We start from the raw sequence: 144179 nt of genomic DNA, 5'->3' as shown, positions 1-144179 counted from the left end.
AAAACCACCACGCAGGGGACTTCAAGTCCTCTGGCCCAAGGAAGCCCGGAGGCTTAGCCACACGAGAGGGACCACTACTGCCCTGGTGGGGTGAGAAGCACGGAAGGTCCGAGTCGCCAGTCATATGGGTGAGAACAACACGGTACACTCAGGGACGTGGGCTACCACCACACTACAGCGGGATAGCCAAGAAAGAGTGAAGTCAGCACGGTAGGCCTACAAACTCCCCCTGACCAGCAGGATTTCCCAGTTGCTCTCAGACTGACCAGGCCTCCATTGTTAACTTGTATTCCGGACAGGTCCTTTAATACCACCAACAGTAAAGACCCTGACTTGCATGACAGACTCCGTGTGGTTACTGCTGCTCCTGCGCACCATCACCCCCATCCTCCGCATACACTGCCCTGAGGCTACACTCCTCCCGTGGGGAGTTGTATTACACTCTGCTGCACCCACAACACCAGCCTCAGCGGTCTGCCCTGCAGCGGCAGTTCATCCTGACCGCAATCCACGGGTGGCGTAGTCGGACATTTAAAATACAACAAACAGACTGCAATTTGAGTTGACTACCCTGAGCCACGGGACCGGGTCCTCGCCACGCAAGGACTACAACCCCCAGCATCCGCAACGGGTCCGGTTCCGGGTATCCCCACACTCACACACGGCCCAGGGGGCGCGTCACTTTTTTTTCTCTATAGGTTTCTAGGTGGACCCTGAAAAAGTCATATTTAAGTCGAGAATCAAAGCTTTTCTGTACTATTAAAAAAACACATTAAAACACTGCTTCACATCTGCACTAAAATGCATCAAATAATGGAGAAAAGGCATAAAAGAATGCAGCAAATAATGGGGCTAAGGCATAAAAGAATGCAGCAAATAATGGGAAAAGGCATAAAAGAATGCAGCAAATAATGGGGATAGGCGTAAAAGAATGCAGCAAATAATGGGGAAAAGGCATAAAAGAATGCAGCAAATAATGGGAAAAGGCATAAAAGAATGCAGCAAATAATGGGGATAGGCGTAAAAGAATGCAGCAAATAATGGGGATAGGCGTAAAAGAATGCAGCAAATAATGGGGAAAAGGCATAAAAGAATGCAGCAAATAATGGGAAAAGGCATAAAAGAATGCAGCAAATAACGGGGAAAAGGCATAAAAGAATGCAGCAAATAATGGGGATAGGCGTAAAAGAATGCAGCAAATAATGGGGAAAAGGCATAAAAGAATGCAGCAAATAATGGGAAAAGGCATAAAAGAATGCAGCAAATAATGGGAAAAGGCATACAAAATGCAGCAAAAATTCAATATTCAGAGAAGATTGTTATGGCGTAGTTTGGTGAGAAAATTAACAGATAAAAAGTAGCAGAAAAAATACAGCATTTGCTCTGTGTGTGGACACGGCATTACAGAAGTGTTTAGCAAATTGGCACTTAAAAAAAACTAGCGCTCATCTTGCAAAAAAAGAAAGTCCTTACGTAAAAATGAAAAAGTTATGGTTGCTACAACTAGGAATGAAAGAGCCAAAAAATAAATCCATAAGTCCCAGGATAAAGGATAGGCCTGGATATGGGTCTACGCCCCGCAGTCCTGGGTGTCTGCTGATTGTCCCTCACTACCATCTCTTCGCATCAGGGTAGAAATAAATTATTAAGGGGTGTGGTTAGGGACTTGGCAAGAAATGTAGCGTGGCGCGGCCACACAGTTTGTCCCTCTTTTGCTTTGGTAAAAGTTGGAAGGTATGCTTTGCCATACTGCTGTGCAGGCATTGCATTGGACGCTATATCGCGAAGTTGACTCTGCTATTTCACTGGGCTCTGCTTCATCACTTCCTCACTGCTGAGTTACTCTGCTACTTTACTGCCTCTGAATCTGTAGTGCAACTTGACTCTGCTTCACCGGTTCCTCAACGCTGACTTAACTCTGCTCTCTTATGGATTACAACTCTTCTATGCCTGTTCTCGTAGCTTCAATTCTGCTTCATCGGATCCCATGGTTCCAGTTTTGCTCTTCTAGTTGCCACAACAGCCTTTGTTCTTCCATCTGTATCACCCTGCTGCATCACCGCCAGCTGTCCATGCTGCATAACGGCTGCTCATCCGGACCAAGGACTTTAAGTTTCCACCATCAATGTTGCCAAATCAGTGATCAGTAACATGTACGAATCGTTTACGGTGCTCATCTGAATGAGCTCATACATACAATAGCAGGAGAATGAGATATTGATCTATTGTGCTAAATTAGGAAGTGTCACTTTTCAGCTGCGTATTTATGGAGAATCTATACAATTTGGAGCCAGCTGCTCGGCTGTGGGTCTCAGTCCTCGTACCGCACTTCGCACTCGCTAGAACCAGATGTTCCTTGTTTGGAAAAGAATGATGAGTGAATGGCAGAAAGAAGCTTTCTGCATCATGAATGATTTATGCCAGAGCCATCGTAGCACCCACCATAAATAATACGTATGATTACAGTCACACGGGCTGACGCTGCAGTCATGAAGCCATCATGTCAGAAGCCAGGTAACGTAACATTATTCTCTTACGTGTATTCTGCCTACAGCTCCGGCCATTGGTAGTGAATATATGACTCCTGTTGGAGTTATCTCTGCTTAAAGTGGTATCTTACCTTCATTTATCATCTGGGATCTCAGACAGGCATGGCAGAAGAGAACATTAATAATAGTGATTTCCGAGATGGGACTCTCACCGCTATGGATTTATCTGCAGATTTTCTATTTTAAATAAATGTGTCGTCAGAAAATGAGATATTTGTTTAAATCAGGTGTATGTGTTACATGTAGATTTAAAAAAAAAAAATTATATATATGTATATATCTTTATTAAGAAAATAAATTAGTAGTCTTGCAATTTTTATACTTTCTCCTAGGGCCATTTTAGATTCAAACTTCCTGTTCTTTCAGGAAGAGTTTTCAACAGGCTCCTTATCATCAGAGGCAGGATTGAAATGACAGGAAACACCTCTATACACCCTCTATACAATCACAATAGGGGATGTCACAGCTCACCCCCTCGTATATAATGACATGTAATACCTCTATACACAGCTGATAACACTGGATGCACCAGCCACAATGATGTCACAGCTCACTTCCTCCTCCTGTACAATGACTGATCACACCTCTATATAAATCTGATAACACAGGATCCTCCAATCACAATAGATGATGTCACAGCTCACCTCCTCCTCCTGTACAATGACTGATAACACCTCTATATAAGTAGATAACACAGGATCCACCATTCACAATAGATGATGTCACAGCTCACCTCCTCCTCCTGTACAATGACTGATCACACCTCTATATAAATCTGATAACAAAGGATCCTCCAATCACAATAGGTGATGTCACAGCTCACCTCCTCCTGTACAATGATTGATAACACCTCTATATACAGTAGATAACACAGGACCCACCATTCACAATAGGTGATGTCACAGCTCACCTCTTATACAATGACAGGTTACACCTTTATACACAACTGATAACACCAGATCCACGAATCACAATAGGAGCTATCACAGCTCCCCCTCTCTTCACAATGACCTTTGCACACGCTCATTAGCTGCTTCAATACAAAAGTCTGTTCATTGCTGTTAATGTGCATGTGTTGTTTCCTGAAACAGAAAGTTAGAATCTAATAAAGTTCCAGTGGCCGGTGTGCAAATTGCAAGATTTCAAATTTTTTACTTTAAGGAAGATCATAACATAGAAATAAAAATATTGCCCACATTTTTTTAATTCTTTTTTCTTCTGGGCTGTTTAACCAGATCAACCTCACTTCTAACGGCACAGAAAGGTCACATACAAAATCATTGTTAACTTCAGCACATGTTCTCTGTGTGCTACCGATAATGATGATTTTAATGCCGGCATGAAGGATCCAATCACCCAACGAATGAGCGTGTTTTCAGACATCATTATCACTGTACCCATTAGGAAACAAACGTAAAAATGGGGAGAACATAAAAACTCCTTGCAGATGCTGTACTTGGTGAGATTTGAACCCAGAACCCTGACGCGGCAAAGCAACAGTGCTAACCACTGAGCCACCGTGCTGCCCATATAAATGAAGCATTACTGCATTTAGTGATGTCTTAAGAAAAATCACTGAAGTTGAGAAGGTTTCTGAGCACTCAGCATCACTTCATCAAGTCTGAAGCCGTCGCGTTCCACATGGGAGGAGTTGTAGCCCTAGGAGCGTCGTCCATATTCCCCACGGCCGGTTCACATATCACTGACGACTGCAGCGTTCATTTATTTGGCCTCATGCTGAGGGAAGGACTCAGCTTCATTTAAATGCACAGGAGTGTTCCTCGATCATAAGGAATATACATCTAAGTGAAAAACACCAAAGGAAAAAAGACAAATAAACAAGTATTACAGAGCCGCAATGAACTGTCCACAGGCAAAGTGGAAACTGACAGCCTCTCCTCTACCAGTGCGCAGAATAGAGAATAAAGGCCTGCTTATAATCTCATAGTAAGACTGCCTGACTAGTTGTTGATTTTTATTGCTAATAATTGCATTATTACATAACTATTTTGTATTTGGGATTTTTAAAATATTTTTTAGAAATTTCTAGATCAATGTATAGAATTATGCATTCGAGTTCACTGCCTGCAGTCAGCTGTAATCTGTCTCTTTAGTTGAAGAGACATTGAGATGGACTACAGGAAGTGGAGGCAGGGATTTGCCTCTACAGGAAGTGGGGCGGAGCTTTGTTTCTCTACAGGAAGTGGGGCGGAGCTTTGTTTCTCTACAGGAAGTGGGGCGGAGCTTTGTTTCTCTACATGACCATTTTTGCCTATTTAATCCGGCTCTGCCCTCCTGGCCTTGCTGGACTTCATTGTATTTACTACTCTTGAGCTAGCTTGGTGCTCTGTTACCGTTCTCTGTTAGTTTTGCTAGGTCTTCGGACCTCTATGTTCTTTGTTGTGTGTTTGTCTTTGACTGCTACAATTTCTGCTAGGAGGTGTCCAGCTTTATCCCAGTCCCTAGTTCTTGTAGGGATTCCTCCCTTGCATCTATAGGTCTTCGTACAGACTAGCCAAGGACTTTAGCGGGTCTGATCGCAGGATCAGGTTCCCCGTTACATCGTAGGGATCCAGTTTAGTTCTATTGTAGGGACAGATCTCCTGTCTTTCCTTAGTGCTTGTAGCAGATCATAACAGTAAATCCAGCCCAAAAAATTTCTCTAAGGAAAGACCTCCAGTTTCCATCATGGTCTCGGTTCAAGATTTGGCTCAACGCTTGCAGGGACTCTCTCTGGAGGTGGCCGAGCTCCAACAACACGTGAGTAGCTGTTCTGGAGCACATTTGGTAGAGCCAAAGGTACGTCTGCCTGATCTATTTTTTGGTGAACAACAAGATTTTTTTTCTTTTAAAAATGCTTATTTATTGTATTTTCGTTTAAGACCCGGATCCTCTGGTGATGAAATTTCCCGCATCCTAAATTCTAGACGGTATAGAGGGAGTTTGCAGTATCTCGTCGCTTGGAAGGGTTTCGGACCCGAGGATAACTCATGGGTGAGGGCGGATGATGTTTCTGCTTCCAGACTTGTCAGAGCATTTCACAGGAGGTTTCCTGATAAGCCCGGTCCTAGGGGATCCGGAGGATCCTCTTAGAAGAGGGGGTACTGTTAGAACTCTCCTGTTAGGTTTTTTCTAGTTTGCTGGTCACATGACCATTTTTGCCTATTTAATCCGGCTCTGCCCTCCTGGCCTTGCTGGACTTCATTGTATTTACTACTCTTGAGCTAGCTTGGTGCTCTGTTACCGTTCTCTGTTAGTTTTGCTAGGTCTTCGGACCTCTATGTTCTTTGTTGTGTGTTTGTCTTTGACTGCTACAATTTCGGCTAGGAGGTGTCCAACTTTATCCCAGTCCCTAGTTCTTGTAGGGATTCCTCCCTTGCATCTATAGGTCTTCGTACAGACTAGCCAAGGACTTTAGCGGGTCTGATCGCAGGATCAGGTTCCCCGTTACATCGTAGGGATCCAGTTTAGTTCGATTGTAGGGACAGATCTCCTGTCTTTCCTTAGTGCTTGTAGCAGATCATAACAGGTGGGCCTTGTATCTCTACAGGAAGTGAGGCGGAGATTTGTTTGCATGAGAAGTAGTGGAGGGGCTTTGTTTTTTTACAGGAAGTAGGGGCAAGGTTGTGTCTCTACAGTAAAAGGGAGCAGGAATTTTTCTATATGAAGTGGGCTTGGGACTTTGTCTCTCTACAGGAAGTGTAGTGGGTCCTTGTCTCTCTACAGGAAGTGAGGGCGGGGCTTTATTTCTCTACAGGAAGTGAGGGTGGGCCTTGTCTCTCTACAGGAAGTGGGGCAGGCCTTTATTTCTCTACCGGAAGTGTGGCGGGCCTTTATTTCTCTACCGGAAGTGAGGCCAAGCTTTGTTTCTCTACAGGAAATATCGGGGTGGGGATTTGTCTGTACAGGAAGTGATGGTGGGACATTGTCTCTCTACAGGAAAAGGTGGCGAAGCTTTGTCTCTCTACAGGAAGTAAGGGTGGGCTTTGTATCGCTACAGGAAGTGGGCGCAGAGATTTGTCCATACAGGAAGTAGTGGAGGGGCTTTGTTTTTTTACAGGAAGTAGGGGCAAGGCTGTGTCTCTCTACAGTAAGTGGAAGCTGGGATTTGTCTATGTGAAGTAGGCGTGGGACTTTGTTTATTTACAGGAAGTGGAGGCAGGGATTTCTCTCTACAAGAAGTGAAGGTGGGGCTTTCTTTCTCTACAGGACGTGGGAGTGGGTCATTTTCTCTGCTCATGCTCTCTTGTCTATCAGACAGCATAACAGAAAAGTTAGCTTTCAGTTAGCCATTGGCTATTTCCATGGGTCATTCTGCATAGGTAAAGGAAGTTCCAATGCTTATAGTGCTGACAAAATGCTGATGAACAGAATAGGTCATCATTATCAGATACGTAAGGATATGACACCAGGCTCCTGAAACAATCAGCTGTTATCAGGTCACAAGAAGTACACAGTGTTTTGAGCCGGAACACCACGGCTCCATGATCTGTGTAGTTGACGTCCTGGGATACTGAGGCTCAGCTTCAATTAAAGTGAATTGGAGTTGAGCTTCAGTACCAGGGAGGGGTCACTACATAATGTACGGAGCTGTGGCTTTACACTTCCGGCACCTGGTGATAGCAGACTTCCAGGTGTTGGACCTCTACTTGATATTGGCCTATCAAGAGAACAGGTCATCAATATTTAAGCCATGACCAACCCCTTTAAGAATAAACCTTCATCCCCATAGTCCTATCCTCTACACACACACAAACATTTTCATAAACATTTCCACTACTGTAAACTCTTTTATGAGTAAATTCTTCCGTAACGTCTGGAATCTGTTTAAAACTTTTAAAGCCCAGAGGATATATCGCATGGTGACTCCACATATTCTCTGCACCAACCCAAAACAAAACACGTATTATCAAAGCAGAAAAATAATAAATGCAAAATTGGAACCAAGTCAGAGGAACAAATTGCAATAAAAGCCTAATGAACAGTCCCGAGGCAGAAATGAAAGAAAAACTCCTGGGTAAATTGGTTATAAAAAGGTGCAGGAGTTTTACTACACTATGGAACTAACTTAATGGGGAGCGCAAGGGGCATCGGCTGGTGTCCGATTTACAGCAGTAGATGCCGTACACATCTGGAGACATTATACAGGTCGGGCATATACTTATGCCCCAAAAATTGATTAGATATAATCTACATATCACATGGCATATAGAAAGTGTCAGCAGGATGGAAACGTCCACCACCACAAATGTGTCAATCACAATATACTATATAATTCTGTTTGCTTACAGCCACCACAAGGGGGAGCTCACTGCATACATCCCCAATGAAGTCAATGTGACACAAGAAGACATGTCCAGCAAGCTTCCCCCACCATCTGATTCCTTCTAATTCCATCTATAAGTGGCCACATAAGAGTACTTAATAAAACAGGGCCACTACGTCCTTTTATAGACCTTCTACTATTTCATACACTCTTGTCAACTTTGAAAGACAGAACATGTGGCATGTACAGTGGCAAATGTTTTGTTCCCTAAGGCTATGTACACACATTGCGTTTTTGCTGCATTTTTTTATGCAAATTAAAAACTGCTTTTTACAGTACCAACAAAAGTTATGATAATTCAGAAATCTATGCAAATGCTTGTTTATTTCTCCCGGACTGAATTGGAAAACTAATGCGTCTTTAAAAATTGCGGCATGTCAATTCTTTCAGCATTTTTGCAGCATTTTTTTACCCATAGAGAGCAACAAGTAAGTGCAAAAACGCAGCAAAAACGCTGCCATCAGTTTTTGCAGTGTTTTGGGAGAAAAAAATGCAGGTACATCAGGATGTGCAACCCATTGATGTTTGTGATTGTCTTGGTCTCCTCACATAAGCATGGATGTTAGTATTAGTACAGTTTAATTAAATAGTGATATGTGTTAAACAATGCCCTATCAACTCAATGCCCTACCAATGTAAGGAAGTAAACAATGCCCTACCACCTCAGTGCACTACCGATGTAAGAAAGTAAACAATGCCCTACCAATGTGCTATATTAACAATGCCCAAACAATTCAACTTACCCCGCTGTTTTTACATTTGCAATTGTGTATTTTTTATTAACTCATGTAACCTTTGGGTGGAAGCAAAGCTGAACTTTAGGATCCTGAAAAACACAGAAAAAAAATCAGAAAAAAAAAAATCAGCAAAACCTGTGTTTTGGCTGCAAATTTCTTACTGCCAAGAGATCAGGTTTTGGATGCAGAAAAAAAAAAACACTGCAAAAAAAGCAATGTGTGAACATAGCTTAAGCCACACTACTTACCTTGTCCAGTCCTTTTTGTATGCCCACACTGAAGTAGTGTCCCTATTGACATTTCTTAAAGTTACCACCCCCACGACAATACCCCTTTCATAGCCCGAAAACACGATGAGTCCCCATGCAGTATGATGCCCCCACGATACTTCTCCAATCAATATGGTGAGGCAAACACATAATGATACCCGAACAGTGCCACTTCAGACATTATGATGTTCACCCAGTGCTCCTCAGACAATATGATACCTTCACAGTCATGCCCCACCGAGAATAGTCTACAAAAAACCTCGCTTAGCCCCATTCCTAAACCTTGGCCGCTTTATGCTGTTTGAGGCTCAGCCCAAAAGGCGCCTTCTACTGATGTCACCACTCCTCCTGTGCCGTGCCTTAGATGGTGCGGAAGGTACGCACAGGCTGGATGGAGGAGCAGAGAGCTGACGGCTCCTTGATCCACCGCTGTGTTCAGCTACTGTACATACTGTTGCAACTGAGACACAACCCCATCTTCTGGAATAGCGGGAAGCTTCCCAAATCTAGAAATGTCTCACTTGATCTAGGACGGTTGGAAGGTATGAGGCCATAAAACTGAAGAAGTGGATATTCTTCTTGAGAGCCAAGGTATACATTGCGGTATATACTTTGTGTTTTCTTTGCTCTCGATGTTTCCTCCCAACAGTATAACACAAGGGCACTTTCACTCACTTTCAATGTACAGAAATCAAAGCTGAACTTATCATTCCTGGCATGTGCTTGATCTACAAAATGTACTATTTCGTTTTGAAGTCTGACTTGCTGTAAAAATCCATTAATTCCATGAGATCACAACTTAACCCGGCCCTGGGGTCTCAATTGGACCTGCCTAAGTTAAAGACTAATATATCCCACTAATGCCGCTCCCTCAGAGCATTGATCTTGGGGAAATGGAAATTGTGTTGGAGCCTAATGAAGGAACTGCAGGCAGTGATAGCAAATTCTAGGAAATGCGGCGCAGCGACAGCTTTTGAAGTATGTAATTATTCCAAATTGATTTAGTATGATGAGAGATGCAAATTTATACAGATAGATTTGTTTATGTGGTAAATGGTCACTGCCGAGGGGCCTCTCACTGCAGGGGTATTCTCCAAGGAAGGCTAAGCCTGGATTAGAGAGCTTCTATGGGTACATTCACACCGGACGTAAATGCTGTGGATTTTCTGTCTAGTTTTGCTCAAGGTACATCCATAGCAGATTATAGTACCAGCCATGTGGATGGGATTTAGGTAAAGCTGAGCATTTCCACCCACGCGGCCCTTGTCCGACATCCAGTCCGGTCCTCCAGAGCAGCCGTTCTTAATTTCTGCCTTAATCCAGCATCCTGGGCCCTTCTGGTGCTTACTTGGTCCTGTGACATCATGCTGGGGCAAGATGGGTGGTTGCCCTGGGCCAACTCACACAGTAGTGCCCACTTAGGAGCTACCACTACTCTTATCTGTATCACAGTGCATAAAACACTGATGCAGTTAAAGTCTGTGGTGGAGCAGGGAGCCATGGTCTCTTTGACCTATCACTCTCCATTTTGAAGGCCCAAGGTAACTCACTGCCCAGGAGATGTGATATGATCAGACCATGTTCCTGCACGGTCAGACACAGCCATTACACAGGACACAGCAGGGGCACACTTATAAGATTATCTCAGCACAGGAACATTTTTTTTAAACACATCCAATATCTAGTGAATAAAATGAATTTTTGTTTGGGAGAAAACCCCTTTAAGTCCATCGAGTTTGACCTATAGCCTGACATGTTGACTTCCGCCAAAAATTAATCTGCTCCATAAGTCAAGGTCTGATCCTTTATGAGCCTTCCAGCATGACCAGATCCAGGGGCGGAACTACCGCCCGTGCAGCCGGTTCATTGAACGGGGGCCCCGAGGGAGAGGGGGCCCTCCAGCCTCCAGCAGGGCCGCCATCAGGGCATGACAGCTGTCGGGGCCCCCTCGGAGCCCCGTTGGGGCCCCCGTCTTGTGCGTCTCCTCATGGGGCCCCCCCGCAGGACCCCCCGCCGTCACATGACCGGAGATGTCCCTGCGCTCAGCATGGGCCCCCAGCCCCATGCTGAGCGCAGGGACATCTCCGGTCATGTGACGGCGCCGGCACAATACTTACCCCTCCCCGTGCCTCCGCAGCGTCTTCCGCGTCCTCTGACTGTGATGTCTCAGGTCAAAGGGCGCGGTGATATGTTTACAGCGCGCGCGATCTCTCCTGAGCTGTCACAGCGGGAAGACACGGGCGACGCTGTGGAGTCCGGATCAGCATCAGGTGAGAAGTGAGGTGAGTATTTGATTTTTTTTTTTTATGTATGGGGGCATGGGGCATTATATGGTGGGGGGAGAGTGGGTGTGACGTCCTGCATGGGGCATTATATGGGAGGGGGGGTGACATCCTGCATGTAGCATCATATGGGGGGGTGACATCCTGCATGGGGCATTATATGGGAGGGGGGGTGACATACCGCATGGGGCATTATATGGGAGGGGGGGTGACATACCGCATGGGGCATTATATGGGAGGGGGGGTGACATACTGCATGGGGCATTATATGGGGTGTGTGTGACATACTGCATGGGGCATTATATGGGGGGGTGACATACCGCATGGGGCATTATATGGTGGGGGGAGAGTGGGTGTGACGTCCTGCATGGGGCATTATATGGGGGGGTGACATACCGCATGGGGCATTATATGGGGTGTGTGTGACATACTGCATGGGGCATTATATGGGGGGGTGACATACCGCATAGGGCATTATATGGTGGGGGGAGAGTGGGCGTGACATCCTGCATGGGGCATTATAAGAGGGGAAGGGGGGAAGTGACATACTTCATGGGGCATTATATGGGGGGGGTGACATCCTGCATGGGGCATTATAAGAGGGGAAGGGGGGAAGTGACATCCTGCATGGGGCATTATAAGAGGGGGAGGGGGGAATTGACATCCTGCATGGGGCATTATAAGGAGGATGTGCGTGTGACATACTGCATGGGGCATTATAAGGAGGGAGGGGTGTGACCTCCTGCATGGGGCATTATAAGGGAGGGGGTGGTCTGACATACTGCATGGGGCATTGAAAAGGGGGGAAGTGACATCCTGCAAGGGGCATTATATGGGGGGGTGACATCCTGCATGGGGCATTTTATGGGGGGTAGAGGTGACATCCTGCATAGGGCATTAAAAGGGGGGTGTCATCCTGCATGGGGCATTATAAGGGGGGAACAGCCAGCATGGAGCGTTACATGGGGGCCAATATTCTGTATGGAGTGTTATATGGGGGACAGTATCCTGTATGGAGCGTTATATGGGGACCAGTATCCTGTATGGAGCATTATATGGGGACCAGTATCCTGTATGGAGCATTATAAGGGGGTCAGTATCCTGTATAGAGCATTATATGGTGCCCATAATACTGTATGGAGGACTATACTGTCCGATCTGCACTGTGCGCTGTGAGGATTCGCCGGTTTCTGAGCTATTGTAGAATTTACAATAGATATCGCTCGTGTAATGGGGCATTATAAGGGGGGAACAGCCTGCATGGAGCATTATATGGGAGCCAATATTCTGTATGGAGCGTTATATGGGGGTCAGTATTCTGTATGGAGAGTTATATGGGGGACAGTATTCTGTATGGAGCGTTATATGGGGGTCAGTATTCTGTATGGAGCGTTATATGGGGGCCAGTATTCTGTATGGAGCGTCATATGGGGGCCAGTATTCTGTATGGAGCGTTATATGGGGGTCAGTATTCTTTATGGAGCATTTTATGGGGGTCAGTATTCTGTATGGAGCGTTATATGGGGGCCAGTATCCTGTATGGAGCTTTATATGGGGACCAGTATCCTGTATGGAGCATTATAAGGGGGTCAGTATCCTGTATGGAGCATTATATGGTGCCCATAATACTGTATGGAGGACTATATTGTCCGGTCTGCACTGTGCGCTGTGAGGATTCGCCGGTTTCTGAGCTATTGTAGAATTTACAATAGATATCGCTCATGTAATGTAGTAAGTGAAATCCTTGGCCTTGTACTATATATATATATTTCTCTGTGGTATCTGTGCATCATGAATCATGGTATGTGTTAAAGGGGCCCACTGAGACTCTGTCGCCCAGGGCCCACAAAAACCTGGAGCCGACCCTGGGGGTAAGTATAACAAGTTTTATTCTTTTTAAATACAATTAATTAACTAGGAGTGGGGGGAATCAGAGATGCACGGGGGGATGAGAGATGCACAGGGGGGGCCCTTCATGCCCCCTATAAAGGGCAGGGGTGGGCCCCAAAATATTCTTGCACAGGGGCCCACTACAGTCTGTGTCCGCCCCTGACCAGATCAGAAACTCATCTACAGACAGCTGTTTCGGGGTGCTTGCCCCTTATCAGTGTAGAGCCTGTCTGGCTCAATGTTACTGCATAGAGGCAATATGGACAAAGTACTGTTTCTTTCAGCTTGACATTTCTCTCTGGTCATTTTGCAAGGCTTGTTAAAGGATCGGCCATTAATTTATAGGGTAGTTATGTTTTATAGTAGTCTCATTCTAGAAAAGAGCTAAGTGGGGAGCACGGTGGCTCAGTGGTTAGCACTGTTGCTTTACACTGAGGGGGTTCTGGGTTCAAATCCCACCAAAGACAACATCCACAAGGAGTTTGTATGTTCTCCCTGTGTTTGCGTGGGTTTCCTCTGGGTTCTATAGTTTCCTCCCACATTCCAAAGGCATACTGATAGGGAATCTAGATTGTGAGCCTGGATGGGGGCAGTGATGATAATGTATGTAAAGTGCTGTAGAATATGTTAGCGCAATATAAAAATAAAGATTATTATAATTTCCATATTTTTTTACCATGGTGCATTGCCTGTAAGACTCTGTGCTTAAGGACAACCAGTACTACTCCACGTTGTCTCAAGGGTATCACACTTAGCCAACCAGACCCTCTTTTACACTAATGAGGGGCAAATACCCTGGAACAGGTTTTCACAAATGGGTTTGTAGCCTGTCACTTATCCCTGGTCATGTTGTACTGTAGATTAAAGGGTCAGACATTGATTTAGAGTATCTACCTTCATTCTGTGAGAAATCTAATTTGCATATTTTTCTCCCATGGAGCATTGCCTGTAAGACTCCATAATTTCCCCCCTTTCTGAAACAGACAGATAATAAAAAGCAGGACATTTGGTTGACAGCAGAAAAGCAGAAATGGTATTCTGCATCTGGCAGTGATCTCCAAAACAGATTGTAAGTGGAATTGTTCCTTCTGTCGGCTTGTTACCTACGTGCGATCCCCCCGCCTCGTCCTTCCTTCCTCTCTATACCCCCATTAGCAGTTTCAATGCCATGGGCAGAAGCTGCAAATGACCTCATAGGAGAAGCTTTATGACATGACCTAAGGACAGTATCAGATAATTATCAAGTGCAAGAATCCCCCTCCGCTCCCGTGGAACAGAAGAAGAAAGCTGGAGTTCTCCGAGACATTATCTACTGAGCAGATACCCCAAGAAGCACAATCCATGATTATCCATTCGGTGTAATGATATATTCTGGATCCAACAGCTCTTAACATTATAAAATCTTTTCTACTCTGCATTTTGTGATGGCCAATTATTATACAAATGCAAATTTTAAAGATTGCTCCACACTAATGGCTAAAGTGGTCCTGCAGAGTGCCTCCATCATAAATGCAAGCCATAGTTCCCTATTAACAGTGCTAAACATATTGTTCCTATGTATAGAATTGGCTAAAGTGCTCCAGCATATGCCTCCATCATAAATGAAAGCCATAGTGCCCCATTAACAGTGCCAAACATATTGTTCCTATATATAGGATTGGCTAAAGTGGTCCTGCAGAGTGCCTCCATCATAAATGCAAGCCATAGTGCCCCATTAACAGTGCCAGACCTAGTGTTCCTATAATTAATGCCATCGGAGTGCACCTACACCTATGAAAAATGCCACTGTGCTCTCATGACCAGTATCAGTTAAAGTGTTAAAGTGCTCAGGCAGAGTGTCATAAACGCAAGCCATAGCGCCCCATTAACAGTGCCAGACACAATGTTTCTATGTATAGTATTAACAGCAAAACCAAAAAACTGAGCTGGACTATAAGCTGGTGTACATGGAAAGTGTAAGAGCATGTTCACACTGAAATAAAAAAGGGGGCATATTCCCTACAGCAAGTCAATTAGTAAACGGTAATAGTACATGTAAATAACATTGGGTACTTAGTTAATGCTATTTTGATCAAAAATGCATAACAGCCATCCTACCACAACAAGGTGTACCCATCGGGACGGTCCCAACATGTCTCTAGTATTAAAACCTTACCATGCTTCAGAAGATGTCAATGTGAATAAGGCCAGAGCAGGACCGGGCCAGACTGAGACATCCATCCATGGGAAGCTATACAGATGAAATACTCAGATCAGAAAGGGGCTCCTGCACATTGACGTCGTTTGACACATGGTAAGGTTTTAATACTAGAGACAGGTTGGGACCGTCCAGATGGGTACACCTTGATGTGGTGGGATGGTTTTTATGCATTTTTTTTATCACAACAGTATTAAATACCCCATGTTATTTATATGTATTATCACTATTAACTAATTTATTTTCTGCAGGGTATATGCCTATTTTTTTTTTATTTGGTTTTGTCTATGTACAGTATCGGCTAAAGTGATCCAGCAGAGTCCCTCCATCATAAATGCCATCTAGAGTGCCCCATTAACAGTGCCAGACACAGTGTTCCTATAATTAATGACAGTCGAAGTGCACCTATGAAAAATGCCACTGTGCTCCTATGACCAGTATAAGTGAAATTGCTCCAATTAATGATACGAGCCAAAGTGCCCCCATTATTGGTGCCAGCTGCAGTGCCCAATCAATTGTGCCAAAGTGTCACTTTAGATAGCACCAGTCAGAGTGTTTAAAGTGTGGACCAGGAGGATACGTGGGAGGCGATTATGGAATACATACCCCAATTGTCACTGAGTGAGCCAGGTAGACTCTCACAAATATATGTGCTCCATAGAGGATACAGGACCCCTGAAAGACTATATAGGGCAGGACTGAGACAGACTTCGGGATGCCCTCGTTGTCGGGCTGATGGGGCCGGGATCTTACATATGTTGTGGCAGTGCTCCAGACTGGACAGCGGTTATTAACACTATAGAGGGACTGTATGACTGTAGAATTGAGAGTATTTTAGGTTATGTGGAGGAGATCCAGATTCAAATTCAGTTCAAATTGGCGATAGCTAGGTTGGTATACATTGCACGTAAATTAAGAGCCAGGCATTGGATAAATGAAGAACCAATGACGATACAAGAATTTTTTAGACAATCAGACTTTATTGTAAACATGGAAAAAGTTATTTATGCCAAAAGAAAAAGGGAAAAAACGGTCAATGCATTGTGGACAGCGTGGGTGGAGAGACGATGATCCCGAAAGGAGGGTGTACTTCTGAGTATTGGTTGTTGATGTTTTTATAAGGGAGGGGATGCGTTGTAATTGAATATATGTGACCTTGTTGGACATTGTAATGTCTGGACTTTGTTTCTTTGTTTGAATTTTGTTAATAAAAATTTATCTGATTTAAAAAAAAAAGTGCGGACCAGAGTGCCACCACCACGCATCATGAGCGTCACAGTGCCTCCATAACTAATGCCAGACAATGAAAAGAACCTGTTCAACAGCTCTGATGAATTGTGCCAGCCAGAGTGTCCATAACTAAAGTACCCGTTACAGTGCCCAATGAATAAAACTATTGAAAGTGCCCATGCCAATTAGTGTGCTTTGATAAATTCTGCCAGCCATAGTGCCACCAATAATAGCGCCAGCCACAGTGTCTCCATAACAATGTCATCCAGAGTGCCAGCCAATATGTTCCTAGTGTTCCAATGAGTTGTACCAGCCGGCCATTTGAATACGGATGCCATAAAGGGGCGCCACGCGGAGCCATAGCTAAGGATTTACCACTCATTTGAATGCCTGCCACGTAATACTACGTTTCCCCCAGAGATACCAACTGATCGCCAGCTGCTCGGCATGTAGAGAAGAGATCGCAGTAATGACAGCAATTAAAATCATCACTCTTGTACCGAAATGTGTGTGGCAGGAATCAGGCACATTGAGAGTCACGACCGTGGACCATTCCAAAGATGATTAAAGTTTTTCTGCGGCTTTAACTTTCCTTTGCATCTAAATTGATTTTTTTTTTTTTACATCTTATTTGCAAATTTAGAAAGCGAGATCCCCGAGGGAGTGTGATATATTTGTAGGGAGGTAAGAAGAGTTGTGCAAAAAATATTGCAAATAGCCGTTACATGCAAAATAGAGAAGGGGGATGAGCACATAACGCACCAGAATTTACCAAAGCTCTGCGCTGATGAAGTGTAAAAGAGAGGCACAGATCTGTCTACAGCAGGGATGCCAAACTCAAATACACAGAGGGACAAAATTAAAAGCTTGGACAATGTCGCTGGCCAACCTTGATATTTATTTAAAAATGTCTACAATTGAGGAAGTTTTTCCTTATCATCAAATACTACGATGAACTTTTTCATATGGAAACAAACTTAAAGGGGTTGTCCCAGGAACAATCATCCATACAGAATAATGGGCCCCACATAGTCCTCCATACAGAATAATGGGCCCCACATAGTCCTCCATACAGAATAATGGGCCCCACATAGTGCTCCATACAGTATAATGGGCCCCACATAGTGCTCCATACAGTATAATGGGCCCCATATAGTCCTCCATACAGTATAATGGGCCCCACATAGTCCTCCATACAGAATAATGGGCCCCACATAGTCCTCCATACAGTATAATGGGCCCCACATAGTCCTCCATACAGTATAATGGGCCCCATATAGTCCTCCATACAGTATAATTAGCCCCACATAGTCCTCCATACAGTATAATGGGCCCCACATAGTCCTTCATACAGTATAATGGGCCCCTACATAGTCCTCCATACAGTATAATGGGCCCCACATAGTCCTCCATACAGTATAATGGGCCCCACATAGTCCTCCATACAGTATAATGGGCCCCACATAGTCCTCCATACAGTATAATGGGCCCCACATAGTCCTCCATACAGTATAATGGGCCCCACATAGTCCCCCATACAGTATAATGGGCCCCACATAGTCCTCCATACAGTATAATGCGCCCCACATAGTCCTCCATACAGTATAATGCGCCCCACATAGTCCTCCATACAGTATAATGCGCCCCACATAGTCCTCCATACAGTATAGCGCACCCCACATAGTGTTTCTTACATTATTTAGCCTGGGGGCCAGAGTTTGACATATGTGGTCTTCAGAAACGTGTATTCAGTTGTCATACCTTTGGACAACTTAAAGAGGTATTGCCATTTTGGAAAATTGGGACTGAATTTGGCCCCATCTCAAAATGATGGGGCCAAGAGAGATGGGTGTATATGCACATAGTTGAGCAAGCACACTCTGTCTTTTTGATACTATATAGGCAAATGGCAAGAGCTGCATGTTACACTCACCAGGTGAGGTAGATCTTCAAAGCCCAAGGTCTGGATGGGCACACGGGCACCAGTGTAGCAGCTAGGTGGAGCACACGGACCACGCACAGCTGAGGGACTGGAAAGTGCAGGTAGACAGGTGGAATACTGGAAACCGCTGGTGGGCAGGAGACGTCCAGGAGACCACAGGCAAGCAGGTGATATGCTGGAAACCGCTGGCAGGAGGGAGACTTCCAGGAGACCACAGGCAAGCAGGTGATATGCTGGAAACTGCTGGCAAGTGGGAGACATCCAGAAGATCACAGGCAAGTAGGAGAGATGCTGGAAACCGCTTGCAGGTGGGAGACGTCCAGGAGACCACAGGCAAACAGGCGAGATGCTAAACACCTCTCGCAGGCGGGAGACATCCAGGAGACCACAGGCAGCAGCTGAGCAGATAGAGATGTATGGAGCAAGCTACAGTGTTAGCAATACTGAAGTCTTAACACCAAGACACAGGTGTGCATCTTAGTGAGGCTTATATAGGCCCGGGAGGATGCTCACATAAGATCACACCGGCCCATCTGCAAAGACCGATGTGGAGCACACAGAGTCTAGTGGACCAGGGTGAGAGAATCAAGGCACAGATCCGGGACAGGTGCATAACACTGCGCATGCACGATCACCTCTCTATTGATGATGGCACGGATCTGAAACCTGTTCTTGAGATAGTTGCAGGTCTCTGCGGTGGGATCTCAATCCATTAGATATTTATCTATTTCATAAACGGGTACCAGACTTGTGCCACCATCAATACGGAGGCTATCGCGGATGCGCAGCTCTCTCCATTCACCTATAATCGGATGTTCTTGCTCTGCGATTGCCAAATCCTGTGAATAAGGTGTAAATGTTTGAGACAAGAAAACCTCCAAAAAAGTTTTCCCTACCCATTCACTAATAATAAATCAGCAGAACTGTAGATCCATCGAAAACACTTGAATCTGCATGAGCCAATCACACTGTCGGTATCTGTGTAAGCACAGATACAAACTATATTAGGGTGCAAGGGGTCTCAGACATATACACACGTGGTCAAAATTGTTGGTACCCCTCGTTTAATGAAAGTAAAACCCACAATGGTCACAGAAATAACTTGAATCTGACAAAAGTAATAATAAATTAAAAATCTATGAAAATGAACAAATGAAAGTCAGACATTGCTTTTCACCCCTCCTTCCACAGAATTAAAAAAAATTTAAACTGATGAAATAGGCCTGGACAGAAATGATGTTACCCCTGAAAATAATATGACAAAAGGGACATGTTTAATCAAGTTTACAATCTTCAATGTCTACAATTTTGTAATCAGTCAGTGGGCCTATATATAGGGCTACAGATACTCACTGTGCTGTTTGGTGACATGGTGTGTACCACACTCAACATGGACCAGAGGAAGCAAAGGAAAGAGTTGTCTCAGGAGATTAGAAAGAAAATTATAGACAAGCATGTTAAAGGTAAAGGTTATAAGACTATCTCCAAGCAGCTTGATGTTCCTGTGACTACAGTTGCACATATTATTCAGACATTTAAGATCCATGGCATTGTAGCCAACCTCCCTGGACGTGAGTGCAGGAGGAAAATTGATGACAAATCAAAGAGACAGATAATACGAATGGTAACAAAAGAGCCCAGGATAACTTCTAAAGAGATTAAAGGTGAACTTCAAGCTCAAGGAACATCAGTGTCAGATTGCACCATCTGTCGTTGTTTGATCCAAAGTGGACTTCATAGGAGACGACCATTGTTGAAAAAAAAATCATAAAAAAGTCAGACTGGAATTTGCCAAACTACATGTTGACAAGCCACAAAGCTTCTGGGAGAATGTCCTATGGACAGATGAGACAAAAATGGAAGCTTTTGGCAAGGCACATCAGCTCTATGTTCACAGATGGAAAAATGAAGCATATCAAGAAAAGAACACTGTCCGTACTGTGAAACATGGAGGAGGCTCTGTTATGTTCTGGGGCTGCTTTGCTGCATCTGGCACAGGTTTGAATCTGTGCAGGGTACAATGAAATCTCAAGACTATGAAGGGATTCTAGAGAAATGTGCTGCCCAGAGTCAGAAAGCTTGGTCTCAGTCACAGGTCATGGGTCTTACAACACAATAATGACCCAAAACACACAGCTAAAAACACCCAAGAATGGCTAAGAGGAAAACATTGGACTATTCTGAAGTGGCTTCTATGAGCCCTGACCTAAATCCTATTCAGCATCTTTGGAAAGATCTGAAACATGCCGTCTGGAAAAGGCAACCTTCAAACACGAGACAACTGGAGCAGTTTGCTCATGAGGAGTGGGCCAAAATACCTGTCGAGAGGCGCAGAAGTCTCATTGATAGTTACAGGAATTGTTTGATTGCAGTGATTGCCTCAAAAGGTTGTTCAACAAAATATTCAAAATATTAAGTTAAGAGAACCATCATTTCTGTCCAGGCCTATTTCATGAGTTTCATTTTTTTTAAAAATTCTGTGGAAACAGGGTTGAAAAGCAATCTCTGACTTTCATTTGTTCATTTTCAAACATTTTTAATTTATTATTACTTTTGTCAGATTCAAGTCATTTCTGTGACCATTGTGGCTTTTTCTTTAATTAAACGAGGGGTACCAACAATTTTGACCACGTATGTAATTACATGAAGAGATGAGGGTCTGGAGAGTAACACTGGGAATGAATCTGATTGTCTGGGGTAGCGCATTCCAGAGAACAGGTGCAGCACAAGAGAAATGTAAGTATTTTGGAGGATGTTTTCCATAGATTGTTGGTAGAAAGTAAAGCATGAAGCTGGGATAGAGGAAGAGAGTTTGGAAGACGAATAAGATTGTGAGCTTTGAATTGAAGTTTAAACTCCTATAGTTTTTCTGAGAAAAACAACTCTGGATTCCCTACTGGTAATTGGAAGGGACCCAGCAGATATCTGTGATATTATTAGAAGGAGGTATTGCTGGCTCCCTTGAGTTACTTTGCCACTGCCATTCACCACGGCGGCCTCTCCGGTGAGAAAGCAGGCGCAGGTTTTATTGTATTTGACTTGAAAACCTTTTGTTAAGCTGTAAAATCCAACCACCAAGGGCTTGTAATGATTATTGGTGGCTGGGCTGAGCAGCACATGTACTGGGGTCCCGGGGTCCCACGCTTTGATCACTGATGGCTGCTATTAGGAGATGACAGCAGCAGCAGCTCCCCTGGTGGGATAAATCCCTCTCAGCCTGTAGAGCAGACATTTATTATCAGTATTGCTGGGGAAACGGCATAATCAAATCACCCCGACCGCACGAATGTTCTCATCTCCGTACACACCACCATCCACTGCACACATCACGCGCTGCCACATCTGACAGCAAAGAGAATGATTTATTCTACATCAGTAATTCTGCTGTTACACAACATAACACAAACCTCAGCTGCTGCAGAACCTCACAGCACACACCTCAGCTGGTGCAGAACCCCACAATACACCTCAGCTGCTGCAGAACATCACAATACACACCTCAGCTGCTGCAGAACCTCATAGCACACACCTCAGCTGGTGCAGAACCTCACAGCACACACCTCAGCTGGTGCAGAAACTCACAATACACCTCAGCTGCTGCAGAACCTCACAATACATCTCAGCTGCTGCAGAACCTCACAATACGCCTCAGCTGGTGCAGAACCTCATAGCACACACCTCAGCTGGTGCAGAACCTCACAGAACACACCTCAGCTGGTGCAGAACTTCACAATACACCTCAGCTGCTGCAGAACATCACAATACATCTCAGCTGGTGCAGAACCTCACAATACACCTCAGCTGGTGTAGAACCTCATAGCACACACGTCAGCTGCTGCAGAACCTCACAGCACACACCTCAGCTGGTGCAGAACATCATAGTACAAATCTCAGCTGGTGCAGAACATCACAATACATCTCAGCTGGTGCAGAACCTCATAGCACACACCTCAGCTGGTGCAGAACCTCATAGCACACACCTCAGCTGGTGCAGAACCTCATAGTACAAATCTCAGCTGCTGCAGAACATCACAATACACACCTCAGCTGCTGCAGAACATCACAATGCACACCTCAGCTGCTGCAGAACATCACAATACACACCTCAGCTGGTGCAGAACCTCATAGCACACACCTCAGCTGATGCAGAACCTCACAGCACACACCTCAGCTGCTGCAGAACATCACAATACATCTCAGCTGCTGCAGAACCTCACAATACACCTCAGCTGCTGCAGAACCTCATAGCACACATCTCAGCTGGTGCAGAACATCATAGTACAAATCTCAGCTGCAGCAGAACACCATTACACACACCAGCTATGGCAGGATATTATACCATGCTCCTCAGCTACTGCAGAACATCATAATACACACCTCAGCTGCTGCAGCACCTCACAGTACACCAAAGCTGCTGCAGCACCTCACAATACACCGAAGCTGCTGTAGCACCTCACAATACACCGAAGCTGCTGCAGCACCTCACAATACACCGAAGCTGCTGCAGCACCTCACAATACACCTCAGCCACTGCAGAACATCATAATAAATCCCAGTTGCTGCAGAACATCATTAAACACAATATTGTTGCAGTGACATATGAATTGTGTGATGATCCCTGCCCTGTAGACATTAGACAATCCTCTGTGAGCCGACCAGGGATCACAAATAGTCATCGGTATTTGGATTATTGGATGGACACAGAAAAGCTGCAGACCCTCGCCAATCAGCAAGGGGTCTCTTGACCTGTGGATAGGACTTGACTTCTAAGAATTGGAATAACCCTCTATCTGGTCTGGAGAAATCCTTGATTGCCATAAACAGAAATATATGGCAGATTATCTAACATACTGGATTATAAAATTACAGATTATCTAATATTTATAAAATCCTGGATTATCTAATATTTTATAATATAACATGCCTAATTATCTAATATACCAGAAGATAAAATGGCAGATTATCTAATATTCAGGATTATAAAATATTGGTTTATGTAATAATCTATTTTATAACAAACCAGATTATCTAATATTTTGAATTACAATATTCCTAGATTATCTAATATTCTGGAGGATTATAATATGTTGGATTAGCTAATTTTCTGGATTATAAACTACTGGAATATCTAACAGTCTGAATTTATATAACTTGTCAAATTATCCAATATTTTGATTTATAAAATATATTGGATTATCTAATATTCTGGATTATGGAATACTGGATTATATCCTGAGTAGCTGTAAAGTGTAAGAAGCTGCTTCCACATGGTTTCTACATATTCATAGTGGGAGCTGCAGTGATTGGCATGGTGGCACAGACTGCTGGTACATGACTGGCATATGCCAGGGATGCAGGTAGCCCAGATGGCAGCCGGGCTCCTGGTGCCCCCACAGCTGGAGGGAGGCTGTGACTATAAGGTGAGAAGTGGAGGAAATGTGGGAGCCCGTGGGAGGAGGAGGAGGAGGAGAAGAAGGAGGAAGGCTGGGTGGGCTGCAGACAGGAGGGCGGAGGATGGACAGCTAGCAGCCGTCTGTATGGTGGCCGGGTCTGCAGACAGGTGGGGGCTCCTGGTGACCTGGAAGGTGGCGGCAGCTGCGCTGTCATACCGGGGGCACGGCTGGCATGTGGGTGCGAGCCATGAAGAGGAGCGCCGGCGCCCTGCTGCTGACCTGCCTGCTGCTGCTGCTCATCACCGGCTGGCTGACGGTCCGGGACTCGGCGCACTACAGGTACCACACTGCCGGCCGGGTGTGGGGGCAGCACGTGTCTGCCCCATGGGGGGAGAGGGGGGGGGGGGGGTCCACGCCGCACCTGTATATAGGGACCTGCAGCCTGTGACCCCCGGGATGGGGAGATCGCGGAGTTTCACCCTCTGGTCCCCCATCCACAGAGAGAGTGTGGGCAGGAGCCGGGGCTGATACCTGCAGGTACATATCTAACTATATATATATATATATATATATATATATATATATATATATATATATATATATATATTATCTATCTATTATCAATCTATATATATATCTCTACATATATCCCATATCTATCCCCTATCTATATTATCTATTATCAATATTAGAGATTATATTATATATATATATATATATATACATACATATACATATCATCTAGCCCATATCTATCTATCATCTATATATATATTATATATTATCAATATGCTATCAATCTATTAACTATATATATTATCTATCTATCTATATATCCCATATCTATCTATCTATAATATCTATCTATCCATCTATCCCATATCTGTATCATATATATCCATCTATCTCATATATATCTCTAACATCTATCGACCTATCCTCAAATCTATCAATATTATCTATCTCTCTCTCCTTCTATGGATCCTCAGATCTATCCTCATAGTTATCTATTTATCTATTGTTTCTATCCATCTATCCCATGTCTATATATATTATCTGTCTCATATCTATCTATCTATCTATTTATCTATCTATCATCTATCTATCTATTTATCTATCTATCATCTATCTATCTATCTACCTATCTATCCCTCTATCTATCTATCTATCTATCTATCTATCTATCTATCCCTCTATCTATCATTATCTATCTATCTATCTATCTATCTATCTATCTATCTATCTACCTATCTATCTATCTATCCCATATCTATCTATCTACCTATCTATCTATCTATCCCATATCTATCTATCTATCTATCTATCTATCCCTCTATCTATCATTATCTATCTATCTATCTATCTATCCTTCTATCTATCACTTAGGTCGCAGTGTCACTGTAGAACATGATGATACATACTTATTCCTGCGATTGTGTAACAGTATACGGAGGTGTCGGCTGCGTTCTGTACAGTACAGGAGCCTGTACAATATACGATCTGTACACACGTATCCGTCAGTCCTATGTAATCACAGCAGCGTCTGTAGTGTCTGCAGCGGATCCCAATCCCAGATCCTCCTGTTCTGTCTCTTCAGAAGGAATCTAGAAATCTCACTGATCTTACTGTATCAATATTCCTGTATTACAGGATTGTGCTGTTATATTACGGTACTTTGTGTTATATAATTGTACTTTTGCTTATTATTGATAGACTCATTTATAGCATTTTAAACATCATATCTGCTTTCTATATTGGTTATTATATATTGATCAAACTGGTCAGGTAGGATTCTCATCCCCTGGGAGTCCTTTCTTTGTCGGTGAGGTTGGCGTCACACTGGAGGCCATTCATGACTATGTGCGGATGTACGTTTATTACATTTTCAGACCCTTGTAGAAATTTCTTTGCATTTGTTGCTCACAGATGTCAGGTTCAAAAATCAAGAACATAAAGTAAAATCTTCTTTTTTTTTTTTCATCAGCTGTCATGTATGTAAATATCACAATCTATGTACAGTACACACAAACACATATACACACACCCACAGACACAAACATGCATATACACCCACCCACAGACACATACATGCATATACACCCACCCACAGACACAAACATGCATATACACCCACCCACAGACACAAACATGCATATACACCCACCCACAGACACAAACATGCATATACACCCACCCACAGACACAAACATGCATATACACCCACCCACAGACACATACATGCATATACACCCACCCACAGACACAAACATGCATATACACCCACCCACAGACACATACATGCATATACACCCACCCACAGACACATACATGCATATACACCCACCCACAGACACATACATGCATATACACCCACCCACAGACACAAACATGCATATACACCCACCCACAGACACATACATGCATATACACCCACCCACAGACACATACATGCATATACACCCACCCACAGACACAAACACATATACACACACCCACAGACACAAACATGCATATACACCCACCCACAGACACAAACATGCATATACACCCACCCACAGACACAAACATGCATATACACCCACCCACAGACACATACATGCATATACACCCACCCACAGACACAAACACATATACACCCACCCACAGACACAAACATGCATATACACCCACCCACAGACACATACATGCATATACACCCACCCACAGACACATACATGCATATACACCCACCCACAGACACAAACATGCATATACACCCACCCACAGACACATACATGCATATACACCCACCCACAGACACATACATGCATATACACCCACCCACAGACACAAACACATATACACACTCCCACAGACACAAACGTGCATATACACCCACCCACAGACACAAACGTGCATATACACCCACCCACAGACACAAACGTGCATATACACCCACCCACAAACACATACGTGCATATACACCCACCCACAAACACATACGTGCATATACACCCACCCACAAACACATACGTGCATATACACCCACCCACAAACACATACGTGCATATACACCCACCCACAAACACATACGTGCATATACACCCACCCACAGACACATACATGCATATACACCCACCCACAGACACATACATGCATATACACCCACCCACAGACATAAACATGCATATACACCCACCCACAGACACAAACATGCATATACACCCACCCACAGACACAAACATGCATATACACCCACCCACAGACACAAACACATATACACACACCCACAGACACAAACATGCATATACACCCACCCACAGACACAAACATGCATATACACCCACCCACAGACACATATATGCATATACACCCACCCACAGACACAAACATGCATATACACCCACCCACAAACACATACATGCACATATACACACACACACGTGTATACACACAGACACACAACCAAATTCACACATGCATTTTTCTTTCCTGCGTGTGGCGCCACATTATGATTTTCACCACCACATACACACACTCAAAGCCATCCACTATTGAGGTCTTAAAATGGAATTATGACTTTTCCCCACTACATTTTGTGCACCTCACAATTCACATTCACACGCTGACATTCACAATGCACAGAAGTGTCAGAACATAAAGTTATCTTAAAGGGAACCCGGCAGCATGGAGATGCGGAGTAATGTATTGAAAGAAATGTATAGGGCAGGAAGAGCAGAGCAGATTGATATGGTTTTAGAAGCCCAACAACTGACAGCTGTTTTGTATAAGTGTAATCACTGTCAGTCACTGGTTAGCACCGCCCACTGGACTCCTAAGCCAATTACATAATAAACCAAACCTTTTTCAAAAAAATTATACAGTGTGTGTGTGTGTGTGTGTGTCTTTCCCTGCTCTGTACATGCTGCTGGCCAATCAGTTACCACCTTCAATGTGACAGGTTCCCATAAAAAATGCATCATTTATTAAAAAAATAATATTTTAAAGACAGTCTGAACACACACAGGTTCATATAGATACAGACACAAATACATTGAAAGACACATACACATAAAAGTACACAAAAATATAGAGACACACACACACATATTAACATACACACATACAGTGCAGACCAAAAGTTTGGACACACCTTCTCATTTAAAGATTTTTCTGTATTTTCATGACTATGTAAATTGTACATTCACACTGAAGGCATCAAAACTATGAATTAACACATGTGGAATTATATACTTAACAAAAAAGTGTGAAACAACTGAAAATATGTCTTATATTCTAGGTTCTTCAAAGTAGCCACCTTTTGCTTTGATGACTGCTTTGCACACTCTTGGCATTCTCTTGATGAGCTTCAAGAGGTAGTCACCGGAAATGGTCTTCCAGCAATCTTGAAGGAGTTCCCAGAGATGCTTAGCACTTGTTGGCCCTTTTGCCTTCACTCTGCCGTCCAGCTCACCCCAAACCATCTCGATTGGGTTCAGGTCTGGTGACTGTGGAGGCCTGGTCATCTGGCGTAGCACCCCATCACTTTCCTTCTTGGTCAAATAGCCCTTACACAGCCTGGAGATGTGTTTGGGGTCATTGTCCTGCTGAAAAATAAATGATGGTCCAACTAATCGCAAACCGGATGGAATAGCATGCCAAACTTTTGGTCTGTACCGTACATATAGACACAAACAAACGCCAACACACACAAAATACAGCAACAAATTCACAGACATCCATGAACACACCACACACACAGATAGATACAAATACGCCGAAACACACACATAACCATTTACACACACCCATGAACACACATATATGGGCATACAAACATATACATTTAGATACATGCAAAATACACTGACACATAAATAGACCTACTGAGTCTTATATGGAGACACATATATATACACAGACTCTGCAGTCATATGCATTCACAGACATATACACAAATACAGTGGGTACGGAAAGTATTCAGACCCCTTAAGATTTTTCACTCTTTGTTTCATTGCAGCCATTTGGTAAATTCTAAACAGTTCATTTTTTTTCTCATTAAAGTACACTCTGCACCCCATCTTGACTGAAAAAAACAGAAATGTAGAAATGTTTGCAAATTTATTAAGCAAAGAAAAACTGGGCATCTAACAGATGTTCTTTCACGATGGGCATGACCGCCGCGATCCAGTCCTGCATACTAGCCACGTGTTCAATTCTACTCCTATGTGGAGTCGGCTCTTGTTCCCACGTCTCTTTGGCTACGTCCAACAGACCCCTAGGGTGTGTGTTGTTCAATAACTCAAAGGGAGAGAACCCTGTGGAAGCCTGGGGTACCTCACGAACAGCGAACATCAAAGAGGGTAGCAACATGTCCCAATCCCTTCCGTCCTTAGAAACCACCTTTTTTAACATGGACTTGAGGGTTTTATTGAACCGTTCTACTAGCCCGTTGGCTTGAGGGTGGTACACAGAGGTGCGCAATTGTTTTATTTTTAGCAGTTTGCACAGTTCCCTTGTCACCTTGGACATAAAAGGGGTCCCTTGATATGTCAGGATCTCCTTAGGTAGCCCAAGGCGACTGAACATGGCAAACAACTCCCGTGAAATCAGTTTAGTCAAGGTGTGGCGTAGCGGTATAGCCTCCGGGTACCGGGTGGCATAGTCAACGACCACAAGTATATGTTGGTAGCCACGAGCGGATTTTACAATGGGCCCTACCAAGTCCATTGCAATCCGTTCACAAGGTACCTCTATCACTGGCAGAAGTACCAATGGGCTACGGAAACTGGCGGTGGGTGTGGTCAGTTGGCATTCAGGGCAGGATTCGCAGTACTTTTGGACCTCCGCGTAAATCCCTGGCCAAAAGAACCGCTGCAAGATATGCTCTTGCGTCTTTTTAACCCCTAAGTGTCCACCCAGCAGGTGTGTGTGCCATCTCCAGAACCTCCCGACGGTGCGACTGAGGTACCACTAACTGTTCCACGACCTCGTCCCTGATTTTGTCTACCCTATAGAGCAACTCACCGTTGACCACCATGCGTGAAAACAGTATCTACACCGGGCTATTGAGCTACGCCATTTACCTCTAACACCCTTTCCTGCGCCTGAGTCAGGGTGGGATCCTGTAGCTGAGCTGTCCGAAATGTGTCCCGGGACACTTCCAGCTCGGGGATCGATGGGGTCTCCTCGACCTCTCCTGCCAGCACCTCTAGGGGAGACCTATCGGGGTCACACTCTGTCCCTAGGTTGGACATCCCTACGGCAGGTACCCCTCACTCGGGTTCGTCGGGTACAGCTCCTGTAATACATTTTACTAGGGAAGAGTGGATTTTGTTTTTCCACAGAGTCCAGAACAGGGGCAAGTCTCTTCCCAACACAGTCCCACATGTTTTATGTCTCCACGTGGCATGGACAAGACTACCTCCGCGGGTGGGTACTCTCGGAGATCCCCATTGAAACAACCCCGACTGTCCGTCCACTGGGGTTGTCTCCTGCCACCAGCGACCCATGTACCAAAGTCACTAGGCTCCCCATTAACCAGTACCTGGCACAGTTGGGGTTCACTGTCCGAGGGGGTCGGCACTCGCAGTGCAGACGGTCTGGGCGTACATTGAGACCCGGCGGTTATACCTATAGTCCATGGGCTCCGTAGTCAGAGGGCAGTTAGCAACCACATGTCCTGGCCCCTGACACCGCCAGCACCTAATGGTGGGGGTACTGTTAGTTCTTATGACCGTTTAGGAGGGAACCGGTCTCCTGCTACCCTCACTCTGGGGTACCCATTCAGCACGGGTACGGTGCTGATTGTCCTCAGCAGAGGGACACGACCCCTTTCCCAGTTCCTGGGTTGGCAGGGATCGGCGTGACAGCCACGAGGAGGCAGAGTCCCGGATAAAGTCCTGAGTGGCCTAGTAGAGCTTGATCAGGCTGACAACCTGGTCGAGGGTGCTGGGGTCCCCTTGCCCCACCCAACGTTGGATAGTGGCCAGCAGAGTCCTCACCAGCCGGTCGACCACCACCCTCTCCACCATCTGGGCTGGAGTCAAAGACTCAGGCTGAAGCCACCTCTTGACCAGCTGAAAAAGGTCATAAGCCTGAGACCGGGGCGGGTCGGGTCTCCACATAGGCCCATGAAAATACACGCTGAGCCCTCACGTATGTATTGACCCCCAGTCGGGCAAGGGTCTCACCTTTGAGCCTCTGGTCGTCCTGGGCGTCCTCCCAACTGAGGGCGAAGTAGGCCTTCTGGGCATCGCCAACCAAAAACGGAGCCACCACTTCCGCTCACTGGCCAGCTGGTAGGTTTTTCCGCTCTGCTGTACGTTCGTAGATGGACAGGAAGGCTTCCACGTCATCCTCCGGTCCCATCTTCCTCAATGCTGAGCGAACCTTGTCCCGGGCCTCTCGACGTTCCGGGGCTGGTGCGGTTGGCGTCTCCCGCAGGGCTGTGAGCTGCTGCACAATTAGATTATTGGTGTGCTACTGCTGTTTGAGGACCAATTGCCTTAACAGCTCCCTCATTTTGTCCACGGGGTTGGGCTGAAAGGTGGCCGGCCGGATTGTGGTCATACAGCTGCCGGTGGGGTATGCCTCAGTCACAATGCCCGCATTCTCCATCAAACTGTAAGGCGGCGGTGTATACAGTATATATGAGAGAGAACTATGATACATCACTGACTTCCATAGCCCCCTCCCTGAATATTTGCCCACCCATCATTCCTACAGTCCCCATCCATTATCCCCACAGTGACAGTCCCAATCCCCTACTGTACACTTGCTTTGGAAAAACTAATGTTTATTTGGTCCTGCCAATAAATCTTCTTTGAATAATATATATATATATATATATATATATATATATATATACACACACACACACTATGTATATACACACATTTATACACATAATGTATATACACACACACTTTGCTAGCCATGTATTGATTCTCCATACATCTATGTGTATAGCTTCCTGCGATGTCAGTTACCAGTGATGGATACTACATTTGCCGGCAGACGTTCTGGTAATTACGGCGCTCGCGCGGTCATGTGTCGCACTTTACATTTCCAGGCTATTTAAAGCGTTTTTCCTGGGTGAGATCGATAGATGCATGTGGAATAGATCAGGTAATCCATATCATGCCGAGAGCTGGTAATGGAGACTTCTGCTTGTCTGTGAATATCATATTAGTGAAGCCAATTCTTCACTGCTAGTCACATAACTAAGAGGGTAATAAACTCTTCACAGGCAGTTACAGCGTGGTGAATTCTCATGTATAAGTATTTGCCCCCCTTCCTTCTCAAATGTCACTTCTGGACTGTCAATTACCAGTAACATGTAATTGTTTTACTTGATGTAAATGCCGCTGTTCTCCTGAATTTGGTGTTTTTTTGCTCCTGCACCTCTACATTCCCGAGACTCTTCTTCCCTTTTCTTCACTGTATGTAAATCTAGTGTTATTAACCAACTGGATGAGATCCTCAAAAAGATGCTCACAGTGAGGCATTGAGGACCACGCCCACTTGGTAAAAAATGCTAAAAATCACAAGCAAAATTTTTGCACATTGCAGAAATCTCACATGACCTCAGGCACGACCGCACAGGATTCCCCATTATGTCTTGCAGTTATCACATCACATGGTATAGTGAAGCCAAACAGAAGGCACGATAATAGCCTGTATAAAAGCTGAGACAGGGAATGCAGCAGCCATTTTTAGATGATTTAGAATAATGAAAGGATGTCAGCGCTCACATCTCAGAAATAGAGGTAGGATGAGAAAGCCATAAAATACTGGAAAAATTCTCCAGACAGGAATGTTTTGTGCAAAGATTGTCAAAAGTTTACTATAATGTTCAAAATGTATTGTGAAAAAAAAAAAAAAACTTGTCAATGGTAATGAATAAGCTAGTGTTAAAGGAAAAAAATCAAACATTATGACTAAGAATGTGGGAGCTGCTAGCCACGGAAGCACCACCAGCACTGGCACCAGTCCTCCAGGCAGTAGTACCAAACGCTGGCAACAATTGGCCTTATTTACCTCCGACAAGCGTATTATAATGGAGGAAACAGAGAGTGTTATGCAATATATGACACATCACTCGTCTCCGTCATTGCAGGATGATGTTACCTCTGACAGCGACACCATCAGTTTCAGTCACTGCTCTGTAACTCATTGGCTACCTCACAAAGGGGTAGGTTGACATCTTTGTACTTTTCTTAGCCCCTGCTGCTGGCCTATCAGTGTGATAATACATGGAAATCTAGAATAATTCTGCAAGTGATAATGCAATCAAATAGTAAAAAATGTCATCAAACATTTTTTGCGAGAGTTCTGGCTTAAAACAGTTTGAAATGTCACATATTTACACAAATATTTTGCAACTTTAGGAACTTTTATGGTAGAGCTTAGCAAGGAGGAGGCGGGGCCAAATGCCACCAACAAATTCACCATAAATGGTGCCAAAGGTGGCTCAGAGTATGACACAATTTACTCTGTAGTACATTTCTAAATTGCTGAAAGATCCATCAAATTCATTAAGAGGCGCTCTATTCCTAAAGGGATTTCCGGTGACTACCTCTTGAAGCTCATCAAGAGAATGCCAAGAGTGTGCAAAGCAGTCATCAAAGCAAAAGGTGGCTACTTTGAAGAACCTAGAATATAAGACATATTTTCAGTTGTTTCACACTTTTTTGTTAAGTATATAATTCCACATGTGTTAATTCATAGTTTTGATGCCTTCAGTGTGAATGTACAATTTTCATAGTCATGAAAATACATAAAAATCTTTAAATGAGAAGGTGTGTCCAAACTTTTGGTCTGTACTATATATATATATATATATATATATATATATATATATACATACACAGTACAGACCAAAAGTTTGGACTCACCTTCTCATTTAAAGATTTTTCTGTATTTTCATGACTATGAAAATTGTACATTCACACTGAAGGCATCAAAACTATGAATTAACACATGTGGAATTATATACATAACAAAAAGTGTGAAACAATTGAAAATATGTCTTATATTCTAGGTTCTTCAAAGTAGCCACCTTTTGCTTTGATGACTGCTTTGCACACTCTTGGCATTCTCTTGATGAGCTTCAAGAGGTAGTCACCGGAAATGGTTTTCACTTCACAGGTGTGCCCTGTCAGGTTTAATAAGTGGGATTTCTTGCCTTATAAATGGGGTTGGGACCATCAGTTGTGTTGTGCAGAAGTCTGGTGGATACACAGCTGATAGTCCTACTGAATAGACTGTTAGAATTTGTATTATGGCAAGAAAAAAAGCAGCTAAGTAAAGAAAAACGAGTGGCCATCATTACTTTAAGAAATTAAACTCAGTCAGTCCGAAAAATTGGGAAAACTTTGAAAGTGTCCCCAAGTGCAGTTGCAAAAAGCATCAAGAGCTACAAAGAAACTGGCTCACATGAGGACCGCCCCAGGAAAGGAAGACCAAGAGTCACCTCTGCTTCTGAGGATAAGTTTCTCCGAGTCACCAGCCTCAGAAATCGCAGGTTAACAGCAGCTCAGATTAGAGACCAGATCAATGCCACACAGAGTTCTAGCAGCAGACACATCTCTACAACAACTGTTAAGAGGAGACTTTGTGCAGCAGGCCTTCATGGTAAAATAGCTGCTAGGAAACCACTGCTAAGGACAGGCAACAAGCAGAAGAGACTTGTTTGGGCTAAAGAACACAAGGAATGGAATGGATGAGTCCAAATTTGAGATCTTTGGTTCCAACCACCGTGTCATTGTGCGACGCAGAAAAGGTGAACGGATGGACTCTACATGCCTGGTTCCCACCGTGAAGCATGGGGGAGGAGGTGTGATGGTGTGGGGGTGCTTTGCTGGTGACACTGTTGGGGATTTATTCAAAATTGAAGGCATACTGAACCAGCATGGCTACTACAGCATCTTGCAGCGGCATGCTATTCCATCTGGTTTGCGTTTAGTTGGAACATCATTTATTTTTCAACAGGACAATGACCCCAAACACACCTCCAGGCTGTGTAAGGGCGGCTATTTGACCAAGAAGGAGAGTGATGGGGTGCTACGCCAGATGACCTGGCCTCCACAGTCACCAGACCTGAACCCAATCGAGATGGTTTGGGGTGAGCTGGACCGCAGATTAAAGGCAAAAGGGCCAACAAGTGCTAAGCATCTCTGGGAACTCCTTCAAGATTGTTGGAAGACCATTTCCGGTGACTACCACTTGAAGCTCATCAAGAGAATGCCAAGAGTGTGCAAAGCAGTCATCAAGGCAAAAGGTGGCTACTTTGAAGAACCTAGAATATAAGACATATTTTCAGTTGTTTCACACTTTTTTGTTAAGTATATAATTCCACATGTGTTAATTCATGGTTTTGATGCCTTCAGTGTGAATGTACAATTTTCAAAGTCAAGAAAATACAGAAAAATCTTTAAATGAGAAGGTGTGTCCAAACTTTTGGTCTGTACTGTAAATATATATATATATATATATATATATATATATATATATATATATATATATATATACACACACTGCTCAAAAAAATAAAGGGAACACTTAAACAACAGAATATAACTCCAAGTAAATCAAACGTCTGTGAAATCAAACTGTCCACCTAGGAAGTAACACTGATTGATAATCAATTTCACATGCTGTTGTGCAAATGGAATAAACAATAGATGGAAATTATTGGCAATTATCAAGACACCCTCAATAAAGGAGTGGTTCTGCAAATGGTGACCACAGACCACATCTCATTACCAATGCTTTCTGGCTGATGTTTTGGTCACTTTTGAATGTTGGTTGTGTTTTCACACTCATGGTAGCACGAGACGGACTCTAGAACCCACAGAAGTTGCTCAGGTACTGCAGCTCATCCAGGATGGCACATTAATGGGAGCTGTGGCAAGAAGGTTTGCTGTGTCTGTCAGCGTAGTGTCCAGAGGCTGGAGGCTCTACCAGGAGACAGACCAGTACACCAGGAGACGGGGAGGGGGCCGTAGGAGGGCAACAACCCAGCAGCAGGACCGCTACCTCCGCCTTTGTGCAAGGAGGAGCACTGCCAGAGCCCTGCAAAATGACCTCCAGCAGGCCACAAATGTGCATGAGTCTGCACAAACGGTTAGAAACCGACTCCATGAGGGTGGTATGAGGGCCCGACGTCCACAGATGGGGGTTGTGCTCACAGCCCAACACCGTGCAGGACGCTTGGCATTTGCCACAGAACACCAGGATTGGCAAAGTCGCCACTGGCACCCTGTGCTCTTCACAGATGAAAGCAGGTTCACACTGAGCACATGTGACAGACGTGACAGAGTCTGGAGACGCCGTGGAGAGCGATTTGCGGCCTGCAACATCCTTCAGCATTACCGGTTTGGCAGTGGGTCAGTAATGGCGTGGGGTGACATTTCTTTGGAGGGCCGCACAGCCCTCCATGTGCTCGCCAGAGGTAGCCTGACTGCCATTAGGTACTGAGATGAGATCCTCAGACCCCTTGTGAGACCATATGCTGGTGCGGTTGGCCCTGGGTTCCTCCTAATGCAGGACAATGCCAGACCTCATGTGGCTGGAGTGTGTCAGCAGTTCCTGCAAGATGAAGGCATTGAAGCTATGGACTGGCCCTCCCGTTCCCCAGACCTGAATCCGATTGAGGACATATGGGACATCATGTCTCACTCCATCCACCAACGTCACGTTGCATCACAGACTGTCCAGGAGTTGGCGGATGCTTTAGTCCAGGTCTGGGAGGAGATCCCACAGGAGACCATCCGCAACCTCATCAGGAGCATGCCCAGGCGTTGTAGGGAGGTCATACAGGCACGTGGAGGCCACACACAATACTGAGCCTCATTTTGACTTGTTTTAAGGACATTACATCAAAGTTGGATCAGCCTGTAGTGTGTTTTTCCACTTTAATTTTGGGAGTGACTCCAAATCCAGGCCTCCATTGGTTAATAAATTTGATTTCCATTGATGATTTTTGTGTGATTTTGTTGTCAGCACATTCAACTTTGTACAGAACAAAGTATTCAATGAGAATATTTCATTCATTCTGATCTAGGATGTGTTATTTGAGTGTTCCCTTTATTTTTTTGAGCAGTATATATATACACATACACACACACACATATACATATATATTCAGGAAAATCAGTAATAATTGATATCTGGACTCTTGTCACAATACTGTTGGCTCAGTTTCATGTTGAGATCACGATTCTCATCATGCCTTGCATGCTACTTTTATTGGCTGTTCAGGAGAAGGAGATGGTTAAATATATGCATGATACTTCTACACGGGAAAGGAACTCTTTACTTTCCATAAATATGTCTTTTTTTTACCTGGTGTAAATGCCGCTGTTCTCCTGAATCCGGTGATGTTTTTTTTTTCTTCCTGCGCCTCTCCATTCCTGAGATATGGCCCCTTCTACCCAGTATATGAATCCTATCTTGTTCTACAAGGAGGCGTGGTCCTTAACTCTTTTCTTGAATACCATGCCCACTTGGCTACCAAGACTAAATTTTCATAAAGGTAAAAGAGGGCCGTATCTCAGGAACGGAGAGGCGCAGAAACAAAATAAAAATATCTCCAGATTCAGGAGAACAGCGGCATTTACACCAGATATAAAAAAAATACACTTTTATAGCAAGTGACGGGTTCTCCTTAAGATTAAGGAGTTAGTACAGTTGCATGTTCTTTGTATATTATACTATATAATGTCTATAATGGATTGCCCTTTAATTCAAGTATCAATCTTCAGCAAGATCTGACTACCCACGTCCCCCACCAAAAAAAACCCAAAAACTAAGCAAGTACACTACTTAGTGTCTGACTACGAGGGTATCGGTGACATGTAATCCTGTAAAGGTACACATGGACCCGCTGTCTGTGCCTGGCGCTTCCACAACTCGTCAGTTTGTTTGGTATCCGCTTGTATTTCTGGATTCCTGGAACTTCTTGTGAGGAATCCCGGCTTGTGGGAGATGAATAGTAACCAGATGTGGCCTCCCTGATTACAGAGGCTTGTTTTACGTGTGCACCATTAGACTTGCCATGTTTCCTATTTACTTTAATTTCATTTAGCATCATAATAGGAGCAGTGTGTAATTATAAGAACCCGGGCAAACATTAGAAGGAGTTTACAACGTCTTCCATGTAGACATATACAGTAACTGATACAGTAACTGATAGGTAAGTAAAGTAAGGGAGGACACAATAGATAGTGTGAGAAATATTTCTCTTAAAGCAGAACAAACTACATTTCTTTCTGGTCTAAATGTATTTTATTAAAAAGAGAATTTGTCAGCAGAAGTACTGTTAGTGGTAAGGAAAACCACAAATACAGCCCTGATGGGATGGGACATTAGAAGGAAATACAATGTCTTCCATTTAGACATGTACAGTAACTGACAGGAGAGTAAAATAAGAGAGGACACAATAGATGGAAATATTCTTCTTAAGATGGGAAAAAACTAAATTTCTCTCTGGTCTCAATGTATTTTACTAAAAGAGAATTTGTCAGCAGAATTACTTTTAGAGGTAAGGTGGACCACAAATACAGCCCTGATAAGGGACTATAGGACAATGTTTGTCTTGGATGACTGTCCCATAGGGACCATCTCAGTAGCTTTACGACTTCCTTTCAAGCTTCTCACAAGATCTAACTTGGTCAATCGAGTTCAGCGAGTTTCTCACTGAGTGTTGTATCCCCTTACTGGGTTGTTCTTTCCTCTGGTTTATGTAAGGTCTTCAATGGATGCCAAATTTGTCTGAATCTTCTTGTCAAGCTGTCTCCTACTCTCCCGTTACTGAACCATGGCTTTTCTGAGTATCCTCTCTCCTACCACCACTGTATTACTTACCTGACTATTTTATCTTCGTTCCTTACACCTGGCTTTCTGACTAAGCTATGTCTATCACATCTTGACGTCTGTTGCCAACTTTAACCTTCCTGACCATGCTAAATCCATAGTATACTCTTTCCAAAACTGTCATATAAACTTTGCCATTGTCCATCCACTTTTATTTTTGGTCTGACTGTCCATCAACTTTATGCTTACCAAAATTTCCGTTGGTAAAATAGACATGTAAACCTATTCCCTGTACTGTCCAGGAGCTCCCAGAAACTGGATGGGAGTACATACTTTTAGGCAGGGGTCTACTTATCCCACACACTTTTTGATTGAATTTACCAAGATTATTTCTCAAAATTCGGAAATTCGAGACTTTTGGCAACTACACAGCTTACATTATCCAGAGAATTAAAAAGGTTGTCCATAGTAACTACTGATGACCTAGCTGGATAGGTTATCAGTATGTTAGTCCTTGATGACCCCTTTTACCTAATATAGCTACTGATGTCCTGGGCAAGCTGAGGACTTCAGGTCTTGGGAAAGCTAAGGACTTCAGGTGAGGATGAATTGACGCACCCCCTGGGCCGTGTGTGTGTGGGGATACCCGGAACCGGACCTTTTGTGGATGCTGGGGGTTGTAGTCTCCGTGGCGGCGACCCGGTCCGTGCCCAGGGTGGTCAAACCAAATGGCAGTCTATATGCTGAATGTCCGACGACGTCACCCGTGGATTGCGGTCAGAGTGAACAGCCGCTGCAGGGCAGACCGCTGAGGCTGGTGTTGTGGGTGCAGCTGAGGGTACTCTAACTCCCCACGGGAGGAGTATAGCCTCAGGGCAGTAAATAGTGATGTTGGTGGTGATGGTGCGCGGGAGCAGCAGTAACCACACGGAGTCTGTCATGAAATTCAGGGTCTTTACTGTTGGTGGTATTAAGGGACCCGTCCGGAATACAGGTTAACAATGGAGGCCTGGTCAGTCTGAGAGCAACTGGGAAATCCCGCTGGTCCGGGGGAGTTTGTAGGCCTACAGTGCTGACTTCACTCTTTCTTGGCTATCCTGCTGTAGTGTAGTGGTAGCCCACGTCTCTGAGTGTACCGTGTTGTTCTCACCCGTATGACTGGCGACTCGGGCCTTCTGTACTTCTCACCCCTCCGGGGCAGTAGTGGTCCCTCTCGTGTGGCTGAGCCTCCGGGCTTCCTTGGGCCAGAGGACTTGAAGTCCCCTGCGTGGTGGTTTTCTGCTGCTGGGCTTATAACCCTCACAGCCTCGGACTCCAGTGTCCGGCTTTGTAAGTCTCTAGGCAGGACGAGCTCTGCTAGCTCCCCTCCTGGCCTCGTGTTCCTCCTCTGCCTACAGGGACTCCTCAGCCTGCTGCTGACCTGTCCCTATCTGCAACTTCACTGGAGCTTGCCTCTAACTGGTCTCTCTAACCCCGCCCCAGATCCAGTTTATAAAGGGCAGATTTCTCCTCTCCCTGGACTGAGGCAGGAGGTGCTGCATGCTAATTGTCCACAACCAGGGAACCTCCCACCTGCTCTCAGACATGACATTGCTGCCACTGTGGCAACCAGACCTGGGGTGCCACATTCCCCCCTAGTGAAATTTAGTACTCCGGGACTAAACACATTTTGCAAAAACACAACAGGTAATAACAATACAGTAACATATATACAAGAAGTTTAGTCTTTTTAGGTCACGGCGCTCCCGTAACCAGGTGTCCATGTCACCCAAGATGCACTTTGAGGGACCCGTCCCAAACCCTCCACGTAGGCCCTGGGGTGGCAACAGGGCTTTGATGATCCGGAGTTGGACCACGTCTTCAGCCACCTCCACAGGTTTTGTGTTCTGTGGTCGTCTTCAAAAGAGGGCACCCTACCAGGTGCAACTATGTACAAGGTACAGTTCCGGCTATTCATTCTCCATAACCTGTTAGTCCATTGAACTAGAAAAACATAATTAATAACCAGGTAACAGACATTAAACATTTCCAACTTTTGCATCTATACAGGTAAATACGACATATCAGATTCTCCAGCGAGCGGGTACCTGGCCTTTAGTGCTCCTGTTGGACCTACATAACCCACTGTCTGGTGGTACTCTATTCAGGTCCCCTGTTTCCACCCCCTGTGTACTGGGTGTGCTCGTGTCTGCACTAGAGGTGTTTGCAGATGTTACGGGTAGGTTGGGCAGCTTTCTGCGTACTCTTTGGCTCACCACGGGCATGGCAGGTTCGCTACCAGCAGAGGGTTGATTCTCCTGAGCTTCTGGTATGTACTCTTCTGCCTCCGGGGCCGCTTGCTCTTCCAACACTACTTGCTCTTCTGCAGGCCTTTGAGGGGCTGGCTGGAGAAAGGTAAGGACGGGTACCACTATAGCGTTGTTGATTTGTGTCCAGGACCGGGGAAATTCTTTGAGCACCGTACTGACCATTTCTTCCCTTTCCTCTGCGGGTTGAGGGCTATCTTGGTCTTCATCAGCGCTTTGCAGCTGCTCGGGACACTTCTTCAGGTGGTCTCTGGAGACAGTGGCTGTGGTCTCTCCTCCATCCTTACTGATAACACATACCTTTGGGTTTTCATGGCTTGAGGGCAGTACGGTGTACGGGTCTTTCTCCTACTGGTCATCCAACTTGTGGAGCCGTCTCTTCCTCTTCAAGACCTGCTCTCCAGGTGCCAGGGGAGCAGCAGGAGCATGCTGGTTGTAATTCCTCTCTTGCCTCTCTCTTGCTTGAGACAGACTTCGCTCCACACTCTCCTGTACTTTCCGGTACTGCTGCTGTCGTTCTGTGTCCCAGTCTGCTTCTGGTGAGGTGTCCTCGGGTGTCATGACTCCCATCTCCAGGTCAGTTAGCAGCTTACCAGGTCTTGCTCTCATTAGGTAAGCTGGGGTGCAGTTGGTAGAACCCACTGGGATATGGTTATACAAGTCCACCAGATCCAGCAGTTTCTCAGGCCACAGGCTGCGTTCCTCCAGGGGCAATGTCTTGAGCAGGTCTATTACTACCTGGTTCATTTTCTCACACATCCCGTTGGTTTTGGGGTGGTAAGGCGTTGTCCTTATCTTCTTGCAGCCATACAGGTTGCAGAATTACTGGGAGACTTCAGCCTCGAACGCTGGACCTTGATCAGTCAACACTTGCTCTGGATACCCGTGTGGGCAACAGAAATGCTGCTGAATGGCTCTGGCGGCCGTCTGAGCTGTTAAGTCTTTGACAGGGACCACCACTAGGAACCGGGAGTAGTGATCTACGATTGTGAGGGCGTAGAAGTATCCCGATCTGCTTGGAGCCAGCTTTACGTGGTCCAGGGCCACCAGCTCAAGGGGCTGCTTTGTGATGATGGGCCGCAGGGGAGTCTTCTGGCTGGCGCTTTCCTTCCTTCTTTGGTTGCACGGGCCACAGTCTCTGCACCATCTCTCTATAGCCCCTCTCATGCCTACCCAGAAGAACCGCTCACGCAACAGGAACTCCAGCTTCTTCCATCCAAAGTGCCCTGCGCCGTCATGGTATGCTTCTAGGACCATAGCCGCATCCCGCCTTGGGACCACTACCTGCCAGATCAGTTCATGTGTTCGAGAGTTGACGGTTCTGCGGCACAGCCTCCCCTCGAAGAGAAACAGCTTGCTCCTCTCCTTCCACAGCTGTTTGGTCTCTTCTGGAGCATCCGGATCAAGGTGGGCATCAGCCTGGGTCAGAATCTCTTTTACCAGGTGGACTGCGGGGTCACTATCTTGTGTCTCTGCCCAGCCGTGGTGGGGTAAGGGATTGAACGTAGCTGTGGCAGAGCACCTCTCCTTTACGCAGTGGGAACACTGGGTGACCCCATGACGGTGGAATGCAGGAAGTTCAATTTCTTCCAGTTCTTCTGGATCCTCTCCCCCGTCCTGCAAGTGAGGCATTCTGGACAATGCATCTGCATTGGCGCGCCCTGTCCGGTATTTGATAGTAAATTCATAATTGGACAGCCGGGCCATCCATCTCTGCTCTAGGGCACCAAGTCTTGCAGTGTCCAGGTGTGTCAACAGGTTGTTGTCCGTGTACACAGTGAACTTAGAAGAAGCCAGGTAATGCTTGAAGCATTCGGTGACTGCCCACACCACTGCCAGGAACTCTAGCTTGAAGGAGCTATAGTTCTCAGGGTTTCTCTCTGTGGGTCTCAGCTTTCTGCTAGCATAAGCAATTACCCGTTCTCTGCCCTGCTGGATCTGGGACAGTACGGCTCCTAGCCCAACGTTACTGGTGTCGGTGTGGAGGATAGAAGGCTGGCCGTAATCAGGGTTGGCCAGGATCTCATCCCCCGTGAGGGCCATCTTCAGCTGGCGGAAAGACTCCTCCTCCAGCTTGTCCCACTTAAAGGGCGGCTTCTGACTTTTAGTCTTTGACTGACCTAACAGGAGCTCCTGCATAGGGGCTGCCATCTTGGTGAACCCGGAGATGAATCTTCGGTAGTAGCCTACCAGCCCGAGGAACTGCCGCACTTCCTTTATGCTGGAGGGTTTTGGCCAGTCCTTAATCACCGTGATCTTGTCAGGGTCTGGGGCTACTCCGTCAGCACTTACCACGTGTCCCAGGTACTGTACTTTTGGCTTCAGTAGATGACACTTGGAGGGTTTCACCTTTAGGCCGAAGCCTGCCAGGGCATCGAACACCTCTGCCAGGTGCTTTAGATGGTCCTCATAGGTCTTGGAATACACGATAACATCGTCCAGGTAGAGTAGGACCGTCTCGAAATTTCTGTGCCCCAGACAGTACTCCATGAGCCTCTGGAAGGTCACTGGTGCGTTGCAGAGTCCGAACGGCATACAGTTGAATTCACTGAGACCCATCGGGGTGGTGAAGGCGGTCTTCTCCTTGTCTGACTCTGCTACAGGAACCTGCCAGTACCCGCTAGTGAGATCCAAAGTAGAGAAGAAGTTAGCAGATTTTAATACAGCCAAAGACTCCTCTATCCTAGGTAATGGGTACGCATCTTTGTGTGTTATTCTGTTGACCTTTCTATAATCTACACACATTCTCATCGTACCATCTTTCTTTTTTACAAGAACTAGAGGAGCTGCCCAGGGGCTACAGCTATCCCTGATCACCCCAGCCTCCTTCATTTCTCGTAACATACCCTTGGCATTCTGATAGTGTGCAGGGGGTACAGGCCGGTATCTCTCTTTTATGGGTGGATGGTCTCCTGTGGGGATTTGGTGTTCCACCCCCTTTACCTGCCCAAAGTCTAGCGGGTGTTTGCTAAAGACTCTTTCGTACTCCTGAACCACCCAGTAGACTCCCTGTTTCTGGTGTGGGGGAGTGGAGTCAGTGCCCACGTGCAGCTTCTGGCACCAGTCCTCCATTTGTCTTTTAGAGCAGTTACCTTCCTCTGGGGGAGATGGAGGCAAGGGTTCCACGGCTTTTACAGAGTTTTGGTTAATGGTGATCAATTTGGCTAGAGTAGCATACCGGGGCAAGTGTACTTCTCTTTCCCCAATATTTAGGATGCGGACGGGTACCCTCCCATGGTGGACATCAACCACCCCCCGTGCTGTCAAAATGGTGGGCCTACTGTCTGAGTAAACGGGCTCTACCATAGTTTGGTAGTCTCTACCTCTTAACCCGATTGCAGTCCGGCACCAGATCTTCATTTCGCTTTTTGGGGGCATGGCGATAGGGAGCGGGTCACTCATCCTAACGCTACCAATCTCACCACCAGACAGTTCTACCTGTTGCCGCTTCATCAGGGCTCTGATCTCCTTTTGGAGCTGGCATTCATTGCAACCTGCTGCAATATACCAATTATCTCTGAAAGACAATTTTCAATAACGTTAGTACCCAAGGTTATTTTAGGGTGACTTTCACGATGGTCAATGTCCACAATAATCAGTCCTTGCGCCGGCAGTTCGACTTTACCAATTTTGATGGTCACCTCCTTGAACCCCACCTGCGGCACGGGCTGACCATTGCTGGCGATGATGCTCAAGTCATTATCTGGGTAGCGGGTAATATCCGAGTCATTCCAGTACCGCTTAAAAAGCACATAGGGGATGGTGGTTACCTGTGACCCGGTGTCCAGTAGTGCACTCATAGGAATGCCATCCAGCACCACAGGCAAGACCGGTCGTCCCCCCACATACTTGTCACGCCAGTTTGACGGTCCTGATGATCTTACGCCTGGGGGTTGGCCCTCTGCCCAGGTTGGGCTCGTTTAAATTACAGTACCTCGCCATATGTCCTGGCTGGCTGCAGCAGCGGCAGATGGGTTGTCCATCCTGGTCGTAGCGGTCCGTTGGCTTCCCTCTGGATGGTGGGATCCTCTTCTGTCGGCGCCACGGGACGTCCTCCGGACTGGTAGCCGGCTGGATCTTTCCTGGAGAGGATACCTGTAACGACTGCACAGTTCTGGTTAGTGCGGCAACGCTTTTAGTCAGCTCTTGGACCTGATGGTGTAGGTCTGCAGCCGGGTCTTTTCCCAAAGCCTGTGCATCAGCTCCCACAGGCTCTGCAGACAAGGGTGCCGCCTCCTGGTGATAGGTGATAGCAGGGCGCTTATGGGTTACAGCGCCACCTGGTGCCAGTTCCCGGAGCGCCCGGATGGCCCTGTCTTTGAACTGTGCAAAGTCTAACTCAGGGTTCTGCAGGGCCATTAGGCGTAACTGGGTTCGGTGGGCGCTGGACAGCAGACCCTCAATGAATTGTTCAGTCAGCAGTTTATATGCATTCCGCACACTGTCAGGGTCTGCCTGCTTAATGTCTCTCAGGGCCTCTTGCAAATTCAAAGCATAGTCTCTTATACTGTCTTGGGCCCGCTGCTTGCACCCATAAAATCTAATTTTGATCTCTGCTGAGGTGCGGGTATCAAAAGTGTCCTTTAGGCGGGCTAAAATCTCCTTCACGGTCCCTTTGTCCCTGACTGACCAAAACTTTACCTCTCGTTGGGCCGCGCCGGTTAACTGGTCTATCAGTATGCTAACCTTTTGTTCCTCCGTCAGGGGGTACACTATGAATAGGCTATACAGTCTCTCTTTAAAGTCGCTCAGGGTATGCGACTCCCCTGAGTACTGGGGCAACCAGGCCGCTCCGGGGATATAAGGCATCGTGAACGGCATTACTGCGGCAGCGGCCGCGCTGGCGGTGGCAGTTCCCTCCGCTTCCGACGTCTTCTTCCCCCCCTAGTCAACCGTGGCCTACCTACCATTGCTTTTCTTCTGTAGGCCGCGGCTACGCAGGCGACTGTCGGGGTTGAGGACCTTGCGTCGCGTCCTGGTGACGTCAGCGTCCGCTCGGCTCCTTTCAGGACCTTGCGCAGCGTCCGTGCGTAAGGCGGGGCTCCAGTTCTCGCACGCTTTCGTCGTCCACGCCCCTCTTCTTCCCGCGCGTTCCTATCTGCAACTTCACTGGAGCTTGTCTCTAACTGGTCTCTCTAACCCCGCCCCAGATCCAGTTTATAGAGGGCAGATTTCTCCCCTCCCTGGACTGAGGCAGGAGGTGCTGCATGCTAATTGTCCCCAACCAGGGAACCTCCCACCTGCTCTCAGACATGACATTGCTGCCACTGTGGCGACCAGACCTGGGGTGCCACAGAATCATGCCATGTTGTTCCTTTGTCTGGGTATTATGGGAATCAGGTAATTATACCCAATCAGTTTGAGGTTTGGAAGGGAAGGTTCTCGGTCCTGGACCCCAGACAACCTTCTAACATGGTTCTCTGATAACTATAATAAAAAATAACCTACCATGTGGTGATCCCCATAAAAGTGGCTTTACGCTGTCATAAATTGGTAGTATATAGCTGGAATATGCCATCATGTTATGGTCAGTGAGAGTCGGACCTCTGGTACACTCACCGATCCTAAGAAAGAAGAGGGCACAGCATTGATAAGGGTGTCAGCACATGTTCTCTGCACAGCTGGGTTGTCGGAAGCACCTCACTAAGTCAGCAAAGTCATTTGCAGGTTTGGTGGTGATCCCAAAGGTTTGACTCCCACCCAGAACTGTCTCTGGGTTTATGCAAGCCTTTGAGTGACCAGTTGGCCCCTCTTCACTTTCGATATGGTCTCCTCGCTTTCCCCAGAGCTATAACTTCTTATTTTTTAGCTGATAGAGTTGTATCAGGGCTTGTCTTCTGTAACCACTTTTATGTTCCATACAACTTTCTCATATCTTTTTGTTCAATTTTTTTGGGAGGTGAAGTAAACAAAAACAGCAATTCTCTTTCTATTTTTTTTTTACATTCTGGTGGATAAACATTTTAACATTTAAACATTTTATTAGCTTAGACAGTTACACCGGCAGCGATGACAAATATGTTGTTAATTCTTTTTAGATTTCATTTAGATCGCAGCAGTTATACTTGGGTGTCGGCTGTATTATACAGCCGGCACTAGTGCGATATGAGCAGGTGCTATGGGCTCTAGCACCTGCCTGGTTTCGCCTGGTCTTGCGCCGGCCATAGTTATTGGTCATCATCACTTTATGAGATGAAGAAACCCCTTTTTATAATATAACTCTTTCAGATTTTTTTTATTATTTGGTGGCATTTTGTGATTTTATTTTCAAATTTTTGTGATATTATTTCTAGTGTTTTGAATGGCTATTTAAATTGGGGATATCATTTATAGGCAGTGCATATTTTTACACCATTATTTCAAGGCAAATTACCAATTTTTCGGTTTTCTGTAAACCATGATTCATTTTCGCATGTAATTTAAAAGCAGGAATCTAAATCGATCATTTTAAAGAGAATTAAGAGAGCAGACCTCTGGGTAAAGGCAATGGATGTGCCGCTTTAAACACCATTAACATAAGTGGTAGGTTATGAAGCACGGTGACCCTTATAAAAGGAGTTTAGAAAAGCTAAGTCTTATATATTATGTGAGTGCCTGTAATTTATCTCCCCCATAATAGCAAGAGAGCTGCGCCGTACATCCTACATCAGATGAAACCGCACGCTGCTCTGGAGGTGCGTATTACACTCATTGTGACTGTCAGTTTTACAGAAAAAAAAGTTAAATATTAGCATTTTAGTCACAAAATTTCAGAAGGAAAAAAGTAAAAAAAAGAACCTTGAAATTTGTTCTTTTTCTTTCAAGACTAAAAGCACTCCTCCTCTCAGTTTTTTTTCCTCTTAATATAGTGCAGTCATCATATTATATAGCACTGTGTACTTACAATTGCTGATTTTTCCTTTCTACCCATCTAATTATTCTCTTTTCCATTAGGTCTATGACATCACATGATTAAAAACTGACTAGCTGCTTTCATCTAAGCTCTATGTAGAAACAGGAGGTCAATTTTCTCTGCACAAGTCAGGAGTCACTGCAAAAGTCCCTGGCAGAGGGGACGATTGAGCAGCCGGGTCAGGAGTTGAAGAGGGGAATGATTCATGCTCGGAATAGAGCCTTCCTGTGTCTACATAGAGCAGAGAAAAAAGAAGCTGGGTAGAAAGGCAAAATGAGCAATTGTAAGTACACAATGCTGCATAATATGATGATACATATATATTTTAACCCCTTTACATCCTCTGCACAACATGGTTTTGACAGCCCAAATTTTTCTATATTTTAGGAGATCAAAATAATTTTGCAATATATTTTATGACATGTGGGGCTGTTTTGTAAGCTTTTCTAGATAATTTTTTGGTCTTTTTCAGTTTTATTAGGGGTAATGTGTACAACAAAAAAGCTTTATTTATAGTTATTTACTCTTTAAAGGGGTTTAACATTGATGGTCTGACACCCTGCACCCCGCAGTTTTTCACAGATATTGTGGTATCCTGGGGCATCAATAGCAGTATTGATCTGGGACCAGCAGTTCTACCATGCCGGGTGCAGTAGGCAATTACCTAAGAGTCGGGTCCAATAGAAACAGCGGTTTTTCCTAGTATCAGCTATTCTCTAGTATGTACTATATAGATCTTATATAGATGATATTGTGCTGCCTTCCTGTTACATTTTTAGTTACGCCAGTGCCCCCTTTATTATTTGCTATTTTAGAATAGTGGGTTTTTTCCAAAGGTGATCAAAGATTGGGCTATTTTATTCCCTAGTGGTCAAAGGTAATAATAGGCTGTATCAGTGGGGTAATGTTCCCTGTTCCAAATGGTGGGGGACGGGTGGAGCATTAGGGTTTAGGGTGTTTTAAAAGATTTGTACAAAGATATTGAAGTTATGATTTGTCCTTAGAGGTTTAGATTGCTGGGACCCACAGTGATCGCAAGAACTTTATATCTTGAGTAATGTATCGTACAAACCCTGTAAGGGGCATAATATATTATTTCCTGGTGACCTAGTGTAAATAAGGGTTTTATACCTGGTGATCTGGTGGTTTAGTCCCCTCCCTAAACTCCAGCCCAGTAACTTGACAGCAGAATAATTGGGTTGTTAAATAGATCACTATTGTTGAAGGAGAGAATACTGTGCTGCAATAAACAGTCCATAGGTTTATCTACGATCAAGCAGAGAGCTTTATAAATATATAAAGACCGACAAAGTTGTGTATACCAGTAGACAGCAATGAAAACTCAAGTTGGCGCAGAAGCTAGCTACTTCCTGTTTTGCTTATACAGTGCTGGCCAAAAGTATTGGCACCCCTGCAATTCTGTCAAATAATACTCAGTTTCTTCCTGAAAATGATTGCAATCACAAATTCTTTGGTATTATTATCTTCATTTAATTTGCTTGCAAGGAAAAAACACAAAAGAGAATGAAGCAAAAATCAAATCATTGATCATTTCACACAAAACTCCAAAAAAGGGCTGGACAAAAGTATTGGCACCCTCAGCCTAATACTTGGTTGCACAACCTTTAGCCAAAATAACTGCGAACAACCGCTTCCGGTAACCATCAATGAGTTTGTAGCGCCCCGGGGGTTCGGCTGTTACAGGGGTATTGCACCTCAACCAGAGGTGTGATATTCCACTCCCAGGTAAGGCTGGAGTGTGGAGCAGGGCTCAGTTAGCTGCATACACACACTCACCCCATTTCCGGGGGACAGCTCGACGGTGCTCCCATTTATGCAGGCACAACTGACCATGTCCCTGGCTGGAGAGGGGAGGGGGGAGAGAACCCAGTGATGTAGGAGCAGAGGGGACGGTTTCTGGAGCATAGGAAGGAGCTCATTGGGTGCAGGTCACCTGAGCTCAGACACAGAGAAGCAGATAAAAGGTGGGAGCCATCTTAAGTCAGGAGAGAAGCAGAGCAGAGTAAAGGAGTAGAGAGCTGACAGGGAGCCGAGGCTCAGCCTGAGCTCAGCTCCACGAGGCAGGCCTAGAGAGAAGGCCGGGGCCAGAGAAGGAGAAGGAAGGAAGGAGAAGAGACAGAGGAGTAGAAAGGCTCCAGAAACAAGAAGGCAGAAGGGACCCTAAGAGAGCAGAACGGACAGCAACCATTGCAAACCAGCGTTATATCGGGTGAAGGGTCAGGCTGTGGAAGGGTACCGGATTCCCAAGTTGGGGAGGTAAATCATCCCTCAGCCAAGAACCGGAGGTCGTGATCATTTATTGATGCGACCCCCCGCCAAACCTGCTAGGAAGGCGCCATATAGGATAGCGGGAAGCAGAGGCCAACGCTTACCCGACATGGTCCGTGGTAGCCGGACAGAAGTTTGGTCACTGGTGGGGCACGAGAGGCCAGAGAAAGGACAGAAGGGTGTCCTGTGCCATACTCCTGAATTGCCTGGGGGTTGACCGAGCCCCTCACCTGGTGGACGCAGCACGACTTGGGCAGTCATTGCTGACAGAAGTGACTTGGATAACAACTGTGAGTAAAAGACCCTGGACTGCATCATTGGACTCTGTGATATCTGCTGCGCCTGCACCATCACCCCCAGCATCCACTTACACTGCCCTGAGGCTACACTCTTCCCGTGGGGAGTTATCCTATCCCTGTGCTGCACACCAACACCAGCCTCAGCGGTCTGCCTTGCAGTGGCGGTTATCTCTGACCGCAATCCACGGGTGGCGTAGTCGGACATTCAAAACACTGATAAATAGACTGCCGCCATTTGGTCTGACCACCTTGAGCCACGGGATCAGGTTGCCACTACTACCCCATCAGCACCGTACACTAGAAAGCCCGGTTCCGGGTACCCCACGGCCCAGGGGGTGAGTCAAGTTTCTTACAATGCTCTGCTGGAATTGTAGACCATTCTTCTTTGGCAAACTGCTCCAGGTCCCTCATATTTGAAGGGTGCCTTCTACAAACTGCCATTTTGAGATCGCTCCACAGATGTTCTATGGGATTCAGGTCTGGACTCATTGCTGGCCACCTTAGAAGTCTCCAGTGCTTTCTCTAAACCCATTTTATAGTGCTTTTGGAAGCGTGTTTTTGGTCTGGAAGACCCATGACCTCTGAGGGACACCCAGCTTTCTCACACTGGGCCCTACATTATGCTGCAAAATTTGTTGGTAGTCTTCAGGCTTCATAATGCCATGCACACGGTCAAGCAGTCCAGTGCCAGAGGCAGAAAAGCAACCCCAAAACATCAGGGAACCTCCGCCATGTTTGACTGTAGGGACCGTGTTCTTTTCTTTGAATACCTCTTTTTTTTTCCTGTACACTCTATGTTGATGCTTTTTCCCAAAAAGCTCTACTTTTGTCTCATCTGACCAGAGAACATTCTTCCAAAACGTTTTAGGCTTTCTCAGGTAAGTTTTGGCAAACTCCAGCCTGGCTTTTTTATGTCTCGGGGTAAGAAGTGGGGTCTTCCTGGGTATCCTACCATACAGTCCCTTTTCATTCAGACGCCGACGGATAGTACGGGTTAACACTGTTGTACCCTCGGACTGCAGGGCAGCTTGAACTTATTTGGATGTTAGTCGAGGTTCTTTATCCACCATCCGCACAATCTTGCGTTGAAATCTCTCGTCAATTTTTCTTTTCCGTCCACATCTAAGGAGGTTAGCCACAGTGCCATGGGCTTTAAACTTCTTGATGACACTGCGCACGGAAGACACAGGAACATTCAGGTATTTGGAGATGGACTTGTAGCCTTGAGATTGCTCATGCTTCCTCACAATTTGGTTTCTCAAGTCCTCATACAGTTCTTTGGTCTTCTTTCTTTTTTCCATGCTCAATGTGGTACACACAAGGACACAGGACAGAGGTTGAGCCAACTTTAATCCATGTTAACTGGCTGCAAGTCTGATTTAGTTATTGCCAACACCTGTTAGGTGCCACAGGTAAGTTACAGGTGCTGTTAATTACACGAATTAGAGAAGCATCACATGATTTTTCAAAGGGTGCCAATACTTTTGTCCACCCCCTTTTTTAGGTTTGGTGCGGAATTGTATCCAATTTGGCTTTAGGACAATTCTTTTTGTGTTTTTTTTCATTGAAGACAAATTAAATGAAGAGAATAAGACCAAAGAATTAATTTGTGATTGCAATCATTTTCAGGAAGAAACTGAGTATTATCTGACAGAATTGCAGGGGTGCCAATACTTTTGGCCAGCACTGTATAACTGTCATACACTTTCCAACATTCTTTGTTTCTCAACTTGCTAAAGAAAAAGTGCAATCTTGTCAATTTACTGTTAAACGACCAACGATCGAAAGAAATTCAGGCTAATTGGTGGTCATTTAATGGCCAGTTTAGACCGGCCAACCACACTTTAATGTGCACAGAACGATCGCTAATACGATAGTGACGCGCCCCCTGGGCCGTGGGGTTACTCGGCAGCCAGGCCTATGGATGCTGGTGGGGGGAAAATATCACGGTGGCTGGCCCGGTCCGTGACCCAGGGCGGTCAATAAAAAGGGGAATTATTTATAGGGAATTTGTAAAGTTCGTGACGCCACCTGTGGAATGCGGCCAAAGGGAGCCACCGCTGCGGAGCAGTCCTCTGAAGCTGGTGTTACTGCAGCAGGGATGGTGTGGCTCTCCACAGGAAGAGCTAGCTCCAGGGCAGTGTAGATATTGTTGGTTGTGCTGGGCGTTGTATTGCAGGGGGGAAAGATGACGCAGCTGAAATAATGGACGGAGGCAGTGCGGTGCAGTCATCCGAGTCTTTACTCACAGTTCTCATATACGTTCCACTGATACACTGCGCGGGTCCAGCCTCCCACGTCGCGCTGCGTTCACCAGACCGGGGGTTCAGCTCTTCCTCAGGTAGGTTAGGAGCACCTGACGGAACCCCGCTTTCTTGTGTTCCTCTCTAGACCGACTTCACGCTGGGTCTTCTCCCTCCTGCCCTGCGCTTCCCCACTCACAGTCCCGCTCGGTTGCTCTGAAGTCCCTCCTGTCTAACTGGAGTTCCCGGACCTGCTTGACCCTCACGGTGGCTAGAGTGAGGCTTTGGCAACTGAACTATAAAAGCCAGGAGCCTCTGGTTTTTCCAGCAGAGACCTGGAGTAACACGGCTGGTCCAGGGACCGGTCCCCTTCTTGCGGCCTGATCCCTCTGTCTTCTGACAGATTTGGGGCGTACGGGTGCCATCCTGCACTCACCGTACCCCCTGGGATCCCTTCAACAGAACGGAGCTTTCTTCCTCTGCTCCCCTCCTGAGCCTCTATCACTAGGCCCCACTTGTGCTCCCAGACTGACTAACACTCTCTTCTCATCTACTGAACTGACCTGCCACCCTAAGATGGCTTCCCTTTATATACCTCCTTCTATGGTGCTCCCCTAAACTGCTTCCTCCACCCACACCCACTACTGGTTCCCCCTACCTTTGGTTCCCCCCACTCCAGCCAGGGACAGGGCTCAGCAGGAAAACACATTGCATCTTGCCCTTCCAGCCGGCCTGGAGCAGTGTAGTGTTGGATGCAGGTGTTGGGGTTCCGGGCAGCACTCCCTCCTTACCTGAGAGAAGGGGATACCACACCTCTGGGTGAGGTGCAGTACGTCCGTGGCGACTGAACCCTCAGGGGCGCCACACCCCCCCCTGGTAAAACACAGCACGTCCGCGGGCTGGAACTGAGCAAAACACGGTATATTAGACATGCAGTTTTTAGAATGCATTCGCATATAAGATTATAACAAAACATTTCTTCCCTTTATGGGAGGCACTTCACTTTAACGTTACAGGGTATCATCATTACACTATAAAACACTTTTCACTGGCATATATACATCTTCATGTAAAACATTTTCAAACATCTTGCAGTAAGATCCCAAGCAGGGTATCCATCTTACTGGTAAAAGAGTGCAAAGGTAGCAGCATGAGGGATCCGTCCGCAAACCCTCAACGTAGTCCCTGGGCGTTGCTGCAGGGCATAAGTGATCCAGGTGCTGGACCACGTCTTCCGCCACGCCAAACGGGTTTTTCTTCTGAGGTCACTTGATTGCACTTATAAAACCAATAGGGAGCACTTTAAGAAGTGCAGAACTATGTACAATAACAGTTCTTGGCTGCTCACAGTCCTCAGCCTGAAGTCTGTATACCCTGACGGGTGATTATGCACACAATAAGAAAAACATTATTAAACTCCTATACCCTTACGGGTGACTATATACACAATGTTCAGTCCCACTTACTGCACTTAGTAATGGGGTCCCCGCTTGGGGTACTTTTGGTTTTTGCTGGACCCAGCCGGGTCAACAGCTATGTCCTGCGGGGGCATGTCCTCGATCACGCGGTACACCTGGAGGGCATACCATCCGCGTTCTCCGTGGTGTCGAGTGTAAGTGACACGGTCACCAGGGTACAAGTTCCGGTCGGGATGGCCCTGTTCCAGCTCGGGCTCAACATCCCGCCGGTTCACAAAAATGTCCCTGGTGAAATTGGGATCATGAATAAAGCCCCACCCAGCCTTCAAGTCGAACTTTACCACGAGTCCTTCTTCACGGGTGCTGGGGTGGGCAGACTCAGACTGCCGGGCCTGAGCTTTTGCGGCCTTGTTCCGGGCCTCCAACCGCTCACAACGCGCCCGCCGAGCGTGCCGCTCCTTCTCCAGCTGTTGGAGCTCCCACCTGCAGAACTCCTTCCTCTGCAGGGCTTTGGCTTGGGTCTCCTGTGGGAACCCCATCAGATCCCCCCCCCCTGGTTGTCCCAACTAAATTCTTCTCTGCTGGGGCAGGCAACCGGGGGCGCTGGTGTCGGGAGTAGCTGGCACGGCTGCTGGTCCTCGAACCGGGCGGACCAATCAAAAGCCGGTACGCCGTACACCCACTCGGGTGCCGGAGATGGAGGCTCCGGGAGGGAACAGAGCAGGAGGTTCCTGGCTTCAGCGCCCGGGGGAGGAGGTTCCAGGAGGGAACCAAGCAGGAGGTCCTCAGGATCAGCGCCCAGGGTTGGAGGTTCCGGGCTGAGCAGCTGCTCCAGGGAGTGCATGGCGGGGTATGGGGAATGCTGGTGTAGGAGGCCCAGGAGCAGGTCGGCGCTTGCAGCGCCCGGGGCAGGGGGTCTCTTCCTACCTGCTCCTGTGCTGCACACAGCCTCCTGGTATTCAGCGGGCTCCGCCGGGGCTGGGGTGCCGCTGATGGCATCCGGTGCTGTCCACCGCCGTGCTGCTAATTTCTCCAGCAGTTCGCTCTTCCACCTGGTGACCCCTAGTTGCTGGGCCCTTTCCACCTGCTGGCTCAGCTCCAGGATCTCACTTTGGAGGAATTCCGCATCCTCCGGGGAAAGTTTACTTGATTCCCCCTCCAGGGTGAGGGGGGTCGCTTGTTGTTGCAGGCCAGAGGCGGAGGCTGGATCCTTGCTTCTGTCCATACTGGCTGCCCGTGCGGTCTGTCTAGACTTGTTAAGGCCACACCCTGTCTCCATTCCTTCTCTCTTCCCCCCCCCCTTTCGGGGGCGGTCCCATGGCAGCTTGCTGTCGGTCACTCCTTGTGACGTCCTCCCTGCTTTGACGGACACATCTATGCGGACAGTCACTGTTGCAAGGGGCAGGGTGTGCTTTTGGCGCCATTCTGGGACCCGGCCCACGATGGGAGGTTCCATATTGTTGTTTTTGATCACGCACATAATGGCGCCCATTCTTCTGGGGCGGGCACCACATTCAGTAACATAACACAGTTCTTTAAGGCGCACAGTACCCAGTGGCAACGGGCACGGAATCCTGTTCGTGACGCCAAGTTTGACGCGCCCCCTGGGCCGTGGAGTTACTCGGCAGCCGGGCCTATGGATGCTGGTGGGGGGAAAAATATCATGGTGGCTGGCCGGGTCCGTGACCCAGGGTGGTCAATAAAAAGGGGAATTATTTATAGGTGATTTGTAAAGTTCGTGACGCCACCTGTGGAATGCGGCCAAAGGGAGCCGCCACTGCGGCGCAGTCCTCTGAAGCTGATGTTACTGCAGCAGGGATGGTGTGGCTCTCCACAGGAAGCGCTAGCTCCAGGGCAGTGTAGATATTGTTGGTTGTGCTGGGCGTTGTAGTGCAGGGGGGAAAGATGACGCAGCTGAAATAATGGACGGAGGCTGTGCGGTGCAGTCATCCGAGTCTTTACTCACAGTTCTCATGTACGTTCCACTGATACACTGCGCGTGTGCCAGCCTCCCACGTCGCCCTGCGTTCACCAGACCGGGGGTTCAGCTCTTCCTCAGGTAGGGTAGGAGCACCTGACGGAACCCCGCTTCCTTGTGTTCCTCTCTCTAGACCGTTTTCACGCTGGGTCTTCTCCCTCCTGCCCTGCGCTTCCCCACTCACAGTCCCACTCGGTTGCTCTGAAGTCCCTCCTGTCTAACTGGAGTTCCCGGACCTGCTTGACCCTCACGGTGGCTAGAGTGAGGCTTTGGCAACTGAACTATAAAAGCCAGGAGCCTCCGGTTTTTCCAGCCGAGACCTGGAGTAACACGGCTGGTCCAGGGGCCGATCCCCTTCTTGCGGCCTGATCCCTCTGTCTTCTGACAGATTCGGGGCGTACGGGTGCCGTCCTGCACTCGCCGTACCCCCTGGGATCCCTTCAACTGAACGGAGATTTCCTCCTCTGCTCCCCTCCTGGGCCTCTAGCACTAGGCCCCACTTGTGGGGCAGACCTCCTAAGGAGGCTCTGCTCCCAGGCTGACTAACAATCTCTTCTCATCTGCTGAACTGACCTGCCACCCTAAGATGGCTTCCCTTTATATACCTCCTTCTATGGTGCTTCCCTAAACTGCTTCCTCCACCCACACCCACTACTGGTTCCCCCTACCTTTGGTTCCCCCCACTCCAGCCAAGGACAGGGCTCAGCAGGAAAACACATTGCATCTTGCCCTTCCAGCCGGCCTGAAGCAGTGTAGTGTTGGATGCAGGTGTTGGGGTTCCGGGCAGCACTCCCTCCTTACCTGAGAGAAGGGGATACCACACCTCTGGGTGAGGTGCAGTACCTCTGTGGCGACTGAACCCTCAGAGCGCAGCTGCTGAGCCCTGACCCTGGCTGGAGTGGGGGAACCCAAAGGTAGGGGGAATCAGTAGTGGGTGGAGGAAGTAGTTAGGGGGCGCACTATAGTAGTAGGAGTATATACAGTGGTGGCCAAAAGTATTGGCACCCCTGCAATTCTGTCAGATAATACTCAGTTTCTTCCTGAAAATGATTGCAATCACAAATTCTTTGGTATTATTATCTTCATTTAATTTGTCTTCAATGAAAAAAAACACAAAAAGAATTGTCCTAAAGCCAAATTGGATACAATTCCTCACCAAACCTAAAAAAGGGGGTGGACAAAAGTATTGGCACTGTTTGAAAAATCATGTGATGCTTCTCTAATTCGTGTAATTAACAGCACCTGTAACTTACCTGTGGCACCTAACAGGTGTTGGCAATAACTAAATCACACTTTCAGCCAGTTAACATGGATTAAAGTTGACTCAACCTCTGTCCTGTGTCCTTGTGTGTACCACATTGAGCATGGAGAAAAGAAAGAAGACCAAAGAACTGTCTGAGGACTTGAGAAACCAAATTGTGAGGAAGCATGAGCAATCTCAAGGCTACAAGTCCATCTCCAAATACCTGAATGTTCCTGTGTCTTCCGTGCGCAGTGTCATCAAGAAGCTTAAAGCCCATGGCACTGTGGCTAACCTCCTTAGATGTGGACGGAAAAGAAAAATTGACGAGAGATTTCAACGCAAGATTGTGCGAATGGTGGATAAAGAACCTCGACTAACATCCAAACAAGTTCAAGCTGCCCTGCAGTCCGAGGGTACAACAGTGTCAACCCGTACTATCCGTCGGCGTCTGAATGAAAAGGGACTGTATGGTAGGATACCCAGGAAGACCCCACTTCTTACCCCGAGACAAAAAAAAGCCAGGCTGGAGTTTGCCAAAACTTACCCGAGAAAGCCTAAAACGTTTTGGAAGAATGTTCTCTGGTCAGATGAGACAAAAGTAGAGCCTTTTGGGAAAAAGCGTCAACATAGAGTGTACAGGGAAAAAAAAAGAGGCATTCAAAGAAAAGAACACGGTCCCTACAGTCAAACATGGCGGAGGTTCCCTGATGTTTTGGGGTTGCTTTTCTGCCTCTGGCACTGGACTGCTTGACCGTGTGCATGGCATTATGAAGCCTGAAGACTACCAACAAATTTTGCAGCATAATGTAGGGCCCAGTGTGAGAAAGCTTGGTCTCCCTCAGAGGTCATGGGTCTTCCAGCAGGACAATGACCCAAAACACACTTCCAAAAGCACTATAAAATGGTTTGAGAGAAAGCACTGGAGACTTCTAAAGTGGCCAGCAATGAGTCCAGACCTGAATCCCATAGAACACCTGTGGAGAGATCTCAAAATGGCAGTTTGGAGAAGGCGCCCTTCAAATATCAGGGACCTGGAGCAGTTTGCCAAAGAAGAATGGTCTACAATTCCAGCAGAGCATTGTAAGAAACTCATAGATGGTTACCGGAAGCGGTTGTTCGCAGTTATTTTGGCTAAAGGTTGTGCAACCAAGTATTAGGCTGAGAGTGCCAATACTTTTGTCTGGCCCATTTTTGGAGTTGTGTGTAAAATAATCAATGATTTGATTTTTGCTTCATTCTCTTTTGTGTTTTCCTTGCAAGCAAATTAAATGAAGATAATAATACCAAAGAATTTGTGATTGCAATCATTTTCAGGAAGAAACTGAGTATTATCTAACAAAATTGCAGGGGTGCCAATACTTTTGGCCACCACTGTATAGGGAAGCCATCTTAGGGTGGCAGGGGGAGTTAGGTCAGAACAGTAGAGCAGTTCAGAATAACAGCTCGGGACAGTTCAGTAGAACAGTCCGGGAGCAGAGTCTCACTAGGAGATCTGCTCCACAACCAGGGGCCTAGTGACAGAGGCCCAGGAGGGGAGCAGGGAGTAGGCTCCGTTCTAAGAAGGGATCCTAAGGGGTACGGCGAGTGCAGAAAGGCACCCGTACGCCCCGAATCTGCCAGAAGACAGTGATCGTAAGCCGCATTCTAATCCCCGTGAGGGTCAAGCAGGTCTGTGAACTCCGACGTGCAGGAGGGACTATAGAGCACCCGAGCGGGATTGAGAGTGGGCAGCGCAGGGCAGGAGAGAGAAAGACCCAGTGTGAAGACTGTCTGGCTAGGAACACGGAAAAGTGGGGTTCTGTCAGGTGCTCCTAATCTGCCTGAGGAAGAGCTGAACCCCTGTCTGGTGAATGCAGCACGACGCGGGAGGCTGTAAGCTGACAGTGCACCCTGAGGAACTAAAGAACTGTGAGGAAAGACTCGGATCACTGCACCGCACTGCCTCCGTCCATTATTTCGTCTGCGCCATCTTTCTCCCTGCACTACACTGCCCAGCGCTGCCACCATCTACCTACACTGCCCTGGAGCTTGCTCTACCTGTGGAGAGCCACACCATCCCTGCTGCCGTAACACCAGCTCCAGAGGACTGCTCCGCAGCGGCGGCTCCCCTTTAGCCGCATTCCACAGGTGGCGTCACAAACTTTCCCAAATTCCCTATAAACTATTCCCCCTTTTACTGACCGCCCTGGGTCACGGACTGGGCCAGCTACCGTGATATCCCCCAGCAATCAGAGGCCCGGCTGCCGAGTACCCCACGGCCCAGGGGGCACGTCATACTCTCACTGAATATTTTGTTCTGTACAAAGTTGAATGTGTTGACAACAAAATCACACAAAAATCATCAATGGAAATCAAATTTATTAACCAATGGAGGCCTGGATTTGGAGTCACCCCCAAAATTAAAGTGGAAAAACACACTACAGGCTGATCCAACTTTGATGTAATGTCCTTAAAACAAGTCAAAATGAGGCTCAGTATTGTGCATGGCCTCCATGTGCCTGTATGACCCCCCTACAACTGGGCATGCTCCTGATGAGGTTGCGGATGGTCTCCTGTGGGATCTCCTCCCAGACCTGGACTAAAGCATCCGCCAACTCCTGGACAGTCTGTTGTACAACGTGACGATGGTGGATGGAGCGAGACATGATGTCCCAGATGTGCTCAATCGGATTCAGGTCTGGGGAACGGGTGGGCCAGTCCATAGCTTCAATGCCTTCATCTTGCAGGAACTGCTGACACACTCCAGCCACATGAGGTCTGGCATTGTCCTGCATTAGGAGGAACCCAGGGCCAACCGCACCAGCATATGGTCTGACAAGGGGTCTGAGGATCTCATATCGGTACCTAATGGCAGTCAGGCTACCTCTGGCGAGCACATGGAGGGCTGTGCGGCCCTCCAAAGAAATGCCACCCCCCACCATTACTGACCCACTGCCAAACCGGTCATGCTGAAGGATGTTGCAGGCAACAGATCGCTCTCCGCGGCGTCTCCAGACTCTGTCATGTCTGTCACATGTGCTCAGTGTGAACCTGCTTTCATCTGTGAAGAGCACAGGTCGCCAGTGGCGACTTTGCCAATCCTGGTGTTCTGTGGCAAATGCCAAGCGTCCTGCACGGTGTTGGGCTGTGAGCACAACCCCCATCTGTGGACGTCGGGCCCTCATACCACCCTCATGGAGTCGGTTTCTAACCGTTTGTGCAGACACATGCACATTTGTGGCCTGCTGGAGGTCATTTTGCAGGGCTCTGGCAGTGCTCCTCCTGTTCCTCCTTGCACAAAGGTGGAGGTAGCGGTCCTGCTGCTGGGTTGTTGCCCTCCTACGGCCCCCTCCACGTCTCCTGGTGTACTGGTCTGTCTCCTGGTAGCGCCTCCAGCCTCTGGACACTACGCTGACAGACTCAGCACACCTTCTTGCCACAGCTCGCATTGATGTGCTATCCTGGATGAGCTGCATTACCTGAGCAACTTCTGTGGGTTGTAGAGTCCGTTCCATACTACCACGAGTGTGAAAGCACAACCAACATTCAAAAGTGCCCAAAACATCAGCCAGAAAGCATTGGTACTGAGATGTGGTCTGTGGTCTCCACCTGCAGAACCACTCGTTTATTGAGGGTGTCTTGATAATTGCCAATAATTTCCATCTATAGTCTATTCCATTTGCACAACAGCATGTGAAATTGATTGTCAATCAGTGTTGCTTCCTAAGTGGACAGTTTGATTTCACAGAAGTTTGATTTACTCGGAGTTATATTCTGTTGTTTAAGTGTTCCCTTTATTTTTTTGAGCAGTGTATATAAAGAGTGCTGGATGTTGTATGATTTTGAGGCTCAAGAAAGTGTGACAATGGAAGGACCAGAAGAGAGCAGATAAAGCAAGAAAACAGTCCTCCACAATTTCCAGAATGTCCAGTAAAGGATCAATTTTTTTCTAAAAGAGCCTTTTTATAGAACACATGTGGTCAGTTTTTGCTCTTATTTTACTTCCGCTGTTCCCCTGAGAATTCAGGGTTTTTTTATTTTTAAAAACCACCATACGGTTCGAGAGATATGGTCCTTTTTATTTAGTGTTAATTTTTATAGTCTTTACAAAGGGGCGTGACCTTCATAATACAGAGGAGCCTAAAGACACGCCCAAGAGGATCCTGTGAGCAACACTCCCTTGTAAAAAAACTAAATAAAAAAGGCCCATATCTCTGGAACTATATGGCGGATTTTTAAAAAGTAAAAAGTTTAATCCTCAGGAGATCAGGGGCCAGAAAATAAGAGAAAAAACTGGACACTTGACCTGGTGAGAGGTCCTCAAATTGATGCCCTCACTATCTGCTCTCTAATGGGGCCTCCTATAGATACTGTAAGTTAATGGGATCTGGACCTGGTAATAGACATTCTTCAACCGTGAGCTAATGGTATGATGCAATTATTTATCGAGATGTCGTCTATGGTTTTATAAAATGATTAGCAAATGCGACAAGACGTTTTAAAATAATTCTGCCGTTAATAAGAAGGGAGTTGAAAAAGGCACGTCAGGGATTTTCTATGTGATGGGGTTATAAAAGATAATGGATATGAAGTTATATTGGGAATTGAATTCCAATTAATACAGATTGTGCATTACGGAGATAAGAAAACATCTGGTAAAATCTGCTTCTATCATCAGGAAGAGTTAAGACTAAAAAGAACTTTAATTGTGCTCCGTAAAGAGGCATATAAGAAAAAATACACAACTGCCGAAAATAAGATTCAAGAGTTCTATGTATGTGTGTGAATGGGGTCATTAACCCCTAGTAGGGATGTTTTATACACGGATTTGGCTTTCCAAGTTTGCAATGTTTTTTTACAAGGATTTTGGAGCCGATTCTGCTCCAAAATCCACTTTAAGCTTTGTTTAGACGTCCGTGATTCATGTATGTGTTCTGTTCATGTTTTTCACAGATAGAACAGGTATAATAATAATAATTTTTATTTCTATATCGCCAACAAATTTTGCAGCACTTTACACTTTAGAGGGGATATTCCGCAAAATACCCATTATAGTCTAAGATAGTCTATGTAGCTGTTCACCTTTCCATATTTTTAATGGAGACATGTTTGATTTTGATCCAAGTCATGGGTCAAAGTCACAACATATGAGACAAACGGACTCATGGCCAAAAAATGGATGAACATTGGATAAAAACACAAATCAGAATCAATCTGTTTTCTCATATGCAAGAAAAAAAAAAAAGCATGTCAGAATGAAGTCTTAAAAGGGCCTCAAGTACTTTTTGAATAAGTTTCAATGGGAGGTCAATTCTTGAAGCCTGCAAAAAAAAACAAACCCCAAGTTTGGCTATTGAATCAATTGATGACGAAATACAGGTTTTTTTTGGGGATGTGGATTTTTCAGGCTGAAAAATTTATATAAATAAACACCATGTGAACATACCCTTAAAGGATTGTCACAGTATTTAAAAAAAAAAAGCCCAACATGCTGTAAAACAATAATATAAAGTATATATACCTTTTTGATCTCCTTCTGCTTCTCAACAAGTGTTTCCCAAGTCCGCCACCGTTTTTCGCACTTCCTCTTATGGCCATATATGCATCTGACCAGTGCTGACAATCACTGGCCGCAGCTGTGAGACATTGGCTGGTCATTAGCTGCAGACATCACAAGCCCACTCGGCTGGAAATTCAGGGACGCAAACTTTTAGGGCAGGGGCAGACGACCGTGTATTCTCTCGTCCTACAAAATCGGGTCGATTTTGCAAATGACACTTTGATCAAAACCCAAATCATATTTGAAATTTTTTTTTTCCCTTTAAAAAAAAAAAAGAAAGATAATACCAATAGGGAAAAAAAAAAGTCCTTTTACTGCTATGTAGATGGTAGAAAAGAAAAAAAAAAAGCACGGAAATGAAAATCTGCTTTGTCAGGAAGGGGTTAATACGTTCTGGCTCGGAGGCTCCGGGGTGGAAGCTAATAAAGGACATGATTTCTGTAAAAGCCTTTTAATAAAACCGTAGACGTGGTTTGTGGAGCTCAGGTTCTGCGGCTTACCACGGAATTACTAGGATTTCAGCTTGTCCCCCTCGGTCCACAGTTGCTTAGTAACTATGGAAAAACAGGTTCAAATGCGACCTGTCGCCCGATGGATAAAACGCAGAAAAGGTGAAAATTCATAAAATAAAAAAGAGAAAATCCCATGCCGTACTCACTGTCACAGTGTGGGGTCATCACTCCGATGTTCTCCAACATGTCGGCGTGTCATATGGCACGCTTCTAGTCATCGCAAGCCCACACAAGCTGATAATCACCTGATCTGTGACATTTTATAGCAAACTGGATTACGGCTACGTGACAAGTAAGACGTTAATAGGCAGCTCTTGGTCTTGCCAGAAGTCTCCCCTGTCTCATCGTGATGTCCATTTACTACAACATGTCATTTCTGGATTCATCATTCTTCATATATATATTTTTTTATAGCTGTTAGAGACACAAATCCCTTACATAGTTATAGATTAAATTATCTACCTGCAGTGACCACTAGGGGGCGCGTAGAATCTTACAACACACTGTTTAGTTATTGAGTTTACCACTGTGTATGTACAGTATACAGTAAGCTCTTCAGCTCCCTCTAGAGGTGGCTAAAGGTAGGAATATACAATAAGCTCTTAAGGTTCATGTAGTGTTGGATAAATGAAGAGATGTATAATAGGTTAGTAAGCTCTCTCTAGTAAGCTCCTAAACCTTCTTCTAATGGTGGCTGAAGTTAGGGTATGCAGCAAGCTGATAAGTTCCCTCTAGTGGTAGCTGAAGGTAGGAATATGTAGTAAACTCCTAAGCTCCCTGTAGTAGTGGCTAAAAGTAGGGATATGCAACGAGCTCCTAGTGGTGGGTAAAATTATGGATATGCAGTAAACCCCCAAGCTCCCTCTAGTGGTCGCTGAAGTTAGAGTATGCAGTAAGCTCCTAAGATCCCTCTAGTGGTGGCTAAAGGTGGGGATATGTGGTAAACTCCTAAGCTCCCTCTAGTGGTCACTGAAGGTAGGGATATGTAGTAGGCTCCTAAGATCCCTGTAGTGGTGACTGAAGGTAGGGATCTGTAGTAGGCTCCTTTAGATCCCTCTAGTGGTGGCTAAAGGTGGGATTATGTGGTAAACTTCTAAGCTCCCTCTAGTGGTGACTGAAGTTAATGATATGGGGTAAACCCCTAAGCTCCATCTAGTGGTGGCTGAAGGGAGATATATAAATCAAGCTCCTAAGCTCCCTCTAGTGGTGGCTGAAGGTGGGGATATGCAGTAAACTCCTAAGCTCCCTCTACTGGTGACTGAAGGGAGGGATATGCAGCTAGCTCCTAAGCTCCCTCTAGTGATACTTAAAGGTGTGGAAAAGTAGTAAGCTCCTAAAACTTCCTCTAGTAGTGGCTGAAGTTAGGGTCAGCGGTAAACTGATAACTTCCGTTTAGTGGTGGCTAAAGATGGTGATATGCGGTAAGGTCTAAAGTTCCCACTAGTGGTGGCTGAACCTTGGGATCCGTGGTATGCTCCCAAGCTCCCTCTAGTGGTAGAGTTTCACAGAATTTGGTCATTTATTGCTATTTCTGTGCAGGGGATTTGGAGCTTTGAATCAGACAACTGGAGCTCTGACATAATTGGAAAGAGGGAGCCGGTCAGTATTTAAAGCGTTCCGTGGTGAGGGCAGCATAAATCTGTGGACTGGTTCTTGTAAACTATACGACTGTCTACCATTAATGTATTCTGTGCTCGTTAGACCTTTTGGAGGAAGAAAGTAAGAAAGCTAATGTTCTTTAGCTAAATTTGGGTCATATGCCACTCATTAGTCAGTTCTAATGGATGCGTTCCGGCACGCAGGAAATCAGATGTAACAATGTTGAAGTGCATGATACGAACTCCGTGTTCTGTATAGAAATGATTTCTTGGAGCTCACAGGTTTTACCAGAACTAAGGTCTTATCTGGAGAACATCAGCCAAAGCGAGGATTACAGAAACCGCTCTGACGTAAAGTGCCAATCAGACGTGGGGCGTGCCTGGAGGTTTTTTAGGACATTTTTTATATTGATTATTATTTCTTGCAACATTAAACAAAAGATTAATCACATATGTCCCAAAGACAATAACAATATATTGATAGACTCTTAGTAAACTAGATAGACAACCATTATCCGTGACTAAAAACTCAAACATGTCACAGGATATTGTGACACCCCAGGGGTCTGGTTGCCACAGTGATAGAGATATTACGTCTGAGAGCAGGTGGGAGGTCTCTTGGTCAGGGATCCTATGCATGCCACACCTCCTGCCCAGTCCTGGGAGGGGAAGAACTTCCCCTATATAAACCTAGGGCTGAGGCAGGGTTAGTGAGTAGAGAAGAAGTAGAGACAGAGAAGCAGATATAGGAAAAGAACATCAGGAGCTCTGTGGGAGCAGTGCTACAAGGAGTCAGGGGCTGGCAGCTGCAGAGCTCGCCCTGACTGAGAAGTTATCACCGGACCCGGAGTCCGAGGCTGTGGGAACTAACTCCTATCCAGCAGCAGAAACCGACCGGCAGGGGATTGCAGGTCCTCTGGCCCAGAAACCCGAAGGCACGGTCACACGCGTGGGACCAGCACCGCCGTCGTGGAGCGGAAGCTACTAGAAGGCCCCGAGTCACCGGCCATACGGGTGAGCACCACACGGTACACTCAGGGACGTGGGCTACTTATACCCGCCTCTAGCAAGGTAGCCGGAAGAGTATCGTTAGTTTGGGAGGCCTACAACTCCGCCTGGCCAGGGGAGATCCCATCTGCTCAAGGACTGACCAGGCCCCAATCGCTAGCCAGTACTCCGGGAGGGTCTATCTTTGTCACCAGTAAAGACCCTGAACTACACCGTACCGTCTCCGAGTGGTTCCTGCTACCCCCATCATCCACGTCGGCTGCCCTGAGGCCATACCCCTCCCGTTGGGGGTTATACTATCACGCTGCACAATCCTACCACCGGCCTCAGCGGTCTGCCCTGCAGCAGCAGCTCCTCAGCTGTACTCAACGGGTGGCGTAGTCGTCCAACATCTACCGCTAATACAGCGCCACTTAGTCTGACTCCCTGGGCACGGACCGGATCCCCGCCACGAGACTACAACCCTCAAGAGATCCGGCTCCGGGTAAGCTCCCGCGTGCGCAACGCAGCGCGACACAGGCCCAGGGGCGCGTCAACTTTTGGCGTAGTCGGCAGGATCTCGTGCCCGCAACCACCGGGTACTGCGTGCCTGAAAAAGACTGTTCAAACTTACCAGTGGTGAAGATTCCCGCCATCCGGCGCCATCTTCTGTCTTCTTCCCGCCATCCGCGAAGTTTTCCCGCCATCCGGCGCCATCTTCTGCCTTCTTCCCGCCATCCGTGGAGTTTTCCCGCCGTTGGACGCCATCTTGAAGACGCCGCGCGGGAAGAAGAGGGGCGTGGACTCCGAAAGCGCGCGAGAACTGAAGCCCTGCCTCACGTCCGGACGTTGCGTAAGGTCCTGGAAGGAGCCCAGCAGACGCCGACGTCACAGGAGCGCGACGGAAGGTCCTCAACCCTGACGATCCACTGCGGAGCCGCGGCCTACGGAAGAGGATCATCGCAAGGTAGGCCACGGTCCACTAGGGGGGAGAAGGATGCCGGATACGGAGGAGAGCTTCACCGCTTCAATCCCCGCCAGCGCCACCGCTGTTGCGGTCATGCCTTTCACCATGCCCTATATCCCGGGGGCAGCCTGGCTACCCCAGTACTCAGGGGAGTCACATACCCTGCATGACTTTAGAGAAAAGCTGGATAGCCTCTTCCAGGTGTACCCCCTCACAGAGGAGCAAAAAGTGAGCATCCTGGTGGCCCAATTAACCGGGGCAGCCCAAAGGGAGGTAAAGTCCTGGCCACCTGGGGGGAGGACTGTCACAGGGATACTAACCCGGCTGAGGGACACCTTTGATACCCGCACCTCAGCCGAGATCAAGCTTAGATTCTACGGGTGCAAACAGCGGGCACATGAGAGTATAAGGGACTATGCCCTGAACCTACAAGAGGCCCTGAGAGCCATTAAGCAGACCGACCCTGACGGCGTGGGAGACGAGGACAGGCTGTTGACTGAACAATTTATAGAGGGTTTATATTGCAATGCCCACCGAACCCAGTTGCGGGCAATGGCCTTACAGGACCCTCATCTGGGATTTGCACAGTTCAAGGACAGAGCCATCCGGGTGCTTCGAGAACCGGCACCAGGTGGCGTTGTGACCCACAGACGCCCCACTACCACTTACCACCAGGAGGCGGCGCCCTTGTCAGCAGGGCCTGTGGGAGCTGATGCGCAGGCTTTGAACAATGACCTGGCTCCAGACCTGCACCATCAGGTCCAAGAGCTAGCTAAAAGCGTTGCTGCGCTAACCCGAACTGTGCAGTCTTTACAGGTTTCCACTCCAGGGAAGATCCAGCTGGCATCCGGACCGGAGGACATCCCGTGGCGTCGACCAAGGAGGACCCCACCGGCCAGAGGAAGACCCAGCGACCGATACAACGAGGACGGACGACCCATCTGCCGCCGCTGCAATCAACCCGGACATATGGCAAGGTACTGTCCTTTAAACTGGCACAACCTGGGGTAGAGGGCCAACCTCCAGGAAAAAGATCACCAGGCCCATCGAACTGGCGCGACAAATATGTGGGAGGACGTCCAGTCTTACCCGTGGTACTGGATGGCATTCCTATGAGTGCCCTACTGGACACCGGGTCACAGGTCACCACCATCCCGTACGTGCTCTTCAAGCAGTACTGGAATGACTCGGATATCACTCGCTACCCTGACGACGACTTGAGTATCATCGCCAGCAATGGTCAGCCCGTGCCACAGGTTGGATTTAAAGAGGTGACCATTAAAATCGGTAGAGTCGAATTGGCAGCACAGGGACTGATCATTGTAGACATTGACAAACACGAGAGTCACCCAAAGATAACTCTAGGAACTAATGTAATTGAAAATTGTCTTGCAGAGGTGATTTTCCTTTTACAGCAGGTTGCCAAGAACGCCAGCTCCGGCCAGCAGCGAGTGCTCCAGAAAGAGATCCGGGCACTGATGCGACGGCAACAGCTAGAACTCTCCGGTGGTGAGATTGGTAGCGTGCGAATGTGTGACCCTTTCCCTATTGCCATGCCCCCGAAAAGTGAAATGATGATTTGGTGCCGGGCAGCTATTGGTCTGAGAGGTAGAGATTACCAGGCAATGGTAGAACCAGTTTACTCAGACAGTAGGCCCACCATTTTGACAGCACGGGGGGTGGTCAATGTACGCCATGGGAGGGTGCCCGTTCGCATAATAAATATCGGGAAGAGGGAAGTGTACCTGCCCCGGTATGCCACGCTAGCCAAATTGTATACCATCAATCAAGATTCCATACAGTCCGTAGAACCCTTGCCTCCATCTTCCCCGGAGGAAGGTAACGGCTCTAAGAAAACAATGGAGGACTGGTGTCAGCAACTACATTTGGGTACTGACTCCACTCCCTCACACCAGAAACAGGGAGTCTATCGGGTGGTTCAAGAGTACGAGAGAGTGTTTAGTAAACACCCGTTAGACTTCGGGCGAGTCAAGGGGGTAGAACACCACATCCCCACGGGAGACCATCCTCCCATAAAAGAGAGGTATCGACCCGTACCCCCTGCACACTACCAATACGCCAAGGGGATGCTTAGAGACATGAAGGAGGCTGGGGTGATCAGGGATAGCTGTAGCCCCTGGGCAGCTCCACTAGTCTTAGTCAAAAAGAAAGACAACACCATGAGGATGTGTGTAGATTACCGGAAAATCAACCGTATCACACACAAGGATGCGTACCCCTTACCAAGGATAGAGGAGTCTTTGGCTGCTTTAAGATCTGCTAACTTCTTCTCTACCTTGGATCTCACTAGTGGGTACTGGCAGGTTCCTGTAGCAGAGGCGGACCGGGAGAAGACCGCATTCACCACCCCGATGGGACTTAGCGAGTTTACCTGCATGCCGTTCGGACTCTGCAACGCACCAGGGACCTTCCAATGATTAATGGAGTGCTGTCTGGGCCACAGAAACTTCGAGACGGTCTTGTTGTACCTGGACGATGTCATCGTATATTCCAAGACGTATGAGGACCACCTGAAACACCTGGCGGAAGTGTTCGAAGCTCTGGCAAGCTACGGCCTAAAGGTGAAACACTCCAAGTGTCACCTCCTGAAACCAAAGGTGCAGTACCTGGGACACGTGGTGAGCGCTGATGGAGTGGCTCCCGACCCTGATAAGATCACCGCAATTAAGGAATGGCCAAGTCCCTCCAGTGTAAAGGAAGTGCGGCAGTTCCTCGGGTTGGTAGGCTATTACCGCAGATTCATCCCCGGTTTCACCAAAAAGGCAGCTCCTATGCAGGACCTCCTGATAGGCCAGTCCCGGAAGGCCAAGAACCAGAAGCCACCCTTCAGATGGGAGAAGTTAGAAGAAGAGTCCTTCCGCCAGCTGAAGATGGCCCTCACGGGGGATGAAATCCTGGCGTACCCTGATTACAGCCAGCCCTTTATCCTCTACACCGACGCAAGTAACATCGGGCTAGGAGCCGTGCTGTCAAAGATCCAGCAGGGGAAAGAACGAGTAATCGCTTACGCCAGCCGAAAACTGCGACCCACCGAGAGAAACCCTGAGAATTACAGCTCATTTAAGCTAGAGTTCCTGGCAGTGGTGTGGGCAGTCACCGAACGCTTTAAGCACTACCTCGCTTCTTCCCGGTTCACCGTGTACACGGATAACAACCCGTTGACACACCTGGACACGGCAAGACTCGGTGCCCTAGAGCAGAGATGGATGGCCCGTCTGTCCAACTACGAGTTCACAATCAAATACCGGGCAGGACGCTCCAATACCAACGCGGACGCCCTGTCCAGGATGCCAAACCTACCGAACGTAGGAGAAGATCCAGAGGGACTGGAAGAAGTTGAACTCCCCGCGTTCCACCGTCATGGGACTATCCAGTATTCCCATCGGGTAAGGAGTAAGCAAGCCGCTACGTTTAACCCCTTGCCTCACTACAACTGGGAGGAAACGCAAGACAGTGACCCTGCCGTCCGACTGGTGAAGGAGATGCTGACTCGGCCAGAGGCTCGCCTTGACCCAGACGCTCCGGAGGAAGCCAAGCAACTGTGGGCTGAGAAGAGTCGACTGTTCCTTTACAAGGGGAAGTTGTGCCGCAGAATGGTTAACTCCCGGACGCATGAACTAATCTGGCAAGTAGTGGTGCCACGGAGAGACGCAGCCATGGTGATGGAGGCATACCACGACGGGGCTGGACACTTCGGATGGAAGAAGCTGGAGTTCCTGCTGCGCGGGCGGTTCCACTGGGTAGGCATGAGGGGAACCATCGAGAGGTGGTGCAGAGACTGTGGCCCGTGCAATCTAAGAAGGAAGGACCGTGCCAGCCAGAAGACTCCCCTGCAGTCCATCGTCACCCGGCAGCCGTTGGAACTGGTAGCCTTGGATCATGTAAAACTGACCCCAAGCAGAAGTGGCTACGTTTACGCACTAACCATCGTGGATCACTACTCCCGGTTCTTGGTTGTCGTCCCCGTCAAGGACTTAACAGCTCGAACAGCAGCTAGAGCCTTCCAGCAGCACTTCTGCCGTCCACACGGGTACCCGGACCAAGTGCTGATGGACCAGGGACCTGCCTTTGAAGCGGAGGTCTTCCAGGAATTCTGCAATCTGTATGGCTGCCGGAAGATAAGGACGACACCCTATCATCCGCAAACTAATGGACTTTGTGAGAAAATGAACCAGGTGGTAATGGATCTTCTGAAAATGTTGCCCCTGGAAGAACGCAGTCTGTGGCCTGAGAAGCTGCCCGATCTGGTGGACCTATACAACCACATCCCGGTAGGTTCCACCAACTGTACCCCGGCTTACCTGATGAGGGCAAGGCCTGGTAAGCTACCTGTTGACCTGGAGATGGGAGTCCTGACACCCGAGGACACTTCACCAGAAGCAGACTGGGACACAGAGAGGCAGCAGCAGTACCGGAAAGTACAGGAGAGCGTGGAGCGAAGTCTCTGTCAAGCTAGGGAAAGACAAGAGAAAACTTACAACCAGTATGCTCCCGCTGTTCCCCTGGTACCCGGAGAGCAGGTCTTGAAGAGGAAAAGGCGGCTCCACAAGTTGGACGACCAGTGGGAGAAGGACCCGTACATCGTACTGCCCTCAAGCCACGACAACCCAAAGGTCTGTACCATCAGTAAAGACGGAGGGGAAACCACAACCATTGTATCCCGGGATCATCTGAAGAAGTGTCCCGAACAGCTACGGAACCCTGAAGAGGAACAAGAAGACCCTCGACCTGTAGAGGAAAGGGAAGACATGGTTAGTACTGTGCTCGGAGACTTCCCTCAGTCTTGGACTCAAGTCAATGGCGCAGTTGTGGTACCCGTACTCACCTTCCTCCAACCAGCATCCCAAGCACCTACGGAGCAACAGGTAGAGCTGGAAGAACAGCCGGTCCAGGAGGCAGAAGACTCCACACAAGCAGAACAGGAGGATCAACCCTCTGCTTATAGTGAGCCTGCCGTACCCCTAGTGAGCCAAAGAGCCGGTAGACAGCTGCCCAGTTTACCCTTGACAGCTCCTACACCCTGTAGTTCAGGGCTAGACAGTCAGCTCCGTAGGTCCACTAGGGCCACTAGAGGCCAGTTACCCGCACGTTGGAGGATTTGAAATGTATAAATTGTTTTATTTGTGGTTACCTGTTTTTCTTGTTGCTTGTGTATAATTATGTGTTTCTAGTTATTTATAGGAGTCCTTGGTGGATTTACCGGGAATCCTTTGTACATGGTTGGAGCGTAACCTAGGAATGGACTAAAGACTGTTAAGGACTCGGGGCAGGACAGACCCCTACCTGGTTACGTCTCCCTGTTTTGGTGAAATGGACACCTTGCTTTTCTTCAAAAACTGCACCCGGTTGCGGACACGCCGTGACCATCTTTATGTGTTTTTCTTATTGTATTATTATTGTTTATACCTTGTTATGTTTTTCTAAAAATATGTTTAGTCCCGGAGTACTAAATTTCACTAGGGGGGAATGTGACACCCCAGGGGTCTGGTTGCCACAGTGATAGAGATATTACGTCTGAGAGCAGGTGGGAGGTCTCTTGGTCAGGGATCCTATGCATGCCACACCTCTTGCCCAGTCCTGGGAGGTGAAGAACTTCCCCTATATAAACCTAGGGCTGAGGCAGGGTTAGTGAGTAGAGAAGAAGTAGAGACAGAGAAGCAGATATAGGAAAAGAACATCAGGAGCTCTGTGGGAGCAGTGCTACAAGGAGTCAGGGGCTGGCAGCTGCAGAGCTCGCCCTGACTGAGAAGTTATCACCGGACCCGGAGTCCGAGGCTGTGGGAACTAACTCCTATCCAGCAGCAGAAACCGACCGGCAGGGGATTGCAGGTCCTCTGGCCCAGAAACCCGAAGGCACGGTCACACGCGTGGGACCAGCACCGCCGTCGTGGAGCGGAAGCTACTAGAAGGCCCCGAGTCACCGGCCATACGGGTGAGCACCACACGGTACACTCAGGGACGTGGGCTACTTATACCCGCGTCTAGCAAGGTAGCCGGAAGAGTATCGTTAGTTTGGGAGGCCTACAACTCCGCCTGGCCAGGGGAGATCCCATCTGCTCAAGGACTGACCAGGCCCCAATCGCTAGCCAGTACTCCGGGAGGGTCTATCTTTGTCACCAGTAAAGACCCTGAACTACACCGTACCGTCTCCGAGTGGTTCCTGCTACCCCCATCATCCACGTCGGCTGCCCTGAGGCCATACCCCTCCCGTTGGGGGTTATACTATCACGCTGCACAATCCTACCACCGGCCTCAGCGGTCTGCCCTGCAGCAGCAGCTCCTCAGCTGTACTCAACGGGTGGCGTAGTCGTCCAACATCTACCGCTAATACAGCGCCACTTAGTCTGACTCCCTGGGCACGGACCGGATCCCCGCCACGAGACTACAACCCTCAAGAGATCCGGCTCTGGGTAAGCTCCCGCGTGCGCAACGCAGCGCGACACAGGCCCAGGGGCGCGTCAATATGACCGGTGTAATATTTGTGGCAAGGCACCCAAAAGTGCACGACACCGGATTCAATAGAAAGTGTGCGCCTCTTAATAAATCAGGCGTCTCTGACTATAGCACACCCACTCATCAACAGGTTCCCTTTAGAAAGAAAACTACGCATATGTCCTCCTTTACTTTTTCTTCACACATCCTAAGATTAGTGTAAATAAAAAAAACAAAAATGATTTCATGGTACTCTGTTAGGAGATGTTTATGCTTTATGTATCTCTGTGTGGCCACCCAGTGGTTGTGATGTGTGTTGCACTGTATTTGGGGTTGTGCTAACGTACCATGAGGATGTATTGAATTTATATTGTGAGTTTCTAAATATAAGTCCTAGGCTACCTACTAGAAACAGAAAATTCCTATTAATGATCATATAATATAATAATAATAATAATTTTTATTTTTTATAGCGCCAACATATTCCGCAGCACTTTACAATTACAGGGGAGGAGTCCTGAGGAGATAATTTGCATATTCCCACTGCATTTTGGTGTAAGTGAAGAGTCTCCGCGAGCTCAAAGAACACTGGATTTTGGCTGTTGGAGCTGAACAGAGGATATCGGTAAACCGCGCGCCTATCGGCGCGCGCATTTTGAAGCTTTTTTTGAAGCTTTTTTCACTGTTTTCAGAACATTAACAGTAAGAACATGGAAGAGTCCAGGAGCCATTTGGTGAGCTGCATATCCTGCTACATGTTCACAGACTTGCCAGTGGAAAAGCCAAACTTCACATGCCAGAAATGCAAGCTTGTGTCCCTGTTGGAGGAAAAGTTGCGAAATCTAGAAGAGAGGTTAACTACCTTGAAAATCATTAAGGAAGGTGAAGAGTTCTTAGACAGAGCAGAATTATCTCTTCATGATTCAGAAAGAGAAGAAATTCGAACTGCACCTGAGGAAACAGAGGAATGGAAGCATGTGACCCACAGAAGCAGGAGGATCGAGAGGCAGTCAGCACCCATACTGCTCAGGAACCAGTACCAGGCTCTCACGCAGGAGAACCATGAAGAAATACAGCAAAATAAGACTTTGCCAGCAATGAATAACCTTGTAAGCCCTCAGAATCCTCCTGGATGGAGAAAGAAGAATTTTGTTAAGAAAAAACGGAGAGTGGTGGTCATGGGGGATTCCCTGTTAAGAGGAACAGAGGCCGCTATCTGCAGACCAGACATAACCTCAAGAGAAATGTGCTGTCTTCCAGGAGCAAAAATTAAAGATGTGTCTGACAGGATATCAAGACTCTTCAGACCTACAGATCACTACCCATTCCTGCTAATACATGTGGGGACAAATGACACCGCAAGAAAGGACCTGGAAACCATCTGCAGAGACTTTGAAGACTTAGGCAAGAAAGTGAAAGAATTGGGAGCGCAGGTGGTCTTCTCATCCATCCTCCCAGTGGATGACCATGGAACAATGAGGTGGAATAAGATTCTACAGGTGAACAACTGGCTACGTCGATGGTGCCGTCAACAAGGATTTGGATTTCTGGATCACGGAATGAATTACCTATACGATGGACTACTTGCTAGAGATGGGGTGCACCTTACGAAGACTGGAAAACATGCATTTGGAAGTCGCCTTGCTACACTCATCAGGAGAGCTTTAAACTAGAACAATGTGGGAAGGGAAGCAAAAGGCCAGAAAAAGCCATACAGCTGACAAATACTATTGAGATCTCTGCTACTGGAAGTGGAAAGGAAGAACAAAGACAAAACAATTTAAATAATAAAAATATGGGAGGAAGAGAAACCAATCACAAACTAAAATGTTTTTATACAAATGCACAAAGCATGGGCAACAAACAAGGAGAATTGGAACTACTAATGCAGGAAAAGGAATATGATGTCATTGGAATCACTGAAACTTGGTGGGACGATACACATGATTGGAATAAAAGGCTAAAAGGATATAACTTATTTGCAAGAAACAGACTTGATAAACGAGGAGGAGGTGTCGCATTGTATGTTAGAAAAGCGTATATCTGCACAGAGATTGAAGCTTCAGAGACTGGGAGTTCTGTGGAAACTGTTTGGGTAAGAATACAAGGAGAGAACAACGGAAAGGACACCATTGTAGGCATTTACTACAGGCCACCTGGGCAAGCTGAAGATATGGATGAACTCTTTATGCATCAAATGACCAAGTTCTCCAAAAAATATGACGTAGTGGTCATGGGAGATTTCAACTATCCAGACATTTGTTGGGAATCTCTCTCAAGTAAAACTAACAGGTCAAGCAAATTCTTATCCTCTCTTGCTGACAACTTTATCTTCCAAAAGGTAGGGGAGAAAACAAGGGGATCTGCTACTTTGGATCTAATCCTTATAAACAGGGAGGAAATGGTTGAGGAGGTAAAGGTGGCTGGGACCCTAGGAGGCAGCGATCATTCCTAGAGGAGCAAGACATGTGAAGACTCAAACTTCAAGGTTAGATTTTAGAAAAGCAGATTTTAAGAGACTCAGAAAGAGAATAGGAGGGATCCAATGGCTGGATGTCCTTAAGGACAAAAATGTCCAGGAAGGATGGGAAATTTTTAAAAATGAGATTCTCAAAGCACAATCGTTAACAATCCCGAAAAGTAGGAAGAATGGGAAGCATTTAAGGAAACCAGGATGGATGAACACAGAACTTAAACACATGCTAAAAAGAAAGAAAGAAATGTTTATTAAATGGAAAGAGGGAGGCATATCTAAAGAAGATTATAATGCAGTCTGCAGATCCTGTAGGGCACGTATCAGGTTAGCTAAAGCTGACAATGAATTAAGGCTTGCAAGAGATGTCAAAAGCAATAAAAAAGGATTTTGGGGGTATGTCAAAAGTAAAAGAAAAGTCAAAGATGCTATAGGATTTTTACAGGATGAAAATGGAGAAATGGTAAGAGAGGATGTTGAGAAGGCCGAACTTTTTAATTCCTATTTTGCATCTGTTTTCTCTCAGAAAGAAAATGTAACATCAACTGATCTTCACTGTCCTTTTAAAGGAATAGAAGAATCCAAGTTATCTGTAAACAGAAAGATTGTGAGGGAATATTTAGCTAACATAAATGAGTTCAAGTCTCCAGGTCCAGATGAATTACACCCCAGAGTACTGAAGGAGATCGTAGAAGAAATTTTAGAACCACTCTCCATAATCTTTGAAAATTCTTGGAGAACAGGAGAAGTCCCAGAAGACTGGAGAAGAGCAAATGTTGTTCCTATCTTCAAAAAGGGGAAGAAGGTGGACCCAGGGAACTATAGGCCGGTGAGTCTGACTTCTATACCAGGAAAGATCTTTGAACAAATTATTAAACAACATGTATGTAAGTACCTGGATAAGAATGAAGTGATTAACCAGAGTCAGCATGGGTTTGTAACTAACAAGTCATGTCAGACTAACTTAATTTCCTTCTATGACAGAATCACTGACTGGGTGGATCAGGGAAATGCTGTAGATATAGTATATCTTGACTTCAGCAAAGCATTTGACAAAGTATCTCACACCATCCTTATTGAAAAAATGACCAAGTATGCAATGGACCAGGCAACTGTTAGGTGGATTCATAACTGGCTTAGTGATCGGACTCAAAGGGTGGTTGTAAATGGCTTCACATCCAGCTGGATGAATGTCTCAAGTGGGGTACCACAGGGCTCCGTCCTGGGACCTGTATTGTTCAACATCTTTATCAATGATTTAGATGAAGGAATTGAGGGTAAACTGATTAAATTTGCTGATGACACAAAGCTAGGAGGGATAGCTAATACTAGAGAAGAGAGAGAGAGGATTCAAAAAGACCTAAATAAACTGGAGCAGTGGGCAGCAACCAACAGAATGGTTTTTAACAGGGAAAAATGCAAAGTACTACATCTGGGCAATAAAAATGAAAAAAGCATATACAGAATGGGAGGAATAGAGCTAAGCAACAGTACATGTGAAAAAGACTTAGGTATACTAATAGATCATAGACTGAACATGAGTCAACAGTGTGATGAAGCAGCAAAAAAGGCAAATACAATTCTGGGATGTATTAACAGAAGCACACAGTCTAGATCACGTGAAGTAATTATCGGTCTTTACTCCTCTTTGGTCAGACCTCATCTGGAATACTGTGTACAGTTTTGGGCACCACATTTTAAAAAAGACATAGACAAACTGGAGCAAGTTCAGAGAAGAGCGACCAGAATGGTGACTGGTCTGCAAACCCTGTCCTATGAGGAACGGTTGCAGGATTTGGGAATGTTTAGCTTGCAAAAAAGAAGACTGAGAGGAGACTTAATAGCTGTCTACAAATATGTCAAGGGCTGTCACATTGTAGAAGGATCATCTTTATTCTCATTTGCACAAGGAAAGACTAGAAGCAATGGGATGAAACTAAATGGGAGGAGACACAGATTAGATATTAGAAAAAACTTTTTGACAGTTAGGGTGATTAATGAGTGGAACAGGCTGCCACGAGAGGTGGTGAGTTCCCCTTCAATGGACGTCTTCAAACAGAGGCTGGACAGACATCTGTCTGAGATGATTTAGTGAATCCTGCTTTGAGCAGGGGGTTGGACCAGATGACCCAGGAGGTCCCCTCCAACTCTACCATTCTATGATTCTATGATTCTATGATTCTATGATATAGAGTTTAGCTCTCCTCTAGATTTAAATACATATAACTTACAATAATAGGAGTGCGTACAACAATAGTAAAATATTCAATCTTTATTAATAATACAATAATAGAGTCAAGTGTGCTAAATCCAATAGAATTACCTATATTATTCACTGCTCAAAAAAATAAAGGGAACACTTAAACAACAGAATATACCTCCAAGTAAATCAAACTTCTGTGAAATCAAACTGTCCACTTAGGAAGCAACACTGATTGACAATCAATTTCACATGCTGTTGTGCAAATGGAATAGACAATAGATGGAAATTATTGGCAATTATCAAGACACCCTCAATAAAGGAGTGGTTCTGCAGGTGGGGACCACAGACCACATCTCAGTACCAATGCTTTCTGGCTGATGTTTTGGTCACTTTTGAATGTTGGTTGTGCTTTCACACTCGTGGTAGCATGACACGGACTCTACAACCCACAGAAGTTGCTCAGGTAGTGCAGCTCATCCAGGAAGGCACATCAATGCGAGATGTAGCAAGAAGGTTTGCTGTGTCTGTCAGTGTAGTGTCCAGAGGCTTGAGGCGCTACCAGGAGACAGGCCAGTACACCAGGAGACGTGGAGGGGGCCGTAGGAGGGCAACAACCCAGCAGCAGGACCGCTACCTCCGCCTTTCTGCAAGGAGGAACAGGAGGAGTACTGCCAGAGCCCTGCAAAATGACCTCCAGCAGTCCACAAATGTGCGTGTGTCTGCAAATCTCCATGAGGGTGGTATGAGGGCCCGACGTCCACAGATGGGGGTTGTGCTCACAGCCCAACACCGTGCAGGACGCTTGGCATTTGCCACAGAACACCATGATTGGCAAAGTCGCCACTGGCGCCCTGTGTTCTTCACAGATGAAAGCAGGTTCACACTGAGTCCATGTGCCAGACGTGACAGAGTCTGGAGAAGCCATGGAGAGCGATCTGCTGCCTGCAACATCCTTCAGCATGACCGGTTTGGCAGTGGGTCAGTAATGGTGTGGGGTGGCATTTCTTTGGAGGGCCGCACAGCCCTCCATGTGCTCGCCAGAGGTAGCCTGACTGCCATTAGGTACCGAGATGAGATCCTCAGACCCCTTGTGAAACCATATGCTGGTGCGGATGGCCCTGGGTTCCTCCTAATGCAGGACAATGCCAGACCTCATGTGGCTGGAGTGTGTCAGCAGTTCCTGCAAGATGAAGGCATTGAAGCTATGGACTGGCCCGCCCGTTCCCCAGACCTGAATCCAATTGAGCACATCTGGGACATCATATCTCGCTCCATCCACCAACGTCACGTTGCACCACAGACTGTCCAGAAGTTGGCAGATGCTTTAGTCCAGGTCAGGGAGGAGATCCCACAGGAGACCATCCGCAACCTCATCAGGAGCATGCCCAGGCGTTGTAGGGAGGTCATACAGGCACGTGGAGGCCACACACAATACTCAGCCTCATTTTGACTTGTTTTAAGGACATTACATCAAAGTTGGATCAGCCTGTAGTGTGTTTTTTCACTTTCATTTTGGGGGTGACTCCAAATTCAGGACTCCATTGGTTAATAAATTTGATTTCCATTTATGATTTTTGTGTGATTTTGTTGTCAGCACATTCAACTTTGTACAGAACAAAGTATTCAATGAGAATATTTCATTCATTCAGATCTAGGATGTGTTATTTGAGTGTTCCCTTTATTTTTTTGAGCAGTGTATATATATATAATAGAACACCCTATTCTCTTAGGACATGCCAAAACAAAGAGTAAGCCAACTGAGAAAGGCAACTATAACCCTATTTTATAAGCAGTGGAAAAAATTCCTGCATAAATTCCTAGCTCATTAGTTTAAGTAGAAAAGAAAATATTTTTACACATTAATACATAACTCATTGGTTTTGAGCAGAAAAGAGATTCTGGATTACCACAAATCTATTATAGTGACCAAAACAATTCCTCTCTGATACTTGCATAAGATGTTATATCTCACTGCCCTAAGTTGGGCATGATCAATAGTCACTGCTTTGCTCAGCATGAGAACCCAGGATCGAATGCCTCATTGTAGAGCCACTAGTATAAATATAGCTGATAATATGTGCATACATGGCATGGCTAACTAGCACATTATATGGCAATTCAATATAGCAAAGGGAGTCAAAAACCTGTGTGGGCACTCCAGGAAGTACCCCTGATGCGCGTTTCGTGTTTGCTTTTCCCGGGGGTAGTGAGGGAATACAGGCACTGACCTTTTAAACTTATCCTGCCCAATGGTAGCGGTCCGGGGTGGCGCGCATGCCACCGACCTCCGACCCGAAACCCCCTTGACTCAGCATCATAAATCGCGGCTGACCGCCTACTCCAGACACATAACGAAGTGAGCGGGCAGCAGAGAGGAACAGAGACTAGAAACAGATTTGGGGGATGATTCTCTGATTGTGATTGACTACCAAGGAGTCCTATGTAAGTAAGGAACCTTTGGGTGACCAGGTGACCAAGAAAAATACTCTGACCGCTAATATGTTTGACTTTGCTGCTCGCAACTGCTTTTCCAGGTTTGCATCTGTAACATACCTGGCGGCGTCCTTGCATGGTGGTCCATCTCCCACTGTGCAAGAGCGCGCACTTGATCTCCAGTCCAGAATGTCTCTCTGGCTTCCCTCCATGCTGTCTGTTTGTGTCTGTTTCTGCTGCTTAAGGGCGGCGCCCGATCACTTCCTGCTTTTTGTACCTGCTGTGGGTCACACCCCTTGTGCGTCCTCAGCCTATTGCTGTCTGTCACCTGGTATATAGCTCAGCTGCTCCCATCTATCCCTGCCTGAGCATAGTGTTTCATTCAGTGTGTGCTTGCACTCTGAAGGTGCCAGGTCCCGTTCTTTGTCTCCTGCTTTGCGGTATCAGTTCCCGTGTCTGAACTGAGTCCTGTCTATTTCTCCTGCTTTGCGGTATCAGTTCCCGTGTCTGAACTGAGTCCTGTCTATGTCTCCTGCTTTGCGGTATCAGTTCCCGTGTCTGAACTGAGTCCTGTCTATGTCTCCTGCCTTGCGGTATCAGTTCCCGTGTCTGAGCTGAGTCCTGTCTATGTCTCCTGCCTTGCGGTATCAGTTCCCGTGTCTGAGCTGAGTCCTGTCTATGTCTCCTGCCTTGCGGTATCAGTTCCCGTGTCTGAACTGAGTCCTGTCTATGTCTCCTGCCTTGCGGTATCAGTTCCCGTGTCTGAACTGAGTCCTGTCTATGTCTCCTGCCTTGCGGTATCAGTTCCCGTGTCTGAACTGAGTCCTGTCTGTGTTCTCTCGTCTGCCTATCCTGGAGGCTGTATTTCCAGGCCTGTCTGAACTCGCTCCTAGCCTGTTCCTCCCGCCTTCTAGGGGCCGATTACCTAGACCCGCTCCTGTATCTTGTCTGAACACGCTCCTAGCCTGTTCCTCTCGCCTTCTAGGGGCCGATTACCTAGACCCGCTCCTGTATCTTGTCTGTCCTGTCTGAACACACTCCTTGCCTGTTCGTCCTGCTTCTCTGGGGGCCGTATTCCCAGACCCGCTCCTGTATCCCGCTGCAGTGTCGGTCTCCTCAGTACACTCAGTTCCAGTCTGAACTCTTTCCTATCCTTTACCTGTTTTGCCTCTATGTCCGTTCCCTTCCTTTTTCTGCAGAGTCTGAACTCGTACCTAACTCCTGCTTGTTGTCTCTGTACTCCCGTTTGTGGTCCACTCGCTACTTCACTGCAAGTATCCTGTGGGTATCTGGCTCTGCCTTTCTCTTCCTGTCTGTTCCGTGTGAACAGAGCCCTGTCCCCCCTGCTCTGCCTTGCTTACCGCTCCGGCGGTTCTAGCCTGCTCCTACTCCTTTGCTCACCGCTCCGGCGGTTCTAGCCTGCTCTGACTCCTTTGCTCACCGCTCCGGCGGTTCTAGCCTGCTCTGACTCCTTTGCTCACCGCTCCGGCGGTTCTAGCCTGCTCTGACTCCTTTGCTCACCGCTCCGGCGGTTCTAGCCTGCTCTGACTCCTTTGCTCACCCTTCCGGCGGTTCTAGCCTGCTCTGACTCCTTTTGCTCGCTGCTCCGGCAGCCTTGCTCCGCTCGGACCCTTTTGCTCGCTGCTCCGGCAGTCTCGCTCCGCTCTTATCCTTTTGCTCACTGCTCCGGCAGTCTTGCTCCACTCTTGCTCACCGCTCCAGGCAGCCTCTTCCTGCTTTACTCTTGCTCACTGCTCCGGCAGTCTCGCTCAGCTCTGACCCTTTGTTCACCGCTCCTGGCGGCCTTGTCCTGCTCTACTCTTGCTCACCGCTCCAGGCGGCCTTGTCCTGCCCTGTTCTCGCTCACCTCTCTGGGCGGCCTCACTCTGCTGTGTTTGTCCGCCACATCTGTGGTTCTGTTCCTGAGTCCCAGTGTGTACTGGGTCCTATCCCGCCAGTGTCCCTACCTGCTAGTGCCTCCCTGTCTGCACTCTAGCTGTGCTTGCCTGTACCCCTCTGCCTGTATTGTTCCTGAGTCCCAGTGTGTACTGGGTCCTATCCCGCCTGTGTTCCTACCTGCTAGTGCCTCCCTGTCTGCACTCTAGCTGTGCTTGCCTGTACCCCCCTGCCTGCATACCCACCTGCCTGCATACCAGTCGTGCCTGCCTATACCCACCAGTCTGTGTGCCAGCCTACCAGTCTGTTCCTGTATTCCCCTGTGTGGGTCAACAGCCGTGTCCGGGGTCTGTCCTGGAGTAGCACCTGGTCCCTCTGCTCGGTTCCTCCTTGGTGCACTGGCGTCGTATGCCGTCGTGCGACCCTGGTCGGATCGGGTGAATACCTAGTTACGCCCCTCCAGGCATTCACTCTCCGGCACGGTCCAGTGGAATCGCTACAATCACACGCACACGCCGCTCAGCCCGGGCGTGTGCATTACAGCATGCTCAGGCCATGGTTCCCGTTGAGCCCCACGGCCTTCGCTCTCTGAGAAGTTTTCCAGCGAATACATGCATTAAAATAAATAAATAAAATTTTTTTTCTTAGCTGAGTTCCAGGCGAATTACGCACCGTCCAGATGGATCTATTAGCTCTCGTTCCTGCGGATCCGCCACGTTACTATGGGGATCCAAGACAGTGTCGTGCATTTGTGGAGCAATGCATGCTACACTTTAAGGCCTACCCTCTCTATTTTCCTTCTGATTGGGCTAAAGTGGCATTTATGATTGACTACCTAGCGGGTGATGCCTTGAAATGGGTCACCCCCCTATGGGAAGCATGGGATCCTGTCGTCCTTGACCTGCAGGCCTTCCTGGTGGCCTTTCGTATGGTCTTCGAGGACCCTAACCCTGAAGCCCCTGCTGAAGCTTCACTTCCCAATATCCCGGAGCAGCCCCGACGGGTAATGTGTGTGGGTAGCGCAATAGTCCTCCAGCCCAATGAGACTACTGCCCACCCAGAATCCTCACAGGGTGACTACGCTTTCCGGAATACTTCTCCCAACCTCAAGAGGCAGTCCAGACGTGCTAGACGTAGAGGCAAGCCGTCACGCCAGGGTCTGTCCTCCCTGAGACCTCCTGACCCCAACCTTGAAGTCCCTACTGAAGCTTCATCTCCCTGTATCCCGGAGAAGCCCCAACGGGTAATGTGCGTGGGTAGTGCACCAGTTCTCCTGCCCGAAGAGACTTCTGCCCATCCAGACTCCACACAGGAGAACTTCCTGCACCCGGCATCAGATGCTTCACCCACTTTAACTGGTGTGCATGTCCAAGGATGCTCCAAAGCTGCGGTTACCTCAGAGTCTGTGCACCTCTACTACCTGGTGGAGGACCCCCTGTTGCCTCCTGAATCCTCCGGGATACCACTCGATGACAAATGGAGAGAGACTTCTCTACACCCGGTACTCGATACTTTGTCCACTTCGTCCTGTGAGCCTGACAATGGGTACCCCAAAGTGGTAGTTACCCCCGAGTCTCTACACCCCTCCGACCAGGCGGAGGACCTCCAGTTGTCTCCAGAACCCTTCTGGGTGCCACCTGGTGGTGAATGGACAGAGACTTTCCTATATCCTGGATCTGATACCTCGCTTGCTTCGTCCAGTGAGTCCGACCTAGTGTACTCTGAAGCAGAGGTTACCCGTGAGTCTCTACACCCCTCTGACCAGGCGGAGGACCGCCAGTTGTCTCCAGAACCCTTCGGGGTGCCACCTGGTGGTGAATGGACAGAGACTTTCCTATACTCGGTACCCGATACCTCGCCTGCTTCGTCCAGTGAGTCCGACCTAGTGTACTCTGAAGCAGATGTTTTCTCTGAGCCTCTGCACTCTTCTGACCCGGCGGAGGACCTCCAGTTGTTTCCTGAATCCTCCGGGGTACCACCAGATAACAAAGAGACAGTGACTTTTCCTCATTATGTACCTGATAACCCGTCTATTTCTTCCTGTGAGCTTGACAAGATGTACCTCGAAGCAGAGATTACCCCCAAGTCTCTGTCCCCCTCCAACCCGGTGAAGGACTTCCAGTTGTCTCCTGTACCCTCTGGGGTGCCACCTGAAAATATGTGGAGAGAGACTTCCTTGTGTGCTGTTCCTGGTACTCCACCCGTTTCGTCTGTTGCTGAGGATGGCTGGATAGGAGGTAGCATCCTAGCTACCCAGATGAGATCAGTTTTTCCTGTGGACAGTGGAAGTGATCTCCTTGAAGTGAACGACTGGTCCTCGAATTCCCTGCGGAAGATTCTGGCAGGCCTGAAGAAGAGGGGGCGTAAGGGGGGGGGTACTGTAACATACCTGGCGGCGTCCTTGCATGGTGGTCCATCTCCCACTGTGCAAGAGCGCGCACTTGATCTCCAGTCCAGAATGTCTCTCTGGCTTCCCTCCATGCTGTCTGTTTGTGTCTGTTTCTGCTGCTTAAGGGCGGCGCCCGATCACTTCCTGCTTTTTGTACCTGCTGTGGGTCACACCCCTTGTGCGTCCTCAGCCTATTGCTGTCTGTCACCTGGTATATAGCTCAGCTGCTCCCATCTATCCCTGCCTGAGCATAGTGTTTCATTCAGTGTGTGCTTGCACTCTGAAGGTGCCAGGTCCCGTTCTTTGTCTCCTGCTTTGCGGTATCAGTTCCCGTGTCTGAACTGAGTCCTGTCTATTTCTCCTGCTTTGCGGTATCAGTTCCCGTGTCTGAACTGAGTCCTGTCTATGTCTCCTGCTTTGCGGTATCAGTTCCCGTGTCTGAACTGAGTCCTGTCTATGTCTCCTGCCTTGCGGTATCAGTTCCCGTGTCTGAGCTGAGTCCTGTCTATGTCTCCTGCCTTGCGGTATCAGTTCCCGTGTCTGTGCTGAGTCCTGTCTATGTCTCCTGCCTTGCGGTATCAGTTCCCATGTCTGAACTGAGTCCTGTCTATGTCTCCTGCCTTGCGGTATCAGTTCCCGTGTCTGAACTGAGTCCTGTCTATGTCTCCTGCCTTGCGGTATCAGTTCCCGTGTCTGAACTGAGTCCTGTCTGTGTTCTCTCGTCTGCCTATCCTGGAGGCTGTATTTCCAGGCCTGTCTGAACTCGCTCCTAGCCTGTTCCTCCCGCCTTCTAGGGGCCGATTACCTAGACCCGCTCCTGTATCTTGTCTGAACACGCTCCTAGCCTGTTCCTCTCGCCTTCTAGGGGCCGATTACCTAGACCCGCTCCTGTATCTTGTCTGTCCTGTCTGAACACGCTCCTTGCCTGTTCGTCCTGCTTCTCTGGGGGCCGTATTCCCAGACCCGCTCCTGTATCCCGCTGCAGTGTCGGTCTCCTCAGTACACTCAGTTCCAGTCTGAACTCTTTCCTATCCTTTATCTGTTTTGCCTCTATGTCCGTTCCCTTCCTTTTTCTGCAGAGTCTGAACTCGTACCTAACTCCTGCTTGTTGTCTCTGTACTCCCGTTTGTGGTCCACTCGCTACTTCACTGCAAGTATCCTGTGGGTATCTGGCTCTGCCTTTCTCTTCCTGTCTGTTCCGTGTGAACAGAGCCCTGTCCCCCCTGCTCTGCCTTGCTTACCGCTCCGGCGGTTCTAGCCTGCTCCTACTCCTTTGCTCACCGCTCCGGCGGTTCTAGCCTGCTCTGACTCCTTTGCTCACCGCTCCGGCGGTTCTAGCCTGCTCTGACTCCTTTGCTCACCGCTCCGGCGGTTCTAGCCTGCTCTGACTCCTTTGCTCACCGCTCCGGCGGTTCTAGCCTGCTCTGACTCCTTTGCTCACCCTTCCGGCGGTTCTAGCCTGCTCTGACTCCTTTTGCTCGCTGCTCCGGCAGCCTTGCTCCGCTCGGACCCTTTTGCTCGCTGCTCCGGCAGTCTCGCTCCGCTCTTATCCTTTTGCTCACTGCTCCGGCAGTCTTGCTCCACTCTTGCTCACCGCTCCAGGCAGCCTCGTCCTGCTTTACTCTTGCTCACTGCTCCGGCAGTCTCGCTCAGCTCTGACCCTTTGTTCACCGCTCCTGGCGGCCTTGTCCTGCTCTACTCTTGCTCACCGCTCCAGGCGACCTTGTCCTGCCCTGTTCTCGCTCACCTCTCTGGGCGGCCTCACTCTGCTGTGTTTGTCCGCCACATCTGTGGTTCTGTTCCTGAGTCCCAGTGTGTACTGGGTCCTATCCCGCCAGTGTCCCTACCTGCTAGTGCCTCCCTGTCTGCACTCTAGCTGTGCTTGCCTGTACCCCTCTGCCTGTATTGTTCCTGAGTCCCAGTGTGTACTGGGTCCTATCCCGCCTGTGTTCCTACCTGCTAGTGCCTCCCTGTCTGCACTCTAGCTGTTCTTGCCTGTACCCCCCTGCCTGCATACCCACCTGCCTGCATACCAGTCGTGCCTGCCTATACCCACCAGTCTGTGTGCCAGCCTACCAGTCTGTTCCTGTATTCCCCTGTGTGGGTCAACAGCCGTGTCCGGGGTCTGTCCTGGAGTAGCACCTGGTCCCTCTGCTCGGTTCCTCCTTGGTGCACTGGCGTCGTATGCCGTCGTGCGACCCTGGTCGGATCGGGTGAATACCTAGTTACGCCCCTCCAGGCATTCACTCTCCGGCACGGTCCAGTGGAATCGCTACAATCACACGCACACGCCGCTCAGCCCGGGCGTGTGCATTACAGCATCGGTCTGGAGCGCAATTGACCGTTTGAGTTGTAAAGAACTCACAGCAGTAAGTTGGACATCGAGCACAGATGGATATTACACTACAGATCTCCTCACAGTGGGATATCCATCACTGCTAATGTTACATTTATAGAACTCAAGAAGTGGGAGACCTGCAGTATACATCACATAGGACACCAAGACTGCTGTGTACATCACATAGGAGACACAGAGATTGCTATATATACATCACATAGAAGGCACTGAGACTGCTGCAATCATCACATAGGAGACACTGAGGCTGCTGTATATACATAACAGGAGGCACTGAGACTGCTGCAAATATCACATAGGAAACACTGAGACTGATGTATATACATCACATAGGAGACACTGAGACTGCTGCAAACATCACATAGAAGACACTGAGACTGCTGTATTTACATCACATAGGAAGCACTGAGACTGCTGTATATACATCACATAGGAGACACTTAGACTGCTGTATATACATCACATAGGAGACACTGAGACTGCTGCAAACATCACATAGGAGACACTGAGGCTGATGTATTTATATCACATAGGAGGCACTGAGACTGTTGTATATACATCACATAGGAGTCACTGAGACTGCTGTGTATACATCACATAGGAGACACTGAGAATGCTGTATACTTCTCATAGGAAACACTGAGACTACTGTATACATCACATACTGGCACTAAACTGTGTCAGGACATAATCCAGAGTTGCGTTTGCCACAGGTTCAGTAGTGAATGTTGCGTGAGCATGCACGTGCACACTCTAGGGATGAATAAAAGGGCCGGTGGCCGGAAAACCAGGATTAGCTGCCCAACGATTATGGCCCATTGGGATTCTGCCCGAGGGCCAGAGCAAATTACATTTCTGGCTCTAAGGCCGAAGTTCCCACCACTGGACTATTGTCCCTGAAACTAAAAGCATGAAACAACTGCACCTAGTTACTACACATAAGGAATCAGGAGCACCGCCAGGATTCCCCTTCTGGATGTAGGTATCGTACAGTGACGGTATATGTAATAATGCTAAATGCTCAGTTCTTAAATCCTTAGAACAGATGGGGGTATAAAATGAAGAAAACAACGTCAAACCTGTAGCGGCCTCATCACCGGCCCCAGTAATGTGCACTATTAAAATATAACGAGCTCATGTTCTATTCCAGAACATGGCGAGATCTTCCCTCGTGTGTGATTTCCACTGTCGGAAGTTGACTTTTGAACTTGTTATCCCGGATTCTAGAGCTGCTAAATTATTTACATATTTAGCTAAAAGTGTCTCTCCTCTGCTCGCCAAGTGCGGAGAGGCTACAGAATAACCATAGAGCTGCATACAGGGTAATATATTAGTATAATAAATACTGCACATGAAATACAAGACTAGATGACATCTTCTTCTAGATAGCAAATGGCATTACAGCTGTCGGAGATCTTACATTTGTTCATCCACAGAATAGATGATAAGTGTATGATCAATGGGGGCCTGATCTCTCAGACCCTCAATCATTTTTAGAGTAAAGTCCTGAAAACCCCATAATGTAACAGTGCACATAAGTGACTACCGATCAGGGGTCTTTTAAATTTGACCCCTAATGAGCGGACATTGATGCCTTACTCCCAAAATATTTGTCCTGGATTCAGCAGGACTTTCTGAACTTTTCATGACCATTTCTGCTGTTCTGGAAGTCAACGTCTCTGTCCCACTGAATAGAAAGGATCCCATGAGTTGAGGTCCCTTTGGGATGTAGAAAGCTACAATAATTATGTATTGTTTTAGAAGAGGCTTAATAAGTTATAGTTTCATATGTTTTAAGGTTGAAGGTAGACTTAAGTCCATTGAGTTCATCCTATGGCCTAGCAAGTTGATTGATTTGTGGATGAACTCCATAAGTGAATGTGTTCTCACTGTGTTGGGTATGTGGCAGCACTGTATAAGGGAGGATGTAAGACATTATATATAGGAAGGAATGGGTTTGTGTTATTTTTCAGGGGCATGTGGCTGCAATGTATATAACTTATGTTGGGTATGTGGTTGTATTGTATATAGTGCAATATTGTTAGCATTGTATATAGGGATGTGGTTATCACTTATCCTGGGTATGTAGCTGCACTTTATACTGACAGATGTGGCTAGTACTTATGGTGGATTTGTGTCTGCACTGTATATGAGTGCATGTGGCTAGTACTTATGGTGGATTTGTGTCTGCATTGTGTATGAGTTCATGTGGCTAGTACTTATGGTGGATTTGTGTCTGCACTGTGTATGAGTGCATGTGGCTAGTACTTATGGTGGATTTGTGTCTGCACTGTGTATGAGTGCAAGTGGCTAGTACTTATGGTGGATTTGTGTCTGCACTGTGTATGAGTGCATGTGGCTAGTACTTATGGTGGATTTGTGTCTGCACTGTGTATGAGTGCATGTGGCTAGTACTTATGGTGGATTTGTGTCTGCACTGTGTATGAGTGCATGTGGCTAGCACTTATGTCGGGTATGTTCCTGCACTGTATATGGGGATATGGTTAGCACTTTTGTTGGGTATGTGGCTGGACTGTATATGGGGATACGGTTTGCTCTTATGTTGGGTATGCGGCTACGCTGTATATTGGAGATGTGGTTAGCACTTATGTTGGGTATGTGGTTGCACTCTATATGAGGTATGTGGTTAGCACTTATGTTGGATATGTTCCTGCACTGTATATGGGGATGTGGTTAGCACTTATGTTGGGTTTGTTCCTGCACTGTATATGGGGATGTGGTTAGCACTTTTGTTGGGTATATTCCTGCACTGTATATGGGGATGTGGTTAGCACTGATGTTGGGTATGTTTCTGCACTGTATATGAGGATGTGGTTAGCTTTTATGTTGGTTTGTTCCTGCACTGTATATGGGGATGTGGTTAGCACTTATGTTGGGTATGTGGCTACGCTGCATATTGGGGATATGGTTAGCACTTACAGTATGTTGGGTATGTGGTTGCACTGTATATGGGGATATGGTTAGCACTTATGTTGGGTATGTGGTAGCACTCTATATGAGGTATGTGGTTAGCACTTATGTTTGGTATGTTCCTGTACTGTATATGGGGATGTGGTTAGCACTTATGTTGGGTATGTTTCTGCACTGTATATGAGGATGTGATTAGCTCTTATGTTGGGTATGTTCCTGCACTGTATATGGGGACGTGGTTAGTAGTTATGTTGGGTATGTTCTTGCACTGTATATGGTTATGTGGTTAGCTCTTATGTTGGGTATGTTCCTGAACTGTATATGGGGATGCGATTAGCTCTTATGTTTGGTATATTCCTGCACTGTATATGGGTATGTGATTAGCACTTATGTTGGGTATGTTTCTGCACTGTATATGGGGATGTGATTAGCACTTATGTTGGGTATGTTCCTGCACTGTATATGGGGATGTGATTAGCTCTTATGTTGGGTATGTTCCTGCACTGTATATGGTTATGTGGTTAGCTCTTATGTTGGGTATGTTCCTGCACTGTATATGGTTATGTGGTTAGCTCTTATGTTGGGTATGTTCCTGCACTGTATATGGGGATGTGCTTAGCTCTTATGTTAGGTATGTTCCTGCACTGTATATGGAAGGCTTTTTAGCTGTGACTATTTATCCAAGAGTTATGCATCCAGCACTAAGTTTCAAGATAAAATCCAAAAGCTGAATATATATCTAGAAATACTATTTGTAGGTAGTAGCGGTATGACCAACACGTTCCATGCAGTAGTGCTCTTAGTCATGACCCCAAGCTGCAGTCACTGATATGACTCTGGTGATGCAGCCGCTATGTAATGTACCAGAGTTCGCCTTCCATCAGTTTCTTTCTTGTGAGTAATTAGGTAAAAAAAAAACACAACAGATATTTCACGCTGCGCGAAAGTTAATGACGGCCTCATTATCTGGACAGGAGAAGGGCACTTATCTGCTCGGTGTCTTCTCTTCTGAATCTGTGTGTAACCTTTTATCCCGCGTGCTGTAATCTTTACTGACACGTTGGCAGTCAGAGTGGTGGGTATGCCAATAATTATCCTATTCCGTAAGTCTGTCGTTGGCGTCGCCAGCTGATCACACACCTGTTGACAGGATGTTATTAGATTATATATTAGGAGAATAACGTTGAAATCCCAAAGCTAGAACATCTCATCATCTCCACTGTGTCCTTTACATATCCTCCTTATTAAAAATCCCAAGTGTTTTCCTACAGCAGATTGTATTTCCGCAACCTAAATTGTAGTTGTACCCTCAGATGTCTGCTTGTGTTTTGTGCCTGGATGTTTAATACTGGATGCAACCTGAAGTATGCTCCAGAAAATCAAGAGGTCAGTCTCAGATTTATGGCAATGACTTTCTTTCAAATCACACAAAGGTTTTAGCTGTAAATAGTTTAACCCCTGAAGAAGCCACAGTTGATGGTGAAACCTTTGAGATTGTGCACTGTGTGCCTCTGGATCCTTTTTCCATGGGGATCTCACTTTCCCATTATTCGTATCTTGGTAACTATAGACATGGACACTTGTCTCTTATTTCCACATGTTTTATTGCTCTAAATTATAGGGGTGGTGCAAAGTTGGTGTACCTCTTATTGAGTATTTTGTCTGGATCCCAGACAGACCCCATCATTTATAAGGGGTACCAGCAATCTGCAATGGGATTTTTTAAGCCAGACCAGCATTTTGTTATGTAAGATTGGTTTGATTGGTCAGAAATCTGACCAATCAGAGTGATCTTAGAATTCCTAAAAGTGGTCTGAACTGACCCTTTGAACCCTAAGATATTTTGATCGAATCATATGTTATGGGCGTCCTAAAATGAAATCATCTTGTTTCTATAAATGAGTTGTCTTCATAGCTTCGATATCTTTCAGACGTAGTTTTACGTCAGATCAGTTTTCTGGCAGATGAGACAGATTTCAATCAGATCTGTTGGCCATTTGCACACACCAATTTAAATTTATATTGGTCTGGATGGACAGAAATTGGTCCTAAAAGGTAACTAATTTTTTTAAACTTTTGATCAATCTTTGCACAGTTATGAATCTTTGTAATATTCTTCCTTACCTTATTTTGCTTCTTCCTCTTCCAAACATCATGCTGAAAGTGCTGTTTTAACTGCCTAGTTCATGCTTCTTTACAAGATGCTTTGAGCTGCTGCTCTTGCAAGAATCGTACTGAAACTCTATTTACAAACACGCTCCCTGTGTGAGCTTCTCTTTTCCCCTCTCCCGCGTTCACACGGTGAAACTGTTTGAGCACAGATTCTTGATAGAGCAGCAGTTCAAAGCAGCTTCTAAAAAAAGCATGAAGTAGGCAGTTATAACAGCACTTTCAGCATGGTGTTTGAGAGAGAAGGAAGCCAAATAAGGTAATGGAATATATTAGAAAGATTCATAGCTTTACAAAGGCTGATCAGTACTTAAAAAGGAGGCTTTTTTGTAAAGGCTAAAAACATCTTTATTATAACACATTGAAAGGTAAAACACAAATTCATGTGTATATATATATGTAGAAAATGGGGGGATATAAATGCAGGAAAGGAAGGTGGGTTTACCTGGGTAAAAGTATGGTACAATGCACTGCTATATCTCTTGAGAGTCTGTCATGTATCAAATTGGTACATAAAAAATTAATATATAGTGAGAATAATTTATTTTATTAAATATCGAATTTGTTCAATAACAACAAAATTAATTAAAAATAATAATCAATTGTGACATTAGTGTCTTATATCAATATAGCTAGTGTTGAGGCTATATATAAACAGTCCCACTCAAAAAACATCAAGCGCTACAAAGAAACTGGCTCACATGAGGACCGCCCCAGAAAAGGAAGACCAAGAGTCACCTCTGCTTCTGAGGATAAGTTTATCCGAGTCACCAGCCTCAAAAATCGCAGGTTAACAGCAGCTCAGATTAGAGACCGGGTCAATGCCACACAGAGTTCTAGCAGCAGACACATCTCTACAACAACTGTTAAGAGGAGACTTTGTGCAGCAGGCCTTCATGGTAAAATAGCTGCTAGGAAACCACTGCTAAGGACAGGCAACAAGCAGAAGAGACTTGTTTGGGCAAAAGAACACAAGGAATGGACATTAGACCAGTGGAAATCTTTGCTTTGGTCTGATGAGTCCAAATTTGAGATCTTTGGTTCCAACCACCGTGTCTTTGTGCGACGCAGAAAAGGTGAACGGATGGACTCTACATGCCTGGTTCCCACCGTGAAGCATGGAGGAGGAGGTGTGATGGTGTGGGGGGGCTTTGCTGGTGACACTGTTGGGGATTTATTCAAAATTGAAGGCATACTGAACCAGCATGGCTATCACAGCATCTTGCAGCAGCATGCTATTCCATCCGGTTTGCGTTTAGTTGGACCATTATTTATTTTTCAACAGGACAATGACCCCAAACACACCTCCAGGCTGTGTAAAGGCTATTAGACCAAGAAGGAGAGTGATGGGGTGCTACGCCAGATGACCTGGCCTCCACAGTCACCAGACCTGAACCCAATCGAAATGGTTTGGGGTGAGCTGGACCTCAGAGTGAAGGTAAAAGGGCCAACAAGTGCTAAGCATCTCTGGGAACTCCTTCAAGATTGTTGGAAGACCATTTCCGGTGACTACCTCTTGAAGCTCATCAAGAGAATGCCAAGAGTGTGCAAAGCAGTCATCAAAGCAAAAGGTGGCTACTTTGAAGAACCTAGAATATAAGACATATTTTCAGTTGTTTCACACTTTTTTGTTAAGTATATAATTCCACATGTGTTAATTCATAGTTTTGATGCCTTCAGTGTGAATGTACAATTTTCATAGTCATGAAAATACAGAAAAATCTTTAAATGAGAAGGTGTGTCCAAACTTTTGGTCTGTACTGTACGCATTGCTGAATATGGTACTATACCATTCCTTCTTCCAGGGGAAAAGACAGAGAGAGCTTTCTGATTTGAACTGACAGAAAGAGCCGAGCTGCCGCACTTATTCTGTCTCCGCAGACCTGGTATTAAGAATAAAACACATTGAGTGAATGTAGATATAGAGTAAAATCTGTGCAGACTCGGCGCATCGGCAGTAAGTGTTCACGCCGTGTTCTCCGCGGCTTGCTCATATATTGATGTCTCGTTAAATATATTTTCATTAACAAAGGGCGGCATAAACACAAGCGACACATGTCCTGGGAGCTTTATTACAAGCGTGGTTCATTTTGCTACTGTGCAGCGGAGAGGTTGGCGCAGGTGTAGCTGGCGGGTGGCTACCTGGGAGCTTCATGCCCGCTGTCACAAGCTGCCCAGAAGCAGAATATCTATTTCAAGTGCGATGATGGGAAATACTTCTGACAGTTGTATAGATGGGACCTGCCTGAGAGCAGAGCGACTCCACAGATATGGGATCCAGCTGCTACAGCAATTATCTATCAGTGCACTGTGTATATAGATGTACAGGAGGAAGAGACCTGCATGCAGGTCTGTACTGGAGCCATTGCTGCCGACACACGACAGTCCTAGTGCACAGAAGGATGGGAGAATTCCAATGTTCTTAGAGAATGTTCTTCTTGTCTGTACAGGATCCAATCATAATAATTTTATTTCTATAGCGCCAACATATTCTGCGGTGCTCTACAAATCAACACACTTTTGAATAAAAAAGTATGAGAGAGTGAAGAGTCAGACATAGAGGCCGATTCATCAAGACTGGCGTAGTGCACGCTCACGCTTCACCTATCTGGCTGTTTTTTTGGTGCAAAAACCTGAGGAAATTGAATTATATATATTTTTTTATGCATTAATCAGCATGCACAAGAGACAAATGTACCCTGACAAAAATGCAGCAAAAACTCAGCAAAACCTGCTTTTTTAAAGCTGCTTCTTTACTTCCAAGAGAGCAGGTTTTGCCTGCGGAAAAAAAACGGAGCAAAAATGCAACGTGTGAACATCGCCTAAGAGGGGCACGTCACGTAATGAATTTGGTGCCACTCTCCAGAAATGCTATTAAAGTCAGGGACTGGAGTGGCATTTCTGGTGTACAAACTGCCAGCATTTTTTATAAATCTTTTGGGTGGTTGAGGCATAAGCTATGTGACCTGATTCTGTGCCTGAGAGAGATCACTTTTCTCTGTGACCTGCACCTCCTCCCAAGACCTTGCTCTGGGCCATCATTCCCTTGGGCGGCACATGTGAAGTAATGCCCTGATGACATTGCGAGAGTCGGACTAGCGATCTGCGCATGCACAGCCCCGGGGAATGATGGCGCCTGTGCGAGATCTCGAGGGGAGGTGCAGGTCACAGAGAAGAGTGATCTGTCAGTCACTGACAGGAGGCCGGCCTAGGGAGGAGAAACAGGCTGGAGAAGCTGGAGAGCTGTAAGTTTAGGGCCACCACCTTACACTCGCGAGCTCATTTACATAAACATTCGCTGATGGATTTCTAGAAAATGGAGAGACGGACTTATAATAAAAGGTGATTCACTCACTACTTAACCTGGAAAAATTACTGTATCTTCTAAAAGAGAATGTTAACCGTACTGAAATTTGGACCATACATACTTTGTTTAATGAGAAGTGAGAGTTCAATGAACCTCAGCGACAAGAAACATCCTTGCGCCGAGTGGTCTCACCAACTTGTCGCTCCGCCGATCGTCTCCACTACGGGATAGACTTGCTGCACTCCTTTCTGCGTGTCGGTAGTTTGTTTGGTGCTTGAACTTCACTCCTGCCGAATTCCTTCTTCGTTTGTTAACAGTGTACAGATACAGGTTGGAAGAGCATATTTTCATTGTGAAAACTTATTGGAGTCTTTAAAGGGGTTTTCCCATGAACAAAAGTTGATTTTAATCAATAGATCTTGGAATAATAAGTTTCACAATTGGATGTGTTTAAATAAAATGTTCCTGTGCTGAGATAATCTTATAAATGTGCCCCTGCTGTGTACTGTGTAACGGCTGTGTCTGATCGTGCAGGAACATGGTCTGATCATACCACAGCTCCTGGGCAGGGAAGGAAGCAAAAGAGTATACAGACATTACAGCCGGGGATCACAGCTGATTCTTTTTGTGAGGTAAAACATTTATTCAAAGAAAGAATAATTTGCAATCCCATGCTGTAATGTCTGTATACTCTCCCCCGCCCAGGAGATGTGGTATGATCAGACCATGTTCCTGTACGGTCAGACACGGCCATTACACAGTACACAGTAGGGGCACATTTATAAGATTATCTCAGCACAGGAACATTTTAATTAAACACATCCAATTGTGAAGATGGACTTGTAACCTTGAGATTGTTGATATTTTTCAACAAATTTGGTTCTCGGGTCCTCAGACAGTTCTCTTCTCCTCTTTCAGTTCTCCATGCTTAGTGTGGCACACAGACACACAATGCAAAGATTGAGTCAATTTTTCCCCTTTTTATCTGGTTTCAGGTATAATTTTTATATTTCCTACACCTTTTACTTGCCACAAGTGAGTTTTAATGAGCATCACATGCTTGAAACAAAGTTGTTTACCCACAATTTTGGAAAGGTGCCAACAATTTTGGGGTTTTGTGTGAAATTATGCCCAATTTGTCTTTTTTTCTGTTTTTTTTTTGTTGTTCCAATAAACACAAAGGAAATAAACATGTGTATAGCAAAACGTGTAATTGCAATCATTTTCTAGGAGAAATACTTCATTTTCTGGAACAATTTCAACAGTGCCAACACTTTCGGCCATGACTGTACATTCAACAATATGGAACAGGTGCGTGCAGGCGTGCTTGAATGTGAACGGTGGACATTTCCAACACCTGCTTTAAAACATTAGTTTCTCATGAACCAAGGTATGTATGGTCCAAATTTGGGTACAATAGATCGCCTCTTTTAGAAGTTACAGCACTTTTTCCCGGTAAAGTAGCGACTGAATTGACTCAGACGAAGGTATAGACTTCATTAACATTTCAGATGCCCATCTGATGCCGCTCATCTCTATAATGCCCCACTATGTCTAAGAGCATCACTTGTCAGATCCTTTTTTAGAAGATCCTAAGTGTTTCCTTATATTACACCTATATACAGTAACCACCGCGCTCACCGAGCCAGAGTCCGACCTCTCAGACCGGAAGATCTGTCATAAAACAACCGCGCCACAATGATTCACATCCCATTTCCTCTTTCTTCTTCCGTCGGCTCCCGCTGCAATCTGTCATTGACTGGTGGAATTATTCTTAGAGGATTTACTGTTATTTTTAGCTTTTTATTCCATGGAAGACATCAGTAAAATAGAATCATGTTACTATAGCCTCTATATAGGGATATTTCTAAAGAGAAGTGGATTCTTTCTGTATGTGACGGCTCCTCCGGCTATCGTCTGCCCTCAGATTGGTGGTCATGGAAATTTACATGATAGATAGATTGAAACAGTGGCATGGGAAAGTATTCACCTCCTTTGGCTTTTCACCTATTTTGTTACATTACTACAGTGTGTTTAAATATTTTTGTAATCCGACTTGTGTGTGATGCATCACCACTAAATAGTCTAAGTTGGCATGTGCATATGCATTCCCCCCTTTTGCTATGAAGCCCCTAAAAAATTTTCGTGCAAGCAATTCCCTTCATAAGTGACATGCTAAGTGACAGGACGTCCCCCTGTGTGCAATCTAATTGTCACATGGTCTGTCAGTATATACACTTTACCTTTTCTGAAAGGCCACAGAAGCTGTAACACTATTAAGCAAGAGGCACCACTAACCAAACAACACCATGAAGACCGAGGAGATCTCCAGACAAGTAAGGGATAAAGTTGTTGAGAAGTACAAGTCAGGATTGGGTTATAAAAAAATATCCCAATCTCTGATGATCTCCCCAGAGCACCATCAAATCCATTATCATCAAATGGAAAGAACATGGTACCACAATAAACCTGCTAAGAGAGGGCGCCCAACAAAACTCTCAGCCAGGGCAAGGAGGGCATTAATCAGAGAGGCAGCACAGAGACCAAAGATAACTCTGAATGAGCTGCAGAGTTCCCAAGCAGAGACTGTAGTGTCTGTCCATACGACCACAATAAGCCGTACACTCAATAGAGGTCGTCTTTATGGAAGAATGGGCCGAAAAAGCCTTTACTTACACATAAAAATTGCAAGGCTCGGTTTGAGTTTTACAAAAGACATGTGGGAGACTCCATAAATGTATGGAGGAAGATGCTGTGGTCAGATGAGACCAAAATTTTAATTTTTGATAACCAAGTTAAGTGCTATGTCTGGCGCCAAACCAACACAGCTCATCACCCCAAGAACACCATCCCCACAGTGAAATATGGTGGTGACAACATCATGCTGTGGGGATGTTTTTCGGCAGCAGAGACAGGGAAAATGGTCCGAGTCGAGGGAGAGATGGATGGTGCAAAATACAGGGATAGACTTGAGCAAAACCTGTTTGAGTCTGTCAGTGATTTGAGGCTGGGACGGAGGTTCATCTTCCAACAAGACAATGAGCCAAAGCATACTGCTAAAGCAACACTCAAGTGATTTAAGGGGAAACGTGTAAATGTTTTGGAGTGGCGAAGTCAAAGCCCAGACCTTAATCCAACTGAGAATCTGTGGTCAGACTTGAAGATTGCTGTTCACCAGAGGAAACCATCTAACTTGAAGAAGCTGGAGCAGTTTTGCCTTGAGGAATGGGCAAAAATCCCAGTGACAAGATGTGGAAAGCTCATAGAGAATTATCCAAAGCGACTTGCACCTATAATTGCCGCAAAAGGAGGCTCTACAAAGTACTGACTTTAAGGGGGGTGAATAGTTAAGCAAACCTTTTCAGTTATTTTGTTCTATTTATTGTTTGCTTCACAATAGAAAGAACAAATATTCCCAGTTGTGGGTATGTTCTCTACATGAACTGATGCAAACCCTAAAAAAAAACAGTGAAATTCCAGTTTGTGAGGTAGGAAAACATTAAAAATGTCAAGGAGGTGAATACTTCACAAGCCACGATACATAGACGGATAGGTAGGTAGATAGATAGATAAAAAAAAATGGAACAGCACCAATACTTAAAGAAAGAAAAGGTAGGGTGCAAAGGCTGCCAAACAATTATCCAGTTGTAAAATAGTGAAAATAAAAAAGAGGCAGCTCTTCAAAATTAGAAAAGAAAAAAGGGAACTTTAATAGCCCATGTGGCATGGCGATGTTTTGGTTTGGAGATTTTGAATATGTAATGATATAACTTCTATATATACTTCCCACTTGTCTGTACTCACTGCTTGAGAAAGATTCTTTGTAACCGAAACGTTGCCACGCCATATGGGCTAATACAGTGCTGCTCACCATTATTGGCACCCCTGCATTTTTTTCATCGACTGTACTATATCTTCAGAAATAAATGGAAAAGTACCAAAGTTATATCCTCAGGATTTTTATAGAAAAAAAAACAGAATAAACAGCATGTGCAGCAATAAAGGCACCCCTAATTAATACTTGGTTGCCCACCCTTTGCCATTGTTGAAGTCTCCAAACGTTTCTTGTAGCCATCTATAAGCTTCTGGAACTTCTTAGCTGGAATTTTCTCCCACTCTTCCCTTGCAGTTTGTTCAAGCTCTTGAATGTTTGCAGGGTTCTTTTTCCCAATGGCAGATTTCAGCTCACCCCAAAGATTTTCAATGTGTTTGAGGTCAGGACTCATTGCTGGCCATTTTAAAGCAGTCCATTTTTTCTTTTTCAACCATTCCTGTGTACTTTTGGATGTGTGCTTTGGGTCATTGTCTTCCTGGAGGACCCATGATCTTCGACTCAAACCAAGTTTTCTTACACTGGATAGGAGATTTCGCTCTAAAATCTCTTCATAATTCTCTGATTTCACGATTCTTGTGATACAGTCAAGGCCTCCAGTATCAGATGCAGCAAAGCAACCCCACAGCATTTTGGATCCTCCACCATGCTTAACTGTTGGTAAAGTGTTCTTTTCTTATAAGCTTCATTGCACCGTCTGTAAACAAACTGTTGCTTTGCATTGCCAAAAAGCTCTATTTTTGTTTCATCTGTCCACAGAACATTTTCTCAGAAGGATTGTGGTTTGTCAATGTACTCTTTGGCAAAGGTCAGTCGTTTCTTTTTATGTCTTTTCTTCAGCAATGGTTTCTTCCTTGGCCTTCGCCGATAAAACTTTGCTTGGTTTAGTGTGCGGCGTATGGTACTTGTTGAAACCATGATCCCAGACTGTTCCAGGTTGGCCTTCAAGTCTTTGGATGTTTGACGTGGTGTTTTTTCCACCATTTGCACCAACCTTTGATGACATCTCTTGTCAATTTTCCTCTTTCCCCCACGTCCAGGGAGATTCTTGATGGTTGAATGTTTGGCAAACTTCTTAATAACATTGCGCACTGTTGAAACTGGGATACCAAAATCTTTGGAGATGGCCTTATACCCTTTGGAAGTCTTGTGTTTGCTAATAATAGCAGTTCTGATGTCCTCAGACAGCTAATTTGTCTTCACCATTGTGACAAAGGAACAGGGCCTACCATGTGGCTTTTTAAAACACTGAAGTCATCATTCGTTGGCTAATTCATGTCACATGGGCACCGACAATTAATCACAGGAGAATCTCTTTTGTAATTTATCACAGGCGAGTCAAAATGTGTTTCCATACTAAATTAATGTAAAGGGTGCAAATACCAGTGACACAGCAAGCTTTAGGTTTTTCTATTTTTCCCTCCCATTGTTTTTTGTTTTAAATTATTGTTTATCATTTGCTATTTTGTATTTAACACAAGAGCTCTGTACAAAAACTGTTTCACTTGATTCATTTTTTCAGGAGATATTCCACATTATGTACTTAAACTTCATGGGTACCAATAAAAATGAGCAGGACTGTAAAAGTCCACTTTTTTCTTTGTTATTTTTGGAGTTCTGCCTGATTTTTATTTTTATTTTTAGATAGATAGGAAATACTGTAGATAATAGATAGATAGAGTGATAGAGATGGATAGATACATACAGTAGATGGATAGATACATACAGTAGATGGATAGAACTTGATGTGGATAAATAAATATGTATTAATGAGATGGATAAATAAATGGACCACGTGAAAGACCTTGGCAGTAATTGAAATGTTTCTTTTTCCATGACTCTGGCAGGTATCTTGCTAATAGTCACATCTGAGATTTGTAATTACGGCTTCTGGGAGCGCTCTATGTGCAGTGACCCTGACAAGCTCGTGAATATACAGTTTTAATACAAGAATGATATTGATCCTAATAGAAACATCAATATCTTCTTGGACCTTCAGAATAAATATCATGCTTGGCTTCCACTGATACCAATTTCACAGGAGAAAAGAGAACAAAAATGCCAACATATTACAGCGGCTGCCAGTCACTGTAAAGCCTTGAGCAAATTACATGAATGAATGGTGGAAGAGTGCAAAATTGTTCCATGCTGGTTCTGCCAGGGAATCATGAGATCCTCCAGGGGCACATTCACCAAAAATCCTCCAGGGGCCTACTGACCAAGGATCCTTCAGGGGCCCACTGACCAATAATCATCCAGGGGCCAATCGACCAAGGATCCTTCTGGGGCCCACCGACCAAGGATCCTTCTGGCGCCCACCAACCAAGGATCCTCCAGTGGCCCACCAACCAAGGATCCTCCAAGGGCCCAGCAACCAAGGACACTTCAGTTGCCCACCGATTAAAGATTCTTCAAGGGCCCACTAATAAAGGATCCTTCAAGAGCCCACCGACCAAAGTTCTTTTAGGGGCCCACCAAGCCACGCTCCAATCCTGATCAGATGTCATTGACACGCTCCCTGGGCCGCGTGTGTGTGGGGATACCCGGAACCGGACCTTTTGTGGATGCTGGAAGTTGTAGTCTCCGTGGCGGCGACCCGGTCCGTGCCCAGGGCGGTCAAACCAAATGGCAATCTATATGCTGAATGTCCGACTACAACACCCGTGGATTGCGGTCAGAGTAAACCGCCGCTGCAGGGCAGACCGCTGAGGCTGGTGTTGTGGGTGCAGCAGAGGGTAATATAACTCCCCAAGGGAGGAGTATAGCCTCAGGGCAGTAAATAGGGATGTTGGGGGTGATGGTGTGCGGGAGCAGCAGTAACGACGCAGAGTCCTGTAATGCAGTCCAGGGTTTTTACTCACAGTTCTTTATCCACGTTACTCCAGCTGGTCATAACGTCCCACGTCGCACTGTGTTCACCAGGTGAGGGGCTCGGCCTACTCCCAGATAACTTTGGAGCGTTTCACAGGACCCCCTTTGTGTGTCCTTTCTCTGGCCTGTCATACCCCGCCAGTGACCTCGCTTCTGTCCGGCTGCCTCGGGCCTTCTCTGGTCAACCTTGGTGCCGTTTCCCTGACCCTATGTGGTGCCTTCCTAGTGGGTGTAGCGAGGGGCTGCGCCACATAAAATGTCACAGCCTCCGGTTTCTAGCTGAGGGTAGTTCCCCGCCTCCACTAGTTTCGGGGCCCGGTCTCCCCCTTTGGCCTGACCCCCCTACGCAGGTAGATTCGGGCGTGCGGTGGTGACTCACCGGTCCACACCCCTGGGGTCCCTTCGTTCCTTGTTCCTGGAGCCTCCTCCACTCCACTTCCTTCCTTCTCCTTCCTCCAGGCTCCGGCCGCTCTCTCAGGCCTGCCTGCGGAGCAGAGCTCGGCCTAAGCCTCTGCTCCCTGTCTCCTCCTCTGACTGGAATCTACTCCACTGCTCTCCCTGCACTAAGATGGTGCCCACCTTTTATACCTCCCTCTTAATGCACCCAGGAACTGCCCTCTCCCTCCTATGCACTACAGGGTCCCCCTTCCTCGGTGTTCCCTCCCCCCACTCCAGCCAGGGACAGGGACTGTCGTGCTGTACTTGGAGCATATCGGTCGCCCTGCCCCCCTGGAAATGTGGTGTAATGCATGCAGGTGTCGGGGTCCTGATCCACACTCCATCCTTACCTGGAAGTGAGATATCACACATTTGGTTGAGATGCAATACCTCTGTAGCGGCCGAACCCTCGGGGCGCTACATCATACTCACAATCCCTGTGCTGTGAGTGCGAAAACAGAGTTCACTGTCAGTGTGTGTTGTAAGACGAATACCCGGCAAGCGGAGACCAGTACTGCCCCCCGCAAGTGATGTCACTTGTGGGGGTGGTGCTGGTCTCTGCCCTCTGGGTATTCTTACAGTGCGCACTGACAGTGCTCTCTGTTGTCAGCTCATTACTACTGATCGGAGCCGGCAAGAGAGTGCACTGTCATTGTGCACTTGATGATGTTTTGCGTATCCCAGCATTCACTGGGATTCTTAAACAAAGAATCATCAAAAGGAGGTTGTAAAAATAAAATCAGACAGTGTAATTAGGGAAGGATAGGGAATTTTTAATTAAAGTATATTAGAAAGTAGATTAGTTTATGATATTAAATAAATAGGCATTTAGGATGAAGATTCATTTGTATTTCGGACCACCCCTTTAGTTTTCTATTAAAATATAATCCCAAGTGCTGAGGAAGCGATGATTGGGGGCATAGCTGCTGGGGTAGGAATTACACAGTGGGCTCAAAATCCCCTTTGGCTTGTCTTGTAAGGATATACTAGCAATGTCACATATGGAACATGCAAATTGCAGAGAGGAAGAGGACTTGATCTCTAGTGCCACCTGTTGGTTGTGGCAATCTTAAAAATCAATATTGACTCTTTAAGGAGCCATGCCACATGACTTAGGGTAAAAGCCAAACCAAAAACTCAATTTGCAGACACGTGTTTCAAGGTGTTTGTCTCTACTCAGTGCAAAGTATGAGATCTGATTTAGCTAGGTTAGACGCTTCTGACTGGGGTCTAAGGGGGATATTGACATTTAGAATTGCTACATCTAATAGGTAGTGCTGGAGATTACGTCCTCTTTCTCTCTTAAGAGGCTATTTGCATGTTTAACATCCCAGAGGAGCATTGCATGGCCTTTAAGTCTCCTTACATATGGAACCGACACCACCAAAAATACAAATGGCACATAGTAGGTGTGGACCCCATTATAGATTTGGGACCCAGTAACTTCATATGACACGAATGGGGATTATATTTTTAGTAGGGTCATCTAGTTTGGTATAGGGATGGATTAGTGTATGTGCTAAATCTTTATAGACATAAATATATCCTACACTTCTAACCGAGAGCTGAACCGAAATTTTAACAGAAAGTAATAGACTCCTATAAGACTTCAAAGCTTTTTTTAATAAATAAAAAAGATCATTAGATTACATCAATCAAATGATATTATTAGGAAAATATCTTTAGTAATTCTACTTTTTTTGTTTAATGTTGTGTTTTGCAGCAATGCATAAAGTAATGTAGCCATCGAATGCTTTTCTTTCCCTAATTTCACCACCTTAATGCCTTTGTGTACAAACAGTCACAGCGAGCGCAAATGTATCACCGTGAAGCCGAGCGAGAAATAAAATAACAGAAATCTTCATAAGCACCGAGCAAAACATCATGTTTTATTTTCACGCCGGCCGAGGTATTGTTATTTCATCAGTCTCATTTTTCTCTCTGCGGAAAATGTACTGTAGATGCAAAGCAAAGCTGACTTTAATCAGAGCGGGAATCAAATCACTAGTGGAAAATACACACAGCCATTCATCTGGAAACAAGATATCTGCTCCGTGTTTGAATGGACTGCCTGGTCAAATAGAAATCTCAGATATTGGTCTGGTCGTAGGAGTCTTTATGGCCGCAGCACGAGCAGTTTGCAGACTTTTGAAAGACTTGACATAATTGTTAATAAAGGCTTAGTGCCCACGATGCAGAAATGAAGCAAAAATTTTCCTGAGCATTTCTGCATCTCCTTGGCAGAAAAACGCATGCGGTTTTTACATGCGTATTTGATGCGTATTTGCCATGCGTTTTTCCAATGCATTGTATAGGCAAATACGCATGCAGAAACGCACAAGAATTGGTCATGTCCGTATTTTTTCTGCAAATAAAATCTGCGCAGAAAGAATACAGACCATGTGCACAGAACTTGCAGAATGTCATACGAAGTCATGGGATAAGGTATGCAATGCGTTTCTGGAGCATTTACGCGCTGCAAATACACACCAAAAACGCATCATGGGCACACAGCCTTAAGATGATTTTTAGAGGTGGAAGACATCCAGAAATTGGTCTCATTGTTCCATAAGAACAATCGCGTCATTAGAAAATAACATCAAATCAGTTTTTTTTTACATTTATATTAAGTATATATTTATTCAAAATAATAATTTGCTTTTTTATATTTATTTTTTTGGAACTATTTACATAAAAGGATGCTTGAAATATTCCACTTTCCAAAGAGAAATCAGTCACTATAGGGTAACACATTTTGTTTTCTGTAACTTTGCCCTGCAGATTAGGACAGTATGAGCAGAGTCACCTGATATTAGTGGGTGAATCAATGAAAGCTCTGCTGTACTACTGGAAGTCTAGTACAGCAGAGGATGGTTCTTTCAGATTGCATTGAAGAAGTTGTACACCACTGGAGTGTAAGAGCTCACCAGGTGAGGTGGATCTGTGGCACCCCAGGGATCTGGTTGCCACAGTGGCATTGCCTCCCTCACAATAGGTGATGCCATGCCTGGAAGCAAGCAGGGGTCCCCTAGTCAGGTATACTAAACATGCAACACTTTCCTGTCTCCAGACCAGCAAGGGGACCCACTCCCCTTGGCAACTGGAATCTGGAGGCGAGGTTAGTTAGTGTAAGGAGAACAGACAGGAGTTGAAGTCAGGACGTTGAAGAGGAAAGACCTAGGGAGTGGAGCTGCGCAGCAGTTCACCCCTGAGGATAGGAGCACGGAAGAACCGGATACCGGAGTCCGAGGTTGTGGGGTACCGAAGGCCCAGCAGCAGAAACCGGAGGGCAGGAGACTGCAGGTCTCCTGGCCCCACCAGACGCCTGGAGGCTTAGCAGCACTGCAGGGCCCAGCACCGCCACGTGGGAGCGACGTATCAGCAAGGCCCGAGCTGCCTGCCATACGGGTGAGCACAAGGACATTGTACTCAGGGACGAGGGCCACAGCACAGCTACAAGCAGCAGGGCCAGAGAGATTAGTGCAAAAGGGAAGGCCTCCAACTCCACCTGGCGAGGTGGATTCCTTACTTGCTTCCAGGCTGCCCGGACTTCCACTTCTAGCCAGTACCCATGTCCCGGTCTGCCTAACCACCACAAGTAAACATAAGAGGAAACCGCCATTAAGTTGTGGACTGATTATTAACTGCGCCATCACCCCTGCACTACACTGCCCAGCATAATCTACTTCACTACAACATCCACACTGCCCTGGAGCTAAGCTCTACTTGTGGAGAGCCAAACCAACTCTGCTGCATTAAACACCAGCTTCAGAGGACCTGCGCTGCAGCGGCGGCTACCTATAGCCGCATACCACAGGTGGCGTCACGAATTGCATACATAAAAACTATAAAATTCCCCTTTTTACTGACCGCCCTGGGTCACGGACCGGGTCACCGCCACTGTGACATCACCCCTAGCAACGACCGGCCCGGCACCGAGTACCCCACGGCCCAGGGGGCGCATCAGATCCACTAAACCTCTGGTCTGGGTGGGCATACGAACCCCAGGCGTTGTTGCTGCTTCCAGAGGACATCTTGGGGGACTAGGACAAATTGGAAACTCAGGAGCAGACAGACACATGGAGTGGAACCCAGCAGGGATAAATGACACAGTAGTACAGATAACGGAGCATACCAAACAAGGAACACTGGAGTCTCACTCCCAAGAAACAGGTGTGTGTGTGTGTCAATGGGTCTTAAACAGGGCTAGGGACATGATGTTATTGATCCATACCGGTTGACCTGCAAAACCTAACGTGGAGCATAACAGAGGGCAGCGGACCAAGGAGTACTGCCCCACATTTTTGTTTCCTATAGCTCACTTGTTAGCTTTGCCGTATAGACTGGGACAGTATGAGCAGATGATGAGATGATGGGTGGGGCAATGATGGCTCTTTTGTTCTAGTGAAGGTGTAGATAAGGCAGGGTAGTTCTATCAGTTTATATTAATTATTCCTTTAAAGAAATATTCCAATCTGTGAAAATTATGGCCGGACAGGGCCCCCGCCTAACACAGTTGTAAATGGATAGGTTGTCAATCATTCTCACTTCTGTCGGAGTTCTAAAAATCATGAAGCGTGAGTGGCCACCTTTCCTTTCTCATCTCCGCAAGACAGGTTCCCAATCCACTGAAGGATTGGAGAATCCTATATTAATAAATTGCATAATTTACTAAATTAAGCTGATTTTTTTTTTTTAAATCAGGGCTGCCCATTTGGCTACTAAGCTTTACAACACATGGCCCAAAATTGTAAAAATAGAAAGTGTAACAAGATGTATGTTGATACAAATAAATATATACTTTCTTGTCCTTGAGAATAAACATGTTGGAAATGACTTTTTTCCCAATTTTCATTACCAAACAGAATGTGTTCAGTACATGAAATCTCAAGTGCTGTATTCAGATCTGGCAGCGATGTGAACACGTCCTATAATTTCTGCAGTAATACAGTTTATACCTTCCGGGCCATTGCACAATACACTTCTAATGTATCATTTGTTTTTAAGCACCATTGGGTTTATGACCCGGCGCCTGTCGGCAGCTCACTAGCTTGTCTTGTTTCTTTTGTGGTCAGGTCTTAAATCATCACACCCTGGATGCAGACGACTTAGGAATTGCAAAACTCCCCATCTTCATTAAGTAGATGCAGCTCAATATTGCTCAGTGGATACCCGCGCTCCCATCTTGGCCCTTTCAGTTTAATTGCTTCAGGCTAAGTTTCATAATTGGATATTAATCGAAGAAATGACAGTACAATAGGACGTCCGTAGACTTGTGGGAAGCCGCTTCTGGCTGTACATTTCCACTGCTGCAGCAGCTCTAGTATTATATAAACTGTTAACCATGCAATGCATGCTGGAACGGAAGCCCCTCTTACAGAGAAACTTTTCTTTATGGCTCCTAGAGGAAATCAACGTTACCCATCCATACTATGATGTACCAAAGGTTTTCTTCTGTAGAGTTTATGGCAACATTAGAAATAATAATCTATCTAGGCTAACTAAAATCATGCTGCAAAAAGGTTTAAAAAATTATGCAAATAATACTCCTTTATATCCTTGTGTTCTCAGGGAACTTAGTTTGGTTGTTGTAAAATCAATATTTTTGTTATTTAAAGCGTTGCTCTAGTCCGAATGAAAAAAAAAAGATTATATACAGTACAGACCAAAAGTTTGGACACACCTTCTCATTTAAAGATTTTTCTGTATTTTCTTGACTATGAAAATTGTACATTCACACTGAAGGCATCAAAACTATGAATTAACACATGTGGAATTATATACTTAAAAAAGTGTGATACAACTGAAAATATGCCTTATATTCTAGGTTCTTCAAAGTAGCCACCGTTTGCTTTGATAACTGCATCATCAAAGCAAACGGTGGCTACTTTGAAGAACCTAGAATATAAGACATATTTTCAGTTGTTTCACACTTTTTGGTTAAGTATATAATTCCACATGTGTTAATTCATAGTTTTGATGCCTTCAGTGTGAATGTACAATTCTCATAGTCATGAAAATACAGAAAAATCTTTAAATAAGAAGGTGTGTCCAAACTTTTGGTCTGTTCTGTACATCAAACATATAGTCAAAATATCCAGAACTTTTCTTTTGAACGATCCCAGCCCTGTTTCTCTGTTCTTGGCTACTACTATTTGTGACTTTGCTATCAATAGTGCTATTAGTCACAGATATGTCCAATGCCATCTGTATGCATTGACCTCCATGTAGTGGCAGCTACAGGCAGACTGAAACATATTAGATATTAACCCATTACCATCCTGCACCTCTTGGATAAAGAATTTCAGTATTATCTTCCTAACTACCATTGACCACAAGACTACAGTTTTTTTCTTTAGGGTCTGTGCCATCATTATTAATAATGATTTATCTTGGCTGACTGATGTCATGCTCCAAAAAGTTTTAGAAAAAATTATGCTAATAATATTCCTTTACATCCCCGTGCTCGTGTTCTCAGGGAACTTAGTTTGGTTGTTGTAAAACCAATATTTTTTTGTATTTAAATATTTTTTTGGCATTTGCTCTAGTCCCAATTTAAAATGTAATTACACATGTGAAAAGCATAGTCAACATAACTATGCATATGACTTGTCATGGCTGACTGAAATCATACTCCAAAAATTTTTAGAAAAAGCTACGCTAATAATATTCCTTTACATCCTTGTGTTCTCAGGGAACTTAGTTTAGTTGTTGTAAAATATTTTTGTGTATTTAATTTTTTGGGGGTATTTGCTCTAGTCCAAATTTAAAATTTATTTATACATGTGAAAAGCATAGTCAACATACCTATACATGTCAAACATATATTTAACATAGTCTTTCTTTTGAACAATCCTGCCATGCTGACCTTGCTACAAAGAGACCTAATCATAGATTTGCCCACCTCATCTGTTTGCAGTGAGATTCCTTTATCTGAAGCTTGTTAGATATTAACTCATTAGTACCATTAGCACTTTGGATGCTAAATTTCAGTACTTTTTCCTTAATCAACAAGAAGCATAAAAAAAACAGTCATTAACCGCTAGTCTCAAAGAACTAATATTTAGATTGTAAACTCTTATGTGCAAGGTCATTTTCCCCTCTCATTGTTTTTTCATTTTTTATTGTTTAATCATCATTTTATCTGTTCCTTCCCTCCCTAATTGTAAAGCTCTGCAGGATATTATTACATTTAGTTGCATTTTTACAGTTCTAAGGTGGGAGGTAATATAGTAAATGAAGGTATTAGACACAGTAAGACATATTATCGATATGTCTGACTCCAGGGATCAGCATTTTCCATGACCTTTTGTTTTTGACCTTAGAAAGGAGCATTGTCAGACTGTGCCATATTGTGCATATAACTTATATGTGGCATCGTTGACATGTCCTAAAATAAGTGGGTTGTCCTAGATTGGAAAATATTTTTTCTCCCAGAAGCAGTATGATCTGTATGGCATCCCAGCCTCTTGCACACTAGTGTTGCTGTTTGTGGAATCCTTTTTTAATTATGTTAAATTATTAATCAATTTTAATTATGTCCCTGGACTTTAGCATTAAAGGGAACCCGTCATCCCCCAAATGCATTTTAAATACGCTATACAGTGTTGTAGGTGGACTTAGACCCTATAACAACCATACTAGCACTGTACCTGTTACTATTAAAGTGCCTGAGAAAATTACTTAATTCATATGCAAATGAAGAGGCTTTGCTGCACCCTTGGTGTGACCAAGAGTTTGGTGCACCCTTGGTATGACAAAGAGTTTGGTGCACCCTTGGTATGACCAAGAGTTTGGTGCACCCTTGGTGTGACCAAGAGTTTGGTGCACCATATTGCCTCCTCATTTGCATATTAGGGCTCTTCCTTTGCTCCTGATTGGCAGTGTTTGCTTTCCAGAAACGAGCACTGTCTGAATCCTTCCGGCATGTGGCCGTGCATGTTCTCCTCCATCTCCTTTTTTCTGACGCTACTCGCTACACTGATATACCCAAAAGTGCAGAAGAATGAGACGGAGGAGAACGCGAGAGGCCAGAAGCCGGCAGCATTCAGACAGTACTCACTCAGGAAAGTGAGCACTGTGAATCAGAAGTGGGGGAAGGGCTCCAATATGCAAAATGAGGAGGCATAACAGTGCACTAAACTCTTGGCCACGCCAAGGGTGTACCGAAGCCTCCTCATTTGCATGTGAATTAAAAGTTATTGTCTTAGGCACTGTACCAGTCGTCTACAATACTGTATAACCTATTTAAAATGCATTTTGGGGGTGATGGACTCCCTTTACAAAAAAATACCCCTGTGCTGTACTCACTTTCCTCAGGTCCAACCCTGAGTCTCCATGTCTCCACCGCTGCTCACAGTGTCTATTACAGTCTGCAGAACTGATGTCAGTGTTGTAGCCAATCACTGATTTGATGGCACCAGCCACTGAACTTATTGTTTGGCTGCAGCGCTGATGACATGACGTCAGACAATCACAGCCCATTGGAGCAGCGGCGGAGACTCAGCACTGTTCCCAGGGAGGGTTTTACAAACAAACTGCAACCGGAGGACAGAGGTCTTCCAAAACATGAAAACCCAGAAACATTTTGTCTTCCCCAGTGAGTTTATGTCAGGACCCTTTACCTCCTTTATCGTCTTTCATCGGAATGTTCAAGTTCCATGATCGATAATTACCAATACTTTGCTCGATGATCGCTGATCTTGTCTTCTTTTCCCCATCGCTGGGCAGTACATTTACTCATGTAAATGGAGGGATATGTTGCCAATAATAATGTGAAGAGTTTCATACCAAGGATAGCGTGCATAGTAAAACACATCACTTTTACTAACGAGAGCCAATTGATTTCTTAGATCTTTGATCGTTGTTCATTACAATTTATCAACCCGTATAAAAAAAAACCTTTCAACCAGCTGTTTTAATTGGCGTTTAATGAGTAATAATAGCCTAAAATGTGAATAACAATAGAAGCTAATAAAGCAGTTGAGAGTATTGATCTGCTCATGGTGTAACAAGCCGCTCTCTTTCCGGTGTTTTACATCGAGTAACAAAGTATCGAGTGATGATCACGAGCATTCCAAACACATCAATCAATACCTGAATGTGATCTCCGCTTCTTCTCCACAGGCCTGGAAATATAACCACCAGAGTGGGATTGGTGAAGCCTGAAGTCAACCACATGTAAGTCTTCTCTTCAGCCTTTTCCTTTTTTTTTCCGTTGCTTCAATTCTGAATTGATGCCCAGGATGTCTGATGCCCAAGGGAGAGTTTACAGGTCAGCCACCCGTGTAGATGATAAAAGGGACTGGTTGCTTTTTAATTCCCCTTTTTGTTGCGAGGGCCATAGATTATCCAGCTGGAGAGGCCCCTACTGATCATCTGTGACATGTGGGGGAATATGGCAGCAAGTGTTTAGATTTTCTGCAGCGCCACCACAGGGCAAATAAGGCATTGCATTAAAAAGAATAAACTGTATTTGTAATGCTTGTTGGTTCCTCTATAGAGAGAGACCATCCTAGCAGTTACTTTCTTCTTTGTCTAATTGAAGAAGGTTGTGAACAAGGGATTTGGGTTTTTCTACTCACTCCAGTGTGGCAAAAAAAATAGAAATAGCATATACTCACCTTCCAATCATCCTCTGCTCCTCCATCCCGCTGGCTGTGTCCTCCACCAGCCTCTTCTCCTCTTCTTGCTGCAACTACTGATTGGCTGCAGTGGTCACATTCCAGAAAAGAAGGAGAGGAGACTGGAAGGAGACATTGCCAGCCATTGGCTGCAGTGGTCACATGCTGGAAGAGAAGGAGAGGCGATTGAAGGGGGGCATTGCCAGCGATTTCCTGCAGTAGTCACACTCTGGAAGAGGAGACTAGAGGCGGACATTGTCAGCGATTGGCTGCAGTGGTCGTATGCTGGAAGAAGAGACTGGAGGGAAACATTGGCAGCGATTGGCTGCAGTGGTCATATGCTGGAAGAACTGACTGGAGGGGGACATTGCCAGCAATTGGCTGCAGTAGTTAAATGCTGGAAGAGAAGGAGAGGAGACTGAAGGGGGACATTGCCAGCGATTGGCTACAGTGGTCACATGCTGGAAGAAGAGACTGGAGAGGGACATTGGCAGCGATTGGCTGCAGTGTTCACGTGCTGGATGAAAAGACTGAAGAGGAACATTGCCAGTGAGATGAAGGATCGACAGGGGATCAGAAGATGATTTTTTATTTTCACCACGCTGGGGCCACGTGCAAAGAAAGAGACAGAAAACCGCTTTAGCTCTGAATAACCTATCAATGTTCTAAACTGGACATGCTAGATTTTCCTTCACCCTTGGGAAAAAAAAAAGTTTTTTACTTTATTAACCCCTTAGTTTTTTTTTCTTGGATTACACACATGGCCTGATTCATCTTTTGTGTTTTGGTTTTTTTTTTAAATAATTTTTCATTTTTGTCTTGTGGTATTAGTTGCCTTTAAATTTGATGCAAAGTCAAAAATGGGCTTTATTCTTGCGTTGCACTGTTTTTTCAACTTTTCCAAAAGACGTCGCACTTTGGCACCAAAAAGTCACAACACATGTGCCAAGAAACTGGCTACTCGAAAATACACCAGGGTGGGGACTGGAGTGAAATCGTGCCAAATTTTTTGACTTTTTTTTTTTTTTAAAAAAAAAAGTCGCAATTGATGAATCAGGCAAAAACATCTGGAATCGCTAAACTCCGCCAACAAAGCGGAAAACAAAAATAAAACAGGCGGGCACATATAAAACAGACTTAAAAAAGGCTCAAATAGAATAATGAATTGGGTGCAAACTAAAAAAAGGCACAAGACTCAAAAAAATAGAAAAAAACAGGCACAAAGTTAACGATGAATCAGGGCCGTAGTGCTTTTTTGTAATACACTTTTGTTTAGAACAATCTTTTTTGTTTTTTGGGCTTATTCTCTGTAAATAAATGAATGTATGCTTTTTTTATTTGCAAATTTGTAAAGAAATAAAAAGTTCCAATTTTTAGTTTTCTTGGTTTTGATATATAATTTGTGTATTCTCGGATAACAGGCTGGTGGTGATGGTTTGGTGTGGGTGGTGTGGGTTTTATTTCTTTTTTTATTGTGTGTATTTTTCTTTATATATTTTTTTCTATGAATGGTTGGCGCAGCCCCTTGGCACCCAGCACCCGTGGCTCCTTATCTACCAACACCCCCCAGTGTTAACTTATCCACCAACACCCCCCAGTGTTAACTTATCCACCAACACCTCCCAGTGTTAACTTATCCACCAACACCCCCTAGTGTTAACTTATCCACCAACACCCCCCAGTGTTAACTTATCCACCAACACCCCCTAGTGTTAACTTATCCACCAACACCCCCTTAGTGTTAACTTATCCACCAACACCCCCCAGTGTTAACTTATCCACCAACACCCCCTAGTGTTAACTTATCCACCAACACCCCCTAGTGTTAACTTATCCACCAACACCCCCCTAGTGTTAAATTATCCACCAACACCCCCCTAGTGTTAACTTATCCACCAACACCCCCCTAGTGTTAAATTATCCACCAACACCCCCCTAGTGTTAACTTATCCACCAACACCCCCTAGTGTTAACTTATCCACAAACACCCCCCTAGTGTTAACTTATCCACCAACACCCCCCTAGTTTTAACTTATCCACCAACACCCCCCTAGTGTTAACTTAACCACCAACACCCCCCAGTGTTAACTTACTTTTCAGTCCATTATCCAATGACAATAAAGTAGCACAGACACTGGGGTTCTCCTCTCCATAACAGCAATGCTCCCCAGCCAAAGTTCTTGGGAGACCCTCGTACAAAAGTGGAGGCAATGGGTAATTGGTGAATGAGAAAGAAAGAAATGTCCTGGATGTTTTTCTTTCTTCCGGTTACTTTTTATTGGGTTTGAGAAGTACATAAGGAATGTGCTTCCCATTAGCCGCCACAATGGAGCCTGTCGTTACGTGGATCTTAGTAGGGTGCAACACTCTTGTAAAGTTATTTTATGAGGCTCCCAATGGTACAGAAAAGAACAGCTTTTGTTTTACAAGACAACTGAAGGAATAGAATTGTTCGCGCACTCTGGGAACCTCCATCTGTGTGCTGTTTGGTTTAACTATTTCAATGCCAGTCTATACAGGGAAACCTCTTTAAGTCTCCAACTTTGAAAGTGGTCTTCTTAAAGAAGATGGGTCTTTATGCATAATATATGGGGGATAGGGAAGAGAGAATCTCCCGACATTGTTGGCTTGGCTGACAGATTAGATTTGGTTCGAATTAAATCAAAAAGTGCCCTATCGTCATTTATTACGCTCTGAAGTCTCTCCAGATCCCAAAACATAATTGACAGAGGGGAATGAAGGGGCCAAAAATAATAAAACACGTCATACTCACCAGTCCAATGCCCTTATCTGTCCTTATGATGTCTCGTCCACCTCCCCGGTTCCCCACTACAATCTTCGGTTCCTCAGGGGCTGATGCCAGTCATTGGCCTCACAAAGTCATGTGGGGGTCAATGCACATCAGTGACGGCAGAAGAGGCAGCAGCGTTAGGACAGGTGAGGGCTTAGGACAGGTGAGTATAATGTGTATTATTAGTTTATCCCATCCTCAGTCCTCTGAAGTCTCAAGCAAAATGGCTGCCAGCTGGTCACTATTCTGCTGGATTTGTGGGAATCAAGTCCCGAAAATTTTTCAGAGTCTCCAGAATCTGATGTTTTGGGGAAATTCTTCATGATTTTGATTTGTTATGGATCGATTCTCTCATCTGGAACCAAAAATCTGTCACCTGAAATCTGTTTTGGATAAAGAGGTGGTCTTCTAAAAGAGGTGGTCTTCTAAAAATGGTGGTCTTCTAAAAGAGGTGGTCTTCTAAAAGAGGTGGTCTTTTAAAGAGGTGGTCTTCTATACTTCTGTATAAACTGTTTCTGTATATTTTCTACATTGGAGCAATTTGATGCTCGCTGATACATTTTTTCCCACCCTAAGAAATATGCGAGTTGAAAAGTAACGTAAATGCGGTCTAGAAGTCAAAAGATTTTTGTCCTGATTCATCATTCATTTTTTTAAGTTACTTTCTTTTTTGTCTTGTGGCATTTCTTTGCAGTTTTTGCACCAAATTCTTGGAAATGGCGCACGCAGTTCCAGAATTTTGCTCTTTATTTTTGTCTTTAACCTTTTTGTACCTTCTTAGAGAAAAAAAATGTCATGTTTCACAAAATGATGCAACATTTGTGCAAACCTTTCTGGCGTGCAAAAAACATCACTCTAGTGGGGAACTGGAGTACATTTGCGAAAAGTTTAGTGACTTTTTAAAAAGTTGCATTTGATGAGTCAGCCAAAAATATGTGGAAAAACCACATTGGCATTAAAATCTGAAAATTGGCTAAACGAGAAAAGACAACTAAAAAAAAGTCTCAAAACCTAAAAGGTGATGTAAGGTGGCCAATGGTCGCATAGTTGATGGGAGGTATGTGTCACAGAGATGGCTGTCCTCTGTGATGTAACCCGGATTGTTGCTCTAGTGCATGTAAGTACTAAGAGGACTGATTGGTGCACCTGGGACCGGGTTATGGGTAGCTTGGAGAGTTGGGCTGGTCCAGCTACCCACACACCTCACCTCTGGGTGTTGTTAACAATCTATAAAATGGATGCCGTTGTTTGGCACATGGTCTGTGTGTTTGGAGGGAGAAGGCCTCCTGTGTGTTGTTTCGCCGGACTGAGCTAGTGAGCAGAACGCTACCCAGCCTGTGTGCCCACAGGATTGGCTTAAGCAGAGACTTGCTTAATGGACATTTTACTTTTTTTTGCCTGAACTAAAGGCTGTTTGTATTTCTTTACTTTTGCCGAGTTTATGAGCTAATAAACTAACATGAAGATTTAAAGTAACATGCCTCCTGTTTGCCTCCCATCGCATCCAAGTGAGTAAAATCCCTACAGTGGAAAATAGCAAGTCACTAATTAAAAGTTAAAAAAAATTGCAAAAATGCATTGATGAATCAGACCCTTTAACAATAAGATAAGAATGTGATAGGTAATGGGTCTTCTGACTTTAATAAGACTAAAAATACCTTATTCGTACATTTTCATTCTTACTTTTAAAAAATAATAAATGCACAGGTGTGACCACCGCTCCGTCCATGGGACTGGCAGAGGAAGCTGTTCCATCAGTACCATAAAAGAAAATGAAACTGTATCCACTCCATTCACACAGAGGACTTTGGAAGCCATGTTCTCAGGATTGCTGGAGAGCACAGTCATTGGATGCCATTTCTGAAAGAAAAAAGCCATGTTTTTCTAATTTCATATGCAAATATCCTCTTCCCAGACGTAGAAAACAGGGTCCAGTGTCAATATCAACCCTTTAAAGAGCTTTGCCATGTAACATAGTACATAAAGCCAAACCAGAATCTCCTTTTGCAGACAGCTGTTTCAGGTCCTCTTGCTCCTCATCAGTGCAAAGTAGGAGACTTGTTGGCTGGGGGCGACGCCTTCGATGGGAGGGTTTAAAGGGTAAAGTTGCTCCTCAACTCATTTATGCTGCCTATTAACATTACAGTTTTTTGGCCAAGGACCCACCTCAGTTTTGGTAAGACTCACTTACCTTCTTAATGTTTGTGAAAGTTTCCAAAAAAGTTTCTTGGCGCCATTTGGGGAAATCTAAATCTGAATGCCTAATCTGGTAAAATAACATATATCGGGGGGTCGCCCACGTAAGATCTCCCCTTCTTAGAGCGGAGGACCACTGTAAAGTATGACTCTTTAAGAGGCGACACATCCATGGGAACCGTTGTTTCATGGATTCATTTTAGATTTTAGAAGGACACAATAGCTAAAGAGCCATTGTTCACTTACCTCAAAGTCCTAGGTAGGTTGGATTGTCGTGAATTAGTTATATTCATGATATTTATAAATATTTATTCATGAAATTTATTAGTTATATTTATTACTTTTTTGATTTTTGTTCGTTTTGCAGAATTCCTGCACAGAACAATTACACGACCAACGTGTTCTGCAGAGACATCCTGGATCGCCTCCTGTCAGTGTCCCTGAGGAAAAGGTACTTTATGATCTCTCCAATGAGAACTTTAAGCCTCGTTCATCAAGACATAGAGAAAAAGAGGATGTGTTACCCATCGTTCAGCTTCCATTGCCTAAACTGAAAAATAAGACTGGATTGGTTGCAATGAGCAACACGTCCTCAAGGCATTGTGAATTTTATACATCCGAAAAATGCTATGAAAGCTACGAAAAATTCCTCTTCAACTGTTTTGTGTGCCTGCTAGTTATGAGCGAGTATGTTCTGTTAACCCTTTCGGCGAGCATGCTTGGGTGCTCGCCGAGTATCTTCAGCGTGCTCGGGTATTATGTTTTAGTCAATCTGTGTGCATGATTTGCGACTGTTTGACAGCTTTAATACATGTGAGGAATGTGTAAGAAACTATGGATCTCTCTGCCGCATGATGTTGTAATGAGTGATTCACTATTAAAATTTAAGAAGGGCATGGATGCCTTTCTTGAAAAGTATAATATTACAGGTTATAAATACTAGATTCCATGATAGGGTGGTGATCCAGGGAACTAGTCTGATTGTCGTATGGAGTCGGGAAGGACTCCCCAATGTGGAGCTTAGTGTTTGCCACAAGGGTTTTTTTTGCCTTCCTCTGGATCAACATGTTAGGCTATGGGTTGAACTAGATGGACTTAGTCTTCCTTCAACCTTAAAAACTTTGTTACTATGTTATGCTTTAAATCCGCCATACAGTTCCAGAGATATGGACATTTTTATTTAGTTCTAGTTTCCCAAGGGGGCGGTGCTCACAGGATAATTATGTAGAGCAACCCAAAGACACCCCCCAGAGGATCGATGAGCCACGCCCCTATAGTAAAAATCTTAAACTTTAGCACTAAATTAAAAGGCTCATATCTCTGGAACCTTATGACTGATTTATAAGGAAAAAAAAGTGGAATAGTCAAGGGAGCGGCTGGAATAAAATAAGAGCAAAAATTGGCCACTTCTGACCTGGTGACACATCATCATTAAAAATTAGTAAGGCAAGCATTTATTACACAGCTATCACTTTTTTATCTGAAACTTTTTTTTCTTGTCATTTGATCAAAGTGATTGCAAAAAGCAGAACAAGAAGACAGGAGTTAATATTGTAAATAGCTCGGAGGATGGGTTTTCTGAGAAAGTCGCACATACTCTTTAGTTATAATGTAATTACAAGCAAAGCAGATGTGACCCGCACTGTAATCACTTTATTACATAACCCCTGGCAAAATGGCCCGACCCTTCACTTTCAGGAACCTCCAGCAGGCCCTTGACAGGTTCTTGACATCCCTGGTGGGAGCTTTCCTTTTTTCTCTGTCGTCCCCGTAGGTTTCCTAGGAAGAGTTGTAGATGATTCCTTCCTCGATCTATAAGCAATTTGATTATGCTGTGATAAATGCATTCGGGGTTACTATAAATAGGAAAGGCTCGCTGGGGAGCCGAGCTGCCTAGAAACTACACTGCTAATGATGCAGACGTCTTCTAATCCTCCAAAAGGGGTTGTCTGAGTTAGAAAAACTAAACTATTTCCAGTTCTGGTATTGCAGCAGAGCCACGGGCAGGTTAATGGGGCTAGCCTGCAATACCACAAACAGCCTGGAGACAACAGTGGTGCTGTTTTTTGGAACAAAGCTAAATTTTTTTTTATATATATATATATATATATATATATATATATATATATATATATATATAGTCTACAATTCTTTTATCAACCTAAACTCCAAGTACGATGACATTTATCACCTTCCTGTCCCATGACGTCCTATGCAGCTCACGCTTACGGATGTAAATTTTCAGCAGAGTTATGAAGGGAGCTCAAGAGCTGAGCTCATGTGATCACTGAGGCCACGTTCACACTAGGCATTTTTTTTCAGCCTTTTTTTATGCAAATTTTCAGCTACGTTTTACAGAACCAGCAAAGTGTATGAGGTTTCAGAAATCTCATGCACACACATTGGTCTTTGTGTCTTCAGTATTTTGTGCTATGCATGTTTTTTTGCACAATACAGCATGTCACTTCTTTCAGTGTTTTTTCTGTGTTTTTTACCCATTGAAAGTAATAGGTGGTGAAAAACCGCTGAAAAAATGCATAGTGTGAACATAGCTATCAGGGATTGCTGCGTTTTTAGTGGAAAAAAAGCAAGTACAACATTATGTGAAACTCATTTATTTTTGTGATTTTACCATCTTGTCTTGGTCACCCGAGATGACTGTTTAGGTTAGGAGAGTTTAATTAATTTAGTTATGTGTACAATGTAAACATTGGCTGAGCTAGGTGTGAGATTGAACAATAACTGTGGCCCACGGAGGTGTGAAATTAAGCAATCTCTGAGCAACTCAATGGCAGACCATTGTGTGAAAATAAATAGTGTCCTACAAACTCAATGCACTGCCAGTGTCTTAGAAAAACTATTCCTGAACAATTCACCTCCCCCATTGTTACATTTGTAATTCTGGTTAATGCTTCTGAGGTGGAAGCAAAGCTGAACTTTGGGATCCTGAAAAACGCACCAAAAACTGCTTTTTTGACGCATCTTCTTTCCTGCCGAGAGATCAGGTTTTGCTGCAGAAAAAAAAACGCTGAAAAAACGCCTAGTGTGAATGTGGCACCCCAGAGGGTCTGGTTGCCACAGTGGTAGTAATACCATGTCTGGGAGCAAAACAGGAGTTTCCTGGCCAGGAACACATTACATGCAACACCTCCTGCCCCAGACCAGAAAGGGGAGGATCCTGCCCTATGTAACTGGATCTGGAGGCGGGGTTAGTTCTGTCTGAGTCTGAGTCTAAGTGAGTCAGTGTGTGGAGTCAAGCAGGACACGAAGGAGCAAGGAGCCCGGGACTGGAGCTGGAGATAGTTTGTCCTGGCCAGTATACACAGAGGACCGGACACCGGAGTCCGAGGCTGTGGGGATTGAATACCCAGGAGCAGATACCGCAGGGCAGGAGATTGCAGGTCTCCTGGCCCAACAGAAGCCCGGAGGCTCAGCCACATGCAAGGACCCGTACCACCACAGAGGAGCGAGGAATCCACAAGGTCTGAGTCGCCAGCCATACGGGTGAGTGCAGCACGTTACACTCAGGGACGTGGGCTACAACACGACTATAAGCGGGATAGCCAAAGAGTATAGTCAGAACGGCAGACCTACAACTCCACCTGGCCAGGAGGACTCTAGGATTGTTCCCAGACTGATCAGGCCCTCATCACTAGCCAGTACTCCCGTTGGGGCCCATATAATTGCCAACAGTAAAGACCCTGGGACTGCACTGCAAAGACTCTGTGTTGTCATTACTGATACCTTGCACTACCACCACCATCATCCGTATACGCTGCCCTGAAGCTCCACTCCTCCTGTGGGGAGTTACATCACCTTGCTGCACATACCACCAGCTTCAGCGGACTGCTCCGCAGCGGCAGTTCCCAATAACCGCATTCCACAGGTGGCGTAGTCGGACTATATATAACAGATACACATAGACTACCCTGGTTTGACCGCCCTGGGTCACGGACCGGGTCACCGCCACGGTGACTACAACCCCCAGAATCTACAGGCCCGGCTCCGGGTACCCCATGGCCCAGGGGGCACGTCTTGAACATAACCTTACGGTTGCTAGTTGTATTGCACACCAATAACACCGCTGTGACAACCTCTGCTCTTGGCTGTTAACATCTTAGGCTACTCATATGTGCACATGGAGTCTTTTTCCTGAGTTTTTGGAGCATAAACTTAGTGGAAAGTTTTCAAGGAGCTTTGAGATTTGGAGGAGGATTGTGAGAGTTTCTGCTCAGTGGTTTTGTTCACACAGTGTCCTTTAGACGCCGGTGCAGTCGCTGGAGTTTTCTTTTACAAAACCGGTGTTTTCGCACTTATCTTTTCCGCCATCGGCGTCTCTCCCTTACATCTTCCCGGTGAAATTCTCGTGAAAAAGAAATCATGTGTACATAGACAGTTTCTGCTCCAAAAACTATTAAAAAAAACTCATTGTGTACATAGCATTAGTCTAAGTGCACATACAGGTTTTTAAGGAGGTGTTTTTTTTATAGAGGATCCACTCCAAAACCCTCCTCGAAAAACACTAGAAGAAATATTCCTATTCATTTCAATGGGAAAGAAACTTTGCTGTTCTTCTAAGGAGTTTTTTTGAGCATTTATTTATCCTGAAAGGGTTTTGAAAAGATCTTGGTTGGAAAAAAAAACAGTGCATGTCACTTTTTTGAAGAGAATCCTGATAGAATCTGCTCCAAACTAGTCACTGTCAAATCAAAAAGTTGCAAAAAAATTTTTTCAAGAAAGAGGCTATTCAAAACTCTTGAAAATAAAACTTTTGGAAAATAAAAAATCCTCCCAAAAAAGGAGTGTTTTCTAAAGTAGTTTCCACTTGATAAACTCAAAAAACTGCATATGAACATAGCTTTGGATGCTGCAGCATCCAATGGATTGCAGCAACTAAGTGGTTGATAGAAGGAGCTTCCCACTCTCACTCCACCTTCTTAGACATACTATAAAACCACAAGGTGCCAGTGAGTTGGTACAATAGCCAGGGGCCTAGAAGTGGAATCCAGGAGTGCTGTCTTTTGTATACCTGTTAGGTTCAGTATATGGTATTATTGATCAAGCGCATTGAAGTTTAAGTCCCTAAGTTGCAAATAAAATATAAAGTTAAAAAAGCTAAAACAATGTTTTAAAAATACAAAAAAAAAATTGTAAAAAAATGTTTCTCCCAAATTGAAAATGCTTTATTAGAAATGGCAAAAGAAGAAAGTTATTAAACCTCCAATGTGGAAGCCAAAAATAATTTAATCAACCATCATGTGCATTTAACAGCTGCGGGTGTTAACCTGTTAAATGCCTCTGTCAATCTCTGACAGCGTCATTTAACACACGCCGACAGGGGGACGTGTCGTTCCATGCACCAATTGGCGCACCCGTGATGTGATCGTGGGGCACCAATGGATTGTCATGACAGCCGGTGGTCTGCTGATGACCCCGTGCCTGTCATTACGATCCTACTGAGAACGCTGGCTGATAGCTGGCGTTCATAGGAGATCGTGATTTTTGCTATACATAGAGCTGAAGCCCTGCTATGTATAGCACAAGTGATCTAACAATCGCAGATTAATGTACTATAAATATAGTAAAAAAAATAATAAAAAAGAAATATTTTTAAAAATATGAAAAAATTAAAAAAAAAACATAAAAATTCAAATCACCCCACTTTTCCAATAATTAAAATAAAACAATAAAAAAATATACATATTTGGTATTGCCTCATTCGTAAAAGTGTGATCTATCATAATATCAAGTAAATTAATCAGATCTGTAAACGTCATAACAAGAAAAAAAATTAAAATGCCATAATTACGTTTTTTGGCAACTGCAACATTTCAAGAAAATGTAATAACAGGCGATCAAAACATTGTATCTATCCCAAAATGGTATCAGTAAAAACATCCGCTCAGGGCCCTCACACATCCCCATATCTCGAAAATTGAAAGTGTTACGGGTTTTGGAAAATGGCGACACAAGTAAATTGTTTTTCACCACTTAAATAAAAAAAAAACTATTCATGTTTGGTATCTTCTGCGTACTCGTACTGACATGGAGAATCATAATGCCAGGTCAGTTTTGCCATATAGTGAACATGGTAAATAAAAAATAAATAAATACATTTTGAAATTGCACTTTTTTTTTTGCAAATTTTACATACTTGGAATTTTTTTCCTGCTTTCCAGTCCATCAAATGATAAAATGAATGATGTCATTCAAAAGTACAACTCGTCCCACAAAAAACGGGATGAAGGTTCTTAAGCAAGAGGCAAAAAAATGGAGATGATCAAGAAGTCCTTAGTGATATGTACATGGAAAAATAAGCCACACAATCTTTATTTGTGGCCACATGAGCCCCAAGGACTAATTCCACCTGCTCAGACTTTCGGTACTGAAGGAATTTACTTTTTGTGTCCTTTGGGATCGTGCACACGACTGTAAAAATCAGACGAGTGCTGTCCGTCGTTTTGTAGGATAGCACTCGTCCCTATGTTATTTTATGGGGCGGTGCACGAGTCGGTCCGAGGCAAAAATCTCAGCATGCAGAAGTGGCATCCGATTATTATCGGATTGAACTCGGCTATTCATGTCTATGGGTCCGTGGACAAAACTCGGACTTGGATGACATCTTCACGGACCGACAGAAGGGAGAAGATGGAGAAATGTTTTTTTTTCTTCTCCACATCCGAGAAAATTAGATCAAACTCTGATCAAACTTTACTCAAAGTCTGATGAGAGTGAGATTAACATAATCAGATAGATTTTCTCGGATGTGGTGTCACCCCAGTCTTTGGTCCACTAATGACCGTGCGTTGGCTGTCATGTGGGCTCGCCGATTCAAGGTTTTGGCGTTCATTATTTATGCACAGATGCTCCCTCCATCTTCGTTCAAGCACGGCACCTTCATATAATCCACAGCTGTCTCATACATTGTGGGGATGTTTAGGCAGGTTATTATATTGCGGTATTACGTTACGTCTGATATTATAGTAAACTATTTACTGGACTCGTGATGTGAAGTGTCATCGATAAGCGGACTGACCGCATTGATTGCCGAGGTTCATTAGAGACGTTCTTTGGATGCGATGCTCTGCGCGTGAAGTCAATTACAATTGGATTATCTAGATTTTCTGTGTTGGTGTAAATAATATCTTGTACATAAAGTATATGGACGTTCTCGAGGTTGATGTATATCCTTTGCTAGAAATTAGCAGAATACGAGACTTTAAGGTGAAAGGGATCTTCTGCTACTGGACATTCTGATGGATCCTTGCACTGCTCCTTTGCTCTGAGCTCTGTGTCCCTTGGCTTTTTCGTGACATAAACAATGCCACGAGAGCGCTGCAGCCGATCAGGGATCACTGATCGGCTGCAGCCTTCACAATTTTGTTGGAGAGGATGTTTGCACCGAGCTGTGAAGGCTGTACCTGCGCTTTCATGAATGGAATATCCCTCAATGGTGACCAAAGCAAGTGACCAAGAGTCCCATGGATCAATTTTTGGATGAATTCTCAATCAAATGGGGAGAATAATGAATGATCAGAGTGACTTTGGACCAGACATGATCATCAATGCTGTAGATGTGACGCTCACAGCCCTCCCTGGGAAATGGGGTACTCGGAGCCGGGTCAGATGTTGGGGAGGCAGTCGTGGCCTGGACCCGTTCCGTGCCCAGGGCCGTCACATGAAAGTAATGGGCTATCAGGGTTGAGTGGTATTATCGACTATGCCACCTGTGGTGTCTGGTGATGCGCCACCAGCGCTGCTAGCAGTCCTCGGAGGCTGGATGTAGTGGCAGCAGGCGATGTTATAACTCCCCACAGGCGGAGCAGGGCTTCAGGGCAGATGTGACAGGAGGATGGGGAGAGTAGTCCCGGGTCACTCAGGTGCTGTGTGGTGCAGTGCAGAAATGAAGGAACCAGAGGCCATAGGGATAGTCTTCCAGGTCTTTTACTCACAGTTCTTTTAAGCAGCGGCAAGGCTTCTCCCTGCTCCTCACGGATCACTGCGGCCACCAGGGATGAGGGCTCAGCGCACCCAAGGTATTCAGGTACCTCGATCAGGACCCTCCGAGTGTTCCTAACAGTCCCCTTTGAACCTCTCCTGTGTGTGTGCAAAGGCTGGGTCCCACTGGACTATGCACAGATATAGGGTAAGGCGGCAATTCCGTTCCGCCTGTCATTCGACGGGATCCACTGTAGCCTACCGGGCTTCTCTGACAGAGACGTGAAGTGGCAAAGTCAGATGTCGGGGGCCGGTACCCCTCTTGCAGCAGGAGTCCCTCTGGTAGGGCCAGAATGGAGAGTACAGGTGGCGTACGCCGCTCCATCCGTGCTCCCTGGGATCCTTTTGCTTGTGGAGCTGTCACTATAGCTCCCGACCTTTTTAAGCAAGGGAACTTGACCGGGATAGAGACACTGTTAACTCATAACCGCTCCTCGTGTCAAGGTCAGAGCACGAGGACCGTGCATCTTCAGCACCCTGCAGGCTCCTACACAAGGCCACTGCCAGCTGTGAAGACCACAATCAAAGAACGGAGCCAAGAACCTTGTTCTTAAGATGGCTGGCTATTATATATGAAACTATGTGTGTAACTAAAAGTGTGTTCTACCCTTCACCCACTACATGGTTCCCCTTACTTTTGGTTCCCCTCACTTGTGATCCTGCTGAGGCAGCACTATGGTGCATACTTGCCTCCCATAGGTCAGGAGTGTGTAGTGTTGAATGTAGATTCAGGGTCCTGACCAGTACACCTTCCTTACCTGGATGAGGAGACACTACACCTGCTGACAGGCTGCAGTATCCCCCCTTGTGGCGACCGAACCCTCAGGGGCGCCACATAGACATGGGTATTTCAGAAACTGACATCCTTTTGGGGGTTGTCTCGTGCAACTGTGTAGACAGGATCTCAAGAATGGTGATAGCGAGGAAAAACATCCAACGAAAGTGGATCCAATGGACGTAAAGGACTCAATGAAGAAAGGGTCAGAGGAGGATGACAGGAATCGTTCTGGTGAACAGGTCGAGCTCAATTAGGGCAGGTGCAGACGTTTTCTCTCCATCTGACAAATCGGTCCGATTATGCTAATCACAATCTGATTAGACTTTGATCAGATTGGGATCTGATTTTCTCAGAGGTGGAGAGAAAAAAGAGAAGGGTTTTTCCACTTTCTCCATGTAGTCTGTCCATGAAAATCGGATCACACTCGGGTGTCATCCAAGTGCGGTTCAGTTTTTTTCACGGACCCATAGAGTTGAATGGGCGAATGCCTTCTGATTCGTGGAGGCAAATCAAGCACACTGTGATTTTTCAGAATGAGGAAAAGTCCAAGGAAAGAATCGATCATGTGCACAGCCTCATAGAATAACATGGGTGTGAGTGCTATCAGTGAAAACCACAGATAGGACTCGTCCGGTCGTGTGCACGGGCCCTTAAGCAAATTCAAATGAATATACAATCAGCAAGGTGCCATTGATGTCTAAGGAAAGAAAAATAGCGGATGGAATTTTGCACTTCGGAGCTTCCATCTGAGTTTCATCCGTCTTTTAAGTGATCCATTGTTAAGAGTCAATGGATAAAAATTTGTTCACAAAGTCTTTCTGCTTCAGTGAAATAAACTGGATGAGAAAAAAAAACGGATCACACATCAAAAAATTATTAATCCGGTTTTCGCGGATAGTAGAACTCACATCGTTAGAAGGGAAACAGAAAGGGAAAAATCCAGTGATCACCGAATAGGGGAAAAAAAAATGCCCGGTCAGATGAATCCAGATTTCGCCCCACTCGGATGGGAGGGTCAGAATTCGGCACAAGCAGCATAAATGGATGAATCCTTGGTGGCAGGTGTTCAGGCCAGTGATGGTGGAGAGTGATTTCTTGGCCCATCCTCGATCTTCTGATACTTCTGGATTGACGTGTGGAATGTAGGACTTACCTAAACATTGTGGTTGTCCAAATTCATCCCTTCATGGCAGCTGTTTGCCCAATGCACCGTGCCACAAGGGTCAGAAAGTCATGGATTAGTTCCAGGAACCTGACAGAGTTTTTCTTGTTGCTCTGCTTGTCCCATTCCCCAGATATAAACCGACTTTGGGATGAGGAAGAACGGGCTGTTCATATTTATTCAGTACTTCTATTTAATTTGTGGTAAGACCTCAGGATTTCCTACAAGCTACTAGATGGGTTTATGGGTGTCACTAATAAAGCAGCCATTGAGTGAAAAAAAAAATATATATATATATTTAAATCCTTTTGAAAAAGAAAAATATCTTAAGGAATTCAAGGGGTAAATATTGTGAAATAATGCCGTCTGATCTCTGTTCCTACAGATACTCAGAAGATTGCTACATCCAGGCGGTAAATGAAGTCCAGAACTGTACCTGGCAGAAGAAGCCGCAGGAATATAGTAGATTCAGGTACAGTGACAGATCTGGGCTCAGAACGTGAAATTGGTCATCAAGTAGCAAATCTGAAGTGCGAATTTGGTACAACGCCATATTAGTGTGGTGGTCAACTTTTTGCCAAATATACGCCAAGTTCCAAAACGACTTAAAAATGATTATACACACTGGAATATTGGACTACTACAAGTCCTAACATAACCTAGAAATAAATATGTACACAATGGAAAACCATCTTCGGGCTGATGGGACGGCTGGAGATAGGATGTGCAGGAAGACCCCCGGAGTCCTCTGCCGAGAATTTCTCAGCAGTCCTTGTGATGAAGCTGCTGTATATGTAGCCGCCATCTTTCTTCCTTCCGGCACACCACATCCTTCCTGTGTGCTGATGTGACAGTGTGTAGTAAGGGAGGACACTGTACATAGTGTGGTGAAATTAAGTACTGGAGTGGAGGTCTGACACTACTGATGATCGTGTGGAGGAGTCCGGTGAAAAGTAATTTGCGCATGCAATTAATATTGCAGTTGAATAATTATTACTTATGCCCACCGCCCGCTCCTAATACCAGTTCTGCCTGGATTGATAATCTGACTTTTTTTTTTGCAGATTTTACTTATCGTCTTGCTGCAATGCAGTTAACAACTTCATAGTGTCGCAGAACAATACCTCGCTTGGAAGTAACATCACTTACGAAGTGGAAAGTAAAAAGAACATTTTAATTGCAGAGGACATTTACAGAATGTTGCCGAAGGTAAGAAGCCTAAAATGGGATTAGCTTGTGTGTTAGGAAATTAATTATAATTTATTGACAGTAAAGTAAATGTGATGTTGACTGTTGAGAAGTCTCCGAAGAAGAGTCTGTAATTCACTGGTTGTGCTTTCTATGTTTAAGGAACTCTCTACCGGTAGGGCCTCATTCAGACGTCAGTGCTTCACGGATAGAACTCGTACCTATTCTAGTATATGGAGCTGTTTACATTTGTGAATTTTTGAGGACTCTGATCCAAAAATACTGATGAAAATCTGATCTAAAAATACTGATGAAAATCTGATCCAAAAAAACTGATGAAAATCTGATCCAAAAACACTGATGAGAACTGATCCAAAAATACCAATGAAATCTGATCCAAAAAACACTGATGAAAATCTGATCCAAAACCACTGATGAGCGCTGATCCAAAAAACACTGATGAAAATCTGATCCAAAACCACTGATGAGCTCTGATCCAAGAAACACTGATGAAAATCTGATCCAAAAAACACTGATGGAAATCTGATTAAAAAACACTGATGAAAATCTGATCCAAGAAACACTGATGAAAATCTGATCCAAAAACACTGATGAAAATCTGATCCAAAAAACACTGATGAAAATCTGATCCAAAAACACTGATGAACTCTAATCCAAAAAACACTGATGGAAATCTGATCCAAAAACACTGATGAAAATCTAATCCAAAAAACACTGATGGAAATCTGATTAAAAAACACTGATGAAAATCTGATACAAAAGCAATGATGAAAATCTGATCCAAAAACACTGATGAAAATTTGATCCAAAAAACACTGATGAAAATCTGATTAAAAAACACTGATGAAAATCTGATCCAAAAACAGTGATGAAAATCTGATCCCAAACACTGAGGAAATTTGGTCCGTTTTTGCATACCAGAAGAATCACTGATGTCTGTTTAGACCTTTGTTAAAAAAAAGTCTATAGTTGCGTATATGTCCTTCATGATCAGTGATGGTTAATGCTGAGTATTAAAGGGCTTGTCCAGGATTAGAAAACATGGCACTCTTTTTTGTTCACTCCAGGTGCAATACAACAAAAAGACATGGGCTGGAACAGGGATGTCAGGGGCTGTTTTAGTGCCGTCAGACTCTCTTTGACAAGTCAGACATTCCTCGTGGGCTGGATTACAGCCCGGGCAGGGTGACTTCATAGGAATAGTCCTCCTAGAAAACTACTAATCAGCATACTGCATGTACGACATTATTTGTTCTGAACGTTTATATAAGAACACATCTGCAATGCTGTAAAACACAGGAGTAACCTGGTGTTTCCTGTTAAGGTATCAATCATTTACTTGAAAATACAAAAATTTTACAAGGGTGTTTGGTTTTTGCACATAAAGTGCGATGAACTCTGAAGTCCAGGTCTTAGGATTATGGCTGACACTCCAGTCATGGTGAAGTGTTACTCCAGTTTTTTCTCTTTGTCAAAATTAAAGTAACAGTCATTAACTCACCAGTAAATGAGAGGCAAGGGAATATACTAGACCTTAAAGGGGTTGTCCAATGAGCAACATTAATAGGGGTTGTCCACCCCTGATGAAATCTCTGGCAAGTGCTGGAGCTTGTGGAATCCTAACGGTGTCTAATGTTCACACTGTTAGGATTCATCTCCACTTGCTGATTCCAGCGATCATCACTTGACCCCAAGTATGCAGTTTGCATACATGTGGTCACGCGCCAACTAGACTTTCAACAATATAATAATGAGTGACGTGGCTGAGAGTCTAGTTGGCATGTGACCACAAATATACAAATTTCTGCTGTACCTTGTAACTGTAACCAGGAAATGGAGCAAAATCCTAACAGTGTGCACATTACATGCTTGCTTAAGATTTCACCACGGGTGGCCACCCCCCTTTAACCACCTATCAACAGAATAAATTATAAAACTTTAATTTCTAAGACCCCTCCTATTGATCCAAAGTCTATTTTGGGAATGAAGCGGTTGTGATCATGTGTGCAAAGCGGGAACCAATATCAAAGAGATGGCACGGACAACTACGATGGAGAAAGAGCAGGTAGATAAACTTTCTCTACATGTGTCAAACTGAGGATGCGAAAGCCAGGGGCCCATTACATCACGCTATTGCTCACATTTCGTGGTCTGCGCTTGGCATTGGTTATCAGATCTGTACATTTATTTCCTGTTTAATTCAAGACATTAAATTAATGTGCTATGACTATAAATTAGTGGGCACTCTTTCACCATTTTGCTGATAGTAATATTAATTGGGTGGAACTAACGATGTTGGCACCGTGCCTCTCACGACTTTCCCTGTGGTTAACGAGCGCACCATGTTGAATCGGATGCCCTACAGTGTCTTACTATCAACCTACACTGGTTCCCACCATAGGCCTTCATAACTCCAGAGCAATGAAGACCACCCATTTCCCAGAACCTACCCTCAGCCATCATCATTTTAATGCACCGCACTAGCTGTAAAAACCATATCGATGTGAATTTTGTGGTTTAGGTATGGAGACTGCTGGTTTCTGACACAGGTATTTTGTGGTATTTTTGGTTGTGTATAACTCTAGTACATACTTGCCAACTTTGAGCAATGTCCTAACGGTAGGACATTGAACATGGCACGGAAAGTGCACAGACAAAAATTCTTCCCTATAACCACATCCCGTTTTTCAGGCCAAGTCTCATGTTGACCCCTCCAAGCCTCCTCCACTCCCCATTCACACCTTTCTGCCAACTCTGTGTGTTTGGTACTCATCATCAGGCCGAATACCGTTACTTTCCAGGAGGTTTCCAACTTTTGCTAACTTTTCCTGAAGTCCAGGAGGTCTCTTCTTTTTTTGTGGGAACCTCTCAATGTATAGGAGAGAGATGTTGAAAAGTATGGTCTAGTAGTAGACTGGGCTCTTAATGTACTCCATTAAAATGTGCTTATCCAGTTCACAGCCCACCCAGCTGCTGACATTGCTGGCCGGTGACCCTACACCAGGAATATTATCTTACCAGAAACATCTCCTCTACCATAGCTCCTCTCTCCTCTTCCTTGATTGACGACTCTACTTTTACCGGCGGCAAAGGAGGGCAGATATAGATACATAACCAGAAACTGTGAAGGTGCCCTGAACTGTTTCACCAGGTTTAGGGTGCACCTGTGCTTGTGACGCACCCCCTGGGCCGTGGGGTACTTGGTGCCGGGCCGGTCGATGCTAGGGGATGTCACAGTGGCGGTGACCTGGTCCATCACCCAGGGCGGTCAATAAAAGGGGATGTTGAGAAAAGGGGAATTAAAGTTTTATATACAGTACAGACCAAAAGTTTGGACACACCTTCTCATTTAAAGATTTTTCTGTATTTTCATGACTATGAAAATTGTACATTCACACTGAAGGCATCAAAACTATGAATTAACACATGTGGAATTATATACTTAACAAAAAAGTGTGAAACAACTGAAAATATGTCTTATATTCTAGGTTCTTCAAAGTAGCCACCTTTTGCTTTGATGACTGCTTTGCACACTCTTGGCATTCTCTTGATGCTCCTCTCCTCTCTTCAGTCTGTCCTGGGCCTCTTACCCCTCTCTTGGTTCCCCCCACTCCAGCCAGGGACAGGGCTCAGCCGTGTAGCAGCGCATCTTGCCCCTCCAGCTGGTCTGGAGCAGTGTAGTGTTGGGTGCAGGGTCCCGGGCAGTACTCCTTCCTTACCTGAGAGTGAGATACCACACCTCTGGGTGAGATACAGTACCTCTGTGGCGACTGAACCTGCAGGGGCGCCACACTTGGCTTGAACAGTCATTTTGTATTGACACACTTCCTTTAATATTAAAAGTTTCTGATTATTGGGATCCCTTCTTTTCTCCACCTACATTGACTGATTTTTAGACAACCTATCGTGTCGGAGATGGTCTATGGTGCCCGAGATGCTGAAAAAAAGGGATGTGGTAGGAGATATTTTCTGTTCTGTTATCAATGTGTTTTTTTCAACTTTGAAAGAACTGTATAGAAAGACAAAACTACTACTGTCCAACGTATTGCGTTACATATTGTTCCATACTGATCCAAAGTATGGTTAAAATGGTTCAGAATGCTTCAAAATGATAAAAAAAAAACTCAAGGAGCCGCCATGAGTCCCATTTAGGAGATTACCAAGTCCCTTTTGATTTTTTTTTCTGGTTCTGTCCTCGACATACCGGAAATGAGTAGAAATGCCCACTCAGCCAATCACCGGTTGAGGCGACTCACTGTGGTGGCCAGTGATGGGCCGATAGAGAATTTCTGGTGTATCGAGGATGGTACCAAGAAGCAGAGACCAGTGGGGACCAGTTAAGCACTGGCGGAATCGCTGAGGGTGAGTATAACTTATGACTGTTTTTAGCTGTCTGGGCCTTTTTAAGTGTATTTTTAATTGTCTTGAATATCTCTGTAATGGTATAAAAGCATTCCTTCGTTCCACTAACCGCTTGGCTTATTAGACTGTAGATGAAGGTATCAGAAAAGACATGTTAATTACATGTTCTGCTTTGTATTTCAGTCACAACCCTTTGAGGGAATTCCCTTCAAGCAATGTGCTGTAGTTGGAAATGGCGGAATATTAACTAATAGCAGCTGCGGTGCTGAAATCGATCAGTCAGATTTTGTCTTTCGGTAAGAAACTGTTATTTATCATGTAATCAATTTATTTCAATGCAGAATAAAATGAATATATAAAACCTGACAATTTTTTAAGGATATTTCCATTCTAAGCATCTAAAGAATATCCACAGGACATGCCATAAATACCTGATAAGTGCAAGCCCCTCCCCTGCGGAGCCTCACCTATCAGGTTAATAGGGTGCCGCAGACCCCCATTCTCTGATTTCCAGCTGCATTATTGTCTATAAACTTTAATTGAGCAGTTGCCAAGTCTATTGGAAGTTCTCACAATATTGCCCCTGCTCTTACATCACTTCCTCCTGTGCAGCTATTGGCTGAAGCTGCACCCCACCGACTTCCTGCTTTACTGCCCATTTGTATATATATGTATGCATGTATTTCCTTTATCTCTTAACTTCCTTTATCCTTTTAATTTGTTTTTTAATTGTAAATTTTTATTCTAAATACAATCTTTGCTAGGGAATACACATTTCCATATCAAATATCACTTTAAGGACCTCTGTTATGTAGAGAACCTTGGAAACTTCCATTTGGGAGAGTAGTAAAGAATGTGATTTGACCTTTGTAGCCTCCATTTTATTAGCTCTAAAAATTTGCCCAGAGATTCATTTTAAAAATACAAAAAAAAATCCTCTTAAAAAAAGTCACATATAAATGATTTGAGGACTTTCTGTTCTCTCCGTAAATCTGATTTAAGGATAAGAACTCATCACTGCTCGTTCTGCAGTTGGGAAAATGTTAACTAAAACAAGGAGATGTACGACCCTTTATTAGGTGTAATAAATGAGGGCACTAAAAGTAGCGGCTCGGTTGTTTTTCTGGAGCTGCTGTGTAAGCATCAGTATTTACGAGCCATATTAATTTTTGTAATGTCCTCTTCTGGATGTGGGGCTCATCTGGAGACCACAATTTAACGTCATAAAATAATCTGATTAATTTTCGATGGCGGTTATTCCTCGTGTTGTAAATCTTTACGTATTAATGATCTGTGAGATTGAAAACACTGGAGATGTAAAGAACATTAATTCATTGTCCTTAGCTTTGTTCTTGAAGAACTAACATGTTTACGATTCATCTCCGTTACGGGAGCGATTTATGATATATTAACTAGAGATGAGTCTCACTTATCCCCATGAGATGTGAAAAGTCCCCCCCCCCATTAAATCATGGTGGAGAGAGGGAGCAGGCTGGTCGCTAATGTAGCCTGTGAGGACAAGGGATAAATACACAACATGTTAATTACAGCTATCTCGATCTGCTCGGAAAGCTTGTTCTGTGACTTTGAAGTTATAGTAAGTACAAAAGAATTGGGGGTTGTGGATACTCTGGTTTGTATAGTGGTTAAATAGTCACTTTCTGATAACTTGGTCTCAGATGACAGATAATATGATAAATAGAAAATTTGCAAATTGCTTTATTTAAAAAAAACACTTTGTGTAACCACTTGGTGTCTGTAATACGACACCAGGATAGATTGCAAGAAATGAGGCAGGACTGTCTGTCTACAGTAAGTGGAGGTTTGTCTTTGTCCCACTCCAAGGGTAATTACTTTGCATTACTTATTTGGCCCCCATAATAGGAAAGGGCTCTTTACAGTTACAGTAGTGAAACTTCGGAATGTAGCAGAAGAGGTTGCCATGGGCGACACAATTGTAGATTGTCAGAAGAATTAAGGTAAAGTTACTCAGTACTAGGAGGCAACCTCGGATTGGTCCCTGAATGAAACTGTATACCTGTACAATGTTATTTGGGCATTGTATGATCGTATTGATTGAGAACTTTTTATGCTTTTATTGGGACAATGTGCGTTGTTTAGTATTGTTTGTAAATCTAGTCTTGTACTGTCTAAAATCTTTTAATTTGTGTACTTTATTGTAACAATTTCTTCATTTCCTCCTTCCTTCTTTCAATCTTTCTATGTAATTTATTTTAGCAAATTCTCCCTTCATTTCTTCTCTTTATTTAATTTATTGTAGCAAATTCTTTCTTTCCTTCTTTCTCTTTCTTTCCTTCTTTCTTTTTCTTTCCTTCTTTCTTTCCTTCTCTATTTGTCTTTCTTTGTCTCTTTCTTTGTCTCTGTTTCTTTCCTTATTTTTGTCTCTTTCTTTGTCTCTTTCTTTTTTTCATTTTTCTTTCTTTGTTTCCTTTTTTATTTCTTTGTTTCTTTCTTTGTCTCTTTCTCTCCTTCTTTCTTTGTCTCTTTCTTTGTTTCTTTCTTGGTCTCTTTCTTTTTTCTTTCTTTCTTTCTTTCTTTTTCTCTTTGCTTCTTTCTTTCCTTCTTTCTTTGTTTCTTTCTTGGTCTCTTTTCTTTCATTTCCTTTTTTTTCCCTTCTTTCTTTTCTTCTTTCTTTTCTTCTTTCTTTGTCTCTTTCATTTTCCTTCTTCCTTCCTTCCTTCCTTCCATTGATTTATAGCTGTCCTCTATTTTATAGATGTAACCTCCCACCTATCTGGGGAAATTCTGTTGTTGATGTTGGAAATAAGACAGATCTGGTCACAGTCAACCCAAGTATCATTGCTCTGAAGTAAGTGTTGGCATCTTATTTATTACTTTTCCCTTTCCGTTATTTTTTTTCCCAAGATAGCTGTTGGTTGAGGGGGTGGAATCTGTACAAGTTATATTACTAATGACATTATGGCTGTCCAAAAGAAAAATCCAGCTCATGAAAAAGACGTGGACTGCCCATCACCAACAACTATCTAACTGCCTATTTCTTGTACCACCCCATCCTACATTGCCCCGCCCCTGCCTACATTGCCCCGCCCCTGCCTACATTGTCCCACCCCTGCCTACATTGCCCCGCCCCTGAGGGTGTGAGGGGGCCTGTGGCTGCTGTTTTTTCTCTCCATTACTGTAAGGTAACATTTGATCCTTATGTATATAGGATCAGACTCTTAATTTGTGGTCCATAGGCACTGAGATGCATGTTTATTGTTGGTAGTATCTAGCAGCATCTAGTAGTGTTGTAGAGTATGGGCCATGTGCAATAAGATGTATTCATTGCTAAATTTGATAAGCCTCTAGGTACTGAGATGTATTATTATAAAAGTTACATCTAGCAACAGTTGTTCATACTGACTGTGTGTTTAGTGGTTTTCATTTATTAAATGAGCCTGCTAGACCTTACATTTATAATTTGGCCTATGGAGATTATATCCTTATCTTACTTTCATGTTTTCACCAAAATAGATCCATAAATAACACATACTATTGCATTTAATGGAGAGTTATAATCTTTGAAAATTTTCCTTTAAAGCACAGCAATTGATATCTCCTGGATGTATACCTGTCACTAGACATTGATAGAAAGGAGAATTGGTGCTAATAGAATTATTATATCAACGTTGTTCATATAGCCACAGTGCCCCCTTGAGGCATTTCTGCTCTTTTATTATGGTTGACTATTGGATTTATTGAGATATGTTTTTATCAGTGTTAATAAATATTAATTTTTATTTGATTTTATGGAATGCTTCTTTTTTCTTCAGGAATGTATCTAGTCTTGAGGAAGGTTGATAGATTATTCATTTGAAGTACCATATTAATATAGATTGTGGGACCTCTCTTTTTTGGATATTTAATAATTGTCCATCCCTGCCTACATTGTCCCGCTCCTGCCTACATTGTCCCGCTCCTGCCTACATTGTCCCGCCCCTGTCTACATTGCCCCGCCCCTGTCTACCTTGTCCCGCCCCTGCCTACATTGTCCCGCTCCTGCCTACATTGCCTCGCTCCTGCCTACATTGCCTCGCTCCTGCCTACATTGTCCCACACTTGCCTACATTGTCCCACCCCTGTCTACATTGTCCCGCCCCTGCCTACATTGTCCCGCCCTGCCTACATTGTCCCGCTCCTGCCTACATTGTCTCGCTCCTGCCTACATTGTCCCGCATTTGCCTACATTGTCTCCCTCCTGCCTACATTGTCCAGGCACTGCCCTTGGTTGTTATGTGGCCATTTCCTATAAGGGAGGCCCATTATTTCTATGATTTGTATTATTAGAAAAGTTTTATTATGCCAGTTCTAATTAGTTTTAAGAGTTTCCAGATTATCCAACTATTCAAATAAACGTCATATTAGAGGATTTCTAATATTAAACACATTTTGTTAAATCATTTTTGCTCTAAATGTTTATTTTTTTTGCAGATATGGAAAACTAAACGAAATGAAAGCAGCCTTCCTGAGAAACCTGACAAGTTATGGCTACTCATTCCTCCTATTACCTGCGTTTTCATACAGCAGTAACACGGCCATCTCCTTTGAGGTTCATCATTTGCTGCAAAAATACCAAGCGAAGCAGAGAGCTATTTTTTTCCATCCCAATTATCTTAAAAGCCTGGCTCAGTTTTGGAGGGGGAGGGGTGTAAGGGCCTATCGGCTCTCTACTGGCTTCATGATAACCAGCGCCGCCATAGAACTATGTGAGGACGTCAAACTCTATGGATTCTGGCCTTTCTCCAAGAACCTGAACGGGAAACCAATTAGCCATCACTACTATGACAACCAGCTGCCAAAGCCCGGTTTTCATGCAATGCCCAAAGAATTTTATCAAGTCCTGCAACTCCATTATAAAGGGGTGCTCAAACTACAGATCGGAGCGTGCCAGAAGAGGTGAGGAACATGCGCGTATCACTCTGATCGGACAAACCATTAAAATCCTGAAATTCGGATTTTCAGATGACGCGCCTTCCTGAAAGAAAAGAAAGATACTTTAATGAGGTCGTAAAAGGACGCCCTCATTGACCGGCATGTGGGTTCTGTGTCACATCACCGAAGTGGGCTGCTGCTTTTCTTATAGCATGCAGAGAACAAAACAAAAAGTTTGACTTACATCACAAGTATCAATGTATCAGGAGTGTTGGTGTTCCTGAATGACAGCCTCATGTCAACTTAGCAATCAGCAGTGTGCCATTTTTTATTTAGAATATCCATGCAGCGCCAACAATGGTCAAGTAAAGCATTGCACAGTGCCCGGTGCAATCATTAGGATGTGTGTGTAATACAAAACAGGACAGGTCCTCCAAAATAAGGGATGCCATTTGTAAACTCTAGAGAAAAGGATCCTGAAAGGAGGAACATCTTTTGACTCAGTAGTCCTTTAAGAAAAAAAAAAGCCCTTAAGTATTTTCACTGGCACATACCCATTTCCCATTCCTTGGTTACATGCTGGTATCTGTCCTGAAACCTCAGCACCGTGTAACACCCACACAGCTTCTAAGAATCATTATGTCTTCAGTGCCCACCAAGATTCAAACACCTAGACAGACAAAGGATCCCATTGGCCATTTATCTAGCTAAACCCTTCCCCTTGCTCTAATAGTCCCACCCCCGCGATACAGATAGATGCACTTAGCAGCAGGGACATGGCTAGAAGAGACTGTTAGGGCATGTGCACCAACAGATCAGCCTGCGTTTTGCTAGGTTATAAGGATATATGGCTACGTTAGCATTAAAGGTTAGTGAATTCTAAAAAATTTGTTTTGTTCAAAGAATCCAAAACATTTGATTCGGACCAAATCAGTTCATCATGAATCAAAACTGCCCTTAAAGGACTCTACAGGTTCCAAAGCATAATAAATGGACAGGTAGGAACAAGGTTTTAAAACAAAAAAAGTATACTCACCTCTCCTGCCACCGAAACTCCCCGCATTTCATGTGAAATTTTTGTCAAATTGACTTGTCTTAGTTAACGTACAATCTTTTAACCCGGTGTGAATGAAAACCTTGGTGCACCTCGGAGAAGACTGCAGTGCAGAGAGGAGGTAATGGACACCTCCCAAGATAGTCCAAAATGTAATCCTCATGTAAACAGAACATCCCTGCCACAGGGTCCTGGTAGTGTAAGAGATAAGCATACTCTTACAAGAGTCTGGGAGCCTCCCGGCCACTCCTCGGGGGTGGGCTACACCTGACTACCAAGCAAAACTGTGCACAACAGATAGAAAGTTTGTGTTACAAAGTAACTTCTTTTTTATTTGCTATATAAACAGCTTTAGATATACAAGAGAACTCTTTACAGAGCACCCGTCATCTCTCCTGACATATCCACCTTAGTGATTACTACATTCTTTATGAACGAATCCTCCTGGAAATGTGAATGAGTTGACAACTGGGCTTTACCATTCTACTTATCTGAAGAGTGTGTCCCCGCACGGTCTCACATAGACAGCACTGATTGGACAATGTCAGAACGTGCAGGGGAACCCCCTCTAAGTGCTGGCCCCCAGCTGTACCTTTCCTTGTAATTTTCCAGAAGGAGTAAAAAAAAAAACTGCTCCAAAATTGTTATTTCATCTAGGATCTAAGTGTTTAGTAAAATAGACACGTCGGGAGAGCTAACAGGTCTTCTTTAAAGGGTGCATCCATTCTTATTGTGATTGAGGAGGTGGCATTCTGCTTTTACACTGATTATCATTTCTAACCTATGATGAGAAGAATAGATATATTTATTTATTGATGTGCCAAACAAGCTCAGGAACTCGGAGGATGAATTTCACGACTGAAATTGTTTACATTTTTTATGCTCTTAAAGAGACATGAACTGTATTTTTCTTAGTAAATGGACATGTAAATAACAAAAATAAATCAGAATCTAAATTAGAAATGGACTTATATATATAACAATGAATAAGATAACAAGAAATTGCTTTTTTTATATATGCAGTGAGCTCCTTAAAGTGGGGTAAGGACTTTGTATGTGTTTTGTATATAATTGCTTTATTAATATTTCACTCTTAATAATACTAAAAAGTTCTGTATGCGTTTTATATGTGACTCGGATTGGGTCAAGTCATGTCTGAAAAGAAATCCAACCATAGACACTTACATTATATATGGCCACCATATCATCAGTCAGGAGAGCTCCGCTCCCAGTGACCAATACTTCACTTGGCAATATATATACAGTCATGGCCAAAAGTTTTGAGAATGACACCAAAATTATATTTTCACATGATCTGCTGGCCTCTGGTTTTTATTAGTGTTTGTCTGATGTTTATATCACATACAGAAATATAATTGCAATCATATTATGAGTACCAATAGGTTATATTGACAGTTAGAATGAGTTAATGCAGCAAGTCAATATTTGCAGTGTTGCCCCTTCTTCTTCAAGACCTCTGTAATTCTCCCTGGCATGCTCTCAATCAACTTTTCGACCAAATCCTGACTGATAGCAGTCCATTCTTGCATAATCAATGCTTGTATTTTGCCAGAATTTGTTGGTTTTTGTTTGTCCACCCGTCTGTTGATGATTGACCACAAGTTCTCAATGGGATTAAGATCTGGGGAGTTTCCAGGCCATGGACGCAAAATCTCTATGTTTTGTTCCATGAGCCATTTAGTTATCACCTTTGCTTTATGGCAAGGTGCTCCATCTTGCTGGAAAAGGCATTGTTGGGCGCCAAACTGCTCTTGGACGGTTGGGAGAAGTTGCTCTTGGAGGACATTCTGGTACCATTCTTTATTCATGGCTGTGTTTTTCGGCAAGACTGTGAGTGAGCCGATTCCCTTGGCTGAGAAGCAACCCCACACATGAATGGTTTCAGGATGCTTTACAGTTGGCATGAGACAAGACTGGTGGTAGCGCTCACCTCTTCTTCTCCGAATAAGCTGTTTTCCAGATGTCCCAAACAATCGAAAAGGGGATTCATCAGAGAAAATGACTTTGCCCCAGTCCTCAGCAGTCCACTCCCTGTACCTTTTGCAGAATATCAGTCGGTCCCTGATGTTTTTTCTGGAGAGAAGTGGCTTCTTTGCTGCCCTCTTGAAACCAGCCCTTGCTCAAAGAGTCTCCGCCTCACAGTGCGTGCAGAAGCACTCACACCAGCCTGCTGCCATTCCTGAGCAAGCTCGGCACTGCTGGTAGTCCGATTCTGCAGCTGAAACAGTTTTAAGATACGGTCCTGGCGCTTGCTGGTCTTTCTTGGGCGCCCTGGAGCCTTTTTGACAACAATGGAAGCTCTATCCTTGAAGTTCTTGATGATGCGATAGATTGTTGACTGAGGTGCAATCTTTGTAGCTGCGATACTCTTCCCTGTTAGGCCATTTTTGTGCAGTGCAATGATGGCTGCACATGTTTCTTTAGAGATAACCATGGTTAACTGAAGAGAAACAATGATACCAAGAACCAGCCTCCTTTTAAAGTGTCCAGTGATGTCATTCTTACTTAATCTTGACTGATTGATCGCCAGCCCTGTCCTCATGAACACCCACACCTGTGTTAATGGATCAATCACTAAAACGATGTTACCTGCTCCTTTTAAGGCAGGACTGCAATGATGTTGAAATGTGTTTTGGGGGTTAAAGTTCATTTTCTGGGCAAATATTGACTTTGCAAGTACAGTAATTGCTGTTAAGCTGATCACTCTTTGACATTCAGGAGTATATGCTAATTGCCATTACAAAAAATGAAGCCGTAAACTTTGGAAAAATTACTATTTGTCTCATTCTCAATACTTTTGGCCATGACTGTACAGCTGTGATGGGGTCTGAGATTGGGGGAATGTCCATGTTCTCAAAGTGTATGGACACGCCCACACTGCACTTACAGGCTAATCTGCATTAGGGGGAGGATTGCCATATACTCAGTGCTTGAACTGCACATCCAGGCTAATCTGGATCGAGGGTATGTCCATATACTCAGTGCATGAACATTCCCACTGTGCACTTCTAGCCTAAACTGTATTGGGGGCATAGCTATATACTCAGTGCATGAACACGCCCGCACTGCACTTTCAGGCGAATGTTCATTGGAGGTGTGTCTATATACTTAAAGTGCCTGAACACTCCCACACCGCTTCCGGCTAATCTGCATTGGGGGCGTGTCCATATACTCAATGCATGAACACGCCCACACTGCTCTTCCAGCTACTCTGTATTGGGGGCGTGTCCATATACTCAATACATGAACACGCCCACACTGCTCTTCCAGCTAATCTGCCTTTATTTTCAGAGCTGGGTTTTTCCGGGTTGGCGCATTGGATTACTACAAGGCAGGCATCATGTGTATTGTTGTACCAGGAGTTATACAGCTGTGCCATTAGTAAAATTGTCCTGACCACTTCCCTTTAAATTAATAAGTTGTTGAATGAACTAATCTACTGGACCTCAGAAAGGCCGGTTTAATCAGTTTCAAGCTCCTCTGCTGTGGCCTGACTGGTCGTCTTCTGGTTTGTGTCAGACGCATCGCATCGTCTCCTATGTCTACATATGAACAGAGCTGTGTGTGAAGGGGGCTGGCTGACTGCTCATTCCAATAGCTAAGCCAGCCCCCTTTTCTATAGACAGATCATAAATTACCATGCCAAGGAAAATGTTGGCACTGAGAGTGTTGGGTGTCATATTTGAGTCTTTTGTGTAGTTCTGGACACATCAATAACTTTTTTTGCTATCGGTTACCTATTGGTCAGCTGTGGTATGACGGTGCCATGATCCTCAGGTGCTGCACAGGGTGGGCAAGGTTTCCAGCCAGTGCACATCTTCAGGGATCAGCTTCATTGTATCTCATAGTTACAGATCCATTAGGTAGAAAGGGACATGTTTTATAAGAGAGTGGTGTGAATTGTGCCAAGAACAAGAGCACCCAATCAACAGCTATTCTGTACCCACTCAGTGCCAGCTGCTTATTACTTTACTGCCAACTCTGCAGAAGTGGAAGCTGTCAGTGATTACACTCCGATAGTTGTTACATATTTATTAGATCATTTACAACAAATCTGTTTTATATTGAAAATGCACCAAAGAGAATGAAATTCATGTCATTTACGATGAATTTAGAAATCCAGTCCGGACATGAGAAGTACGATCGCCATCCTGCTGCTATCCAAAGCCAGCGGTCGTCCGAGATCCTGGGACTTGTAGTTTTTCCACAGCTGGAGAGGCACTGATGGGAGATCACTGTGGTATCATTTCTTATACACGGACGCTAATATTCGGCATTTCCAGCCTATGACCAGACCTTGTCTGTCCATGATCCGAGATACATAAGAACGATATAAAGATGTATAAAATGTCATTACAAGAATGAATCAACAACGAAAAACGTAATGGCTCTGGTGTCATTAGATTCATTGGTGTAACATGGTATCTTCAAACTTACACAAACCGGTATATCATAGTACTGGGAGCCAGTGTATGAATATATCATTGTACTGGGAGCCAGTGTATGAATATATCATTGTACTGGGAGCCAGCGTATGAATATATTATTGTACTGGGAGCCAGTGTATGAATATATCATTGTACTGGGAGCCAGTGTATGAATATATGATAGTACTGGGAGCCATTGTATGAATATATCATTGTACTGGGAGCCAGTGTATGAATATATCATTTTACTGGGAGTCAGTGTATGAATATATCATTTACTGGGAGCCAGTGTATGAATATATCATTGTACTGGGAGCCAGTATAAAAATATATCATTTACTGGGAGCCAGTGTATGAATATATCATTGTACTGGGAGCCATTGTATGAATATATCATTTACTGGGAGCCAGTGTATTAATATATCATTGTACTGGGAGCCAGTGTATGAATATATCATTGTACTGGGAGCCAGTGTATGAATATATCATTGTACTGGGAGCCAGTGTATGAATATATCATTGTACTGGAAGCCAGTATAAGAATATATCATTTACTGGGAGCCAGTGTATGAATATATCATTTACTGGGAGCCAGTGTATTAATATATCATTGTACTGGGAGCCAGTGTATGAATATATCATTTTACTGGGAGTCAGTGTATGAATATATCATTGTACTGGAAGCCAGTATATGAATATATCATTTACTGGGAGCCAGTGTATTAATATATCATTGTACTGAGAGCCAGTGTATGAATATATCATTTTACTGGGAGTCAGTGTATGAATATATCATTGTACTGGGAGCCATTGTATGAATATATCATTTACTGGGAGCCAGTGTATTAATATATCATTGTACTGGGAGCCAGTGTATGAATATATCATTGTACTGGGAGCCAGTGTATGAATATATCATTGTACTGGGAGCCAGTGTATGAATATATCATTGTACTGGGAGCCAGTGTATGAATATATCATTGTACTGGGAGCCAGTGTATGAATATATCATTGTACTGGAAGCCAGTA

The 144179-nt window shown here is 45.1% G+C and overlaps 1 protein-coding gene across 2 annotated transcripts; it reads left to right on the top strand.

Annotated features, from left to right (window-relative positions):
- The first annotated feature begins 23886 nt into the window (after positions 1-23886).
- Positions 23887-139764, top strand: ST8SIA6 (ST8 alpha-N-acetyl-neuraminide alpha-2,8-sialyltransferase 6). Of its 2 annotated transcripts, XM_073677460.1 has the most exons (8): positions 23887-24154; positions 111763-111816; positions 117614-117697; positions 127570-127656; positions 128249-128393; positions 132939-133051; positions 135493-135585; positions 137208-139763. In XM_073677460.1, the coding sequence occupies exons 1-8, from the start codon at positions 24048-24050 to the stop codon at positions 137674-137676; spliced, it is 1152 nt and encodes a 383-aa protein (XP_073533561.1). In that variant the 5' UTR covers positions 23887-24047; the 3' UTR covers positions 137677-139763. The 2 variants fall into 2 exon arrangements, with proteins under 2 accessions (XP_073533561.1, XP_073533562.1); XM_073677461.1 differs by lacking the exon at positions 127570-127656 and having other exon boundaries at positions 137208-139764.
- The last annotated feature ends 4415 nt before the right edge of the window (positions 139765-144179 follow it).

Source organism: Phyllobates terribilis, unplaced genomic scaffold (genome assembly GCF_046119375.1).
Source record: "Phyllobates terribilis strain yellow unplaced genomic scaffold, ASM4611937v1 Scaffold_4__5_contigs__length_816908805, whole genome shotgun sequence".
Classification (NCBI taxonomy): domain Eukaryota; kingdom Metazoa; phylum Chordata; class Amphibia; order Anura; family Dendrobatidae; genus Phyllobates; species Phyllobates terribilis.
The sequence above is the reverse complement of the archived record's forward strand: the minus strand, read 5'-3'. Positions and strand labels throughout refer to the sequence as shown.

Bases quoted from the DNA above. Each gene is read 5' to 3' on its own strand.
- ST8SIA6 (XM_073677460.1), top strand. From the start codon at position 24,048: ATGTGGGTGCGAGCCATGAAGAGGAGCGCCGGCGCCCTGCTGCTGACC. The intron at 24,155-111,762 runs GTACCACACTGC...TCTTCTCCACAG, and splicing joins CGGGACTCGGCGCACTACAG to GCCTGGAAATATAACCACCA. The intron at 117,698-127,569 runs GTACTTTATGAT...CTGTTCCTACAG, and splicing joins TCAGTGTCCCTGAGGAAAAG to ATACTCAGAAGATTGCTACA.